Source organism: Caloenas nicobarica, chromosome 7, assembly GCF_036013445.1.
Source record: "Caloenas nicobarica isolate bCalNic1 chromosome 7, bCalNic1.hap1, whole genome shotgun sequence".
NCBI classification, from domain to species: domain Eukaryota; kingdom Metazoa; phylum Chordata; class Aves; order Columbiformes; family Columbidae; genus Caloenas; species Caloenas nicobarica.
The window spans coordinates 19,634,731-19,776,563 of NC_088251.1; the positions used below are offsets into that span (position 1 = coordinate 19,634,731).

The 141,833-nt window shown below is 41.4% G+C and overlaps 9 protein-coding genes across 14 annotated transcripts in view; 6 read left to right on the top strand and 3 right to left on the bottom strand.

Moving 5' to 3' along the window:
* The first annotated feature begins 5,140 nt into the window (after positions 1-5,140).
* On the top strand, positions 5,141-14,992 carry LOC135990671 (lipase member M-like). Its single transcript, XM_065638559.1, has 10 exons — positions 5,141-5,157; positions 6,596-6,707; positions 7,857-7,974; positions 8,677-8,875; positions 9,580-9,689; positions 10,382-10,518; positions 11,078-11,224; positions 11,964-12,035; positions 13,561-13,632; positions 14,759-14,992. The coding sequence occupies exons 1-10, from the start codon at positions 5,141-5,143 to the stop codon at positions 14,990-14,992; spliced, it is 1,218 nt and encodes a 405-aa protein (XP_065494631.1).
* A 6,871-nt stretch (positions 14,993-21,863) lies between these two features.
* LOC135990685 (lysosomal acid lipase/cholesteryl ester hydrolase-like) lies at positions 21,864-31,675 on the top strand. Its single transcript, XM_065638616.1, has 9 exons — positions 21,864-21,995; positions 23,273-23,387; positions 24,445-24,643; positions 25,254-25,363; positions 26,666-26,802; positions 27,344-27,484; positions 28,513-28,584; positions 30,401-30,469; positions 31,442-31,675. Exons 1-9 carry the CDS (start codon positions 21,864-21,866, stop codon positions 31,673-31,675), a joined length of 1,209 nt encoding a protein of 402 aa, XP_065494688.1.
* Positions 31,676-32,454: 779 nt separating this feature from the next.
* ANKRD22 (ankyrin repeat domain 22) lies at positions 32,455-41,451 on the bottom strand. Its single transcript, XM_065638416.1, has 6 exons — positions 41,321-41,451; positions 37,106-37,297; positions 35,352-35,459; positions 34,945-35,022; positions 34,023-34,121; positions 32,455-33,480 (listed from the first exon to the last, which is right to left on the bottom strand). The coding sequence occupies exons 1-6, from the start codon at positions 41,339-41,341 to the stop codon at positions 33,403-33,405; spliced, it is 576 nt and encodes a 191-aa protein (XP_065494488.1). The 5' UTR covers positions 41,342-41,451; the 3' UTR covers positions 32,455-33,402.
* A 3,714-nt stretch (positions 41,452-45,165) lies between these two features.
* On the top strand, positions 45,166-57,815 carry LOC135990621 (lysosomal acid lipase/cholesteryl ester hydrolase-like). The gene is made up of 10 exons (XM_065638415.1): positions 45,166-45,248; positions 46,801-46,939; positions 48,472-48,586; positions 50,464-50,662; positions 51,443-51,552; positions 52,422-52,558; positions 53,507-53,647; positions 54,616-54,687; positions 56,024-56,092; positions 57,148-57,815. Exons 2-10 carry the CDS (start codon positions 46,808-46,810, stop codon positions 57,379-57,381), a joined length of 1,209 nt encoding a protein of 402 aa, XP_065494487.1. The 5' UTR covers positions 45,166-45,248; positions 46,801-46,807; the 3' UTR covers positions 57,382-57,815.
* Positions 57,816-58,395: 580 nt separating this feature from the next.
* Positions 58,396-62,996, bottom strand: LOC135990917 (ankyrin repeat domain-containing protein 22-like). Its single transcript, XM_065639063.1, has 5 exons — positions 62,923-62,996; positions 60,868-61,059; positions 59,115-59,222; positions 58,708-58,785; positions 58,396-58,533 (listed from the first exon to the last, which is right to left on the bottom strand). Exons 1-5 carry the CDS (start codon positions 62,941-62,943, stop codon positions 58,396-58,398), a joined length of 537 nt encoding a protein of 178 aa, XP_065495135.1. The 5' UTR covers positions 62,944-62,996.
* Positions 62,997-68,113: 5,117 nt separating this feature from the next.
* LOC135990663 (lysosomal acid lipase/cholesteryl ester hydrolase-like) lies at positions 68,114-79,119 on the top strand. 4 transcript variants are annotated; one of them, XM_065638512.1, is made up of 11 exons: positions 68,133-68,187; positions 69,745-69,830; positions 69,965-70,103; positions 71,229-71,343; positions 71,588-71,786; positions 72,565-72,674; positions 73,542-73,678; positions 74,627-74,767; positions 75,665-75,736; positions 77,084-77,152; positions 79,032-79,119. In XM_065638512.1, exons 3-11 carry the CDS (start codon positions 69,972-69,974, stop codon positions 79,053-79,055), a joined length of 999 nt encoding a protein of 332 aa, XP_065494584.1. In that variant the 5' UTR covers positions 68,133-68,187; positions 69,745-69,830; positions 69,965-69,971; the 3' UTR covers positions 79,056-79,119. The 4 variants fall into 4 exon arrangements, with proteins under 4 accessions (XP_065494582.1, XP_065494584.1, XP_065494581.1 ...); XM_065638509.1 differs by having other exon boundaries at positions 78,492-79,113; XM_065638510.1 differs by lacking the exon at positions 69,745-69,830 and having other exon boundaries at positions 68,114-68,187; positions 78,492-79,113.
* A 14,428-nt stretch (positions 79,120-93,547) lies between these two features.
* On the top strand, positions 93,548-104,486 carry STAMBPL1 (STAM binding protein like 1). Its single transcript, XM_065639235.1, has 10 exons — positions 93,548-93,592; positions 94,494-94,711; positions 95,834-95,909; positions 97,402-97,497; positions 98,841-99,195; positions 99,788-99,912; positions 100,819-100,956; positions 101,603-101,715; positions 103,347-103,446; positions 104,430-104,486. The coding sequence occupies exons 1-10, from the start codon at positions 93,563-93,565 to the stop codon at positions 104,484-104,486; spliced, it is 1,308 nt and encodes a 435-aa protein (XP_065495307.1). The 5' UTR covers positions 93,548-93,562.
* A 740-nt stretch (positions 104,487-105,226) lies between these two features.
* Positions 105,227-141,833, bottom strand: part of ACTA2 (actin alpha 2, smooth muscle) — a 51,790-nt gene continuing 15,183 nt past the window's right edge. The window contains exons 1-9 of one of the 2 annotated variants that reach the window (XM_065639498.1): positions 115,806-115,856; positions 113,062-113,233; positions 111,259-111,387; positions 109,841-109,951; positions 109,268-109,352; positions 109,015-109,176; positions 108,577-108,768; positions 107,434-107,615; positions 105,227-106,664 (exon numbers count right to left, since the gene is read on the bottom strand). In XM_065639498.1, the coding sequence (XP_065495570.1) occupies positions 106,521-106,664; positions 107,434-107,615; positions 108,577-108,768; positions 109,015-109,176; positions 109,268-109,352; positions 109,841-109,951; positions 111,259-111,387; positions 113,062-113,190 (1,134 nt within the window). In that variant the 5' untranslated portion in view covers positions 113,191-113,233; positions 115,806-115,856 and the 3' untranslated portion in view covers positions 105,227-106,520. Of the gene's footprint in view, positions 106,665-107,433; positions 107,616-108,576; positions 108,769-109,014; positions 109,177-109,267; positions 109,353-109,840; positions 109,952-111,258; positions 111,388-113,061; positions 113,234-115,805; positions 115,857-141,833 lie in introns of those variants that run through there. The other variant, XM_065639499.1, reaches the window with a different exon arrangement.
* FAS (Fas cell surface death receptor) overlaps positions 131,630-141,833 on the top strand; it is a 14,915-nt gene continuing 4,711 nt past the window's right edge. Inside the window, exons 1-3 of one of the 2 annotated variants that reach the window (XM_065639114.1) lie at positions 131,630-131,755; positions 139,631-139,796; positions 140,779-140,913. In XM_065639114.1, the coding sequence (XP_065495186.1) occupies positions 131,630-131,755; positions 139,631-139,796; positions 140,779-140,913 (427 nt within the window). The remainder of the gene's footprint in view (positions 131,756-139,630; positions 139,797-140,778; positions 140,914-141,833) is intronic. The other variant, XM_065639115.1, reaches the window with a different exon arrangement.

A 141,833-nucleotide genomic window follows, 5' to 3' on the forward strand; every position in this document is an offset into this window, starting at 1 on the left:
TACAGATTGACAGCCCCACTAGCAGAGAGCATGGAGCAATAAGACATTCCTGCTGAGAGACATGTCATGGTTCTATACAGACTGTGGGCATTCACCCATTTTCAGATGGCCACTTCTACCTGCTCCAAGGGAGCGAAACAGCCAGAAGATCACTGTGCAAAGGGATCTTCCTGCATCAAGGCACTTCATAAAATGCTTCCAAAACAAAGGCAAAACCCCAAGCATGCAAAAGACATTAATTTCCTTTGTGATGGCAAGAATGATGCCCTTGTCTGATATTACTTCGCCTGATGAAAGAATATTCCCTTATTTAATGCAAACTTCGAAAGTCTAGTGCAACCATCAAATAGAACAGAGCTTGAAACTTTCATCTGTCCTGTTTCTGTGCAGTGTTGCAAAACTATGTGTTGGCACTAACATTTTAGAAGTAAACTTCCTTCACATAGCAAGAGAATGAAACATTGTTGACATAAGTATAATAGAATGTGTGGACTCTTCATTTGGTTTTTAAAAGTCTCACTTTGGGGTCAGCAGATGAATTTTGTCTTTGTAAGGGAAAACTTTTAACGAAAACACAGACTATATTTGATACACAGCTTTGCTATCTAAAGTGCGTTTCTATAGTTAAGGTTAAAACACTTTTCTTGTGTTCCATTTTCCTTACTAAAGATAAAAATTATATTCTAAGTGCAAAGTAATTGTCTTCATTTTGTAATTATTTTTATTTGATTTTTTTATTATTTTATTTTATGTGGGAAAATTCATGTTGATGCTCAGAGCAGACCAGCAATTTGTATCGGTAACTGTATCTTTGCTTTTTAAAGAAAAAGGAACAGATCTACGAGTTAGCTATACCTTCACTGTTTCAAAATAAATTCTTACTGTGTGTAAAGGTAAAAGGAAAAAAAAAAGAACTTTACAATTTGAAAGACAGAGCTATGATTATCCAAGCTTTTGACATAGCAAAAGTTACTGGGAAGCCAGTTTTTACGCATGAAAAAATTCAACAAGCCATGACAGAGATAATTAGTAATGGAATTCATATTTGAAGATCATTTTTCAGTAGAAAGCAGGCAAGGAGAAAGGGGTTCATGGAAGAGAGAGCCAGCAGTCCCAGCTGCCAGCCACCTCAGGGCCCAGCCCTGACCTCAGCTCACTGCCCACTCTGGGCTGCATCCAACTCAACCCCAGCCCAGCCCAGCTATGGCTATGTAAAAACCCCAGTTTGAACAGAGGACGAAGGTTTTGCGATGCCACCTCTCGTCCCCCAGTATTCTCCTTCTGTCTCAGGGTAAACCCGTTACTTTAATTCTTAGCTTTAAGAAAAACACAAGCCACTCTGCCCACAGACCCTTTAAACCATTCTTAAAATTAGCTGAGTAGCTCCTGTGGATGCCAACACAAAACTGACCGGAGTAAATTGTGTGACCCAACCCAGCCTCATTCATTAGTGCATGCTTACCAGTGCTTAATGGCACACGTTCAGCAGAACTGACTGGTGCACGTTGACTAGCTCCGACTGGTGCACCCTGAGTGTGACTCCTGCTTAGTGCTCATACAGGTCCTAGTTCTTCTGCCAGAGGATTTGAGTTCACACTCCCAAGACTCTCACTTAGCAACAAGTGCAAGAGCAAAGAACTGTACTTAATTCAGCTCTCCATGCATGTGTATGCAGATGTGTGAATTCCCTTTTTTTCCTAGTTACAGTCGATTCATATGGGAGTGATGCGTTATTGCTGTATGCATTACTACAAAATTAGCAGAAAGATAAAAAGAATTACCTGTGGATTGTGGGGAAAAACAATTTGAACGGTTATGCAAAGCTAATGAATTGCAAGAGACACTTCATCTTCACCCACCCTCAGAGATGAAGAAATCCTGTTTTGCATACATTTCACAAACTTCAGCATCAGCCAAAAAGTCCTGTGGAAATTATTCCTGCTTTCAGGAGTTGTGTTTCCTTTGGATAAGACAACAGAGGGGCCAGGGCTGAGCTGCCCCTCTACAAGTGACTCAGGCTCTAAGAGGCTTGGACAGGAGGGCAGTGCTGCCTGACATCCCCAGACAAAGTGTCAGCAATATGAGCAGAAGAGACAGGCATGCACTCCTCTCTGTCCCTCCTGAGCCCTTCCTTTTGAGATTTCTTACTTTACCTTTATCACACGAAAGCTACGTAATTAAGTGCCAACTCAGAGCTACCTCACTCATCACTTGAGAATACTGTGCTTCTCAGCCTTTTTGCTGGAAATCCTCCAGGTAAGCCCGTTTCATTTTGCCTTGATGATGAGCACCAGGAATATTTTTGTAGGCCTGACAGAGTTGAGGAGAATCTCTCACCTAACCAGCACTTGTTCTCACTAGTGCTTTATGCTTTTGCACTTCTGTCTGTTTGTGTGTGAACTCCATTGGAGGGGTTTCCTTCACTGTTTGTGGGTGTAGGGGCCATTGCTGGACGGGGGGGCTATGTCTTAAGCCCCCAGACATGGCTGTGCTGGGAGCCAACAGTGCCCTAGCAAAGGCAATAGCGTGGGGTGAGGTGGCTGAGGGCAGGCATTGCACCTACACTGCCAGAAACCAGGTATTGTCCCAGGGGTGCCATGGAGAATGTACTGTTAGACCCCGTTCTTAGTTGTCAGTGTTTTGCTCTCTCTCAACAACTGCTTACACTGTTATGTCTTGAAATATTTTTAAAGCCATGTGAGTGCATGGAGGGGTTCCTTCTGGTTTTGCTGTTGTGTATTCCCTTGCAGACTCCTGGCTGGCATCTTGCACAAAAACAAGTCTGTCTCGCAGTAAAGCATGCCTTCCTGTAAAGGCCCTCCTCAACGTGCTCAAAATAGCAAATATTTCTGATAACTATGTATACTAGATGGATGAAGAAGCCGAAAGTACATACTTGACCCATGAAGAACTGTTATACTCAGCTGTTTGCAAATATCTTCCATTCTTAAGTCACTTTCAGAGCCAGGTCTAATTCCTGAAGCCAGAGGTAATGAGGAGAGCAAAGAGTTTGCAGAAAACACCAAAATGCTAGGGATTATCTCCTGTGCATTGCTGGGTTTTATTATCCAGAAAGAGCACTGGAAGGAGGTGAAATTTCATATATGGAGCATGTAGTCAACAATTTATACGAAGGCACTTATTTATGCAAGGGCACCTAGACTGATTAGGTGCCCTTGCACCTAAACTAAAAAAAGTTAATTTGCGTATAGCCATATTTGTGAAGCTGCAGCCACACCTCTGATGGCAACAGTTCAACCTTTAAGTATTTCCACTGAATTCTACACCTCTTTAGAGTGTAAGTTCCCCTGAAACGCGTGACCTTACAAAAGAATGTGTGTGTCTGTTTTTTAAAAAAATCAGCCTAACATTCCCCCTTCTTCATCTTCTTTCTACTCATCTCAAACAATCGCAATGATGACTTCATCCACTAGTTCACTGTTTATGATATTATGCCATTTAGATGTTCTCCTTTTTACTCAATATGGTTTTATTGAGGTCTTTTTGTCAATGAAGCATTGCCTTACACTATAGAATGAAGCTGGCTATGTTCAGAGCAAGTTAATAGCACATCTTAATGAGTTAGACTATCACGAAGTACTTGAAGGCAAGTACATATTTAAACAGTTGTAATAGCATGAAGCACTTGAAGGCAAGTACGTATTTAAACAGTTCACTTGTAGAATTCATGTTGTGCTTTGAAAGACACTAGGATTTTAAAAAGGAGAAAACTTGCTTTTCTTAGAAGGAAGATGAAGATATTAAAGTATATGAAAGGGAATAAACAGAAGATTAAAAAAAAAAAAACGAGAAAAAATACCTAAACAACCAAACAAAAACAACAACAACAACAAACCCACAAGTACTCAATATTTGGAAGCACGTTCTAAATCAGCTCATTGGAAATAATCTCTTCTCCTACTTCCCTGCCAGAACCTGAACTTGGACCTTTATATTTCTCTTGTAGGAACAGGTCTTCTGAGTCTTTCTTTCATATTTCTTTCTGGTCTGTAACTATTAAAGAAAATAATTTCTGAGGATACATTAAATAAATCTGGTCCTAACTAGAGCCAGTATTGCAAGGAGAAAGTATATGAGCTATGATATAAACAGAAATTCAAGGTTTAAAAATATCAAGCTGGAACAGACAGAATGCAGAGTCCACCAACTTTTTACCAGAATATGCAAGTGGAGGGAGAGGAGGAGGGGCAAAAAAAAGTTGCAATCATACTTCTGCAAAGTTTGTATTATAGTAATAGCTAGGATGCCAGTTAGGGAACTGCATTATACTTGTACTCCACAAAAAAAAAGGACCCTTACAAAGACCACTATCCTGAAGAACTAACAATCTGTTCAAACCTACCTAATTGCTACTGCTGGCAATACTGAACAACAATCAGTATGCTTGAGACCACTGAGACAAACGGTAATGTTTCCTGGGTCCATATAGAAAAGCATTCTAGTTTCATAACTAAATATTTAGGGAATATCCATTTTATTCTAGTGCCATTTTAGAGGTGATATATCACTAACAAAGGAAAATCTCCTGAAACTACTCCTGCAACATTGTAGATTTACAGAACAGCAACATTAAAAGAATAAAAGACAAATAGATGCAATAACATCTATAGAAGTATCAAAGAGTCAAAGTTCCTTCCATCCTTTCCACATAACAGGCAAAGCTGAAATTGGCAGGTTGTTAGTAGAAGAGAAAATAGTTGCAGGTTTATCGACAATTTCATTAGGTATGATAAGACATATCTATTAACATATTTGTTTTAAAAATTCCTAATCCTGCACTGCCCCTCCACAGAGACTGGTATTCTCCTTAAAAATCCAGCAATTTGTGATAGTAAAAAGAGCCTTGTTATAGCTGTGGTGGTGAAGAAGACAAAAAGCAGGATGTTTGAGAATAAAAGGAGTTGCCTCTCTCTGGTGCTACCACAGGGAAAAGCTCAAGTGATAGCAGAAGGAAGGGGGAGTGGGAAAGAAATAGATGTTTATTGTCAAGGTGCTGCATGTCTGGGGACAAAAACAGCGCATGACCGTGGTGCTGCTGCTGTCTTTACCCAGCACTGCTTCCAAACACCCGGGAACTGAATTTCCATTCTTCTCTCATCTCAGTCTCTCAGCCAAACACATGATTTCTGGCACAAGGTTGGTAACGCTTTAACTTCTCTCTGACCCAAAACTCGTGAAGGCTTTGTGGGAGCTGCAAAAGGCGGCATCAAACCTCTGCTTGAGGAATTGCTATATTATTTGAGAACAAATACGTTTTGTTATATTGTTTTGTTTGTAAGTTACTTAGATGAAAGGATGTTTATTTCTTGAAAGATTTATTTCAGCTAAAGAGGAGTAGCCTGACTCATGCAGCCTGAATTTAGGTGACTCTGCAATAACTGGAGAAGCATTGGAAAATGCCAGCTGTGGGAATAAGAGAGCCGTGACTTCCAACCAAGAGAAAGGAGACTGAAGATCAGCAAAAAGAAGTTTATAAAATGTCTGTTCCTTTTACTACAAAAGGAGCCAAATATTTTCAAGATATGGATTATATCAGAATGTAGTGTTAGAAAGTTAGAATATAAATTGTTCTGTGATAACAGAAGATAAGCTACTCATATTATTTGGAGGAAAAGTTACAAAATCTTGTTAATTGGGAAAACCATAAATGCAGTAGATTTGTTAGCTAATTCAGTCTATCTTAGAGCTTTGTCACTGGGACAATACAGGTTTAGACATGGTCTCCAGGGGTTTGCATGGCATAGAGGGAATGGTAATTCAACCACTCTGCATTTTCTTTGAGCTAGGAGTATGAAGATATTCACAGAATGTGGAGCTGCTGTGTGTGTAGATAAGCAGGCTAGGTTCCTCTCAGGTTTTTTTGTTCCGCATTACCTGAACAAAACTGGATGTCCCTACACAGTCTCTACCTATCATTACATTTAGCAAAGCTTTCCTTTCCTTTCTTCATCTTCATCCTATGAAATGGGTATATTTTGCCACTGATCAGCTTTGTATAAATTATGCTAGTCAACTATAAATATGTGCTTTATTTAGGTTCTTAAGTTCTTAATTATATGATTTTTATATGTTTATTTTAAATTATCTTTGTTTATTCAGTTAACTATTCAACAGCTTGTTTGTCTCCACTTTGAAAACTTCATCTTGACAATGATTTATTTAGTTACGAGTTGCCCAATAACCACATTGTTCTCCAGAGTTAGCCAGAAATGATTGCTAATTAATCTACAGAACAAATATGTGGCATGGTAATGCAAACGACTTGCTTCTCAGAAGAATGAGTAAAATCCATTTATCCAAAAGCTTTGCTCCTTTTCTTAGATTCACTGACACTTTTTCCCTGATTCAGAGCAGTGTCCTAGTCTAAACCTTAGCAGAGAACCCAGATTACTGCCAAACCCCCTCTGAGAGGTTTTTAAAGTCAACTTTGTTCTATTTAATTAACAATTAGGGAGTACCAGACTAGGTCCATTTAGTATTAGGGAGCACTTCTCTCATCAGAAAATCACTGAACCTGTCTGGATTACAAGTGAAGATCAGGTTTACTGACAGATAAATATACTGTTTTATCCAGAGAGAAGATATGGCTGTTTGTTGCTGTGACATACTTGTTTCAAGGAATTACTTATTCAGAAGAACTCAGGAGAATGCAGAGAGCTGTGGATCCTGAAGCATTTATGAATATTGTAAGTTGCTCAACAGAGTGACCTGGGGATGGAAGGAACTCATGTCTCACAGCAGAGGGGTTTCTAGGTGTTGGAAATACTATAACAAGGTAGATAAGCTACCTTTATTTAACACATCCTCTCTAATCACTCTATATACTACTGATTTCTCTTCTTTTCTGCATGTGTAAGAGCACCTCTTATGTTTTAAAGAAGTTAAGGTAAACACCTTTCCTTAGTAAATCTGCAGAGTTTATTTCCTTTTAAATATCAGTTACCAGTTTGCTCTTGCTGGTACTATTCCCCTATCTGGAAAAACAACTATCTCGAATGTCAGCATTTTGTCATCAAAGGCGGCTCTAAATAACCAATGACTTATGTTTTCTCCTTTTTGGAATGACCATCTTAGATCAGAAATGGCCAGCTTTTTAGAAAAGTAGCTCTGGCCATTCAAGTTTGTTTAGATTTTTAGTCACTTGTTAAAATCTTGGGGTTTATGACAAATTACATTGAGTAATTCTCTTAGTACAAGTTATAAAAAAACAGTCCACTTCTGTAACAGAACAAGTTGAATGTTACAGGTCAAAAATAATATTTATTTCAGAGCTTAAGATCAGCTGTGGCAGTGATTTCCCTTGTGACTATGCAAGTGGGTGTTCCTGTGTTTTCCATAATACAGTCAATTTTTTAGTGGTACTCATTGCAGATCTGCCATTCACAAAAGGGCAGTTGTGAAGCTCTCTGGATTTCTCTGAAGGTAGTTTAAATAAACTGGTTTCACTTTTCATTGCAGCAGATCAGGAGCATGCACCCAGGCAGCTCCTCATCTCAGCTGTGGGAATCAAAACTCCTGCTATAAGGTTATAGTGATTCTTGTATCACCAGAACGCAAGGGCTTGTGATTGTATGTTGGTAGTATAATACAGTCTTTTTAATAACATATTTTAACTGAACAGTCAAATCCTGGATATAACACGAAGAATGGAGGAAATCTGTTATAGTTTTAGGGTTATAATATCTAGTCTGATATTGCTTTATTCACATTCTTGCTATATGTTGACTAAATCCCTTGGTGTATCTGCTCTCTAACACTTCTTCATTGTGAAACTTATACATATAATATGTGAAATGGAGTTCTGCAAGTAAATGCATTTGTACTTTCTCTTCTAGAATGAGCTCATTACTTACAAAGGATACCCCAGTGAGGAGTATGAAGTGACAACAGAAGATGGTTATATCATTACCATTAACAGAATCCCTTATGGTACACAGAATCAGGGAAACCCAGGTACAATCCTTTAACATAAGACAAAAACAGCCTAGATGGGGCATGTTCTGGAAAAAGACACCTTTGATTTATACAATGTCCATCTGAGCTTGTATATGCAAGTGACATTTTAGCAGAGAATTTTGGCTGCACTGAACAGCCTGCAATATCAACATGATTTACATCAAGTACACCTGTTTATAATAAATATCCACTACAATATGAAGCACAATCCTCATAATAAGAGTTGATGAAGAAAAGTTAAAAAAAAATAAGGTAAAGGCTGTAATCTGTCCAATCCACGTGTTTTGAGAAAGCTGTTCCAGCTTTTAATTTTGCTTTGGCTTTGCTTACACCTGGTTAATATCAGTGACTGACTCAGATTTTGAGTGAAGGAAAGCTCTGCAAACAATCCCACACCTTCATTCTATATATCAGTGTTGAGAATCTCACGCTAATGCGGTAGACCTATCCAAACAATGACCAGAGGGAGCCAAGCTAGTTTTTGCTGGTGTCTGCCAGATCTTTTCATAAATCTTGACAGAAGGTTAGAAGAAGTTCTCTCTTTACAGAAAGAGATGTTTTGTTCTTACGATTAGTTGTCTTCCTTTAAGTCGGTGCAGGAATAAATCCCAATATTGAATATGAGACAGTAAGTCCCTGAAGTACCAGAAAATCAAGAAATTTTATGAATTTTTCTTTTGTTTCTGATTTACTTTTCAGCTTTGAAACCTGCTGTATTTCTCCAACATGGATTATTGGGAGATGCTAGTAACTGGCTCACAAACCTGCCCAACAAAAGCTTGGGCTTCATACTAGCTGATGCTGGCTTTGACGTTTGGATGGGAAATAGCAGAGGGAATCGCTGGTCCAGAAAACATCAGAATTATTCCATTGACCAAGATGAATTCTGGGCTTTCAGGTAGACTGAACCACTGAAGGCCATCTCCATTGCCTATTTATTTAACCTGGGTAAATCAGGGATCTATATATGCTGCTGTTTAAAAAGCATTCTTTACATTCACTTTTGCTGAGGTGCCCCTATACACGCATGTGAAATTCAATAATGGTGCATACTACTTTACTCTAATTACTGCTAGAAAAAATTCTTCAAACTAGAGATATAGGAGCAGGGCAACTCAGAGGAACCTTCACAGGTCCTGTCCAAGCCACTCCTCAGGTCTGGAGGCAGTTTTTGAGGCTACTTAGAAACACTAGTCTGTACAATAACATTAAAATCACAGAAGGAGAAAATGTAAATCATTTCTACACTTATTTTAATGAAGATTTTTAAAATAGATCTTTAACACCAAATTGTATAAAATGTGTGATTCCATGGATGGAGCTCTGTTACTGTATCACCACCCGTTCCTTCTGTGTGGACCATTACAATTCAAACTGATATTTCTTGATTTTACAGCCCTTCTGTTGATGTCAAGGGAGAAAGTACACCAGAAAACCTCGTATAGTGTCTTCCATAGTCATTTCTAGAAAAACACAGAACCTAAGATATCTGAATGATTCACTAAATGGTTCATGTTGTTTCTTTGCTGACAAGCCTGCAATAAAAACGTGAATTCAAATGGATTTTTAATTTATGTATGCCTCTCTATCTCTTGCCTGCAGTTTTGATGAGATGGCGAAGTTTGATCTTCCAGCAGCTATAAATTTCATTGTGGAGAAAACAGGACAGGAAAAGTTGTACTATATTGGCTATTCACAAGGTACTACCATTGGTAAGTTACACACAACAGACCAATGTTTCAGGAAAACAGGAGTAAAATGTGATTTGAAATACTGAATGTACCTAGGGATTTCATTAACTCTTTTCATGTGTGAAAAACACAGGATTAGCTGTTTTCAGCATGTAGGCATTTTTAATTTATTATAAAGACAATAAAATATAAAGGGCCAAATGCACGGCTGCTGTAAGTCTATCAACTTAGAATTACACTGGAAATTATTGTGGACCATGCAAATTGTTTCTTTCCAAGATGCACGGGTATGCCCAACAGCAGATGGTCAGTTGACCAAAATAAACAAAATAGGAAGATAAGAGTCCAGAAAGAGAAGTTGGCTAGTTTGAACAAGACACATTAAAAAAAAAATAATAATTGTATTTACCGGAAGAAAAACAAGTGCTCCTCCCAACAGTATATGAAATGTATGAATGCACATCAGAAGTGTGCATTTATGTTTAAATGGGCTTGGAAGAAAGCTGCAAAGGCAAAATATAGAAAGAAATTTCTCTCTGAAGAAGGAAATAAAACTACAAGCTGGTAACGCATGGAAAATAGGGCTGAACCATTGACTGAACAACTAACAAGGCTGCTTGTAGGTTTAGCATTTATAAATACTGAAAGCAGTCTAATGTACAAATAATTTTTTTTAATCTCCTTTTTTTGTTTGTTTTGTTTTGTTTTCTCAGCTTTCATTGCATTTTCAACAATGCCAGAGCTGGCTCAAAAAATCAAACTCTATTTTGCATTGGCACCTGTCACTACTATTAAGTATGCTAGAAGCCCAGCAACAAAACTTCTATACCTTCCTGAAAAACTGCTCAGGGTATGTGATATCTTGGTTTTAATTGTTTAACCATATACTTGTTTGTTCAGCTCTTAAAATGGGTAAACAGAAAGTGTAGGGCTTTAGAACATCTACTCATTTGCATGTGGGTAGGTTTACCTTATGACTGAAGCCTTTGGAAGTCCAGACCGGACATGAAGAGAAACTTTTTATCTTGGGCAATAGTGCAGCACTGGGATGGGCCAGCCAGAGAGGTACAGAGATGCAGATCCTCAAAGGTTTCCAAGATTCCTGTAGACAAAGCCACAACTGATGTGCAAGCTTAGAGCTAAAATGTGACTCGGAGTTAACATTTAACATATCTCTTCATTAAAAGTGATGTAAACACAAATTAAGTAATGCCCGAGTAGGCTGATGCAATAGAAAAACACCTAATTTCTCTCTTGTTTGTGGGAACATAATCTCGTAAATGAAGAAAGAGCAAGTGGGAATCACTGAAAGTGCTAGAGAAGAGGAACAGGATGAAAACACCTTTAAAAACAACAACACAATGTACAATTGTACTTTCTTAAATGAATGTTACCTTTGTATTTCACAGGGTTTTCTCGGCAAGAGAGAATTCCTTCCCCAGACCAAACATCTAAGAAGGCTACTAGTCCCTGTCTGCAGTCACCGAGGTTTTGCCAGGCTTTGTAGAAGTGTCTTCTGCAATCTGGGTGGCTGTAACCTGAAAAACATTGACATGGTATGTATAACTCCTACCAGCTCTACTGACAGTTTAAGCTTCTGCTCTCAAAACTTACCTTCTGTTCTGTGGTGTGAATCAGTCAGTGTCACATTACAGGGTCCCTTGGACCATCAGAGATGTACTCAGAGGCACAGGATACCTCAGGGTACCTGAGGGAGGGTTAGCAGGCACTGTGGGTTAAGACATACTTGGGTACCTCATGCTATATACAGCTGTAGGTCAAACCTTCTAGGCATCAAAATTTTGACCCAGCATTTTCCAAAAAATGCCTCAGAGTTTGTTCTCTGAGGAAGGATCACAGAGCAACTTGCTAAGAAATGCCCACAGGACTATGACGTATTTTATCTCAAATAGTTGTCCTTTCCTCAGTCAGTTGCAGTTCCTTTTGCTGCTCTGGCAACAGCTATCCTCTCTCACACAACATTTGTTGCAAACTCCTGAAAAAAGCCACCTAGTTCAGAGTGTAAATTGGTGATTTTCTGTTCTACCTTTTCCACCTGCTAGATTCTTTTAGATTCCCAGTCATCCTGGAAAATGTTCTGGTTGAGGGTTGTTCTTTCAGTGCTACTCCAAACCTGACACTTTGCCACATCTGGAGTAATACTGAGGGAGTCTCCAATCATGCCCCTCCAATTTCTGTTAGTTTTATTGATACGTTACACTGCTGTGGTAGATGTTTTGGTGTACATCTGAATAGAAGAGAGGAAGAGGATACTCACTGAATATTTTCTTTCAGAACCGAATCAATGTGTATATTGCACAAACCCCTGCTGGAACTTCTGTGCAGAACATAGTCCACTGGAGTCAGGTATTAGCAGGAGGACAGGTTCTCCTGGAAGACAAAATAGATACTCACTTCTGGGTGAATGGTATAGAGGGGCTATAGCTGATATCCTATTGCAAAGCCATTACTAACTTCTTGGAAACACATGCAACCTATGGTTTGCAATTGAAATCTCGGTTCAAACCACTGGCTTCCATTGATCCTTCTTTTGCCATCAGGAAAGAAATACTGTATGTGATAACAGGTACATTTGAAGCCAACAATTGAATTCTATATTTGTGTAAAAATGTGTATGCTGGAAGCTGTGTATGCAGATTATATATCACTCTTCTTATCATGCATTTAGTACGTTTTATAAATGATGCCCACACTTCTGTACAGAGCTTACCTTAAGTAACTGGTTATGTTTCCAACGTGGGGGTAAAAAATGAGCAAGACATAGGCTGCTTTGCTACTAGTAAAAGCCCTTGCATTTTCATCTCTTGCTTTCGAAGCTCTCAGTGTCTGTCTATTTATTAGACTCATTATACCCTTACTTACAGTACATCCTCAGCAGCAGTGCTGAGGGAAGCTGCCTTTCTGTGTTTGGGCTCATGCTTTCAGGATTCATGAAGTCTGGGCTCAGTCACAGCAGATGCTGCATGCAGGGCAGGTCCCCTGGCAGTACTGCAGGCTCCGCAGTGGAGCAGGAAGCAGCTACAAGCACACTGACCTTGCTGGGGAGTTAATGAACTTTTCAACACAGCAAACACATAGGCATGTTTGAGTGACATCTGCACAGGTATTTACTCAAAATCAAACAATAATTTCAGCCACAAATTTAGGCAAAATATTAGATTTTATTAAGTTGCTTTTGTAACCGTGGCCTAGACCTGTAAAGAAAAAGTGTTACAAAGGCACAATGGAGGCACCTCTGCAAATGGACTTAGGTTTAATTCAGCATCTATCCACAGACTGGCAAGTACAAACATGCAGGAGTAATACTCCTAAGCCTTCGTTGTCATTGTTGTTATTACTATTAATATTAAAGGAGTTAATAGACACCTTACCTTCAATATTAAGATCCCATTGATGGTGCCTCTCACAGTAGTAACAGCCCACACTATAGGCAAAGCCAAGGAGCACAAGGGATGAACTAGAAATAGTGACTTCTGTATCCGAACCAGAGAGGGAAGAGAAAACATAAGAAAGAGCCACTCACAGAGCTAAGTGATGGCAACAGGATTGTCAGAAGAGGATATGGCAGCAGCGATGAGGGAAACTTGCTTGAGGCAGTTGTTAATAGCAATTTTACAAACTAAAACAAGTTGCCTGTGAGAGCATCCCTGGGTCTTTCTGCAGGAGCAATGATTTTTTTGGTTCTGACAAAAACATTTGACTCATTTTCACTGTCTGAAACTTTTATTTAATTTACTGTTGGCTCTTCCGTTGCTCTTAGAAGAACTTTTGTTGAAGCTTTAAATGGGAGTCAGAGGCTCAGTAGGGGAAGAACCCACAAACTTCCTGAATGATGACTTTGTAACTAGCCTTCTCTTGTTCATCTTCTTAGGAGGCCCATTCAGGGAAGTTCCAAGCTTATGACTGGGGCAGTTCAAAGAAGAACATGGAAAAATATGAACAGGTATGTTTTGGTGAAACAATATTATCACCCTTGGACAACACAGGAGCCCACAGGAAAAGAGCAAGGATGTAGTAGGAGACACATTTTCAGAATACAAGTAGATGAATTTAGCCGCCACCATCTGTATTGCTACTTTCTAGTTTGGAAGTCAAATGATCAATAGGAATAAGAGAAAGTAAGGGCAGGAAAGATAGCTAATTATTCTGCAAAAGAAGAGTACATTTAGTGGCTAAAACCAAAGAGGCATCTTGCCTCCAAGCATGATTGAAGGAGTTGCAATGTCTGAGAGCTTAGAGAAACAATATTAGGAAGAGGGCAACTGGACACCTAATAGCTACTCTTACGTTCTGGCAGCCAGAGGCAAAAGGGCTTTGTCCTCGAATAGTCCTTGAGGAACCTCTCCTCCATTCAAGTCTCTGCTCCAGTCCTTGACCCTCCTACCCTTTAGGTCTCCACAACAGCCTGTTATTACAAGTTACATGTTTTAATGATGGCTTGCATAAAACACAGCTTCCTTTGATTTGTCTTGAATTCACCTGCCTCTGGAAAGTCATTGGATGCATTCTGGGTTCTGTGTTATGAGAAGTAATGGGATGATTACTTCCTGTGCTCCTTCTTCATACCATTTGTGATTGTATAAGTCCGTTTCCTGTCCCTGCTCTGGCCTCTATTTTCCAAACTCAGGAGTCCTAAGCTACTTCCTCTTTCCTCCTACAGAAGTCACTCCATGCTTCTTTTCATCCCTGTCATGTGTTATGTTTTCTAACTAGACCATTTGTGTCTTCTGGGACTGACCAATACTCCAAAAGGATCAAGATGGCTGTTTATCTAGAGGCATCCTGACACTTTCCATCTTGGTTCAGGTTCCTGCCCTATGAATTCCTAGCTGAGAGGACAAAGACCCAACAGTAATTCTTTGTCAACTCAGGAGGCATTTTTCCTTTGCCTTTGCTATTGACTGGGCCATCCCCACAAGTGCAGACAGAGAAGGCAAGGAGGGCCCCTTCCTTCTTGTTTGGTTTAGGCACCTCTACTTTGAACAGTGACAGAAGAAAGCCCCAAATGCATGTTTAAAGCTTGCTGTGCTTTTCTGGACATAAATTCCTGTACTGCTTCATGTTTCCAGGCTACTCCTCCTCTCTACAATGTAGAACAGATGGTTGTACCAACTGCAGTATGGACTGGAGGACAAGACTTGCTCACAGATCCCAAGGATGTGGCAATTTTACTGTCTCAAATTAAGAGGCTCATCTATCACAAGAGGATTCCTGAATGGGCACATCTGGATTTCATCTGGGGATTGGATGCACCTCTGCATGCATACAATGAAATTATTGACCTGATGCAGAAGTATCCTTAACCCACAACCAGTAGCCATACCTGACTCATTAAATAACACTTGCTTTCACTGCGTGTGAATAAAACCTTACTTTGCATCAGATAGTTTCTGCTGGAGTCAGATAGAAGGTTCTTCCTGACACTATTTTCACACCATGTGTCACTACAATGCCTTTTGCATCCTGATGGTGCACTTCATAATTTCTGGCAACCTTGTGGGTCAACAGTCACTTTTTAACTGATACAGCATAGATTCTGCAATAACTGTACTTTGCTAACAGAAGACAGGCTTTTTCTAGCAGTCTGTTCTGTTCTTTAGACCTTAACAGTAATGAAAGCACTGACTTTCTCTGGACACCATCAGTGATCTCAAGACATTTTCCATTCATATTATTTCTCAGTTTATTGGACTGAAAGTTACTGAAAGACACAGTGTAAGGCAAGACTAATTCTAGCAGTCATGTTATTAGTTACTTTTATTGTTAGATGAGACAATGACTAGAAAGTAAAAACTGAGTTCACACTAAAAACTTCACTCATGAAAAGAAGATGGTTTGTCTTCATTTGAAACAAGGCTGCTCACTTTTTTCATGACGAAGGGCAAGGGACACAGGGAGGCTGGACCCAACATAAAACAGTAGCTAGTCATGTGGTTCAAACATGCACCTAGAAGATGGGAAACTTGCGTTCAAACCCGGAGATAGAGAAATCTTGGCAGGCTTGATCTGTGCTGATACTTTCAGGATCTGTGTACATGAACTCACCAGGGTGGGAGAAAAGAGCTGATTTCATCTTGGCAGTGACAGCAATTCAGTGGGACACTTCAGTTCAAAGTTACACTCTGAACCCAACAGGAATCTCACATCTCCTGTTTTTTCACATGGAAGCTACTGGCTACCACAGAGCTGATCTTTTCTAACCTTTATCATGGCTCTGAGAATCCTCTTTGGGGTTTGAACACTAAATGAAAAGTACCCAGATATTGCTAGAAAGAATCCATTATCTCCATCCCATGGGTATTTAGATCACTTCGCCCACTAGTGGGGAGGGTTGCTTTGAAATCAGTGCCGAAGAAGCTGTCATCCTATTTAATGTCCCGGAGGAGCTCTGTCTCTATCAGTCCTGTTTCAAATAGGCAGTTGTTGCAGAAATACGCTCACTTGAAGGGTAGCCTCCATGGTTATGAGGTTACAGCATTATGGGTCACTGCCCCTCCACAATTAAATGTCATTAGCTTAACTGTGGAAAGAAACACAGTGCATTTAGGGGTTTCCTTTCCATATGACACCCTCATTTTCCATTTGATTCAAATATTAACATGGGTCAAGTCTGGGGTGCTAACCAGAGCAGGTACAACTGCTACACTAAGACAGTTCGCTGGTGACACTATATGACCAAAGGGTCAGTGTCTTACTCTGCAAAATGGTTCATTAGCCAAACAAATTAACCATGGCTGGTGCTGCTTTTGTCCCTTTCCCTTCCAAGAAAAACAACAGGACTGTTTCATATCCTGAGCTCACTGCTAAATCCTATCTTGTTTCCTTGTGCTCCATGAATGTAAATACAGCTTGACCTAAACAAAACAGCCCCCCTCTAGATAAGAACATGCCTTACACCCAATACAAATTCCTGGGGCCAAATACCCTCCAGAGAGTCAGTTCTTCAACTAATTCACTGCTTGTAGGGGAAATGCATGAGGACTTGAGACCTACTTTATGAGTTCACAATACTTATGGTTGGAAATGCAATAGCAATACACCTGAAAGAAGCCAGAGAATCCCCTAAATTCACATAGGAAAGACATTGCAGCTGTGTAGCTATTGTACAGTCTCGGAGAGCGTAATGGAGGCAGGATGTTGAATTTTCTGGAAAATCAGTAAAAACAGGTTGAGCAAGCAGCATTGGAAACATCATGGGGGCTATTGATCCTACCTTGAGACATGGGGGACTAGACAGCATGTTGCTGAAGTCCTTCGGATTGATCAGTTTACGATTTGATGGAAGTTATTGTCAATTAGAGACATCAGAGCAGCCAAGTTACAATGATTTTCCCTGAGAAACTACCAAATTACCTTTTTCACCATTGCAAAAAATGTTCTCTGCTTTGCATATAAAGCAGAACTGTTACTGTGGCTGCACTGACATCCTGTTCTTAATTCACTCCTTTCCTCCCTCAGCCACCCAAAGGCATCATGTTAAATGCAATAACGTTCCCAAGAACAAATCCCTTTAATTTGGTGTTCTTCTAAATGCTCATCAGCCCATGATGAAACACAAGTTCTTCTGAAGACATTTATGAGTTAATTGGCTGGAAAGGCTGGTCCTCATGTAGGAAGATTCTCCTTTGTAGCCCAGTTGCCTAAGGACGTAGAACGTGTCCTTCTACCCATGGTCATTGAACCAATTTCAGTGAGGACAGAGTCCCCAGGCTCACTACAACTAATTCAGCAGTTAGGCAAAGATCTCCAAAGATACTAACTTTTCATAAACATTTCAGAAAATGTCTTAGGAGAAAGAAGAATCCCTGTTTGTTACCTAACTGGGAGAAGGGTTAAATGTCGTGTTCAATCCTTCTTTGACACCAGAAGGTCCCTGCAGAAGCCATGTCAAATCTGAGTGGCTAATGTAGAATAAGATGGGTTTCATGAGTTGTGCTGCTTACTGGAAAACAGACTTAGGAGTCTGTGTGTAATGCTGAACTTAAAGTTAATGTAAACCAAATGAAAAGTGATAGCAGAGACAGTGTTCTTGAGAGAGTATGTTGAGAGAAGCTGGATACTTTCTCCTCTTCAGTCCAAAAGACTACATTTGGAGCAGCCTCTCAGTTGGGCAACAACACAGGCCAAGGTCTGCCACAGTGTCAGGGAGCTGGAACACCCAGGTCCCAGCTAAATATCCTAACCACTGATTTGTAGGTATTTTTTAAACTCTCCTGTTCCATAGTGCGTTTTGGGTTTGTGAATTTAACTGGAAGATCTACTTCATCACAAATATTTCCCTACTTCTGAAGCACTGCCAAGTCAGCACTTAAAACACGCTCTACAATACATGCTGCCAACTTATGACACTCACGGCTACTACCCTGAAGTGCTCATTGTGTTTTGACTTCCTTTTATCAGTGCAGGTTTCTGCCAGTGAATCAGTCTGCTTGTGGAGACAGACCAGGAACTGCAGCAGAAGACACAAGCAAAGCAGTCAAAGAAGAGGTAAGTTGCTTGTACATATGTGTTCATGGTATTTGTTGCCTGTCTCCATAAAGATATTCAGCCTTGGTTTTGTGCAATTGCTTGTAAGAATAGATAGCTTTTTGCCTTTCTGATCTGTAAGCCTATTGCTATACACAGAACTACAGTCTGCTCAAGTTAGAAGGCAAAGAAGTTTGAATTGCACAAAAGGAAAAAAAAGAGCAGATGTTTCATTTTCCCCTGCTTTTTTCTTCAGTTTGAGAACAAGGGAATGAAAGTCCCAGTATTGCAACTGTGTGTGTAAACTGAACCTCCTGCTCTTGCAGTTTAATACATATGTATGTTTTGTTAGTGATTCTTTGCAGCAGATTCTCATATGCATTTACTCACAGTTGCTTCTCTAGTTGGTGTATGTATGCTTTACAGCATATATGAAATAAATTTTAGACTGCTTAAAGTGCAAGGATAAACAGATAGATTTCTGAAGGGTTCATATCTTAGTTTCACTAAATCTTAAAAGTACCTAATGAAATTTCAAGGGCATGTCTCTCTCTGAACTTTTTTCCTTCTAATGTTCTTCTATGACACTTTATCATGCCTGATGTTTCCTTATGACTTCATCTAACTTGATAAAAACGGCTGTTCATGTCTCCTAACTGTTTTTATTCCTGAAGCTCAAGAGAGAAGTAGCCTGCCAAGATTGATGTTACTTAGCCCGCTGTATCTGATTTAAAAGGCAAATACCTGGAAGTCCATGAGCCATGACAGCTAAGCCAGGTGATTGTAGAGTGCATTAAGAAAAGTTTGCCCTAACAAGAGGAATAATTTAGCCTGTGCATTGCCTCAACTAGTCTTGGTAGTGATTTGAAAACAAGGTGAGACATTAGCAAAACTTTTTCTTCCCAAATGAGGTTCCCAACACATGGAGAGGGAGACCATTAAAACAGAGTAGAACAGCCAGCAGAAAGAAAAAAAAGTGTTGTGCTGAATATGTAGTTGTGAGGCTTCCTGTTTTGACAACAAAAATTAAATATTTGATATACAAAAGGAATTGAATGGAGTGTATTTCATTATGAAGGTTAACATTTTGGGTGTTTCCGAATGCTGCTTCATTCCAACTGTCTGATGAGTTGGAAGGTTTGATGACTTTAAATTTGTTCAGTCAAATTTAAAGGTTAAATTGAAGATCAGAAAAAGTCAAACTTCCTCCTGTAAGGAGATTTAGAGAGTGCAAAAAAATCTCTTGGTTACTCCTCCCTCACTCCCACAAATCCTGCTCATCTTTGCCATTACTTGCCAGGGAACACTCTCTTATTGTCTCTTGATCTGTAGCTCCATTTCCAAGTCCAAAAAACCTTCATAGGGCAGCATGTCTCTTATTAGCAGATGTCTAATGCTAGAAGCAGACTATAGAAACATGTAGCTGCATGACAACCTCTGTCCTTCATTAAAAATTGGATTCTTTGTGTCTAGTGGACCTAGAAATGCCTCGTTTCAGGAAGACTTTTTTCCTGAGTCTGGTCAGCTTCCTAACGCAAACTATCATACAGACAGGTCTCCTACAAAATTCTCTCACAAACCTTGGTGCCCATCCATGCATGCTGTGGCTACTTTGAAGATACATGGACACCAACTAGTTGGCTAGTTCACTCTTGCTGACTACTCAGCTGGTTGCAGAACATATGACAGCTGCCTTCAGCCTGCATTGCCCCCAGCAAGGCACTAATCCCACTCAATAGTTCTCCCCCAGTGAATAGTCCTCAGGAGCTTCTGCAAACCCCATTACCTTCCAGGTTTGTGTTTGTGCTGAACTTGGCAGATATTTACCAATAACATCAAAAGGTAATTACAAGATGGACAGAATGACGAACTAACATAAACAAGCTGCAGTCATAGAAGTATACCCTCTTCTGAGGAAACAAAGCCTACACAAGTAATGTTCCCAGTAATTACTGTTGAGACAGTCTTACAAGATGCCTTGATGAGCTGAAGTGTTACGTTGCATTACGTGTCCCTTTTGTCTCATGGATTCTATTTTTGAACATTTATGTAACCTGCCTGATCTTTATGGTCTTTATCCACTTGCAGAATGCCTGCTACTTTTATTTTCACAGCCCTCATTCTCTCCTCACACAAGCAGGCACAGCATAGAACACTTAGATGTATAAGGGCTTTTCCAGAATGTCTAAGCACAGTCCTGCGCTTCATGGATTAATCCTTTTTGTACAAGTCTTCAGACTGGAAAGAAAAATCCCATCTTACCTGCTCGTGGCTCTCCTATAGGCAAGGAGCACTGAACATGTCAGCACTTCTCTTGGTCTCCAAACATTTTTAACTAATTCATGTCCTCTAACTTTCTGGGACACAGTACCTGCTCTTCCCTTTTATAGGGAGCATTTGAGTCAAAATTTGCACGTTGAAAAGAAGGTGGGGGAAACTCACAGAGAGTACCATTCCTGCATTCATTAACTGAGTTCTGGAAAATAAAGACTAAAACCTGGTAGCATGTCAACTGTAGGTGGAGCTGGCATAAACTGGTGCTAGATAGAATGTACTCTGCAATTTCTATTCAAAAAAATTAATCTGGTACCATCGGTCAACCCAGGAAAGGGCAAGGCATCACTTCCCCATGATCAAGACAAGATTTGCGATATTGACAGACGTTTCTGAGAGATAAAGGAGACAGGCTCAGGATCTATTTTTTACTGCTTTAAAACCAAATCATTCCATTATTTCTTTGCTGGTGGCAACCAGTGATTTTGAGAGACACAAACTTTGAGCTCTGAAGTAGCAGTAGGAAAAATCCAATTATCTGGGGATGGCAGAGCAGGTTCTTGAAATAATGCAAGGGCCTGGTGAAGAAGCCTGAGGGGATTGTAAATGGAGACCTAAATGACTTAGTTTCACCCTGAAAGGCAAGCCTGACTGGGAACTGACTCATGGGGCTTCTGAGGAGCCACACATGGTCATCTTGTTTGCTTCATATTCTCAGAGGAACTGATTTAAAACAGAATTCGAACCTTGTCTGGGGCACATCACACCGTGATGAATTCACCATCTGGCACTGATCTGGTGCAAGCATGTTCCCCTAAGCCCACTACATCTCCTCCCAGAATCACTGAATCACTCCTGGCCCCTGCAAACCTTCACGAGCCTCACTGGCTGATCCTTCACCCCAGCACACTACTGGCCAGCAACAAGAATGGCATTTGATCCCAAAGAAGGAGAGGGAAGGCAGAATTAAAGCCTACACCAAACCTCCCGCACCTCATTCCTGAGGAGACAGGAAACAAACAATGCTTTCTTCTCCTTTCACCTCTCCTGCTGGCAGAGGAGTGGAGGTAGAGAAAGGCAAACAAGCTCGGTGATGGTCATCTCAGGTATTCAAGCTTCTTTGTTAAGCTTCTGCTAGACTCAAGAGGTAGCCCTGCCTATCAACCACAGCTCCCTTGTCATCTGCAGAGTGCTTAGGCAATTTGGTGTATGTTACCCCAAGTATTTTTCTCACCTGTTTTGCAACCCTCCCTGCTACACAGAGTGAGCTGTGGACAGTCCTTCCTCACAGAGGTACTCATTCTAGCAGCCCCTTGGGGAACAGACCTTGGGCAACCTTCAGGAGACTCCCCACTTGGGTCTTCCTCTGGAATTCCACGCCATTCTCTTCCTAATGCAAACACCCCTGCATGTGCTCTTTCACACAGCCCCAAGATGCGGTGCCTCCTCCTGCTGCTCTGCTCCCAAGCAATTGCCTTTTCAGCAGGATTCACAACACCCTCCACTCTGAATCAAGACAAAAGCCAGTACAGAAAGGCTCGCAACCCCGAATGCTTTATGAATGTTGTAAGTTGGCTCATTTTCTCTCTCCCATTCTTTCTAAATCGTCTCTCCAGGTACCGCTACCGTTGCCCCATCACTAACAGTCCCTGTCAGGAGACTAAAAGTAGGGCCCCTTTCGCATTTCCCATTTTTCTAACCCTCCTTTTCCAAAACTGGTGCATTAGAGTCACTGCTGCAATGAGGGCCAGCTCCAAATGTGTCAGGGACAGATGCGACTCTTGCACATTGCATGAGGTCAGACACATAGTACTGCAATGGAGAGCTCCAGCTGCTGCTTTTGGCTCCAAGGACAGGCAACTCCTTAGAACCTCCTGAGGGGCCATGACATCCAGGCTACTGAATTTTAACTCCACAACAAGACTCAGACTTGGACTGTGGCCAGAGCACAGACCACATGCTCCAGTCCATACCAAACTGAACAACAGAATTTCGCTGCCTCCGTTTAGGGTGAACCCCAACAGATATATGATGAACACAAGCCTGGACCACACCTCATGATCCCCGTTTGCAGTCACCTTTGTCAACACATGTTGGTATTTCAGGCTACAGAAGAAAGAAGGGAGGAGTATGGTCTTGGCCAGAGGAAAAAGAGTCCTCCAGCACTATGACAGGGTGCACCCGCCTAGAAGAAAATTTGATGCTTATATCCAAACAGTCCGAGCTGCCACAGAGAAGAAATTCTTTGCAGTGGAGGCAAAGCCTGGTTTCTAGTCTCAAGGGAAGCAAAATCCTCTCCTTCTCTAACAACCTGTTTCCTCAGTACAGTAGCAAGGGAGGTTGAACCCCTTCTTCAAACAGCAGATTCTCACAACACAAAGGAATCTAAGACTCCTTACTCTGAATCACCAAAGATTTCCTCACAGTACATGCAAAATTAGGTGTAGATGGTCTCATGAGTGACAAGAGCTCCACCTTTGTTTGTTTCACCTGCATGGCTTGCCTAATCACACTTTGGCAAGAAAGGATTCATTATGACCCAAATCCCACATCTTTGAATACTGTCTTATACAGATACTGCCGCATGTTTACTCTCTATCGGCCTTGCAAAATATGGCCAACTAACTCCCAAAAACTTAGTCACTCAGTATAGTCCTGCTTTGTCCCATAACTTTGATGCATATTTTTATAAGACCTGTAATATTCATTCCCAGCCATGGTCCCTGTGGCCAGGGGCCTTGCATTGCCATCACAGAACAGCCTACTTCCACACTGCTCAGCTTGGTTACCCTCCAAAACAGGACAACATGCATGTTGACAAACTCTCCTTTGGCTTCCCACAGAGTGAAATTATCCGATATCACGGATATCCCAGCGAGGAATATCAAGTTACCACAGAGGATGGATACATTCTTGGTGTTTTCAGAATTCCTGCTGGGAGGAACAGCCAAAATACAGGTGTGACACAGTCATAGGACATGAGGAAAGTCGGAGAGCCAACTCTTACATGGGTCCCCCATCTTTACCCTTTGCACATGCAATGATATATTCCACACCTTTCTATCTCAGCAAGAGCACCTAGTCAGGAATGTGGCCTGAGTTCTGAATCTATCTGAAGTCCGTACATTCAGTGTTTCTGTCCTTATTTCAGACTTTTGTCATATCCCAGTTTTTTCCCTCATGTGGACTGGGGTGGTGGTGGGGGAATTGGTAGACTGGGTGTGGGGAGGTCTTGTATTAACACCCTAAGTAACACACATTTCAAGTAGAAGCCTGACAACAAAGCCTCTCAGGTTATGCGTACGAATATTAATTCCCAGCCTTCTGAAGGACAAAGATATTCTTAAGGAAGGTGATAAGAAATCAGGTTATCAATGAAAAGCGAATGCATTTCATCTGTTTCATCACATTTTCTGAGTGAAATAAAAATTTCTACCTAGAATTCAAGATACTGTTACTTTGTTTGTGACTCCTTGTTAGAATTATAGAATAATTTATTTTGAATGGCTCCTCCTAGTTGGATCTCATCCTTTGGAGATCATTTGGGCCAGCCTTACATTCGAATTAAGGTTAACCAAAGTTAGATTAGGGGCCTCTCAGCCCTGTTCAGTTGGTTACTGAATAGACATAAGGGTAGATATGCCTCTTTGGATGAATTATTCTTTGTCTTCCATACACTGTTATGCCTTCAGCAGCTTTCAGTTGTGGGTAGATGGTTTCAATATAGGCACTTGTAAGTTGGCTTTCCAGTGCAAAAGTAGGTGGGAACAGGCCTCCTCATGAAATTCTTTATTTGCCAGTCCTGTCATGAAATGTTTATGAAATGTCATTAAACATTTCCTGCTTGCATGGAACAAATCCTTCAGGTTTCTCACACCAATATCTATGCATAATTCTCTTGGGACCTTCTTGAAGAAGGAGACATCTAAAACTTCTCACGAACTAATATCTGCACCCCAATCTCAAATACACATTAACTACTGCTCCAATGTAAGAATACTCTCATCTTTTCCAGGGCAAAAGCCTGCAGTCTTCCTGCAGCATGCTTTTCTAGGAGATGCTACTCACTGGATTTCTAACTTACCCAACAACAGCTTGGGTTTCCTCCTCGCAGATGCCGGCTATGATGTCTGGATGGGAAACAGCCGAGGGAACACTTGGTCTTTAAAACACAGGATCCTTAATCCCAGCCAGAAAGCATTCTGGCAGTTCAGGTACTCTTTAAGGAAGAATTACTCAAGACAGAAACTCTGAGAGGATTAGATAGATTCAGTGTGATGGTTTTTTACCTAAACCAGCATCAGAACAGGGTCTACACCAACCAAGGAGAGTAAAGAAGATAAAGCACAATGCTACCTGCTACTCAGAGTTGGGAGCATTGGTTGGGGAAGAGATTTCAGACACTGGGAAAGGAAATGGGGTGCTGAGAAAAAGAGAGACAGTATTGTGAGAGGAAAAGCAAGAACCTCAGCTGGAACAGGCTGAGCAGCCTTGTCTAGAAATCTCTGATCTCTCGCAGCTGAATTCAATCAAGAGAGAAAAGTGTTTTGTAACCCATGTTACTGAAAGCACTGATTAAATTCAGTTCCCCAAGGGCTGCCACTGACGGGCGAAACCAGCACCTCCTTTGCAGAAAGCCCAAGGTGCCAGGCAGCACAGCTGTGTTCCTCTACTCCCTTCCTCAACTCAAGCAAGAATGCAGACAAAGCGTGCAGCTTTGTCTTTCTGTGGGTCCTGCTTGGTGCAATGAACAAAAGTGATATTCAGTAACTCACACTGTGACAGCTGAATTATCTGCTAGCTTTTTGTCTTTCTCCCCTGTAGCTTTGATGAAATGGGTAAATACGATATTCCAGCAGAGCTGTACTTCATCATGAATAAAACTGGACAGAAGGATGTCTACTATGTTGGTCACTCTGAAGGCACAACAGCAGGTAATGTAAGGACACTCACCGTTCACAATCATTCATGTTCAGATCTGATCAGTAGGTGGGTCTCCCCATTGATTCAGTTTGTGGAGAGCCAATAAACTTAGAAGTGCCTTCTGAGTAGAGATTTGGAAAATACAAAAACTTTTCTAAACATGGTTTTTGTTACCCTTAATAAGGAAAGAAACTAAATAGCAGATCCAAATGTATTTCAACTTTTAAAATAATTAGAGACATACTAGTGGTCATTTACCAGGTACTTCAGGTACTGCACTGGGTATTTTTCTTAAATTCTCAGCAACGGGAATTTTCATTAAGTTCATCTTTTGTATTAAGACAAACAGTTATTTCCCTTGTGAACAGGAAGGAAAAAGTAAGAAGATCAAACAGCACATATAATACTTAATTTCAAATAACACAAGACAAGGAAAAAGAACCTCAACATTACTAAGTGATGTGACTTAATGGAGATATTACAATTTAAATCATAGTTCCTGAGTGGCTATTACTGGCCACATTACTGTTCAAAACATATTGCCAGAGACTGGAAATTAGGAAAGAAAAAACATTAATAACCTACTTTCTCTTAGTGCCAGCCTTTACCATTGACTCGCTTCGTGGCCTCTGAATGCAAGTTTCTTTTAGCATCAGCTGAAAGTTCCTGATGTTTATGATTTATGTGTAGGATGCATTAATGGACATTGATTAGCAACTGCCAGCTCATTAATGTAAACAAAAAGAGAAGAAAATGGGGGAAAATCGTATATTGTCACAGCTCCAGACCTTTTCTTTCTTTTCCCTTCATAAGAGTATTAAAAAACCCTCATGGCAAAACAAACTAACCATCTAGGTTTTCTACAACTGCCTTTGATGCAAACAATCCATTGAAAACATTCAAAGCTCTCAGTATTCAGCTAATTATTCTACAGTTTCATGGAAGCATAAGCAGATATAGACCTTTACAGACTATAATCTGAAGACCTTATTTTTATGAGAGTTTTTTGACCTTTAGAAGGAACAGATTTTATAATGAAAACCTCATTTGCATGTTGCCTACAAAACCTTTTCTGATAAAGGCAATGTCAAGACATGCTCTAAACCTCAGAATGAACTTTGTCTCTCAAATAAAATTCATTTCAGGCCGTAGGTTTAACACTTGCCTTAGGTAAAACATGCAACACAGACAAACATGGACAATAGACAACAGGCTGCAAATCCAGTCTCACTTCTTCTTTGCTACCTACTGCTCATTTAATTGTCTGTAGAAGATGTCTTCACTAACTCAGGCTGTCTCTTCTGTCTTCACAGGCTTCATAGCATTATCTACATACCCTGAGCTGGCTAAAAGGGTGAAAATGTTCTGTGCTCTGGGCCCAGTAACCACATGCTCATATGCTACAAGCCCTCTGGTTAAGATAGCAAAAGCTCCTGAACCACTGCTCAGGGTATGTCATTTTTCCTTCTAAGAGGCCCAATGCCTGACTTACCTTCACAGGGTTCACTCAATCTGAGATGAAGTGTTCCCAAAGAGGAAGATGAAGTGTTCCCAAAACTCTGTGCGGAAAATATCAGAGTTCTACAGCTTATAGCAGCAGATCCCAGTAAAGTAACAGACTTGTGAAACTCTGTCTCATCATAGGACTCTTGCTATTAACTAATATTTTACTGGCCTCATGCATGAGGAACTAAACCAGAGCTGCAATAATAGCCATGAAAATCTCTGGGACTTCAGAAATGAGTGAGCACTGAGGTCACTACTCTAGAAATGGAAGGATGGCTTCCTCCAGAATTGATGCAGTAATATGAAGAAGGAAGGATTTATGATGCACTATGGGGAAGAATGTGTTTTAAGGGGTACTGGGAGGGCAAACTGTTCCAGCAATCTTTGAATACTGAGTTAGGAGGCTAGGCTATTAGCAACAGTTTCCTGCATAAAATGCACCTGTAACAAGAAAAAAAAAATGTTGCACTTTTCCCTTCCCTCAGTTTTTATTTGGCCACAAAGGAGCCTTTCACCAAATCGAATCCTTGAAAGGACCTGTGACACAGTTATGTGCAAACCTGGATAAGTTTTGTGGACACGTACTCTGTTACATAGCTGGAGGCAACATAAAAAATCTGAACACGGTAAGCATATGCAAGAACACCTACTCAAGGTAAAAATAAGGTGATTTTGGAAGTTATGTTTATGAACTCTATCCTTATATAGTAACTGTCATGCATGTAAATGCACGTAAACCACAACATAGTTCTCAGCAGACTGAAGGAATATCAGGACATTATGTGGTGCATACAGTGCCAAACAGGACTAGAGTTAATGATGGATGGGATCAACAACAGGACACATTCCAGGTCCAGAACCGAATATGTTCCAGAGCTGTACTGTACATGTCAATAAATGAGCCCTTTTTTGGAGCTAAGCCAACCACATTTTGGTAGTACACAGATGCTCTTTAAAAAGAGCCAATGGCTGATGGAGTCAGACTCTTTCTTGGTAATACAGTTCCCAGTTTCCTTCCTTAGCATGTGGACACCAGTGTCCTCTGAACACTGGAATAGTTAAAAGACAGCAAAAAGCTCCATTGCAGCTCTTCTGAATTGCAGAGCTAAACCATTAAGAATCTTTCCAGACTTTTGTTAAGTCACTAATGTGGTTCTCATGACAAGATAACAGGTCTGAGGATGGATCCAAGGAGATGGAATTGGAACATCTCCTTAACAGAACTATAAAAATGCGAACAGAAGAAAAAACAATCTGCTTCGTAGGCTGGCTTCTTTAGCACTAGGAGTAAAGAGAAGAGAAAAACAAATCTTCAAAAGACTTATGTATGCATCTGTGTTTGGTGTGAGGTGAGGTGAGGAATCTACTCTGAAACAACTGAAAGTTTTTTTCCATACTGTTGCTGAACTGCAGGATCCTGCAGTAGTACTGTCTTCATGGAACAGACTCATTTTCATTAAGAAAGCATTCAGATGCATACTATTAACCAGCTATATTCCTAAGTCTGCTTCTCAGTTCTCTATCTGATACTTGAAGACTATCCTATTAAAATGGGCTTTTAACACAGCAGCAGTATGTTGCTCATGTCCTTCACAGCTTTATTCTGTCACAACACCACATCACTACCTTTCTAACACTTCTGCTTTCTCTCCAGAGTCGAATGGATGTATACGTAGGACATTCCCCTGCTGGAACATCAGTACAGAACATTATTCATTGGCATCAGGTATAACTGTGCACTGATGTATAAACAGACTCTTACTACTGCTTTTGTATGCAGCCAACGGCCCCCAGGAAAGTCCACAGGCAACAGATCTGGGAAACTGCCCATCACATCTTCTCACATGCTGCCCTGAGCACCTGCCACAGAGGGAGCACTGCTTCCCATGACTCACCAGACTTTGCCTGAATTACCCCTTTGGCATCAGGCACTGAGATTTCCCCTGGGCGCATCAGGCTGCTCTGCATGCTGGGCTCCAATGGCTTCCAGGCGTCAGCTTTAGTTATGTACATCTTTGCCTTGAGAGCTGCGGAAGGGAACGTGAGCATGGTCCAGGCACTTGGCAGGCAGTAGGAGGATAGTGGAAACTTGAGCGGGCAGGGATGAGCCAGACAAAGAAATAATGCAGGTTAAAGCTTTTCTCCCAGAGGGCTAATTGCAGCCTGGATCACCTCCCAAAGCCAGTTAACCACACAAACTTTTCTGCTGGCACAACAGCAACGTGGGGAACTACCTTGTACTACTCTAGTACATGACAAACAACATCGCTCCACAGGGTTGTTCCCAATAGCCAGATTTTTACAAAACCCTTTTAGTCACTCATGCCACTGTCCAGATCCTGGATTCCAGTTCTCTAAAGATGAGTTTCTGCTTGCGCACTGGCAAAGCTGAGCTTGTTTTATATATGGTCTGATCAGAACAGGTCAAGAAAGCACCAGCCAAGAAATATCACTGCATGTGTCCAGGTGCACCTGCTGAGCCAGGAGATATCTACATACATCCCATAGGCAGAACCCCCATTTCTGCAAACACTTAATATGGTTTAGAATATAGATGTTGTCCTGAGGACACTCCTGACAATAATTCCCACCAGTCAGTCCCACAGAATACACCAGACAGAGCCAGGAAATAGGAACAAACCATTGACAGCCAGTGGCTTTACAGTGTATTTGACCAGCCTCTAACAAAGTCAAGTGGCTACAAAGCAAATGCAGATACAGCAGGATAGAAGAAAATAGCAAAGGCAATAGAGCAACCAGATTTCTAGCACATTCCCAGCTACTCGAAGCCTTGAAATCAACCTTTTCTAAACTGACACTGACTTCACCTCTATTGCATACAAAGACTCACAGTGAAATTACTTGTCAGGTTTGTGCAAAAAATAAAACAAAGTAAAACAACAACAAAATATGCAAACAAAAAAAACCAACCAAACAAAAACCACCAAAGAGTTGTGTACTTAACTCATCACTCATCAGTCCTGCAGAGCATGTATGATGTCTTTTAGACAACACACACTCAAGAAGGCTAATGTCTTGTATCTAATGTTACACCTCCAAATTGCTGTCAGAGCACAACTCATGTATAGCCAAACTCATGTAAGTACAGAGCCTCTGGAAATGTTGCCGCTACTATAAATGGACCAGACAAACTGAGACACAAAAGACAAGATGTGCAGGGAGAGATCTTATATTGCACTAGTCTAGTAACAGCTCTGACACATTCTAAACATTCACGTCCTCTCTCCATGTGACAACTGAACCAAACTCTGCATCACAAACAGGGACCCCAACTTTAGTTAACTAAGGTAGTCAAGTAAAATTTTAATAACAAAACAGGCCAAGGGTGGTGGCTGAGGATCAGGAGAGAAAGTTAGGAGGAAATGTAATGAAGCCGCTCACTCTACCTGCAGCCAGAGGAAGGGGTGGGAGTAACTCACAGCCCACTGCCTGAGCCTTGGCTTCAATCACAGGCAGGAAAATGCCTCAGGACTCTGCCTCTTGGTCTCTCACCACTTACATTTTATCTGTTCTTTTAACAGATAATATATGGAGACAGATTTCAAGCTTATGACTATGGCTGTAAGGAAAACACGAAGAAATACAACCAGGTAAAGCAGTATGGTTTTCCTGTCATCCTTGAGTCCTGGCAAAACTAAGAAAAATTCAGAATTGAGCACCTCAAGTGCTACAGAAAGAGGGAGAGAGTAGTCTGCGGTAATGTTTCACCCAAATATAATACTCAGAAGTGTAAAAGTCCATTCACAAACAAGGCGTAGACAGTTTCTCACAAACAGCTAACAAGTTCGTTTTGCCACCCCTGCTGATGCAGGGCTGTGTCCCATGACATGCCAATTTACCCGCCATTCCCAAAAAACTAAGAGCCACGTCCAAGTCCTAGTACTGGATGATTATAAAGCCCTTTACTTTCCCCAAAATCCTCAAGGTTTGTCTTTCAGTTAAGGGAGGAAATGGATCTCACAGCTATGGTCACCTGTTTAATTGGCTGACAATCATTTCACTTTTAAGCAACACATTTGACTTATAGTGACCTGTGCTGTACCAGGACAAGCTGCTTTTCACAGATGGAAAGACTCCAGAATATAATCAGTTGTTTCTACCCATGCACATTGTCTCAGAAATTTTCTGGAGTGAAATCATAACTGACCAAAGTATTTCCTTGCCACTTAAGTACGAAGCATAACAGCTAAGACCAACAGCTGAACTCTGTACCCCAACAAAATTTATAAATACACACATGAATAAGATCCACAGTCCTTACCTGATAAACACAGACACTGCTTTTTCCATATCCCCACCTCTGAAGGGCACAAGCAGATGTCAAACTGCAGGACAACTCTTAGCCACGTATTATAGAAAGACACAGGATTAGGATGGATCATTTCCTTTCATGGTCAAGGGGGAATGGAGTTAGGGAAATGGACACTAGGTGGTGGCCTTCATCATTACTGTTTTATCATAGTGAGTGCAGAAGGGAAAGAGAGGTGCTCTCACAGAATCCTTTCTCTGAACACAACTTCTGACACAGCAGCATTCACTCAGGTCTCCTCCCTTTCTTGCAGTCTTCTCCTCCTGCGTACAAGATAGAGAAGATTAGCACACCAATTGCCGTTTGGAGCGGTGGACAAGACACATTTGCAGACCCAAAAGACATGGCAAAACTACTTCCTCGGATTACTAATCTCGTTTACCATGAACATTTTCCTACTTGGGGACATCTTGATTTCATCTGGGGCCTTGATGCAACTGAGAGAATGTATTGGAAAATCATTGAACTAATAAGAAAATACTTTTGAAACCATATGCAGAGTGTTAATTCATTCAATAAAAACCTTCAAAATTGCAATTTGGCAATAAGGGTGATACCTGGGGAAGAGGTAAACACACAGACGCACTTAACGGATACCAGTAGAGGTATTTATCTACACATTTTGGTTTCTTGCTTTCCTCAAAGTCAGAGGTTTTCCATGGAGTTACTGTGACTGCTGTCTTCCTTAGGAGGTTGAGGTGTATAGGAATGAACATTTAAAACATGAATATATTTGTGCACACGCTGCAAGGATCAATTGATTTGGACAGATTTTACTTCTGCAAGACTCATTTTTCTAAGCCTAATCTTTGTTGTTATCATGTATATTTTACATACTTACCTACAAGCTGACCTGGTAGGTAAGGGTGTGGTTCCCCAGGTCACACCCCCGAAGCGTTCATTTTATATACGCAGACAGGGCAGCTTTGCCTCCCAGGCTGTTTCTGGGTGGGACATAGAGCTCCTCTTGCCCAAGTAAGACCCTTCGTAATTGGAGTCACCAGCCAGCAGAAAAATTACACTGAAAAACTTATCTATGTTCTGCAACACAGGAAAAATACACTAGCTTGTCCATGCACCCAGTCTAGCAGCCATTAGCAGTGCTGACCATGGCATCTGTCTTCAGAACTTATGTCAGCTTACAGGAAATGGCCAAAATTGTCAACAAAAATAAAGATCCATTAGACCAAGAAAGCAAGATACAGCAACATTCGAAAGGAGATTCCCCTTTATTGCTGAATTATTAAATCACAAAGCGCCAGGCCACTTTAATATGTTGCTTACCACTGCAGGCTTTTTTCTGCCTTCACCTATACAAGAGAAGACTCATGAATTTACTATCGTTTTGGTCTATGCATCCCTTGTTGCATACACCACGCTGAAAAGCTTGCTATGCTGTCCAGTCCCATGGGAAGAATACATCTGGTTCTCGTCCCCAGCATTACATTTATTGATTTTTGTTTCCTTTAGGACACTGTTTATATTGGAAAGGTAGTCAAAAAACTTGTTTCTCTACTGTGCCAAACATATTTTCATTGTTATTCGTTAATGCATTAAAGTCACCTGGGAATCGGCTTTCTTTGTGCCTTTGTGGTCCCCAGCAACTTGTTGAATCTCTTTCTTACATGACAAAAAAGAGAAGATAATTCTTCCCTCGTAGAAACATAGTGAAAATTAAAGTGTGTGAAACTTGTACCAGGTATGGGAGGAGGAAGTGCTAAGCTGAAACATCTATTTTCCCAGTCACTGCCATCATAGCAAAATAAATACTATGAGGAAGGTTACCAGGCTTTGTATAAACTGCTGTGGCATATTGTGCAGCTGTCAAGCATATCCCTTTGGAACAAGTAACACACAATCTAAAGGATGTTTTATTTTTGCATTGGCTGCAAATATTATAGCAAGCTAACAAAATCCACACACTGCACAAGGCAAGTAATAAAAGTGGGGAAGCAAATGGAAAAGGCAATATTTTGAACACTGTTGTAATCATTCATGGCTTAGTAACATCAAATTAACTCCTTTCAGCCCAAGTGGCCTTGGGAGTACTGACAAGTCTCACACAAAATAGTCAAAGTCTGCAGCAAGGAATGGGCAGATCTGAACCAAGTCTTCATGAAGTAACAGCCCTCAACTCCCTGCAGGACTCCTGCTCCTGTGCAAGATGAATTGCCAGATGAGGTACTTTTCCACATGTTCAAGAGTCCTTAATGACTATGAATTTCTCCTTAGCATGCTTTCAATGTTGTGGAACTGCAATCTTCTCGCTATATCTAAAGGAGTCTCCCCATCCTGAAAGAAACAGAAGAAATACATTGGAACGTGATAGATGTGAGTCAGGTACAAAGAGCTTTCCCAAATTTCCCACCCAAATGCAGTGGTCTCCTGCTTAAGTTTCACTGTCATGTCCTTGCTCTGAAGCAAAGGTTTCAGAACATGCTGGGTCCACTTCTACTCTCCCTGAATTCAGGGGCAGAGTCCTTCCCTTCCCTCCCCTCCAGTAATGAAACCTGTTCCACTCTTTCCTGGGACAAATGTCCAAAGGCAGAGCAGAGCTAAGCTAAGAGCTGGTTTCAAGAGAAACATGGGCAACACATTGCTCACCTCAACTCAGTAATGCAGATACTCCCAGGTCAACATTTATTTGGACAATATTTGAGCTTTTTTGATGACAGAAGGAGCTTAACTTAGTCGCCCTCAAAAGAATGGTGTCCAGTGGCACAAAAAGTTGCTAATATCAAAAAGGGCAATGGAGAAAACGTTCCTTTATACCCCATAGCTAATGAATCTGCTGCCAGGAAGCAGTTATACAGTTGTCCAGTTCACCTTCTTACCTGATTCTTTACAGAAGTGTCGGCATGAGCTTCAAGCAGCAGAGGAATGACTTCCTGATTTCTCATTTCACAAGCATAGTGAAGGGCTGTGCAACCAGACTGAAGGGAAACAGAAGCAGGTGAATTTTGGTTCTATTACTTCTTTAACAGACCTTAGGCAAGTATGACTACCTGTAACCTTATCAGTTTCCTCCTAACAGCTGGATGCCCAAGACACATAACATTTCCTGTCACAAAATACTACACGTTTAAACAAATACATTCTTATAAAAGCAAAAAGAACAACAAAATCATTCATTCCTCAGGATGCAGCTGCTAAAACAGGTCTGATACCTTCAGCAGGAGGCCAATAGTTCTTTACCGATTTCAGAGGAATCCTTGATCTTGATCTCAACAACTATGTCTTAAGCAATATGTTTGCTCACACTTCAGTGGTTTGGAATTTGGTTACTGCTAAAATTGGGGGTTGTCCTTTTCTGCCTTAGAGTAGAGGAGTTCTTTACCACACCCAAGTAGGCTAGTGGACACAGAATGCTACATATGGTAGAGCAGCACACTCTGAAGATCAAGAGAAGATACAGGGTCTAGCACCGTGGAATGACCTTTGCCCACAAATCTGCTCCACTCCGAGAACTCGCAAATGGTAATAACCTCGGAAGCTTATATCACTAGAATCTCTATAAGTACAGGTATGTAATTCATAAGTGACTCAACCCAGCTTTCCTGCATTTTCTTAATTGTCAGAAAGGGAGAATTAAATAATTGTCAAGGGTAAACACTGAATCCTCCTGGTACATCACAGTCAGTTCAGTCCCTGATCCTACTCTGAAAGCAGGTCTATGTCGCTAGAAGATTCTGAATTGTGGTTTTAGTATTGTTGCATGCATACGAGCCACATTTGTATTTGTATAAACCCACTTACAGAGTCTGTAGCATTAACATCAGCTCCAGCTCTAAGCAACATCTTGATCAGGTTTTCATTCTGTTTAGTCTTTGAGATCTGTTTCATGCAAGGGAAAGAGTAACACAGTAAGACAATTTATCTGTGTATAGTACTAAGTGGTTTTGGCTAAATGCTGCAGTTTTTTCCAAAAAGAAGAGCGTCTGGCTTCTGCAAATGCCGGGCTGATGCAGTGATATAATTCTGTTCCTTCACCAGCTACAGGCACAGCAAAATCTCTGCTTCTTCTGATGCTCTCTATCAGTCCTTGCTTTTAAAAAAAGAAGCACATATTCTATACAGGTTCCTGGCCCAAAATATTTCCATGAGGAAGGTGATAAGGGGAAAGGAAAAGGTACAGGATCTTTCCTGCTTTCATCCAGACTCACCATGAGAAGATAACCAATAAGCATAACTGGCATGAGGATTATGATGAGCACATAGTCAAGGAAGCTAAACCGTTTTCTCACAGCATAATGAAGACAAGTGCGGTCCTTCTACACAGAAAATAACTCTGATTAGTACCAGATTCACTGATCTGATTATATTTGTTTAATATTGACAATAGTGAACTATTTTATATTTCAAAAGCTTTCTTTTAGGTAACCTCCTAGAAATATTTCCCATTTTTTTTTAAACAGAAACAAACATATGCATTTTGCTTCCTTCAAGTAGAAGCACATTTAACACATGGAAACTGGGCTACACATGCAAGAAGGATGTGGGATCCAAAGGATTCCACATGTATGCCTGCAAACTTGGACATGGCTGCAGAGAGAGGGTAGAGCGGACGTCTCGTGTGGCTACCACCACTGCTCAGCAAGTCAAATCAGCAGGAAGAATCCCCAAAGCTCCTCTTCTTGTAGAGGACATTGTTACTGAAGAAAAGACATGGGAGAGTTTATGGCACCTCCTTTGGCACACTTAAGAAACACAGGCAAGTAGCAATATCCCCAGCAGATCCCTAGCACAAACACAGCTTAAAAAAATCATTGAATACTGAGCAAACCAAAGCAACTAAAGGGCAGAACTCTAACCTTCTGTGTTAAGAACACTTGTGTTAAACCCCCTACACGTTGTCAAACTGGAGCTTGACAAACTACGTTACAGTGTTGTGCTGGGGCCCAAAATAAGCAGAGAAGCCTTTTCGTGCCATCCTCTGCTCCCCATTCTCAGTCCTGAGCACCAGAGTCAAGCTCTGCACCCAAGGGCCTGATTCCATCTGTGAAGGTGAGGCAGACAGGCACTTCAGAAAGCCAGGCACAGCTAGCAAAGGGCTGCCAATGCAGTTAAAATGATCTTTCTTCAAAATACTGAACCCTTTCTAAGGGACTTTGAGGTAAGACAGAGAAGCCCATGCAATAAGAAGAACAGATGGGACAGAATATGCCACTGACCTCACAAATATTTGCTGTCCTCCTATGAAATAAACAAATGCACTGGAAACCAGAGACATGAGATAGCCCACAAATAGCACTGGCTAAATATTGCCTTGGAGTACGAGGTGATACAAGAGAATTGACAGCCTTGTGGGTTTTTTTCCTGGCTCTTTACCACCTTCAACATCATAAGAATAAATGCCTAATTAAGCCAGAACACACAGCTTTCATCTACTTTTGACTTGTAAGCTACAAGGAAATCTACCACAAAAAAAAAACGTTTACTGCTACTGGTCTGTAACATGACAAAAGCAGGTCTGCAGGGGAAATAAGCAAGGTTTTTGTAGGGTCAGTCTCTCGTCAGGGATGCACCTGTGAGAGATGGACAGGCTCTCCTTCAGACCTTTCTTCTAACCAGGGTGAAGAAAAAGACAGAGGAAAAGCAAGCCTACAGAAGAGACAGATACAAGCTGAAGGGCAAGACAAATGCAGAATGCTGCATGGGCAAGCAACCACAACCCACAGGGGACCAGGCATGGTGTGCAGTGTTACCTAGATGGGGAATGTGACACAGATAGAAATTCTGACTGGCAATGTTTATTATCTTGTGTGTATTGTCAAGTTAGGAAAATAAATGAGGAGACAAACAGAAACCTATAGGCTTATTGAATTGTAATTTGAGGGTTATACACATGCCTCAGGTGGGAAAAAAACCTCAGGTTTGGCTGCGCTTGCCAGTGTCCCCACACATACACTCCACTTACCTTGTTTCTGAGGTTGACGTTGGCATTTCTTTTTAGAAGATAGCTAACGATCCGGTTGTTTCCCTTTTTACACGCACAAATTAAGGGTGTGTCTCCACCGCGGCTCTCCTGGATGTTCAGATAGTTGCTGTTGCGCTCCAAAAGGAGCTGAACTTCACTGAAATCGTTATTATAAGCTGCCTGACAAATGGGCTGAAAAGAGAAGGTAATATTCATCAGCACCCGCTTCACTAAAACATCCACACTTCCCGTTCTGACCTATTACTTGCACATCCCTAAGACACTGCCAAGCACTTCTGGCAGAGGTTGCAGTTCTAGGCGACGTCCAGCAGATGGTGGTAAGAGACACTCCTGCTGCTGCCACCCAGCACCTCTCAGCCCTCAGTCTGAGCACTCACAGCCCTTGCACGGTGGAATGAACTTGCTGTTCATTTGGGGCGAAGAAATAAATCCAGTTCATTTGCAGCCATTTAAGAAACGGCTTCCAATCTCATAGCAGCTGGTCACTGTATTAAGCAGCAAGCACTGACAAACCCACATATCTTTAAGTTTACAAAAGGCTTTCCTTTTGGATGAGCACTGCTGAACAAGTGGTACCACTTCTGACTCGCTAGTTCCCAGAACAGAACCGCACTTTAGGTGAAAGTTGAAAAACCATACTCTAAGCAATGTTTATTTTCTAGGCTTGAAGTTAAACTTCCTAGCTAAAAAACATGTGCATGCGTGCCCACAGCTTTGATCCCGCTTGGCTTATGAGAACTGCTTGTTGTTCAAGTCGTTGCTCTGTTTCTACACACCCTTGACCTGACCTGCAATTCCTTCCCTCTCCAGCAGCAAGAACTTAGACTAAGGAGAGGCTGAAAATCACAGGAGTGCTACGGGTTTCTAATATCCTACTGCACACAGACAATAACTATGTGAAATGTGACAGACTGGCAGCATTTTAAGTTCTCCAGTTGAAAAGAGAATAAGTTTCTTTCTTTTATTCTGTCTTCAATACTGAGCTTTTCGTTCACCGTTAGTTGAACTGGCACAAATACTGAGCCCGGGGCAACACCACTTGTGACTGGCTGCCAAATGAATTTTACTCCATTCACCACAACTCTTTGGGACCAGCCATCCAGCCAGTTCTTTACCCAGTGAAGAGTCCACCTGTGCAGACCATGAGCTGCCAGCTTCTCCAAGAGAATGTTGTAGGAAACAGTGTCAGAATTTACTAAAGTCTAGGTACACAACATCCACAGCCTTTCCCTACTACACTAAGCGGGTCACCTTGTCATAGAAGGAGATCAGGTTGATCAAGCAGGACCAACCTTTCATAAATCCATGCTGACAGAGCCTGATCATTTTTTTTTCTTGCATGTGCCACATGGTGGCACTCAAGATGATCTGCTCCCTGACCTTCCCTGGCACTGAGGTCAGACTGACAGGCCTGCAATTTTCCAGATCCTCCTTACGACCCTTCTTGTAGATGGGTGTCACACTTCCCAACTTCCAGTCAGCTGGGACCTCCCTGGTTAGCCAGGATAGCTGATAAATAATTAAAAGTGGCTTAGTGATCACCTCTGCCAGCTCCCTCAATACTCTTAGTGGATCCCATCTGGCCCCACAGACTTATGTGGTGTAGTAGGTCGCTAACCATATCCCCTTGGATTATTTGGGCTTCATTCTGCTTCCCATCCCTGTCTTCCAGCTCAGGGTGTGTGTACCTGAAGCACAATTGTTCTGACTATTAAAGACTGAGGCAAAGAAGGCAGCTAGTACCTCAGCCTTTCCTTCATCCTCTGTCACTATATTTCCCCCCTGCATCCACCAGGGGGTGGAGATTCTCCCTAGCCCTCCTTTTGTTGCTGATGTATTTATAAAAGTATTTTTGTTCCTTTTTACAGCAATAGTCAGGCTAGCTCTAGTTGAGCTTTGGCCCTTCTAATTTTCTCCCTGCATAACTTCACAGCATCCTTGTAGTCCTCCTGAGTATCCTGCCCCTTCTTCCAAAGGTTATAAATTCTCCTTTTATTTCCAGGTTCCAGAATAAACTTTCTATTCAGCCAGGATGGTATTCTTCCCCACTGGCTCATCTTTTGGCACACAGGGACAGCCTGCTCCTGCACCTCTAAGATTTCCTTCTTGAAGAGTAACCAGCATTCCTGGACTCCTTTGCCCTTCAGGGCTGTCTCCCAAGGGACTCTGCCAACCAGTCTCCTAAACAGATCAAAGTCTGCTCTTCGGAGTCCAAAGTAGCATTTTTCCAGAATTATAGAGTCAGGACAATGTTATGTGCAAGCAGTAGATTCCATCCAAAATCCAAGAAAAGATATTTCCTTTATGTCTACAGAAAAGCCTGCAGGCTAAAAGTCTGGAAACCCTCACTCAGTTTTCTACAGTCAGAAGACTGCCTCAGCAACGATGTAGCTTAACAGCCAGTTTCTGATCCATGTTATAGTTATTACGTTATTGTTATCCACCTATCATACACAAGAGGGAAATAAACCTATGATATACATACTCAGAATAACCAGGCTTCACAGGCAAGACAGAAGCAGTATCAGGAGAATCCAAAGTCCACATTTCAGGCTTAGGCTGAGCCATGGAGAGGAGCAGGACTACGACTGCAAAAGACTCACAGCAGCGTAGGACAGCCAGGAGAACCCCTGCAGCTTCCCTCGTTCGAGATGTGCTGGCATCTGGAGCACAGACGTAAAGTCTATGGCATCTCCTTTAGGCACACGTGAGAAACAAAATCCAGTGCTCTCACAAGAAAAAGCCCTGAAGTGAACTGGCCCCCATCAGTGGGAGCTGAGCTCATGACTTCTGGGGGTGCTGGCAGTCTGAGAGACAGAGTGGCCACACTCACCTACACCACATTATTTATGAACCGCAGGGTCTTGACTGCCCCAGAGAACTCAGAACAGACTTAGACCACCTCCACAAAGTAGCAGGGTAGACCTGGCACAGGAACATCAAATACAAGCTCTAGGTCTGAAAGGAATGGAAGCAGGATCAAGAACTCCAGCTTAGGTGAAGAGGAAGCAAGCGCCTATTTGACCTGTCTGGCAGCAAAGCCCTTTACTTCTGCTCTCACTCACACTTCTGCAGCACCACCTAACATTCAGACAAGATGCACACGATGAACCAGACAATTCTGCACAAAACATATGAAGGAACGTACAGAAAACAAAGAATCACAACACCAAACTCCTTCTACTCTCACCAGTGGTGCCTTTTCCCTGCTGCAGCATCAGGGCTAACCATGAACAAGAGCACATGGCTCTGCCTGAGTGAAGAAGTCAAAGGGCAAAAAACAGGGACTGGAAATTGGAGTCTGAAGATTACAGAACCACAGATGGCTGGGGTTAGAAGGGACCTCTGGAGAATATCTAGTCCAACTGACCCACTAAAGCAGCTTCACCTAAATGATATATGCCAATGACTGAGTGACACTCACCCAAGTCAGGTGTTCAAATGAGAATTGAATATGCAATTATAAAGTAAAACCTTTGTAGATAGATTACTGTATCTCTGCAGTACTTCTACAAGACTTACAGAAGAGTATTTCAACATTCAGGATCTGACGCTTCAGGAAACATAAAGTAATCATAGGACAGGCAAGGGGTTTAATGGCTGAGATTGCTCAGTACAAGATCACCAGACAGGAGGTGCAAGAAAAGTAAAAAAACTTTCGCTGTCAGAAAGAAAGACAAAACATGGAAGATAAGGACAGCATTTGAACATTCTCTAAGCACCACTTTAACTAAGCTAGGGTATGCTAAATGGACCATGGTCTGAGAACAAACTCATAAAGGTAAGAGCTAAAAAAAAAAATCACATTCCTAACACAATCGTGGGGTAGAGGGGAATGTTTCCTTAGGTGTTAGCTCAATTATCTATATTGAACATGAGCCAAGGATTTGTTTGCAGTTAGCAAACTTGTTTGTTGTTTGTGCCGTGCTCAGAATCATTCTGATCTCAACACAGAACAACAAATATCTTGAACACATAGTTGCACAATAATTCCACTGCTTATTGCATTTTCTTTGCTCCCTCAAACAGTACTTCTGTCAGTTTGTAATACCCAAAATACAGCATTTCCAGAGGAAAAGAACTTCCAGATCTGTAAAAGCCTGCATGTGGGAGGGTGCAAAGGGAATAAACCAAACCCAGTGGATATCCATATCTTCAACAGCTTCAGTTACTGCACGGAAAATGCTCACGTACCTCTGAATAGAGTATCCCCATGCCTGTTCTTCACTGCTTGCTTTCGTTCTTGTTCACCAGCCCAACAAGTTAACCTCACTTGGAATGCTCTTGAGCTTGTTCGAATCTGGTTAATATTTAACATCAAAATATCACTCTTCCTTAAGCTACATTTCCCTTAAGTGCTTTCTACTTGCTAGCATGAAACAATTGTCTTCAGAAACCCAACCCAGGCAGGTAAACGTGAGAACAGCAGCTTACGGGAGACTGACAGAACAAGTTACAACACAGTAGCATTTTCCTTTGTCTTTTTTGCAATGACAGCCTCCAGTTGCCTAAAAAGGAAAGTAGCAAAACAGGCTGGGGAGGGGAGGGGAGAGAAGGAGAAGAAGAAAGTTTCACAAGTGAAGAAGGGGCGGGGGAGAGAGGGAGAGGGGAAAGAAAAAAGGAAAAAAAGAAAAAAAGAGCATGGCACCTAAAACTTAAATGAGGTAACCATGAATGGTAGCTAGTTTGCCACCCAGGCTCCTTCTGACTAAAACATATTCTAAACCCTCTGCAAGAACACCTCAAGACGCCTACTGGGAAAAGGGAAGCAACTACATCCCACACCTTTAATGAGAGTTCCCGGTATAATTAGCTTCAGTCTCTAATTACATCAGCCGGCCACTTTCATCATATTTTGCTCAGTCTTCTCTTCATAGCCCAGCCCAAACAAAATGATTCATGTTTAACCTGCTAATTTTATATATTCATGCATTAGAGCTTCCTTGGGAAGAGAATTATTACTGATGTCTCCATCCCCTTTGAGTCTTCGTGGCTCTCAGGATAAGATGCTGATAGCATTTCTGTTGTACACTCAGACAGTTTTTCTTAGTAGGGCATGTGTATTGCAAGTGTCTGCAGACACCCCAAAATATCTTTTTCCCTTTACAGTTTAAATTCATCTTTCCTGTATTTCAAGTATCTTTTAAAAGAAGTCTTAAAATATATGCATGTAACTGTCCATCTTCAATCCAAGCCCTCTACCTTACATTTGAGAACTTTTATTTCCATATAATTTTCGTATTTATTCCCCAGCAAGATGGAGTACAATATAAAAGATGTCTGTCTCTACCCTTCTCTGGTGAAAGCAGTAGAGCACCACTGACTGTAGTGTTAGTTTGCTGGCACCAGTTCCAACCCTTTTAACGGCTGTTTACCTGAAGAAAATTAGGTTGCCTTGTAAAAAAAGCATACAACACACCTACCTGTGACAAATCTCACTAGGATCCTCCCAACAGATTGATCTTTCAGCATGCAGTGAATATTCTGTTGACGTAAAGACACGGAGGGGTAACACCTCAAAGGTGAAAAGGTATTCCTTGCCGGTACTTCTTCACATCCAGATACTAAGGAATGGTGAGGCAGTTGCAGTTTCCCCCCCCACGCCCTGAGAACTGGTGTGGCAGTTGCACTGGTAGCTGCCCATCACCCCTCTCAGAACTGGGGCCTTCAATGAGGCAGTTAATGGCTCTTTGTGGAGACCCAGAGTCGGTGGGCAGGGTCGTTAGCAGAGGAAGGGCCAAGCGTCCCCACAGCCCAGAGAAGCTGAGAAGCTTCTCAAATGCCCACACTCGGCGGGTGGGGCATAGAGAAGCCAAGAAGCTTCTGGAATGCCCACAGCCAGATCTGAGCAGACTATAAATGGGGTTCCCGCCGGAGACGCCTTTTGTGTGGTCTTCTCAGAGCTGCAGGTCTGCAATGCTGCCAGAGTCCCTCCCCTTAGACGGAGAAGCCATCTAAGGTAGCCTCCCGGGATGGGGAGCACCTCAACTCCGTGTGTGGGTGAGTGATAAATTACTGAATATATGCTTTAATAAGTCCTCGTCTGGGACAGACGAGTGTAAATTCCTCGTCTGGGACAGACGAGTGTAAAGTCCTGGCCGCAGTAGGCTAGTGTTTATCTCTTATGGGCAAAATGGAGCAGAGAGGGCTCTGGTTTGTTTTCTTGTAAGTGCGTATATGCACGCTGTGGATCCTCATTATTCTTATTTCGCTGCACCCCAAATAATCTCCTAAACCTAATATCCAAACCTGTATCTTATGTTATCGGAGTGCTAACTAATTGTATAAACTCTGTTTCTAATTGGTTTATCAGCGGTACATTTCCGGCCAGAATTAAAGTTTGTTTCGGACCTTGTTGTCTGCCTAAACTTATTTTGGGGCGCCTCCGTGACAAATGGATATCCTCCTACACCAACTGCCCAGGTTGTTGGAATTTATAAACTACAACTTTTTGAAAGAAACCCCAAATCACTCAGCTGTTACATAAAGTGACTTAGTAGATTACTTAATCCTCATCAATATATAAATGCATGAAAACGTATTTAAAAAAACAAACGAACAAAAAAAAACCAACACCAACCATGATAAGGTACGAGACTTAAGCAAATTTATGTAGTTACAGGTTCATTTCTGCTTCACATATTGCTTTAGTGTTCTTTACCATGCTTATAAGAGAATTTGAATCCTGAATCATTTTTTTTTCTTGAATAAGCCTTTTTGTCCAAAAGGTGCCAAAACTCAACGCATTGGCAAACTAATCAGTCTGTGTAGGAAATGTGATTCTTACTTCTTGAAAGAATTTAATAACACTTCAAGAATTTCTTGTGAGCCAGAAGTGAACTAGGAGTTGGTCAGAAGGTCATTCACCAGAGAAAGAATAAGTGTAATTAATTTTTAAATTAAACAGAGAATATGAAAGACTCCTACTAACAATACCAGAAACAATATCATACATCCCATATTGCAGCATGAGGCAAAACTAGGTAAAATGTTGCACATCATTCCAGGATGACAATTCTATAAAGCAAAAAAAAATGTAGTATGGTGTTAGATGGGAATACAGCTGAGGAAAGTCTTATGTATCACACACTAATCAGGGGTAACACTGGAGATGTTTAAAAGACACGTAGATGAGGTTCTTAGGGACATGGTTTGGTTGTGGACTTGGCAGTGCTAGGTTCACAGTTGGACTTGGTGATCTTAAAGATCTTTTCCAACCTAAACTATTCTATGATTCTATCATTGGCACACGCAGTCCAGAGAATTTGCTGCACCACTGCACCAGGCCAATTTCCACGAGGACCGAGCCCCCAGGTTGACTACAATTAATTCAGCAGTTAGGCTGAAGTCTCCAGACATACTGTGTTTTCACAGAATTCATCGAAATGGCTTGCAGGAAGCACATAATTGTGTTAGTATGCTCTCTGAGTCAGAATTTACATAATGTTCTCAAACTTAATTCAAGACCTGAGAATCCCTACAGAAGCATGCTCATTCAGGACAAACTGGTCTTTGCACTTTGTGCTCTTCTCTGAACAACAGATTAAGCAATATGTGCATGATGCTAAATACACACCTTTAAAATCACTTGTATTTTCATTCTAAATTACATAACAACAAAGAATTGCCCCCAAGCAACCTGCAAACAGTGGTTCAGAAAACAAGTGACAGGTGTAGAACCAGTGACCATACGAGCTTCTGTAAAAACCACAGCAGCAGAGAACACAAAATAATGTGGTCACAGCACTCCTCAAGACGGGCAGCAATACAGACCAAGACCTGTCACAGCCTCAGGGGACAAGAATCCCCCAGGTTCCTGCTAAATATCCTAACCATCTATTAGTTTCCTCTTTACCTCTCTCGCTCCATGGCGCAATTTGGTCTTTCAGAGTATTACATAACAAAGTTGTTTATCAGAAATTACTCCACTCCTTAAATACATCCAAGCACTTACTTATACATGCAATCCTATATATACAAATATCACACAGCACTCTGCTCTCACTTGTAAATGAATTTTTATTTCCTCTTATTGACAAGGGTTTCTGCCAGTGAATCAGTCCCCAGTGGAGACAGACTAGGAACTGCAGCAGAAGACACAAGCAAGGCAGTCAAAGCAGAGGTAAGTGGCACGTACATTTGTGTTCATGGTCTCTTTCTCTATTGCCTGTTTCCATAAAGATGAGCACTCTTGCTTTCGTGCAGTTGCTTGTAAGAGCAGACAGCCTGCATCCTTTCTGATCTGCACACCTGATGCTATGCATCAAAGTGCATATTTGCTAAAGTTGGGGTGAAAAAGAAGGCTCTGACCTGCGCAAATGGGAAAAGGGGTAACTGATAGTTTAATTTTGTTCTACTTGTTAGGGTTTTTTTCTAAGAATATCACTGTGGATGTGCGAAAATCTCTGTATTGAAAGCAGGTGCATAAATGGGACATTTTGCTTTCATAGTTCCAACGCATTTAAGCTTTGCTTGTAAGTTAGCCAGGAGATTCTGACATCTGCTCTGCCCTGGTGCCTTTCTGTCCCAATTACAGTGTACGTGGAAGAAAAATTATGACTCTCTCAAGAGTACACTGATGATTTTCTAGAACGTTTAAAGCTTATTTTCATTAAATATCAAAAGTCTCCAGAAATGGCATTTCCATATATCTTTCAGGTCTCTTCTGCTACTTTTTTTAAAATTAAATATTTCAGTTAATTCCAGTTTGCCATGGTAAATGCCGCTCTTTGGCCTTGTTTCACTACATAAAAACACTGGATTGCGATTCAAGGGTCCTACAGTCAAGACACTGAAATTGATGAGGCAGTGTGGGCCAAGAGTTAATTGACACACTCTTTCTGATTTAGAAAGTATTGATCTGGAAGTGCCTTAAAACACGTCACCTAAACTAGATGACAATATAGTAAATATAAATGAGCATACTCTGAAAAGGGCAACCATATAGCTATTCCATTGCCTCACCTTTAGTACAAAAACAAACTGTGACTTAAGCTGAACTCCTCAGTTTTGTTCCCAAATGGTGTTTCACATGCAGAAATAGAGGAACATGTTTTACTTCTGTTTGAAATGAATAAAACAGCAGAAAGCAGTGAAGTATCTACTCTAAAATGGTGCTTCCAGAGCACACAAGTGGGTGGCTTTCTGTTCTATTGGCAGAAGAATGGAAGTATTCTCCTTCGAAGTGGATGGACTACAGTGAGTTTGAATGCCAATACTGAAATTAAGGGTATATCCCAGTTTCAGTTTAATTCATTTATTCAGTTTAATTTATTCCAGGTGTTCTAGTGACTCAATGGGCATGATAGATTTAACCAAAAATGAAAAGAATTGAGAACTCCCTCCTTCATGAAGAAGTTCAGAGAAAACAAATCTTTTGGCCAACCTTTCCAAGCTCTCCAAATCTTATAAATTTTCGCCATGATATATCAGATAATACACTCTGGTTTTATGACTTGTCTGTCCTTTGGACAGGAGCCTTGGACTCACTCCTGGCCTCTGTTAAATGGGGTGAGCTGCAGACAGCCCCTCCTCACTCAGGTACTTGTTCTGGCAGCCCCTTGGGGAACAGACCTTGGGCAACCTTCAGGAGACTCCCCACTTGGGTCTTCCTCTGGAATTCCACGCCATTCTCTTCCTAATGCAAACACCCCTGCATGTGCTCTTTCACACAGCCCCAAGATGCGGTGCCTCCTCCTGCTGCTCTGCTCCCAAGCAATTGCCTTTTCAGCAGGATTCACAACACCCTCCACTCTGAATCAAGACAAAAGCCAGTACAGAAAGGCTCGCAACCCCGAATGCTTTATGAATGTTGTAAGTTGGCTCACTTTCTCTCCCATTCTTTCCAAATTCCCTCTCCAGGTACCACTACGACTACCCCATCACTAACAGTTCCTGTCAGAAGGCTAAAAGTAGGGCCCTTTCCAAGGTGTCCCTCCAGCACCGTAATAGGGATCACCCACCTAGAAGAAACCTTGGCACTCCTATCCAGTCTGAGCTGCCAGAGAGAAAAAATCCTTTGCAGTGGAGGCAAAGCCTGGTTTCTAGTCTCAAGGGAAGCAAAATCTTCACTTTCTCTAACAACCTGTTTCCTCAGTACAATGGCAAGGGAGGACGAATCCCTTCGTCAAACAGCAGATTCTCACAACACAAAGGAATCCAAGACCCCTTGCTCTGAATCACCAATGATTTCCTCACGGGAGTGGCAAGAGCGTAATAGGTGCTGCTGTGAGCGAGTTTGTAATGTGACATCCACACCGCCTGGCTTGCCTAACCACACTCTGGCAAGAAAGGATTCATTATCGCCCAAAACCCACATCTTTGGGCACTGCCTTATACAGATACTGCTGCATGTTTAATCTCTAAAACGGCATATCTGTATCAGCCTTGGAAAACTTGACCAACTATCTCCCAAAAGGAGAGTCACTCTGGACACTTCTGCTTTGTCCTATAATATGGGGTCAAATACCAGACAACTACCACCTAAGCAGGTCTGAAGAAGACTTGGATGTATCACTTTACAAGACCTGCAATATTTATTCTCAGCCATGTTCCCTGTGGCCAGGAGCCTTGCATTGCAATCACAGAACAGCCCACTTCCACGCTGCTCAGCTTGGTTACTGTCCAAAGCAGGACAGCTTTATCCAAGCTGTTTAATAGCACCATTCCCAAAGTCTAAGAGAATAGACATGCACCCAGAAAAGTGGTGGAGAGCACTGGGATGCTCAGGCAAAAGCTACTCCAAGGACAGTCCGAATACATGACAGCACATACAACCAAGCTGGTGGGCCCAGGAACAGTCTCCTTTACTGCACAAGTGAACTCTGTCATACTGCCACTCTTATAAGCCTACGTAGTGCTTGGGTACCAGTGTTAACAGCAATTATTTCCTAGCCAAAACATAAGCAATATGGACTATGTCAGGAAAGCTCCAGATATAACTAGGTGCTTCTACCTGAACAAATGCAGCTCTTGGTATTTCAATTTGAGAGATACGGCATCAAAGAATATACGCAAATCACATCACAGAAACACAGCTCAACTGCTCTCACTGCCCTTTGCATCCTCCAGCCTCCACAGCTACGTTATAGCAGATGTATATGATCACTCCCAAAAGAGCAAGGCATGAAGATTGTGCTGTCCTGCAGGAGTCTCTTTTGGGTCCCTTCCTACCAGTACGACACAGAGTGGAAAAGAAAAAGCCAGTGATATGTTATCACATTCATCTTCCCTGCACGTTCTTGGCTAGCTCCACATTCCTAAACAGAAGCAGCATCTAGACACCTTCTCCACCCCTCTCTATCTTGCATGTGCATGTTAACAAGCTCTCCTTTGGTTTCCCACAGACTGAAATTATCAGATATCACGGATATCCCAGCGAGGAATATCAAGTTACCACAGAGGATGGATACATTCTTGGTGTCTACAGAATTCCTGCTGGGAGGAACAGCCAAAATACAGGTGTGACACAGTTATAGGACATAAGGAAAGTTTGAGAATAAACACTTACATGGGTCCCCCATCTTTACCCTTTGTACATGCAATGGCATGTTCCAGGAATACCAAGTAAGTTCGCCAACGACACTAAATTGGGAGGTGCTGTTGACACTCTCGAGGGCAGAGAGGCCTTGCAGAGGGGTCTGGACAAGTCGGGGAACTGGGCAATCACCAACCACATGAAGCTCAAGAAGGGCAAGTGCTGGATTTTGCACCTGGGACACAGCAATCCTGGCTGTACATACAGATTGGGGGACGAAATGCTGGAAAGCAGCCCCGTGGAGAGGGGCCTCAGGGTTCTGGTTGATGAGAAGTTGAACATGAGCCAACAGTGTGCCCTGGCAGCCAAGAGGGCCAACCATGTCCTTGGGTGCAACAAGCACAGCATTGCCAGCCAGGCGAGGGAGGTGATTGTCCCGTTCTGCTCTGCACTGGTGTGCCCTCACTTGGAGCACTGCGTGCAGTTCTGGGCGCCACAGGATAAAAAAGATATTAAGCTACTGGAGAATGTCCATAAAGAGGGCTACAAAGTCGGTGAAGGGTTTGGAGAGGAAGCTGTATGAGAAGCGGCTAAAGTCATTTGGTTTGTTCATCTTGGAGAAGAGGAGACTGAAGGGAGACCTCATCACAGTCCACAGTTTCTTCATGAGGGGCGGAGGAACGGTAGGCACTGATCTCTTCTTTCTGGCAACCAATGACAGAACCTGAGGGAATGTGTCACGGTTTAACCCAAGCTAGCAATATAACCATGATAGCCACCCACTCACTCCCCCCACCCATACCCCACAAGTAGGGGAGAGAATCAAAAGAGAAGGGATAAACTTGGATTGAGATAAACAGAGTTTAATAAAATAACAAAATACTAATACACTACTAGTAAATATATATATATATAAAATAGAAATAGAAATAGCATACAAAATAAAAGATACTCAATGCAATTCCTCATGAACTCCGTACACACCAAGCAGCCAGTCCCAGGAAACAGCACTTGGTCCCAACAGCCAATCCCAGAGGGAGAGAAAAGAGGAAAAAGGCAGAAAGGCCCAGAGACCTCTGCAAATGAAAGTTCTGAACAGAATTCCCCGAGAGCAAAGAGAAGAGAATGCAAGAGAGAGACCAGAAGATCCTGACTCTCCTTAAATATGAAGCGTGATGCTAATGGGATGAAATACTCTAACTGATCAGTCTGAATGTCAGTCAAGCTCTGCTCCATCTATGCCATGCTTTCTTGATGCCTCACACCTGTGGGCAGAGCGCTCAGAACGTCTTTGACTCTCAGACCAGAGCAACTAAAAACATTAACTCTGCCCGGGGTGTTATTTTCTTGTTCTTAAACTGAATCCAAATAATGACTGTGCTAGCTATGAAAAAGACATGTTTCTAAATGCGTGAAGAAAATTAACTCATTTTCAGTCAAGCCAGCACAGAATGGCAGGAAGATGTGCCAAGGCAGGTTCTAGTCAGACATGAGGAAAAGGTTCTTCACCAAGAGGGTGGTGGAGGACTGGAACAGCCTCCCCAGGGAGATGGTCACATCCCCAAGCCTGACAGTGTTCAGTAAGAGACTGGACAATGCCCTCAGTCATAGTGTGAACTGTGGGATTGTCATATGCAGGGACAGGAGTTGGACTCTATGATCCTTGTGGATCCTTCCAACTCAGGACATTCTATGATTCTATGTTTCTATGACATCTTTCCATCTCAGCAAGAGCACCTAGAGAGGAAGTGGCCTGAATTCTTTATATGGGTTAAAAAAATCCTGCAAAACCAGAATCTGCACCCCAGTTTTAAATACAGTTCTTACTACTATAGCATAAGAAAACCCTCTTCTTTTTCAGGGAAAAAGCCCGCAGTCTTCCTACAGCATGGTGCTTTCGGAGATTGTATTCACTGGATTTTTAACCTGCCCAACAACAGCCTAGGCTTCATCCTTGCAGATGCTGGCTTCGATGTCTGGTTAGGAAACAGCCGAGGGAACACTTGGTCTTCAAAACACAAGACCCTTAAGCCCTGCCAGAAGGAGTTCTGGCAGTTCAGGTACTCTGTGGAGAAAGAATTACTAAAGAGAGCAACTTTCAGGGGACTAGCAAGATTGGGCAGTTAATATTGGAATGTAGCACCTTTCCCTTTTTGGTTATACAAAAAAAATCCCCTTTTGGATTAGATAAAAACCCTGCTGGTTTTCACACAGTCTGACTTCCAGTGAGACATCCAACATGTAAGCAGACTTGACCAACTCTTTTCCCCAAATGAAGCCTCTTCTGGGTATGGTAGTGGGGGAGGGCAGGTCAGAAGAAGGGCTTGGCTACGTGATTAGGACAGACCCTTCTGGAATCAGCACATACGAAAGCAAAGCTGGAAGTACACAGGTCACTTTTGTCCATACAAGCTGCTGGTTCCTTCAGGGAAAGGGAAAAGGAGACATATATAACCTTAAAGTCTCCCACCAGATACCATGTCTCAAGTGCAGACATGAGGGGAGACTTCTCAGCTCAGTTGAGAAATCTGATCTGTCACAACCGAGAGAGAATTTTTTTTCTTTAACCCATGCTGATGAGAGCAAAGATTAAGCTAAGTTCTGCAAGAGCCTCAGCTAATGGGCAAAACCTCCTCTGCAGAGAGCCCAAGGTGTCAGGCAGCCTGGCAGTACAGCTGGGACCCTCTACCCCTTTCCCCAACTCAAGCAAGAATGCAGACAAAGTGTGCAGCTTCGTCTTTCTGTGGGTCCTGCTTGGTGCAATGAACAAAAGTGACATTCAGTAACTCACACTGTCACAGCTGAATTACCTGCTTGCTTTTTGTCTTTCTCTCCTGTAGCTTTGATGAAATGGGTAAATATGATATTCCAGCAGAGTTGTACTTCATCATGAATAAAACTGGACAGAAGCACATATATTATGCTGGTCACTCAGAAGCTTCAGCTGCAGGTAATGTTAAGACTGCTTGGGTCCAAACCTGTTGCTATTAGTGTTTATGATTTATATGTAAGATCCATTAATACGTACTGGGGTTTATGCCATGGTGTGCCATTGTCCTTTTACAAAAATACACTCAGAAACAGAGAAGAAAAAGAGGGGAAGCAGCATATGTCTGCATTCTCAGACAATTATTTTGCTTTCCTCTCATTTGTGCATTTAAAGGGTCTCTTTGCAGAACAAATCATTTAGGCCAAGGCATCACCTTCTTTGTCTTTAGATCCTTATGTTTTAGGCAACCAGTTAAAGTTCTGACCAAATTCATGTTTGGAGAAATTTAGACATGTTCAGAAAACAGGATGAATGCAGCCTTTTTTTCCGTCTTTCCTTCCTTTCTTCCTTCCTTCCCCACATTTTTCACTCTCACTTGTTCACACCTAGTTACAAGCAAAATTTCTGCTCTTAATCTTCAGATAATTATGGTATTACTGCCTGCCAGAATAAACATATACAGCCTTTTAGAGTTTGCAAGACGAAAAACTCACTATTTTTTTAGAGTTTGGGGAACTTTAGAGGGAATTTGAATTAAGAAAATCTGATTCATACATCTTCTTCCCAAAACTGGCCTTAACACAAAATAATCAGTGCTGAGAAAATCAATATCTGGACGTGCTCTGATGAACCTGTATCCTTAAAATGAACCCCATCTCCCAAATAAAAGTTTCAAGAATCAAACTCTTCCCTTAGGTCTGCAGCACAGAAATGGACAACAGCCCATGGGCTGCTAATCTAGTCTCACTTCTTTGCTGCCCACTTCTTTTTTATTTATTTGATCTGTGGAGATCTCTTCACTAATTGACTTGTGTCTTCTCTGCTTACAGGCTTCATAGCATTTTCTACTTTTCCTGAGTTGGCTCAAAGAGTGAAAGTGTTCTTTGCTTTGGCACCAGTAACTACAGTCACACATGCTACCAGTCCTCTGGTAACGCTTGCACGTCTTCCCCCACCACTGATCAGGGTATGTCATTCTTCTTTCTAAAAGACAATTCTCTGCTTTGTTTCTACCGGACTCACTTGACCTACACTGATTTAAAGGGGATGGTGAGTGAAGAATTAATTCAGTGTCTCAGACTTCTGACAGCGCTGTTAGACTTCAGGCTTCCAAAGAGCTAGGCTGCAAGGCTTTACGTGGTAGCTCTTCTGCAACTTCTTTAAAATAGAAGGCATACTTCTACCATTATTCATTCAAACATTTTTAAAGGAAGCTCATAAATACCAAAGTAAAAGAAGTCTAACGTAGTCTACTAAATGTAGCCTTAAGCACTACTAGGAAACTGCAAATAAGATATTTCACATCTTAATTTTATTAGACATGCAGTTCAGTTTTGCTCATGAAATATTTACTTGTAAAATGATAAATGAAACTTAAAGGGAAATACCTATTTCACACCAGAATTTGTCAATTTAATAGAATTTGCTGGGAATGGTGGAAATTTTGGGTGCTGTATGTTATGGCAAACTGCAGGAGCAGATCCTCTTTCTATCCAAGCTGTACCTATTAAGTGACTATAGAGAATCCAGACCTACACCATTTTCATTTTTCTGCTCCCTCTTAGTAGCAATACTCATGGTACAGTTTGTGCACCTGCTTGGAATAAATATTAGGCCAAAAAGCGACTTCCTTTACTCTACAGTCGTGACTGCAGCCAGCTGCCCTTTCTCGCTGAGGTCAGTGCACTAAAGCCAGAGGGATAGTGACCTCAAGGACTCATGCCTAATAAGAAGAAGCAGGAAGAACATGTGGTGTGCACTCGGAAAAAAACACACTTTAAAGGACACTGGGATGGGAAGCAGTTTCAGCCACCTTAGTTAAGAGTCAAGGCTATTAGAGAAGAGAGAGGGAGAGTTGTCTGCACAAAATAATCCTGCAACAAGAAAAAAAAATTTGCACTTTTCCTCCCCTTAGTTACTACTTGGCTGCAAAGGTGCTCTTCACCAGAATGAACTGCTGAAAGGGCCTCTAACACAGTTCTGCAGATCTCTGGGAAAAGTTTGTGGCTGTGTGTTCTGCTACCTAGCTGGGGGCAGAATACAAAATCAGAACACGGTAAGCATGTCCAAGAACACCTTAATAAAACTAAAGCAAAGTAATTTTGAAGGCAAACAATTTTTCTTCCTTATGTCTATATACTCTTGCGGGGACATAGAGAAATGTATGGGGGGTTTTGAAGTAATGCCCACTAGGACCTCAGCTAATGATGAGATGTGCCACCTGACACATCCATATCACACAAGGAAGAAAGGCAGAATTCAGAACGGTCCCATCTTGCAATGATGTCCCTCAGTGTCCTCTCTTCTGGGGATAAGCCCAAGAAAAGTTGGACAGACACCAAACCTTTTACAACGGAGAAATGAATGGAGAATGATCTTTTTTGTTTTGTACAATTTTCCTTCCTAAATAGGAAGACACGCAGATCATCTGAATGTAAGAGATTGTTTCTTTTTGGTTGCTACACATCAAAACATTTCCAGCCAAAATTCAAAGCTGTTTCTTCGCACTTCTCTCAACAGCAAGATCTCATTTCTGTACTCTGGATGCTACTTTTTTTTTTCTTGTAGCCCTTCCATGTCTCTGTTCTCCAGTGGCCTTTGGTCTTTCAGACTATTTAACAAGTGTTCCCATAAAAAGCTCCCATATACGTTGCCTCATTATGCTTGAGCAGACACTCTATAAATAATCCTCCTCTAAGGAATAAGCATAGAAGTATTTAAAAGCATCATACAAATCACAGAAACTGAGAAAAACAAAGGTCATCCACACTTCCCAAATGATGTTTTCCATATAATTAAGGACTAACATGGGAAACATTCTCCCAAAAAGATAAAAATGAACATACTCATTCCTACTGTAAACTCCCGTAGTTCTGAGTCTCTCCTCAAATTTTTTTTGATATTTCAAGGATATCCTATTAAAATAGAAATTTAACACAGCAGCAGTATGTTGCTCATGTCCTTCACAGATTTATTCTGTCACACCACATCACTGCCTTTCTAACACTTCTACTTTCTCTCCAGAGTCGAATGGATGTATACGTAGCACATTATCCTGCTGGAACATCAGTACAGAACATTATTCATTGGCATCAGGTATAACTGTGCACTGATGTATAAACAGACTCTTACTACTGCTTTTGTATGCAGCCAACAGCCCCCAGGAAAGTCCACAGGCAACAGATCTGGGAAACTGCCCATCACATCTTCTCACATGCTGCCCTGAGCACCTGCCACAGAGGGAGCACTGCTTCCCATGACTCACCAGACTTTGCCTGAATTACCCCTTTGGCATCAGGCACTGAGATTTCCCCTGGGCGCATCAGGCTGCTCTGCATGCTGGGCTCCAATGGCTTCCAGGCGTCAGCTTTAGTTATGTACATCTTTGCCTTGAGAGCTACGGAAGGGAACGTGAGCATGGTCCAGGCACTTGGCAGGCAGTAGGAGGATAGTGGAAACTTGAGCGGGCAGGGATGAGCCAGACAAAGAAATAATGCAGGTTAAAGCTTTTCTCCCAGAGGGCTAATTGCAGCCTGGATCACCTCCCAAAGCCAGTTAACCACACAAGCGCTTCTGCTGGCACAACAGCAGTGTGGGGAACTGCCTCTTCTTCTGGCATCTTACGCCACTCTCAGACTTAAGCTTGTTCTGCCTATGCTCCAAATCAAACCCGGGCAAGAAAGCATCAGCTCAGAAACACACAGCTGTTTGTGCACAGAATTGTGGCCACATCTGCCAACACTTAAATTTATGCATGCTCCTGCACACACCCCTGACTAAAATTCCCAGGATCCAGACCACTGGAACCCAGAGCCAGAAAACAAACTAGCAGATTTCTATCATATCCTCAGTTACTTCAAGGTCTGGAAAAAAAAAACCAAACATACATGTTTTCAGTAAGACAGATTTGTCTTTTATTATTATGTTGGGTTTCATTTGTTTGTTTGTTTTTCCTTTTAGACAAGGCACATTCAAGAAGACAACAGTTTAGTCTTAAGCTAAGCACATCCTGCTCCCAGTAGTCAAACACTTGCAAGCAGCACAGAGCCTCTGGAAATTTTGCTGCTACTGTGAGCAGACCAGACAAAAATGACACGCAAAAGACAAGACGTGTGAGGAGGTATCATATAGACTAGACTAGTAATAGCCCTGGCATACCTCTGTATCACAAACAGGGACCCCAACTTTAGCTAACTACAACAGTCAAATGAAATTTTAATAGCAGAACATACCAAGGATGATGGCTGAGGATCAGGAGGGAATGTTAGCAATGGGAAAGGTGATGAACCTGCTCACCCTGTGATCCATCCTCAGTGTCTCTGGAAGTCTGTGCACTGCCTGAGCCTTGGTTTCAATCACAGGCAAGAAAACATCTCCTGCACACTGTCTCTTAACACTTTCATTTTATCTGTCCTTGTTACAATATCAACAGATGGCATGTGCAGACCAGTTTCAAGCTTATGACTATGGCCCTAAGGAAAACATGAAGAAATACAACCAGGTAAGGCAACACAGTTTTCCTGAAAACTCACCCTCGGGTTCTGGCAAAACTAAGAGAAAAGTTCAGATTTTAGCACCTATGAGCGCTAACAAGGGAGAGAGTGGTCTGCGCAACACTCAAGTCCTAGGACCGGATCATTATGGAGCTCTTCACTTCCCCAATAATTCTCAAGGTCTGCCCTTTGGCTAAATACTGAAATGGGAAAAAAAAAAAAAAAGTGGAAATGCATACCTTGGTTTTGGGAAGCTACTTACCACAAAAATAAACCAGACAGGACAATTCAGTACATAACAGTGGAGACTTCTGCTTCTGCTGTGGTTAACGAATGTATCCTGTATGGAAAAAAGGAAACAGACACTTGTTCAGTATGAGCTTTGGTTACTGACTCCTCAGTACTCCGAAGAGCTGCACTCCTCCTTCAACACCAATAACGTGCCTGAGAAGTTTTTGAGTTTTGATCAGATCAGTTGACTTGTAGGGAGTTTTCTGAGTCAGGGCAGGTTATTTTATAAGTGACACATCATTTTACAGGTGGAGAAAGACTCTCAAGATTTCTCAGACACCTTCCATCCACACATACAGCCTTTAAATACTGAAGTTTAAATTTTGGAATGGGAATGTTTTATTCCCAATACTTGGGGTGGTTAGGAAACTGCCCCAAAATGAGAAAAATAACGGAACCATAAAGGCATGAAGAGGACCCTACATGAGCCAAAAATGGAACGCATATTACCAACATCATCACAGTCCTTACCTGATAAACACAGACACTGCTTTTTCCATATCCCCGCCTCTGAAGGGCACAAGCAGATGTCAAACTGCAGGACAACTCTTAGCCACGTATTATAGAAAGACACAGGAATAGGATGGATCATTTCCTTTCATGGTCAAGAGGGAATGGAGTTAGGGAAATGGACACTAGGTGGTGGCCTTCATCATTACTGTTTTATCATAGTGAGTGCAGAAGCAAAAGAGAGGTGTTCACACAGAATCCTTTCTCTGAACACAACTTCTGATACAGCAGCATTCACTCAGGTCTCCTCCCTTTCTTGCAGTCTTCTCCTCCTGCGTACAAGATAGAGAAGATTAGCACACCAATTGCCGTTTGGAGCGGTGGACAAGACACATTTGCAGACCCAAAAGACATGGCAAAACTACTTCCTCGGATTACTAATCTCGTTTACCATGAACATTTTCCTACTTGGGGACATCTTGATTTCATCTGGGGCCTTGATGCAACTGAGAAACTGTATCATAAAATCATTGAACTAATAAGAAAATACTTCTGAAACTATATGCAGAGTGTTGATTCACCCAATAAAAACTTTCAAAATTGCAATTTGGCAATAAGGGGCATACTTTGGGAAGAGGTAAACACATAGACACATGTAACAGATACCAGTAGAGGTGTCTTTTTGGTTTCTTGCTTTCCTCAAAGTCAGAGGTTTTCCATGGAGTTACTGTGACTGCTGTCTTCCTTAGGAGGCTGAGGTGTATAGGAACGAATGTTTAAAACATGATCCCTGCACACACTGCAGGGATCAATTAATTTGGACACCTTTTATTTCTACCAAACTGATTTTTCTAAGCCTAATCTTTGTTGTTCTCATGTATATTTTACATACACCAAAGAGACATTCTTGTGCCGAATTTGTGTTTTTCCACAGCGAACCAAAAGTGAGTTTTACTCATTTCTCTAGTGACGTACAACTGACCTTTGTTTAAATTAAATCTTTTATCCATTTTTCAGAGAAATTGGCTTTGTTTGGTTTGGTTTGTTTGTTTTTCTCCTTACATTTACCTATGCCGTCAACACAATCAAGAGGTCTTCAGACACAAGAAACTGAGCAGAGACCTCCAAACATCAAGGAATCGAACCTCAGAAAAACTCAGAGAAGTATTCTCCTGCACTCCATGCCTACACATCACCTAAGCTTGGTTCATGCACTCTAAGCCCCACAATTTCAAAGATCATGGATGGCAGCTGAGATGTAGACCCATCAGGCAAGCTGCACTCCACACAATACAGCTTCCACCCCATGAATAATACTTGACAGTGACAAATTGTTGTGAGCACTCTGAGCTATCAGCTTTGAATTTTCCATAACCCTATGTCTTGACCACTATTTGTTCAAGCAATTTCGACAGCATGGAAAAGCAGTCAGCTGTTTTCCCTTTCCAGCCATTAGTTTAAAGAGATAGCATCTTCATTATCCATGCAAGTGTCTCACATCTATTCACCTACAGGTTGATCTGGTAGGTAAGGGTGTGGTTCCCCACATTACACCCCCGAAGCGTTCATTTTATATAAGCAGACAGGGCAGCTTTGTTTCCTGGGCTGTTTCTGGGTGGGACATAGAGCTCCTCTTGTCCAAGTAAGACCCTTCGTAATTGGAGTCACCAGCCAGCAGAAAAATTACACTGAAAAACTTATCTATGTTCTGCAACACAAGAAAAATACACTAGCTTGTCCATGCACCCAGTCTAGCAGCCATTAGCAGTGCTGACCATGGCATCTGTCTTCAGAACTTATGTCAGCTAGAAGATTCTGAATTGTGGTTTTAGTATTGTTGCATGCATACGAGCCACATTTGTATTTGTATAAACCCACTTACAGAGTCTGTAGCATTAACATCAGCTCCAGCTCTAAGCAACATCTTGATCAGGTTTTCATTCTGTTTAGTCTTTGAGATCTGTTTCATGCAAGGGAAAGAGTAACACAGTAAGACAATTTATCTGTGTATAGTACTAAGTGGTTTTGGCTAAATGCTGCAGTGTTTTCCAAAAAGAAGAGCGTCTGGCTTCTGCAAATGCCGGGCTGATGCAGTGATATAATTCTGTTCCTTCACCAGCTACAGGCACAGCAAAATCTCTGCTTCTTCTGATGCTCTCCATCAGTCCTTGCTTTTTAAAAAAGAAGCACATATTCTATACAGGTTCCTGGCCCAAAATATTTCCATGAGGAAGGTGATAAGGAGAAAGGAAAAGGTACAGGATCTTTCCTGCTTTCATCCAGACTCACCATGAGAAGATAACCAATAAGCATAACTGGCATGAGGATTATGATGAGCACATAGTCAAGGAAGCTAAACCGTTTTCTCACAGCATAATGAAGACAAGTGCGGTCCTTCTACACAGAAAATAACTCTGATTAGTACCAGATTCACTGATCTGATTATATTTGTTTAATATTGACAATAGTGAACTATTTTATATTTCAAAAGCTTTCTTTTAGGTAACCTCCTAGAAATATTTCCCATTTTTTTTTAAACAGAAACAGACATATGCATTTTGCTTCCTTCAAGTAGAAGCACATTTAACACATGGAAACTGGGCTACACATGCAAGAAGGATGTGGGATCCAAAGGATTCCACATGTATGCCTGCAAACTTGGACATGGCTGCAGAGAGAGGGTAGAGCGGACGTCTCGTGTGGCTACTACCACTGCTCAGCAAGTCAAATCAGCAGGAAGAATCCCCAAAGCTCCTCTTCTTGTAGAGGACATTGTTACTGAAGAAAAGACATGGAAGAGTTTATGGCACCTCCTTTGGCACACTTAAGAAACACAGGCAAGTAGCAATATCCCCAGCAGATCCCTAGCACAAACACAGCTTAAAAAAATCATTGAATACTGAGCAAACCAAAGCAACTAAAGGGCAGAACTCTAACCTTGTGTGTTAAGAACACTTGTGTTAAACCCCCTACACGTTGTCAAACTGGAGCTTGACAAACTATGTTACAGTGTTGTGCTGGGGCCCAAAATAAGCAGAGAAGCCTTTTCGTGCCATCCTCTGCTCCCCATTCTCAGTCCTGAGCACCAGAGTCAAGCTCTGCACCCAAGGGCCTGATTCCATCTGTGAAGGTGAGGCAGACAGGCACTTCAGAAAGCCAGGCACAGCTAGCAAAGGGCTGCCAATGCAGTTAAAATGATCTTTCTTCAAAATACTGAACCCTTTCTAAGGGACTTTGAGGTAAGACAGAGAAGCCCATGCAATAAGAAGAACAGATGGGACAGAATATGCCACTGACCTCACAAATATTTGCTGTCCTCCTATGAAATAAACAAATGCACTGGAAACCAGAGACATGAGATAGCCCACTAATAGCACTGGCTAAAGATTGCCTTGGAGTACGAGGTGATACAAGAGAATTGACAGTGTTGTGGGTTTTTTTCCTGGCTCTTTACCACCTTCAACATCATAAGAATAAATGCCTAATTAAGCCAGAACACACATCTTTCATCTACTTTTGACTTGTAAGCTACAAGGAAATCTACCACAAAAAAAACCCATTTACTGCTACTGGTCTGTAACATGACAAAAGCAGGTCTGCAGGGGAAATAAGCAAGGTTTTTGTAGGGTCAGTCTCTCGTCAGGGATGCACCTGTGAGAGATGGACAGGCTCTCCTTCAGACCTTTCTTTTAACCAGGGTGAAGAAAAAGACAGAGGAAAAGCAAGCCTACAGAAGAGACAGATACAAGCTGAAGGGCAAGACAAATGCAGAATGCTGCATGGGCAAGCAACCACAACCCACAGGGGACCAGGCATGGTGTGCAGTGTTACCTAGATGGGGAATGTGACACAGATAGAAATTCTGACTGGCAATGTTTATTATCTTGTGTGCATTGTCAAGTTAGGAAAATAAATGAGGAGACAAACAGAAACCTATAGGCTTATTGAATTGTAATTTGAGGGTTATACACATGCCTCAGGTGGGAAAAAACCTCAGGTTTGGCTGCGCTTGCCAGTGTCCCCACACATACACTCCACTTACCTTGTTTCTGAGGTTGACGTTGGCATTTCTTTTTAGAAGATAGCTAAGGATCCGGTTGTTTCCCTTTTTACACGCACAAATTAAGGGTGTGTCTCCACCACGGCTCTCCTGGATGTTCAGATAGTTGCTGTTGCGCTCCAAAAGGAGCTGAACTTCACTGAAATCGTTATTATAAGCTGCCTGACAAATGGGCTGAAAAGAGAAGGTAATATTCATCAGCACCCGCTTCACTAAGACATCCACACTTCCCGTTCTGACCTATTACTTGCACATCCCTAAGACACTGCCAAGCACTTCTGGCAGAGGTTGCAGTTCTAGGCGACGTCCAGCAGATGGTGGTAAGAGACACTCCTGCTGCTGCCACCCAGCACCTCTCAGCCCTCAGTCTGAGCACTCTCAGCCCTCAGTCTGAGCACTCACAGCCCTTGCACGGTGGAATGAACTTGCTGTTCATTTGGGGCGAAGAAATAAATCCAGTTCATTTGCAGCCATTTAAGAAACGGCTTCCAATCTCATAGCAGCTGGTCACTGTATTAAGCAGCAAGCACTGACAAGCCCACGTCTCTTTAAGTTTACAAAAGGCTTTCCTTTTGGATGAGCACTGCTGAACAAGTGGTACCATTTCTGACTCTCTAGTTCCCAGAACAGAACAGCATTTTAGGTGAAAGTTGAAAAAACAAATTCTCACCAATGTTTATTTTCTAGGGCTTGAAGTTAGACTTCCTACCTAAAAAACATATGCAAAAGCCCTGCTTGGATTTTGAGAACTGATTGCTGCTCAAGTCTTCGCTCAGTGACCTAACCTAACCTTTTCCCTTGACCAGACCTGCAATTCCTTCCCTCTCCAGCAGCAAGAACTCAGACTAAGGAGAGGCTGAGAATGATAGGAGTGCTGCAAGTTTCTAATGAAGGCCTCTTTGATCTGTCTGGCAGCAAAGCCCTTCAATTTTGGTCTCACTTACGCTTCCGCAGCACCACCTAACATTCAGACAAGATGCACACAATAAACCCAACAATGTTGCACAAAACATAGAGTGGAAGGGAGGGAAAAGAAAGAATCACAACACCAAACTCCTTCTACCCTCACCCATGGTGCCTTTTCCCTGCTGTAGCATCAGGGCTAACTATGGACTAGAGCACATGGCTCTGCCTGAGTGAAGAAGTCAAAGGGCAAATGATAGGGACGGGAAATTGGAGTCTGAAGGTTCCACATGCCAATGACTGAGTGACACTCACCCAAGTCAGGTGTTTGAAGTAAAATTGAATATGCATTTTTTTTAAGTATAACCTTTGTATTTAGATTAGGATCTCTCTACCATACTATGAAAACTTCAACGAGACCTTCTGAAGAGGATTTCAACACTCAGAATTTAATGCTTCAGGAAAGGTGCAAGAAAAGTAAAAAAATTTCACTATCAGGAAGAAAGACGATACCTCTATACAACTGACTCTATTAACTTTTTTTTAATCAATTGTGGGTCACATGAAAAAAAAAATTATAAAGAAAGAGAACTAATGTACATTAAAACTTTAACTAAGAAGCATGGAAGATAAGGACAGCATTTGAACATTCTCTAAGCATCACTTTAACTAAGCTAGGGTATGCTAAATGGACCATGGTCTAAGAAGAAACTCATAAAGGTAAGAGCTAAAAAAAAAAAATCACCTTCCTAACACAATCGTGGGGTAAGGGAGAATGTTTCCTTAGGTGTTAGCTCAATTACCTATATTGAACATGAGCCAAGGATTTGTTTGCAGTTAGCAAACTTGTTTGTTGTTTGTGCCGTGCTCAGAATCATTCTGATCTCAACACAGAACAACAAATATCTTGAACACATAGTTGCACAATAATTCCACTGCTTATTGCATTTTCTTTGCTCCCTCAAACAGTACTTCTGTCAGTTTGTAATACCCAAAATACAGCATTTCCAGAGGAAAAGAACTTCCAGATCTGTAAAAGCCTGCATGTGGGAGGGTGCAAAGGGAATAAACCAAACCCAGTGGATATCCATATCTTCAACAGCTTCAGTTACTGCACGGAAAATGCTCACGTACCTCTGAATAGAGTATCCCCATGCCTGTTCTTCACTGCTTGCTTTCGTTCTTGTTCACCAGCCCAACAAGTTAACCTCACTTGGAATGCTTTTGAGCTTGTTCGAATCTGGTTAATATTTAACATCAAAATATCACTCTTCCTTAAGCTACATTTCCCTTAAGTGCTTTCTACTTGCTAGCATGAAACAATTGTCTTCAGAAACCCAACCCAGGCAGGTAAACGTGAGAACAGCAGCTTACGGGAGACTGACAGAACAAGTTACAACACAGTAGCATTTTCCTTTGTCTTTTTTGCAATGACAGCCTCCAGTTGCCTAAAAAGGAAAGTAGCAAAACAGGCTGGGGAGGGGAGGGGAGAGAAGGAGAAGAAGAAAGTTTCACAAGTGAAGAAGGGGCGGGGGAGAGAGGGAGAGGGGAAAGAAAAAAGGAAAAAAGGAAAAAAAGAGCATGGCACCTAAAGCTTAAATGAGGTAACCATGAATGGTAGCTAGTTTGCCACCCAAGCTCCTTCTGACTAAAACATATTCCAAACCCTCTGCAAGAACACCTCAAGACGCCTACTGGGAAAAGGGAAGCAACTACATCCCACACCTTTAATGACAGTTCCCGGTATAATTAGCTTCAGTCTCTAATCACATCAGCCGGCCACTTTCATCATATTTTGCTCAGTCTTCTCTTCATAGCCCAGCCCAAATGATTAAAATGATTCATGTTTAGCCTGCTAATTTTATATATTCATGCATTAGAGCTTCCTTGGGAAGAGAATTATTACTGATGTCTCCATCCCCTTTCAGTCCTCGTGGCTCTCAGGACAAAATGCTGATAGTATTTCCGTTGTACTCTCAGACGGTCTTTCTGAATAGGGCATGCGTATTGCAAGTGTCTGCAGACACCCCAAAATATCTTTTTCCCTTTACAGTTTAAATTCATCTTTCCTGTATTTCAAGTATCTTTTAAAAGAAGTCTTAAAATATATGCATGTAACTGTCCATCTTCAATCCAAGCCCTGTACCTTACATTTCAGAACATTTATTTCCATATAATGTCCATATTTATTTTCCAGTGAGGTGGAGTACAATACAAAAGTCTCATACTGTCTCTATCCTTCTCTGGTGAAAGCAGTAGAGCACCGGCTGTAGTGTTAGTTTGCTGGCACCTGTGCATGGTAACATGGAAACATATTAAAACTAAAACAACAAAAAAACCCACCACCGCCTCCTCCAGTAAGCACAGCAAGAACTTCAGGCAACACCTCTCCCAATATTAACATTTAATCCAGCATCACATCTCAGGTCCTCTTGAAAACTACTTAAGTGACTACTTTGGTCAGAGGTTTAGCTGGAGAACAGATGAGCAGCCCACACATAATGAGGTATAAGATTCATGCAAATCTATGTAGTTAGAGCACTTCTGCTTCACATCTTGCTTTAGTGTTCTTTACCATGCTTATAAGAGAATTTGAACCCTGAAATTTTTAATCTCTTTTTGTTGAATAAGCCTTTTTCTCCAAAAGGTGCCAAAACTCAAGGCATTAGCAAACTAATCAGTCTGTGTAGGAAATGTGATTCTTACTTCTTGAAAGAATTTAATAATACTCCAAGAGTTTCTTGCGAGCCAGAAGTGAAGTAAAAGTTTGTCAGAAGGGCATTCACCAGAGAAAGAATAATGGTAATTAAATCAATTAAACTTCAGAACAGCACGTTCCATCAAGAACAGGAAAGATTGCATGTCTCCTTAATTTCCAAGCACTACAGATAATACTGCTCCAAATGACATGAGTTATACTACTCTCAGGAAAGAAAGCTGTGGTCTGATGGAGTTGTGTGTGCAGAACCATCCTCAGAAACATGTATTCCCAAGAAGTGCAGGCCTGGAATGGCCAGTGTCTGGACAAGAGGAACAATCACTGCTTACACTCCCCCTCAGAAGACTGGTAGCTACCCAGGCAACATCCTTGTGGCATACCAAGGGAGCCTTGGTATGCCAGGTTCAGGATGGGATTAACTCAACATCGTCATCAAGCACAAAGAAGACCCTTCCTGGCACAGAGCAGAACCTGTATTTTAGAAAACCTTCAGCTGAACTCAGTGCACCACTTGTGTCACACGAAAAGCACAGGACTTCCCAGCCCTTCCCTTGCCTCCTGATGATCATGTGGTTACTGCTGGTAGACTTCTGTTACAGCCCACCCTACGGCTGAGCTCTAGCATCTCGTACCTCATATCAGTTGATCCTGGCCTGCCCAAGATCCTGTTCCCCATAATCAGTTCACAGGCAGCACTGCATGATGTGGAACACAACAGTCCTGTAAAAGTCAGCGGGCCTGTACATCTGCACAAACCCGCTGACACGTCTACGCATTTTCACAATCAGTGTTGTCCTATATGGTATTTAAAACTGGCCAAGTAACATAGTGACTGGGCAACGCCTCAGCAGACTGAAGCATTTGATAAACAGCTAGCTTATTGCCCATACATGCTCAAACAACAGGTAATCATCTGGCAAATGCAGGGAGAAAAGTGATGAGAACCACAAAAGTAATTGGGAAGAAGAAGAGGGTTCCAAGATCATATATAGACCATTTCTTAAACAAACACTACTTTTGTGTTTTACAGGGTTTCCAAAGGAGAAAGGAAGACATGCATTCCTCTTTGTCCTCCTGCTCCACCTGCACCTGCAGAGCATCAGGGATGCGTTTCAAGGCACAGGATACCTTGGGGGGACCTTAGAGAGGGCTGGCAGACACTGGGAGTTAACACAAACTTGGGCACCTCATGCTACGTACAGCTGTAGGCCAGACCACCTGGGCATCAAAGTTTTGTTCCAATATTTTTGAAACATTTTGAAATTTCCTATTTCAGCTGGCACGGTTCTCTAAATAAGGACGGCACATCCTGGGAAGTTTCTATTTACCTTACAGGTTTTGTGTTTTCCTATTCTCTTTTTACATTCATTACTTACATTGTCTCTTCTCCCTGTTCAGGTGGGTTTACCTATCTTTTGCTCTTCACGCGATTCCTACTAACAATACCAGAAACAATATCATACATCCCATATTCCAACATGAGGCAAAACTAGGTAAAATGTTGCACATCGTTCCAGGATGACAATTCTATGAAACAACAACAAAAAACATGTACTATGGTGTTAGCTGAGAATACAGCTGAGGAAAGTCTTCTGTATCATGCACTAATTAGGGGTATCAAACTTGCTGAGCTGTAATGGTTTTTGTTCAGAAATCACTTCTTTGGACTTTCCACAGACTGCACTCTACTTTATAAAGCAGAATTGTTTTTGTGGTGACTCTTGGATTCTGTTTACTAACAGAGACTGACTTCACTTCATTTGCCCACACAAGACAGCAGATGATGATGGTGAATGGAGTTAAATCCAGTCGGTTGCTAGTTGCAAGTGGTGTTGCCCAGGGCTCAGTATTGGGGCCAGTGCAGTTCAATATCTTTATCAACAATCTGGAGGAGGGGATCAGATGCACTCTCAGCAAGTTTGAAGATGACACCAGTTTGGGTGGGAGTGTTGATCTGCTTCAGGGCCAGAAGGCTCTATGGAGGGATCTGGACTGACTGGATCGATGGGCTGAGGCCAGTTGTATGAGGTACAACAAGGCCAAGTGCTGAGTCCTGCACCTGGGTCACAACAACCCCAGGCAGTGCTACAGGCTCGGGGAAGAGTGGCTGGAAAATTGCCTGGCAGAAAGAGATCTGGGGTTGTTGACTGACAGCAGCTGAACATGAGCCAGCAGTGTGCCCAGGTGGCCAAAAAGGCAAACAGCATCCTGGTTCGTATCAGGAATACTGTGGCCAGTAGGACTAAGGCTCCCTGTACTTGGTGCTGGTGAGGCTGCACCTCAAATCCTGTGTTCAATTTGGACCCTCCACTACAAGAAAGACATTGAGGTGCAGGAGAGAATTCAGAGAAGGACAATGAAGCTGGTGAGTGGTCTGGAACATAAGTCTTAAAAGGAGCAGCTGAGAGAACTGGGGCTGTTTAGCCTGGAGAAAAGGAGGCTGAGGGGAGACCTTATCACTGTCTACAGCTACCTGAAAGGAGGCTGGAGCATGGAGGGTGTTGGTCTCTTCTCCCAGGTAGCAAGTGATAGGACAAGAGGAAATGGCCTCATGTTGCATCAGAGGAGGTTTAGATTGGATATTAGGAAAAAATTATTCATGGAAAGGGTTATCAAGCATTCGAACAGGCTGCCCATGGAGAAGGTTGAGTCACCATCCCTGGAGATGTTTAAAAGACACGTAGATGAGGTTCTTAGGGACATGGTTTGGTTGTGGACTTGGCAGTGCTAGGTTCACAGTTGGACTTGGTGATCTTAAAGATCTTTTCCAACCTAAACTATTCTATGATTCTATCATTGGCACACACAGTCCAGAGAATTTGCTGCACCACTGCACCAGGCCAGTTTCCACGAGGACCAAGACCCAGGTTGACTACAATTAATTCAGCAGTTAGGCTGAGGTCTCCAAACATACTGTGTTTTCACAAAATTCATCAAAATGGCTTGCAGGAAGCACATAATTGTGTTAGCATGCTCTCTGAGTCAGAATTTACATAATGTTCTCAAACTTAATTCAAGACCTGAGAATCCCTACAGAAGCATGCTCATTCAGGACAAACTGGTCTTTGCACTTTGTGCTCTTCTCTGAACAACAGATTAAGGAATATCTGCATGATGCTAAATACACACCTTTAAAATCACTTGTATTTTTTTCTGTGACGATCTAACAATGAAGAATTTCCCCCAAGCAACCTGCAAACAGTGGTTCAGAAAACAAGTGACAGGTGTAGAACCAGCGACCATACGAGCTTCTGTAAAAACCACAGCAGCAGAGAACGCAAAATAATGTGGTCACAGCACTCCTCAAGACGGGCAGCAATACAGACCAAGACCTGTCACAGCCTCAGGGGACAAGAATTCCCCAGGTTCCTGCTAAATATCCTAAACCATAAGATAGATGCCTCTTTACCTCTCCTGCTCCATGGCGCAATTTGGTCTTTCAGAATGTTATGTAACAATGCTGTTTATCAAAAATAACTCCACTCCTTAAATACTGACAAATCAGCACTTACTTATACATGCAATCCTATATATACAAACATCACACAGCACTCTGCTTTCACTTGTAAATGAATTTTTATTTCCTTTTATCGACAAGGGTTTCTGCCAGTGAATCAGTCTCCAGTGGAGACAGACTAGGAACTGCAGCAGAAGACACAAGCAAGGCAGTCAAAGCAGAGGTAAGTGGCATGTACATTTGTGTTCATGGTCTCTTTCTCTATTGCCTGTTTCCATAAAGATGAGCACTCTTGCTTTCGTGCAGTTGCTTGTAAGAGCAGACAGCCTGCATCCTTTCTGATCTGCACACCTGATGCTATGCATCAAAGTGCATATTTGCTAAAGTTGGGGTGAAAAAGAAGGCTCTGACCTGCGCAAATGGAAAAAGGAGTAACTGATAGTTTAATTTTGTTCTACTTGTTAGGGTTTTTCCTAAGAATATCACTGTGGATGTGCGAAAATCTCTGTATTCAAAGCATGTGCATAAATGGGACATTTTGCTTTCATAGTTCCAATGCATTTAAGCTTTGCTTGTAAGTTAGCCAGGAGATTCTGACATCTGCTCTGCCCTGGTGCCTTTCTGTCCCAATTACAGTGTACGTGGAAGAAAAATTATGACTCTCTCAAGAGTACACTGATGATTTTCTAGAACGTTTAAAGCTTATTTTCATTAAATATCAAAAGTCTCCAGAAATGGCATTTCCATGTATCTTTCAGGTCTCTTCTGCTACTTTTTTAAAAATTAAATATTTCAGTTAATTCCAGTTTGCCATGGTAAATGCCGCTCTTTGGCCTTGTTTCATTACATAAAAACACTAGATTGCTGTTCAAGGGTCCTACAGTCAAGACACTGAAATTGATGAGGCAGTGTGGGCCAAGCCTTGAAGTTACAAGTTCTGATTCAGAAACACTTTATCTGGCCGTGCCTTAAAACACGTCACCTTAACTAGCTAACAATCTAGTAAATATGAGTATACCCTGAAAAGGGCAACCATATAGCTATTCCATTGCCTCACCTTTAGTACAAAAACAAACTGTGACTTAAGCTGAACTTCTCAGTTTTGTTACCAAATGGTGTTTCACATGCAGAAATAGAGGAACATGTTTTACTTCTGTTTGAACTGAATAAAACAGCAGAAAGCAGTGGAGTATCTACTCTAAAATGGTGCTTCCAGAGCACACAAGTGGGTGGCTTTCTGTTCTATTGACAGAAGAATGGAAGTATTCTCCTTCGAAGTGGATGGACTACAGTGAGTTTGAATGCCAACACTGAAATTAAGGGTATATCACAGTTTTGGTTTAATTCAAATGTTCTAGTGACTCAATGTGCATGATAGATTTAACCAAAAATGAAAAGAATTGACTCCCTCCTTCATGAAGAAGTTCAGAGAAAACAAATCTTTTGGCCAGCCTTTCCAAGCTCTCCAAATCTTAAAAATCTTCCCCATGATATATCAGACAATACACTCTGGTTTTATGACCTGTTTGTCCTCTATGCTAATTACGATGGAAGCTACAACCATAAAGCAGGCCACTAACTAGAGAGAATACACTCTATGATTTCTATTCAGAAAATCTTCCCAGTAACCATCAGTCAAACCCTAAAAACCACGAATATACAATCTTTCCTCCAGGTGGCCAAAATACAGATTTACTATACAGAGGACTATAAATGGGAGAGAAAGGGAGGAACTCAAGGCAGAAACTAGCACTGGTATCATACAAGCATATTCCCCCAGGTTGGTTCCACATCCTCTTGGAGCCTTGGACTCGCTCCTGGCCTCTGTTAAATGGGGTGAGCTGCAGACAGCCCCTCCTCACTCAGGTACTTGTTCTGGCAGCCCCTTGGGGAACAGACCTTGGGCAACCTTCAGGAGACTCCCCACTTGGGTCTTCCTCTGGAATTCCACGCCATTCTCTTCCTAATGCAAACACCCCTGCATGTGCTCTTTCACACAGCCCCAAGATGCGGTGCCTCCTCCTGCTGCTCTGCTCCCAAGCAATTGCCTTTTCAGCAGGATTCACAACACCCTCCACTCTGAATTCAGACAAAAGCCAGTACAGGAAGACTCGCAACCCCGAATGCTTTATGAATGTTGTAAGTTGGCTCACTTTCTCTCCCATTCTTTCCAAATTCCCTCTCCAGGTACCACTATGACTACCCCATCACTAACAGTTCCTGTCAGAAGGCTAAAAGTAGGGCCCTTTCCAAGGTGTCACTCCAGCACCGTAATAGGGAGCACCCACCTAGAAGAAACCTTGGCGCTCCTATCCAGTCTGAGCTGCCAGAGAGAAAAAATCCTTTGCAGTGGAGGCAAAGCCTGGTTTCTAGTCTCAAGGGAAGCAAAATCTTCACTTTCTCTAACAACCTGTTTCCTCAGTACAGTGGCAAGGGAGGACGAATCCCTTCATCAAACAGCAGATTCTCACAACACAAAGGAATCCAAGACCCCTTGCTCTGAATCACCAATGATTTCCTCACGGGAGTGGCAAGAGCATAATAGGTGCTGCTGTGAGCAAGTTTGTAATGTGACATCCACACTGCCTGGCTTGCCTAACCACACTCTGGCAAGAAAGGATTCATTATCACCCAAAACCCACATCTTTGGGCATACTGCTGCATGTTTGCTCTCTAAAACGGCGTATCTGTATCAGCCTTGGAAAACTTGACCAACTATCTCCCAAAAGGAGAGTCACTCTGGACACTTCTGCTTTGTCCTATAATATGGGGTCAAATACCAGACAACTACCACCTAAGTAAGTCTGAAGAAGACTTGAATGTATCACTTTACACAACCTGCAATATTTATTCTCAGCCATGTTCCCTGTGGCCAGGAGCCTTGCATTGCAATCACAGAACAGCCCACTTCCACGCTGCTCAGCTTGGTTACTGTCCAAAGCAGGACAGCTTTATCCAAGCTGTTTAATAGCACCATTCCCAAAGTCTAAGAGAACAGACATGCACCCAGAAAAGTAGCATATACATCATCATTCCCAAAAGAGCAAGGCACGGATTGTACTGTCCTGCAGGAATCTCTTTTGGGTCCCTTCCTACCAGTACAGAGCAGAAATGAAGAAGCCAGTAATATGTTATCATATTCATCTTCCTGGTACGTTCTTGGCTAACTTTACGTTCCTAGACAGAAGCATCATCTAGACATCTTCTCCACCCATCTCTATGTTGCACGTGCATATTAACAAGCTCTCCTTTGACTTCCCACAGACTGAAATTATCAGATATCACGGATATCCCAGTGAGGAATATCAAGTTACCACAAAGGATGGATACATTCTTGCTGTCTACAGAATTCCTGCTGGGAGGAACAGCCAAAATACAGGTATGACACAGTTATGGGAAATAAGGAAAGTCGGAGAGCCAACTCTTACGTGGGTCCCCCATGTTTACCCTTTGTACATGCAATGGCATATTCCATATCTTTCCATCTCAGCAAGAGCACCTAGAGAGGAAGTGGCCTGAATTCTTATATAGGTTAAAAAATCCCACAGAACCAGAATCTGCACCCCAGTTTTAAATACATATTACTTACTACTACAGTATAAGAAAAACCTTTTCTTTTTCAGGAAAAAAGCCTGCCATCCTGCTACAGCATGGTGCTTTCGGAGATTGTATTCACTGGATTTCTAACCTGCCCAACAACAGCCTAGGCTTCATCCTTGCAGATGCTGGCTTCGACGTCTGGTTAGGAAACAGCCGAGGGAACACTTGGTCTTCAAAACACAAGACCCTTAAGCCCTGCCAGAAGGAGTTCTGGCAGTTCAGGTACTCTGTGGAGAAAGAATTACTAAAGAGAGCAACTTTCAGGGGACTAGCAAGATTGGGCAGTTAATATTGGAATGTAGCACCTTTCCCTTTCTGGTTATACAAAAAAATCCCCTTTTGGATTAGATAAAAACCCTGCTGGTTTTCACACAGTCTGACTTCCAGTGAGACATCCAACATGTAAGCAGACTTGACCAACTCTTTTCCCCAAATGAAGCCTCTTCTGGGTATGGTAGTGGGGGAGGGCAGGTCAGAAGAAGGGCTTGGCTACGTGATTAGGACAGGTCCTTCTGGAATCAGCACATACAAAAGCAAAGCTGGAAGTACACAGGTCACTTTTGTCCATACAAGCTGCTGGTTCCTTCAGGGAAAGGGAAAAGGAGGCATCTATAACCTTAAAGTCTCCCACCAGATACCATGTCTCAAGTGCAGACATGAGGGGAGACTTCTCAGCTCAGTTGAGAAATCTGATCTGTCACAACTGAGAGAGAATTTTTTTTCTTTTTTTTAACCCATGCTGATGAGAGCAAAGATTAAGCTAAGTTCTGCAAGAGCCTCAGCTAATGGGCAAAACCTCCTCTGCAGAGAGCCCAAGGTGTCAGGCAGCCTGGCAGTACAGCTGGGACCCTCTACCCCTTTCCCCAACTCAAGCAAGAATGCAGACAAAGTGTGCAGCTTCGTCTTTCTGTGGGTCCTGCTTGGTGCAATGAACAAAAGTGACATTCAGTAACTCACATTGTCACAGCTGAATTATTATTTTTCTGTTTCTCCCCTGCAGCTTCGATGAGATAGGTAAATATGATATTCCAGCAGAGCTGTACTTCATCATGAATAAAACTGGACAGAAGAACGTATATTATGCTGGTCACTCAGAGGCTTCAGCTGCAGGTAATGTTAGGCCTGTTTGGGTCCAAACCAGTTGCTATTAGCATTTATGATTTATATGTAAGATCCATTAATACGTACTGGGGTTTATGCCATGGTGTGCCATTGTCCTTTTACAAAAATACACTCAGAAACAGAGAAGAAAAAGAGGGGAAGCAGCATATGTCTGCATTCTCAGACAATTATTTTGCTTTCCTCTCATTTGTGCATTTAAAGGGTCTCTGTAGAACAAATCATTTAGGCCAAGGCATCACCTTCTTTGTCTTTAGATCCTTATGTTTTAGGCAACCAGTTAAAGTTCTGACCAAATTCATGTTTGGAGAAATTTAGACATGTTCAGAAAACAGGATGGATGCAGCCTTTTTGTCCTTCCTTCCTTCCTTATAGTCTTCCATTATGTGTTCGTGCACTCTCACTTGTTCGCACCTAGTTACAAGCAAAATTTCTGCTCTTAATCTTCAGATAATTATGGTATTACTGCCTGCCGGAATAAACATATACAGCCTTTTAGAGTTTGCAAGATGAAAAACTCACTATCTTTTTAGAGTTTGGGGAACTTTAGAGGGAATTTGAATTAAGAAAATCTGATTCATACATCTTCTTCCCAAAACTGGCCTTAACACAAAATAATCAGTGCTGAGAAAATCAATATCTGGACGTGCTCTGATGAACCTGTATCCTTAAAATGAACCCCATCTCCCAAATAAAAGTTTCAAGAATCAAACTCTTCCCTTAGGTCTGCAGCACAGAAATGGACAACAGCCCATGGGCTGCTAATCTAGTCTCACTTCTTTGCTGCCCACTTCTTTTTTATTTATTTGATCTGTGGAGATCTCTTCACTAATTGACTTGTGTCTTCTCTGCTTACAGGCTTCATAGCATTTTCTACTTTTCCTGAGTTGGCTCAAAGAGTGAAAGTGTTCTTTGCTTTGGCACCAGTAACTACAGTCACACATGCTACCAGTCCTCTGGTAACGCTTGCACGTCTTCCCCCACCACTGATCAGGGTATGTCATTCTTCTTTCTAAAAGACAATTCTCTGCTTTGTTTCTACCGGACTCACTTGACCTACACTGATTTAAAGGGGATGGTGAGTGAAGAATTAATTCAGTGTCTCAGACTTCTGACAGCGCTGTTAGACTTCAGGCTTCCAAAGAGCTAGGCTGCAAGGCTTTACGTGGTAGCTCTTCTGCAACTTCTTTAAAATAGAAGGCATACTTCTACCATTATTCATTCAAACATTTTTAAAGGAAGCTCATAAATACCAAAGTAAAAGAAGTCTAACGTAGTCTACTAAATGTAGCCTTAAGCACTACTAGGAAACTGCAAATAAGATATTTCACATCTTAATTTTATTAGACATGCAGTTCAGTTTTGCTCATGAAATATTTACTTGTAAAATGATAAATGAAACTTAAAGGGAAATACCTATTTCACACCAGAATTTGTCAATTTAATAGAATTTGCTGGGAATGGTGGAAATTTTGGGTGCTGTATGTTATGGCAAACTGCAGGAGCAGATCCTCTTTCTATCCAAGCTGTACCTATTAAGTGACTATAGAGAATCCAGACCTACACCATTTTCATTTTTCTGCTCCCTCTTAGTAGCAATACTCATGGTACAGTTTGTGCACCTGCTTGGAATAAATATTAGGCCAAAAAGCGACTTCCTTTACTCTACAGTCGTGACTGCAGCCAGCTGCCCTTTCTCGCTGAGGTCAGTGCACTAAAGCCAGAGGGATAGTGACCTCAAGGACTCATGCCTAATAAGAAGAAGCAGGAAGAACATGTGGTGTGCACTCGGAAAAAAACACACTTTAAAGGACACTGGGATGGGAAGCAGTTTCAGCCACCTTAGTTAAGAGTCAAGGCTATTAGAGAAGAGAGAGGGAGAGTTGTCTGCACAAAATAATCCTGCAACAAGAAAAAAAAATTTGCACTTTTCCTCCCCTTAGTTACTACTTGGCTGCAAAGGTGCTCTTCACCAGAATGAACTGCTGAAAGGGCCTCTAACACTGTTCTGCAAATCTCTGGGAAAAGTTTGTGGCTGTGTGCTCTGCTACCTAGGTGGAGGCAGCATAAAAAATCTGAACACGGTAAGCATGTCCAAGAAACCCTAAATACAACAAAAGCTAAAGTAATTTTGAAGGCAAACAATTTTTCTGCCTTATGTCTATATACTCTTGCAGGGACATAGAGAAATGTATGGGGGTTTTCAAGTAATGCCCACTAGGACCTCAGCTAATGATGAGATGTGCCACCTGACACATCCATATCACACAAGGAAGAAAGGCAGAATTCAGAACGGTCCCATCTTGCAATGATGTCCCTCAGTGTCCTCTCTTCTGGGGATAAGCCCAAGAAAAGTTGGACAGATACCAAACCTTTTACAATGGAGAAATGAATGGAGAATGATCTTTTTTGTTTTGTACAATTTTCCTTCCTAAATAGGAAGACACGCAGATCATCTGAATGTAAGAGATTGTTTCTTTTTGGTTGCTACACATCAAAACATTTCCAGCCAAAATTCAAAGCTGTTTCTTCGCACTTCTCTCAACAGCAAGATCTCATTTCTGTACTCTGGATGCTACTTTTTTTTTTCTTGTAGCCCTTCCATGTCTCTGTTCTCCAGTGGCCTTTGGTCTTTCAGACTATTTAACAAGTGTTCCCATAAAAAGCTCCCATATACGTTGCCTCATTATGCTTGAGCAGACACTCTATAAATAATCCTCCTCTAATGAATAAGCATAGAAGTATTTAAAAGCATCATACAAATCACAGAAACTGAGAAAAACAAAGGTCATCCACACCTCCCAAATGATGTTTTCCATATAATTAAGGACTAACATGGGAAACATTCTCCCAAAAAGATAAAAATGAACATACTCATTCCTACTGTAATATCCCATATTTCTGAGTCTCATGTCCCTCACAGCATTATTCTGTCACAACACCACATCACTACCTTTCTAACACTTCTATTTTCTCTCCAGAGTCGAATGGATGTATACATAGCACATCATCCTGCTGGAACATCAGTACAAAACTTTCTTCATTGGCATCAGGTATAACTGTGCACTGATGTATAAACAGACTCTTACTACTGCTTTTGTATGCAGCCAACAGCCCCCAGGAAAGTCCACAGGCAACAGATCTGGGAAACTGCCCATCACATCTTCTCACATGCTGCCCTGAACACCTGCCACAGAGGGAGCACTGCTTCCCATGACTCACCAGACTTTGCCTGAATTGCCCCTTTGGCATCAGGCACTGAGATTTCCCCTGGGCGCATCAGGCTGCTCTGCATGCTGGGCTCCAATGGCTTCCAGGCGTCAGCTTTAGTTATGTACATCTTTGCCTTGAGAGCTGCGGAAGGGAACGTGAGCATGGTCCAGGCACTTGGCAGGCAGTAGGAGGATAGTGGAAACTTGAGCGGGCAGGGATGAGCCAGACAAAGAAATAATGCAGGTTAAAGCTTTTCTCCCAGAGGGCTAATTGCAGCCTGGATCACCTCCCAAAGCCAGTTAACCACACAAGCGCTTCTGCTGGCACAACAGCAGTGTGGGGAACTGCCTCTTCTTCTGGCATCTTACGCCACTCTCAGACTTAAGCTTGTTCTGCCTATGCTCCAAATCAAACCCGGGCAAGAAAGCATCAGCTCAGAAACACACAGCTGTTTGTGCACAGAATTGTGGCCACATCTGCCAACACTTAAATTTATGCATGCTCCTGCACACACCCCTGACTAAAATTCCCAGGATCCAGACCACTGGAACCCAGAGCCAGAAAACAAACTAGCAGATTTCTATCATATCCTCAGTTACTTCAAGGTCTGGAAAAAAAAAACCAAACATACATGTTTTCAGTAAGACAGATTTGTCTTTTATTATTATGTTGTTGTTGTTGTTGTTTGGTTTCATTTGTTTGTTTTTCCTTTTAGACAAGGCACATTCAAGAAGACAACAGTTTAGTCTTAAGCTAAGCACATCCTGCTCCCAGTAGTCAAACACTTGCAAGCAGCACAGAGCCTCTGGAAATTTTGCTGCTACTGTGAGCAGACCAGACAAAAATGACACGCAAAAGACAAGACGTGTGAGGAGGTATCATATAGACTAGACTAGTAATAGCCCTGACATACCTCTGTATCACAAACAGGGACCCCAACTTTAGCTAACTACAACAGTCAAGTGAAATTTTAATAGCAGAACATACCAAGGATGATGGCTGAGGATCAGGAGGGAATGTTAGCAATGGGAAAGGTGATGAACCTGCTCACCCTGTGATCCATCCTCAGTGTCTCTGGAAGTCTGTGCACTGCCTGAGCCTTGGTTTCAATCACAGGCAAGAAAACACCTCCTGCACACTGTCTCTTAACACTTTCATTTTATCTGTCCTTGTTACAATATCAACAGATGGCATGTGCAGACCAGTTTCAAGCTTATGACTATGGCCCTAAGGAAAACATGAAGAAATACAACCAGGTAAGGCAACACAGTTTTCCTGAAAACTCACCCTCGGGTTCTGGCAAAACTAAGAAGAGAAAAGTTCACATTTTAGCACCTATGAGCGCTAACGAGGGAGAGAGTGGTCTGCGCAACACTCAAGTCCTAGGACTGGATCATTATGGAGCTCTTCACTTCCCCAATAATTCTCAAGGTCTGCCCTTTGGCTAAATACTGAAATGGGAACAAATCAGACAAACAAACAAACAAAGTGCAAATGCATACTTTGGTTTTGGGAAGCTACTTACCACAAAAATAAACCAGACATGATGATTCGGTATAGCACAGTGGAGACTTCTGCTGCTGTGGTTAACTAACGTATCCTGTATGGAAAAAAGGAGACAGACACGACTTGTTCAGTATGAGCTTTGGTTACTGACTCCTCAGTACTCCAAAGTGCTGCACTCCTCCTGCAACACCAATAATGTACCTGACAAGTTTTTGAGTTTTGATCAGATCAGTTGACTCATAGGGTGTTTTCTGAGTCAGGGCAGGTTATTTTATAAGTGACACATCATTTTACAGGTGGAGAAAGACTCTCAAAATTTCTCAGACACCTTCCGTCCACACATACAGCCTTTAAATACTGAAGTTTAAATTTTGGAATGGGCAAATCTATTCCCAATACTTGGGGTGGTTAGGAAACTGCCCAAAAATGAGAAGAGAACAGTACCACACGTAAATAATGGGTTAATTTAAAAGCATCTTGTGCGTGGTCCCTTACCACCCCATAGACAACTGACAATCCTGTATTAAGTCATTTGGCTCAGGTCTGAGAAGATCCCCACTCTACTCTTCTGTGTTTCCTTGATTTCCTCTGCGATGACAGGCAAGGCAAGTACGCTCATGCGCTGTCACTCCATCGGTAGCAACACTTGTGACCTAGAGAGAGTGTCAAGTGAAGTCTGGAACAATTCAGTTAAAAGTCTTTCACTCCACACCCCTTAAAGGCATGAAGAGGACCCTACATAAGCCAAAAATGGGACACATATAAACAACAACATTGCAGTCCTTGCCTGATAAACACAGACACTGCTTTTTCCATATCCCCACCACTGAAGGGCACAAGCAGATGTCAAACTGCAGGACAACTCAGAGCCATTTATTACAGAAAGACACAGGAATAGGATAGGTTGTTTTCTTTCATGGTCAACAGGGAATGGGGTTCGGGAAATGGACACTATGTTGGTGGCCTTCATCATTACTGTTTTTTTTGTAGTGAGTGCAGAAGGGAAAGATTCTGCTTGCACAGAATCCTTTCTCTGAACACAACTTCTGACACAGCAGCATTCACTCAGGTCTCCTCCCTTTCTTACAGTCTACTCCTCCTGCATACAAAATAGAGAAGACAAGCACACCAGTTGCTCTTTGGAGTGGTGGACAAGACAAACTTGCAGATACAAAAGATATGGCAAAACTGCTTCCTCGGATAACTAATCTCATTTACCATGAGCATTTTCCTGCTTGGGGACATCTTGATTTCGTCTGGGGCCTTGATGCAACTGAGAAAATGTATCGTAAAATCGTTGAACTAATAAGAAAACACCCTTAAGGATTCACACTGGGAACTAATTCATCTCATAAAAATCCGAAAGATTTCTATTTAGCAGTAGAATATGGGTGTAGGGATTGGTATAGGGGCTTGCAATCTACTGTCAATTTCTTTGCAATTTTTTTATGTTGTTTTCCATGATGCTACATTATTTTGGTGACTGCAGTCCCTCTGAGGAGGGTGAGGTACATGGAGGTGACTGCTGATAATAGAAAGAACACTTCAGGGATCACTTATTTTGGAATATTTTACTTCTATAAGACTGATTTAGATAGAGCTAATATTTCATTTTCTCTTCCCTTGTAGATCAATACCACATATTGCAACTGACACAGAGGGGTTATCCCATGAAAACCCCAAAATGGGAGATGCTAGTTTCTCTGTTGAAGTATTACTGATCTTTGTTTAAATTAAAGCATCTGTCCTCTTGATACAGTGTTCCTCCTGTTTTGTTTTCCTCTCCTCACATTACCAACAGTAGCAAGCCAGACCCAAAAGGCCTTCATTTGTAAGACTATCCTGGCATCTAAGCAGACAGTAGTTGGTTTTAGTGTCCCAACTGCCAAGGAATCTAACATTAGAAAACCCGAGTCAGAGAGAATTCACTCAGTTGTTGGACAGATGCAGATACTTGCTTGTCCTTACACTAACTAATGGGTTTTTTAACTTCTTACTACAAAGGGCACAACTGTCTTCATGCTCATAACCTGGCAACTGAGGATTGAGGAGATGCAGACATAGTAGCAGCCTGCACACAAAGGACAACAGCATCCATCTTAAGAAATATTCCTGGCACTGTCAGTAAATAATTTCTTTTCAAATTCTTCTAGCTTGTCAGTTCACTGTGTTAGTGTGTTCCACTTGCTCACCTACAATATTATTCCAGGAGGTGAAGATCACATCAAAGGTATTATCATTGCAGGCCAAGACAGGGTAGCTCAGACACTGGGTGTTTCTGGGTGGGGGCTTAAGCCCAGATTTCTCAATCAAGACTTGTGGCAAATGAAACCGGTTTGATGATAACCTGGGAGATAGACATCAACATAGAAGCAAAACATGTTTGTCTCATGCAGAAACACATGCTAAGGAGATGACACACCTGTATCAGCCTGTGGTATCATTGGGAACTGAGCTCACAGATTCTGGAGAGATTCGCGGTCCAAGACCCAGAGATTGTTAAGCAGCTACTCTCACATCACATTATTTATAAACCCCAGTGTCCTGACCACCCCAGAGAACTCAGAACAGACCTAACCCACCTCCACAACATAGCAGGACAGACCTGGCACAAGCACATCGAGCATTACACGAAATACAAACACAAGCTCTAAGTCTGAAGGGAAGGGAAGCAGCACCAAGAACTCCAGCTTAGGTAAAGGGGAAGCGAGCGCCTCTTTGACCTGTCTGGCAGCAAAGCCCTTTACTTCTGCTCTCACTCACACTTCTGCAGCACCACCTAACATTCAGACAAGATGCACTCTATGAATCAGACAATGCTGCACAAAACATACAATGGAAGCGAGGGAAAACAAAGAATCACAACACTGAACTCCTTCTACGCTCACCAGTGGTGCCTTTTCCCTGCAGCACCAGGGCTAACCATGAACTAACTCATTCTCCATGAACCAGAGCACATAGCTCTGCCCAACTGAAGAAAGCAAAGGACAGACACTGGGGACTGCCCTTTCTGGGAGATGAATGAAGAAGAATCTAGCAGTTCCTCAAAATCTGGTTATGTGAACACAGGTCTGAGTTTAAGCTCACTCAGCTTGGAGGCAGCCACCAAGGACACTCTATGACATCAAATTCAAACTTCTCTCTAGAGGGCCTTCCTGTGATGTACAAGAAGAATCAGCCACAGACACACCCTGCAAGAGGTTACAGGGAAGCACTCAGGCCAGTGACCAACACTGCTTGGGAAAGAACACAGCATGCAGCATCTTCCATACTGAACACCTAAATCTGCCTAACGTTCAACCTAACATCACCTCTGACCTAACAGAGTTTTACAAAGGATTGCCAAATTCTCTAATGGAAGACAACAATTTCCAAATACTCACCAGATAGGCTCTCCACTTGCCAGAGTTTCGTGCAATGAAACATTATCTTATTGTCATCCCTTAAGAATGCAGTCCTGGAATGGCCAATGTCTGGACAACTGGAACACCCATGCCTTACACTTCCCCTCAGAAGACTACTAACTACCCAGGCAATATCCTTGCAGCACTGTAAGGGTACCTTGCACCTCTATTTCAGGATGTGATTAACTCAATAGCCCCACTGAGCACAGACGAACCCCTCCATGACACAGACCGGAGTCTATTTTACCCTTCCAGCCAAAATAGTGAACCGCCGGTGTTCCACAAAAAATCCAAGATAACAAGGTAAGTGTTTGAACAAATAGGATTTTTCTTGCTTGCCCAAATCAGTCCCTCCTGTTCTTAAAGCAAGGACCAAGACCTGTTGCCTCACACCACAGCCACCAGCACCAAGAGTGGTACTTCAAAGCCGGAATGCCAAGCAGCCAGAACAGCAATGCACACAATGAAAGGAAGGAAGGGAAATGCTCTTATTATGCCTGGGGGTGCAGGATGAGCTAAACAAAAACTATCTTGGACCACATCTAATAATTCCATGTCCCAGTTTGGGCCTCAGGAAAGACATCAATACAACCAATATCTGCTGAGAAAGTCCAGCAGAAGGCCACAAAGAAGGTCATCCAAACTTCTCATAGAGTGACTACTGTGTTGGCTAGACATTCCCAGCAGAGATCTGGGTCAGCCCACGGCACTGCACTGCCCTGCCAACAGCCTCTCGTCCTACTGCAACCCCCACCTCCTCTGCTTTAAGGGAGAAAGTCCTCTCCTCTCTAACGATCCTTCTTCCCAGGTATCGCGGCCCCATACTGACAACCTCACCTTTGTTTAAACCTTCCTCCTCTTCCTCCTTACCCACAGATAGCTTCCTCAGCAACACTGCTAACTGTGTTTCCCAGCAGTCCGCCACATCCCAGTGGCAGATCAGCCCAGGTGAGGCGTGCGTGCCCAACCGTACTCAGGCAGGTACGCACTTAAGCGTTGGCTGGACTGACAGCAGGAACGTGGGAAAGCTGGAGGCGACGCACGCCAGCCGAGCACTGGCCACGCTGCAAACCCCCGCCTGGGGTCCCTGCGCTCGCCCGCCTGCACTCGCCCCAGGCACCCCCCGCGCTCGCCGCCGCCGCCCCGCGCGGGCCCGGGCAGCCGTTGGGCTGCAGCGGCGGCCCCGTACGCGCGGCGGCGCCCGCGGCCGTTGGGCTGTAGCGGCGGCGGACCCGCGGAGCGGAGCTGCAGGCGGCCCCGGCGCCGCGCAGGCTCCTCCCTTCGCCCCGCACCGTAACCTGGGCCGACTGCGGCGGCGCAAGGCGCTCGGCTCGGCTCTTCTCCGCGGCGCCGCCGGCACCTGCCGCCCCACCCCGCCCGCCGCTCCTGCGCAGGGCGCCCAGGGCACCGAGCCCCGGCGGGGCGAGGCGAGGCCGGGCGGCGGAGGCCCAGGCCGCCCCGCCGCTCCTGCTTCCCCACCCCGCGGCGGGGTGGGCGCCCGTCGCTTTGTCTCCAGCACCGTCCGCCGGGGCCGCTCACACGGATGCCAGATCCGGTAAGCAGCCGTCGCCTTCCCCGGTCTGGGGAGCGCGGGCAGGGAGCGGGCAGGGAGCTGGCGAGGCGCTCCCTCCCCGCCTCCATCCCGCTGCTTTGCGCCAACGGTGCCTGCGGGCAGAGGGAGAAAGCGGTGGCCCCGTGCCGTGCGCTGCTCCTTCCGGGGCCGGGGAGCCCTGGGAGCCGGGACCGGTACGAGCCCCATCAGCTCCACTGCTCTGGAGAATGTCCCCGGTGCGCGATCGGTCTGGCCCGTCCCCGCCCCGGGCGTCAGGTGCTGCGATCCCGGAGAGCTGTCGAAAATCACCCTCCTCCGGGCAGGGCGGAACTTTATGTGCGAACAGCCCCAGGCGGGGTGCGCGTTGGGGCGAGGAGGAGAGAGGGAGCAGCTCTCGGTGCGTGGATGCAGCGTGGGCATCATGGTGTGACTGGCGACTTCTGGGCGGGCGGGGGGCGGGGAGCAGCGAGCCCCGGCTGGGTAAAGCTGCTGATTTCACTGCGTCTACAAAAATAGGTGATTATAGCATGGTGGGGAGCAGAGGTCGGAACGTTATGGTGTTTCAGAGAAAAAACAAACTTATAACAGTATTCTATTTTTAAGTAATTTCCACGTACATGTGAAAGATTATCATAGGAACAGAAAGTGAAAGAATGTAAAATAAAGAAGAAATTGTGTCAGCTGGGCATCTGTAACTCTCTCATAAGCTATTTCTGCTCATGTACCTCATCCTGACCTGTGTGGCATCTAAGGTGTCCCTCCGAAGTGCACCGAGGAACATAATTCACTTCTCTCATGCATGGATGCACTGTTCTGTTTCAGAACAGTGACAAAAAGTCTCTTCTGGGGGAATTCCTTTTGGTTTGGAATTTTTTTTTTAATTTAATATGCACATGATTCTGAATGCTTGTCTGAGAAGTCATGGGCAGGAAAAAAACACCTTTTACTGAGAATGAAAGTGGTGAGATTATGAGGTCTTAGATGGACTGTTGCTCCCAGGGAGTACATTTCTCAGGCAAACACCAGGTTTAAGAAAGTTCTGTCTTCACAGAAATGAGTTTTCTCCTGATTGCAGGCTAAAGTGGTAGACTGTCCAAAGCTGTAGTTAACATATATTTGACAAATTGCCTTAGACCCTTTTGTCCTAGAAAATGGGATACAGACCTGTAACTTCGTTAAATATTGATAGGAGAATGGAGTCCAGGTTTGTTGTCGCAGATGTTACTGAGGTAACATAATGTCATACTCTGTAACAGCTGGATTTTCTGATGTGCTAAATGAGTTTCTGCCTAGTATATTGCATATCTAAATGCTAAAGGTATGGATAACTAAACCAAAGGCCAGTGTTGTCAAATCCAGGGTTTCATAGGTCACAGGAGAGTGTAGTCAGCGTTGTTCCCAAATGCTGTAGGCACAAATTTAAATTTTTTTAATATAGTATTTTAAATAGCTGTAAGTGAAGAGGGGTTGTTTTGTAGTATTATGTTTAAAAATAGTATTCAGTGTCTTGATCGATCCTGCAATCATGTGTAGAACCGATATTGCCATGGGAACACTGTGAAGGCACTTCTCATGTGGTTTTATGTGAATAAAGTATGCTCAAGGTCAGGCCTTAAGGCATTTCCTGGAAGTTAACCACCAAGCTGAGGAAAAGTATAGCTCAAGGTGAGGGCTGTCATGAAATCTTCAACTGCTGAGGGAGTAACAAGGTGACTTATGCATGAAGACACTGCGTAAATGCTGTATAAAAATAAATGTTTGATCTCTGTTTGCCAGACTTGTATGCATAGTGAGTTTTTTTTTTTTTCTGTTCTTATTGAACTCCTGAGATTTTATTCCTGTATCAAAGGTTACTTTTCCAGTTTGTATTCTGAAACTTAGTTTGCTGCCTTGTAATGAAAGTCTTTGTCTATATAATTTTAATAAAAAATTAACATTTAGATTGCCATGCCACAAAACATATTTTCTGGTCATAGTTTCCATTATAAATAGAAGTAACAGTCCATGAAAGAAAATTATCTTGCTTGTACAGTTCCTGCTTGTACAGTTCCTGAATGCTCTGTGTGTAGTGGCTTAGTATTGTTGTTGCAGAGGCATCCCTCTTATAAAAATCCAGCATTTTAAATCATACAGGAGTGATGATAGATCATGGTAATGCTGTGAGTCAAGCACCTGCTCAGACATAACCCATTGCCTACCACTTCCTAGTGGCAGCTCTAGGTGACTCACAGTTCAGCACACAACACAGGGAATTGCATTTAGGGAAGCTGTGGACTCACTACATAGTCATCTAGAAAGTCTTCCTCTTTTGACATCTCTGAACCACTGTCAAAGGGCCTGCAGAGATGTCTAGCTCTCTCCACTGATATGGAAAGGAGCTTGGATAGGCTGCAAAGGCTCATACTGAAGGGAAAATCAAATGACTTGGAAATAGACTCAAAGGTAGCCTGCACATAGCTTCACTGGGCTGAATAGCTGCTTGGCCTGCAAATGCATAAAATGTTAGCTACAAATCATTGTGCTCAGCTTTGTTATTCTGGATAATTCAGCTGACTTTCAAGCAGCCCTGTGAGCTGACTGTGTTACAGTCAGTGTTGCTATAAAATATGCACTTACCATTGTCAATCTCAGCAAACGTATGAAAGAGAAATTAAATATTTTAACAATCCAAGTAGAAAAAATGGTCTAAAGCACGCTGTATTCTTCTCCTAGATCCAGACATTCCTGTGTTTTTTTTCCCCATCTGCTCATAGCGTGAGACATCCTGAATCATCTAGGATAGGGCAGGAGGTCAAAGACTTCATTATTAAATCAGCTAACTGTATTATCTAAATATAAGCATCATACTGCAGAAACATGCCAGATTAACTAGTAGTTATTTGTACTGGTTGACCACACTCCATCCTGTAGGTAATATCGCTATCAGATTTTTACCTGCACTTTGCTTACTTAACCATTAACGTACAAAATAATCAGACTCCCTTGAGCTAGTGCCCCAAATTATTTTTTCTAGATTTGGGGCCACAGGACAAGCTTCATTCTTTATAGGCACTTTAAGAGATTTCAGATGTACTGTGAATTTGTATGTCAGAAATGTCAATTAAATTTAATTCCCCTTTTTTTGTCATCTACTTTATGAACCACAAGAAGTAAGACAGAGTAGGAATTTGTCATCAGATAGAAACAAGAATTGATTGTTGCAACCAGCTGCCCAATTAACAAGTGTCCTTATTAGAGGTTATAAAACTAGCTAGCAAATATTGTCAGAAAAATCATTACCTTTTCTAGAAAGAACAGGAAGGTTCTTAACACTTTTATCCCAGGGGGACTTTTTCTCTGAGAGAAATAGGGCTACAGACAGAAAAATCTATGAAACCTGAGACTTTGTAAGGAATCACGCTTTCTTTGTTTCTTGTAAGTCTATGGAGTGTTGCAGACCTCTATGCTGGTTATAACCTCTCATTTGTTTCCCTTAGCAACACAGCTTCTTGTCTTCATGGTGGAAGTTAGTTTCATCACTGATATTATGTATTGCAGGTATCTCTTTTTTCAGTGTTTCAGCTGAATCATCAAAGAATAAATTATATAACAGCAGCTATTTCTCTTATTCTGGCCTCTTCTGGCTTACTGTGCCCTGGTACACTAATTTTAGATGGGGAATTGTTGTGCATTTCATGAAGGAAGGCAATGGCACTGTTTTTCAACACCATGTCTAGAACATCCTTGTAGTGGGTCACTGGAAAGATGCTGTTCTGTGTTGCGTAAGTATATTTCAGTGACTGCCTAAGAAAGCTGTTGCTTGTAATCCAAGACATTCTGACATTGGTGATACTTTATCCATTATATTCAAAATGCTTTTCTGCTGAAACTGAATGGTGTTACCAAAAAAAAAAAGAGGGAAGGATTGTGTTTTGTTTTGACACTAGAAACTACAAGACAAAGAACTGTCAGCAGTCCACAGATGCATGTTTCAATGTTCAATATTTCCAGTCTTTTTTCCAGGACATTGTCTTAAAAGTGACTAATATCTTTGTAGGCAGACCTTATTAATAAATCTGGTAGCAAGCGATCACCCGTGTGTACAGCTCAAATGCATAGGGTTATGTTGTAGTAGCACAAACACACTAGGCTTCAAAATAGTCTGCATAAAAATGAATGAGAAAATAGGTGAAGGTCAGAGGTCTCCTGTGATTTGAAGCAATGGGAAAAGTCTGTACGTTCTACATTCACATTCTCTGTCAGGAGTAAAAGTCACGTTCTTGCATGTATCATGTTGGATGTTGTCTGCATGTTGTAGTGGTTTTTCAGAGCCTTAGCATATCCAGGAGCAATCTAATTTTATTGATGTAGCTTCTTAATGCAGTGATGTTTGTATCTGTTCCAAAAGAGAAACTGTCCCTAGAAAACAGCCAGTCAGTGATATTTAAGTAGCAACATTAACTAACTACAGTCATCCAAGTATTAGCACAACAATTTTAAGTCTTCAGATAACTAACTTTTTAACTGTGGTAAAACAGACCCTCATGTCACACACATTTTATTTACATGAAGATAAAGCTCAATTTTGTGATGTAAGATACAGCACTGAGTGGTCCAACCATACAGCCAAGACTTGGGTTTGGCAGATCTGTGCACGGAAGATCTCCTCTGCACATGATTTTTCCCTTTCACTACCCAAGGATGTGAACATGGTACTGTCTGAATGCCACTGACATGATCTGCAGAGACCTCTAGGCAGTGTGCTGGGAGGTGACTGGGACTGGTCCTTCACAGTAGGTGAAAAAGAGGATGTAACCTCAACCCGCTCTAGGAGAGATATAGCCCAGCAGCTGCCTCTGGGAGTTAGTGGAGCCTAGGAGGAGGGCTTGGCAATGCTATTTCAATGGATCCATGGAGCTAAGGGTCAGTGTTAAATTATAAACCATTACTGATACAGTCTTTTCTAGAGCCAAGCTTGGTAGTTTCTACTATGAAGAACAACTTCTCCAATGAAAGGTGTGAGGTTCTCAGCAAGTGGCTCCTTGCAATGTTTGTTTTCATTGAAAAGCCCTTCTGTTGTTTTTGGTTGACTGGGGTTTTTTTCTGTGCATAAGAGAATGATCTTGCCATGACATTCAGTGCTTTGTTGTTTGTTGGTTTTTTTTTCAGGAGAGACTACTTACTATACTAGCTGAATCACTTACTGCAATGGTGAACAGCTGTTTCAAAAAAACATGTTGACAGATGAACAGGCTGTTTCTTTTTGGAGAGAGCCAACAGAAGGCAGTTTGCTACTTAGGCTGGGTTTTAGCATATTTTATACCAAACCCAAGTGTGTGTATAAATGATTATGTACTGTGCCAATACATGGCACAGCATTTCAAAAAGAGATGAATGAGTTAGGTGCCTGTATTTCTAACCTATTTTTTCACCAAATTCACTTGAACATCCGCTTCAAAGTACAAAAGTACAGGTATCTGCACCATGGGTGACTTACTAACATGAAACAGTTCTTTATCTTCCTCTGGCAATCACTGGATATGCATTATTTCAAATTTGTTGGACAATTTAGGTTCATTATGCATAATTAAAAGGTATGTTTTGTACTTGCTAATTAGTCTGTTTTAGTGAGGACTGACCCCTTTATGGTTTGAGACACTTCTTTATGCTAGGTTTCTATAATCATCACACTTCACAGTGCACTAAACCAGGGTATTTCTTTTTTAACTTCCTATTACAGTATTGAAGTAAGCTTTATTTCTAGATATACTGTAAGCATCCAGATTCCAATGAACCCAAGTGAATGATTTTTATGGGAACCACATCTGGGCTTAACATTCCACCAAAATATCAAACAAAAGGGTGAGTATTTCTGAAATAACCCACTATTAAAATATATGCAAAGAATTAATCATTGCTAATGCCCCAAGCCTCTCTTATTTTTAACAGAAGCTAAGTTTTGAATGAAAAATGTGCTTTGGAAAATTTTACCAGTGACCTCTTTAATGTGGCTTTCTAGTAAGACCAATAGTCAAAATATTGACAAATGTTGCTGACAGCGGTGATGGCATTGTGTTATGACTAATTCTAATGGGATTTTAATATGTTTCAAAAGGAAACAAATGTTTCAAAGTGACTAATAACAAGGCCTCAAAGTATTATAGATGCTGCAATGTTTCGCAGTGGCCGCTACAATGTTTCACAGTGGCCGCCACAGTGTTTCGCAGTAGCTAGTGTTACAATGTGGAAACTGATGATTAATACTTATTGATCTTAGGCAACTCCTTGTTCATAAATCTAAAAAAGTCATTCAACATTTAAAAGCCTATCTGAAGAACTGAGGAAGGAAAAGCAGCCTCGAGATGATGATAATGAGTGGAAATCCAGTCCTCGTGCTCTGCAGACAGCTAGTTTCTGGGAGGCACTGGTACTCTGAGCTCCTCTTTGAGGCTGTGTCATCTCTAGAAGGTTTAAGCAACGCGACTCCAGCTGGGGTACCACCAGTCACTGTGTGCATACTTTGGCAGAGCATGGTCCTGCTTGGCCTTGTTGTCTTTGCTGGTACAGTTGTCTCGCATAGTCAGGTTATATTGGTGAAGGACTTATGCTCAACAGACATTTCGGAGCCTGCCATAGGGGTGCATAGACTGACACAAGCCAGACTGTGATCTGGCTCCACACAAGGCATTACAAACAAAAACTGGTGTAACTTAAATAGTTCATACTGCACTCAAGCTAATAAGCCTTGGTGTGCAGCCATGAGCACCACCTTTTGCTTTTTCACAGAGCACAGTTACGTAGTTTGCAAACTTAGCTGGGTCATGGCTCTCGGACTCTGAGCACAGGCAGAGGGGCTTTTCTTCGTCCACATCAATCCATCCTGGCAATTGTTTGAAACATGTCAGCATGCAGTGAACTATGAAGGCATTGTAGAATTTGTGATTAATTGTGATATCATACCTCTTAGAAAACCATAATAGTTTGTGTATGCATTCTCCGCATCTTCTCGTACCATCTCCGTCTAATTAGCCTACTCTTGAGGTACTTGATATACATATTCTATCTTCATGTACTACTATTTGCATATACTTTTAAGTTAAGATTGCTCTCTCTGCGATTAACTTCCCTGGTACTTGCGCCACGCTTGTCAGCCTGAACAGAAAGAATGACTTTCAATGCCATTTAAAATGCTGATTTTCTCACTTTGCTCTGTTTCCTGTGGCTGAAGGCCTTCGATTTAATAAAACTGGATTTTACAAAGGATTAATAAGTAGTATAATAAGCTTGATCATATAGGAAAACAAGTGGGTTTTGAGGAAAAAATTGGATTTGCTGAGTAGTGCCACTACCAATGAAATAAAGAAAAGTTTCTTAACTGTTGAATGGATTTTAAATTCCTATATTCTGATAACAACTCTCAGAAATTTCATCATTAGAAAAAGCTTGATTTGCATGTCAAATGTCCAAACATTTATTCTTAATCAAACATTACCTAAGTCCATCTAAGTTAGTTGGAATGCCTGAAATTGTAAAGCAGAAAAATGCATCTTTAATCTTGGAATTTAGAGCACTTTATGCTCTAATAGACTAAGATAGCTCCAAGCTAGCATCGCTACTTATCCCCTGTGGTTGGGGTTGGAGTGTAGTTTACTGTATTAGCATAACTATTTTGTATATTTGAATATAATTAGTTTCAGTTACACAGAGAGGTTTGATATTTGAATTTCTCTTTGCTCTTGTAGAGTCAAATATAAGAGTATTTCCAGAAGGCAAAATGTCCCCCATCAGGGCTGCACAATTCTTGCAGGCGCTGCACAAGCCCTTAGAGTACATTTTTCAAAGCCGGCTCATATCAATCTAGGACAGCATTGCCTTGGAAAGGGCCAAGTCTGTCTGTTTTGCTGGCTTCATGTTTATGCCTCCTCCCTCGCATTCTGAGTTTGAGAAGGAAGTAATTAATTTTAAAAGTCCATTTGATTTTAATTTGGATGACTTACAACCTGCCTTGAAGTCACTGGTGTCAACAAAGTGGAAGTGTGAAAAAGGATGGTGGGAGTGAGGGGACCCCCTTGGCAGTATCATGGCCTTTGAGCAGCTGAAGGTGATTGTGAAGGAATGTTATGCAGAGAGACATTCCAAGGAACTGGTAGACATGACTCTGGTGGGGTTTTTAGTAAAGCTTGACTTTTTGCATTTTAATAATTTATAATTCTGGTCAGTGTGTTCACATGTTAAGGATATTGGAGTGCAGTCATAAGACAGCTTACCTTCTTTTTAGGATTTTTTTAAAATTATACTGCCACCTGTAATAGCTAATATATTTGAGCCTTAACGGACATTTTTGTAAAGGTAATACAAATTCGTCATAGTAGTTCTTCTTTATTTGTAGTGTCTGGTTTTTAATGTGACCCTGAAGGCAAATTTTAAGTCTGTTTCCTCTTTTATTTGCAGCAATTCTTCTGCTAAGCTCTTGCACTGTGGCTTGACTTGTGCTCTCTGCAGACCTGCTTCATCCTTTCAAAGCTCTGACACAATTTTGAGGAAGTGTGAGTTTCTGCTGTTACCAGATGTCTCCTCTTTAAAATACCTAGTATCACACTTTTTATTTTGTTGCTTCCTCAGGTTAAGAAAAAAATCACCAAATTAATTTATAAACATAACTTAAATATTCTTAGATGCAATCAAGATGAGAAATGTTTGCAAGTAAAGAGTTCCATGTTGTCTCCCTGTGCCAGTTCTATAGGCTTCTTTAACAAAGACCTCTTTGGGAATACTGGCCCACATAAAAAAAAGAACACCAATTAGTGACTTTTTTGTTTCCCACTTGCTGCACTAACATTTTTCTGCTTGCCTACTAGCTAGGCTGAAAGGTTTTCAAGGTGTGGTAATAGTTGAAAGAACCATATGATCCATATTCCATGTCCTCCCTGGGGAAGCACCTCAAAAGCATTCTTTTAAATGTCCATTTCCTCATCAGATTTTAGAGAAAGTCCATAAGTGCGAAAGTACTCGAAAAGCAGTTTTCTTGCTCAGAAGTTCCTAACTGAAATAGGGAATTGCATAGAAATACATTCCTGCACCCTTTACTTTTGAACAATATTTTTTTTATAAAATCAGCTTGTCATACTTGGATGCATACTTGAGACCAAAACCAGCCTGCCATTCAGCTATTGCAGATCTCCCAATTGCTTCTAGGAGAAATCACAAGTGACAGATAAATGAGTGAATAAATGGTTTTAAAATATATGCTCTTTTTTTTTTTTTTTTTTTTTTTTTTTTTTTTTTTTTAAATCATTATTCCTGAGTCACACAGAGCATACGAAGTCTTCAAATTGAAGATTTTATTTCTGCTTAGAATCTGAGCTGCAGGGGCAGAAGTCTAACATGAGCTCTGCCAAGCTTTTAGCCCTCTCCTTTCATAGTCTACCACACCTACAGCAGTCCAGCTGAAGGAGAGTTTTGGGGGGAACCAGCCGTAAGGCAGTATGTTTCTTCGAGTAGGCTAAAACAAAAATATTTCATTATTTCAGTCCCATGGGGCCTTTCTGCAGTTCATGAATAGGCAGTGAATAGTCTCTCCTGCCAAGCTGATCTTACACCAGAGCTCCATGTACATAAAATTAAACTGTTTAGAGAACTGTTTCCATTAGCACTGCAACCACAACTAATGTTGATGACTTGGGTATAAAAGCCATGCTCTATTTTTTGTCACAAATTGTGCAAGCATTTTGAATACCTTAATTTGAAAAAAGCAGGTCTTGAAATTGAATTCACAGACCTGTGATGTACCTCATGATGAGAAAAAAAAACCCTTGAAGATGGAAAACGTGGGTATAAAGTCAAGCAAGAACATATTCATTGAGTTTGGGAGGTCATAAAAGCAGGGCAAGATTGAATTAATAAGGTGAAATGAGTGTGCCAGGGCTTTTACAGGTAAAACGAGATGATTCTGATTATTTTAAAGAAAGTATCACGTAAATGGATTTATTGTCTCCTATAATACTTGCATTAATTGTTAAAATTAAAGACTGATCTAATAGATACTGTTAGATTTTTGGAAAAAAACGAGGAAGATCCAAATACAGAAATCAATACTCGAGATATGCAGCTGGCTATAAACACATTAGGGTTGTTTTTCTCTAAGTCAGAGTCCTCTGTCCTCTAGAGAGAGGTGTGCTGAGAAAATATCTTTGCTGAACCCATTCTTTATGCTTTTACAAAAGTGTAAATCATATTTATTGCAATAGATGAAGTGCCTTCAGCATTCAAGATCAAATCTCTTTAGACTGAGTGCACAGAAGTGAAAAACCACATTAGGACCTTCATTTTCATACTTCTAGTGTAATTTAAATAATTCATTTCCTTTTCAGGGGTTCATTGGGATTTTTTTTGCTGATGACCACAACAAGTCTAAATATTTGTCTATACTTGTTCAGAGCTGTGCAAGAAGCAATTACTGTCAGTTGATTCATCAGAGTTCATTGTATTTTGTGTGTTGTTGAAGTCAGCAAGCTGTGCGGGTGGAACATGTGGTGCTTGAAATATTTTCTCTGCTTTATATTACTGATACGAGTTTGTGTGCGAAGTTTTATTTCTAATTGTAGGCTTAGCAGGAAAAACTATGCCAGATTCACACTGTTTATAAGTATGTTCATCAAAACATATGCTGAAGTAAGCACAGACTCTGTGATTAGTCTTTGACCTGAGTTTTTCACTTAATGCTTGAAAGTTGATGGGGATGGTTGGTTGGTTTGTTTGTTTTGTGGTTTGTTTGGGGGTTTGTTGTTGTTCTTGTGTTGTTTGTTTAAGGTGCTGCAAAAATAATTTGTTATATTGTGTTCTAATCCACTGTGATAAAATTAGAACAGGCCAGCTAGTCCACAACTGTCCTGCAAGCCACCATGCATTTCTGGTTTAGATTTTAGATGCCTGGTAAATTTTAGATTCTTATGAAATAAGTAAGTACTGTGATACTGAGGTAATGAGCAGGTGCAGGCATACAAATTTACGTGGCATTTGAATGTATTTCTAATCTGGATGACTTGTCATATTTTTTCCAGCACACAACCACAATCAATGTGTCTGTGTTCAAGTTTCCCCTGGGCTAATAATCCGTGAGACAGCTGGCTGCAAATCTTGAGCGCTGGATTGATACTGCTCTTTGCATTCAAATGGAGACTTTGGAGGAAAAGAGCGATCTCTCTAGTTTGCAGACAGAGAACAACATGGAACAACCATTTACTGTCAGCTCATTGGTATGTATTTCAAAGAAATGCTTTAATGGCTTAGCACCCTCTCATTCAAATAGGAAACAATTTAAGAGAGCTGTTTAGCAGTGCTGGCTGTCAGCTACAAGGGCCTTTTCCTGCAGTTGCCAGCTCCTCGCTAGTTCTGCCTGGTGGTTTAATTGGAATTTATTTTATTTCTATATACATATTTATGGGGTTTTAATTTGTTTCAGTGTTTTTAAGAAGTTGAAATGAACATTTTGAATAGAAAGAGTAAAAAATTTAATGCAAGTAAGAGGAAACAGCTTGCAGTAACCACTTATTTAGCCCTTAACAGGGAGGTAATGATTGTAATCTGCAGTTATGCTTATTCTTCAGTAGGATTAGTTCTAACTTAGGCTTCATCTGCCTCATTTGAAACTGGAAATGAACATTTGAAGTGAACTGTTGACTGACCAGGGAAACGTATTGGTCTTTGTTAGACAAACTCTACCCTGAACTCATACGCTATATATCTTGTAATACAAGTCCGAGTATTAAGACCCTCCACCAAATTATTTCAATAACTTAAGGCAGAACCTTATAGAATTTCATGTGTGGGGGATTCTAAAGAGAAGATACTTTGTGTTGCCTCTAATTGTTTCTACGGAGGTTTACTTAATTTTATCTTAATATTTTTTCTGCCTTTTTTTGTATTTGAAGATTTGAGGATGGGGATAAGATCACTTCTTATTTGTAATTGCAATCACACTTTATTTGCAATTGAGAAACATGTTGGAATGTTTCAGCTGTGGCTAGCAGTGGGGAAACCAATGCCTATTTTGAGAAAAAAGATGAAGATTTCCCTTGAGTTTCTTGAATGAGATCACTTACTGAAAGTGAAACATAATAGCTAGTTCTCTTTGCTAATCTCTCTGTTCTTTTTCAGAGAAAGCTAGTAGCTATTCCTGACCATACAGACATCTCTGTGACCCCAGAAGAGAGAGTACGTGCCTTAAGCAAACTCGGCAGCAATATCACAATCAATGAAGATATCACTCCACGTCGTTATTTTAGATCTGGAGTAGAGATGGAGCGAATGGCATCAGTGTATATGGAGGAGGGGAACCTGGAGAATGCTTTTGTTTTTTATAATAAGTTCATAACGTAAGAAACCATTTGTAGTCATTACTGAGTAAACTGAAATGAAAAGTTGCAGTGAAAACAGGGCACTCCTTTAGATTACGGGAAAAATGTTTAGTGTGTTCTTGCAGAATAGCTTTGATCTTTGGAGATCTTTACTCTAACCACAGTCTTTGTTATAATTTCATCTCAGCTGTTAGTACGGTAGTCCTATCCATCTATTAATGCCAGGTGTGAACTAACCTAATATACAGAGATTGAAGCTGACCCTACTGCACTATACTATGAGCACTGTTTCTCACAGATTATTCTGTATGTATTAATCTGTTGGTTAAATACAGTGCATGGCTTAAAAAGCAATGTTTAGATAAGATTTCTGAGCATTTAATAGTTACACCCTATGAACTCCGCTGATGTTAAAGATGGTAGTATTGCACAGCACTTAAAAAACGTGAAAAGATAGCTTTTTGCCTCTTTTTACTTCTCCAAAAGGATTAAGTATAATGTATTGCTTCTTACAGGAGTAAACGTAAAACCCATGAGATGTGTTCATTGTATTTCTATAAAAAGAGAGACTGGAAGGTGAACATTGCACAAATTGCTGAAAGAATGATAGCAACTGTGTGTTCCAAACTCTTTGCAGCTGAGTGTTGCTATAATTTAGATGACTGAGTAGGTTAATACTACAGTTAGCTGTGCAGCTTGGTCTGGTAAAAATAATTACCCTTAATGGTAGTCAGTGCTGCATTCTGGACTTCCCATTTAAGATTCAGCATTTCAGCTAAGGACAGATCAAGACAGTAGAAACAGGAATTGTTAACACTGGCTAGGGTGGAAGGTGCTTTTGAGGGCTACGTTTAGGTGCTGGCTGCTAGTTTAGTCCTCTTTTCAACGTAACCCTCTAGTAATGAAAACCAAAATATATTCAAATGTAGAAGATAATCTGCTGTCATTACCCTATGTGTCCCATACAAATCTATACAAGGATTTAAGTGTTATTTTAAACAAATGTGTGAAACTGTGCTCCAAGTCACCTGGAATCCAGTGTTTAACAGTTATGTGAAACTGATCTTTCTGTCAACATAAAAGCTATTGTGGATATTCCTCTGGCTACTGAGGTGAACACATGCATGTTTAATTTCATAGGTTGTTTGTAGAAAAGCTGCCCAGTCACCGAGACTATCACCAGTGTGCAGTACCAGAAAAACAAGATATTATTAAGGTAGGGTTATGGTTTCCTGGCCTTTAAGAAATGTTTCCCCCAGAGTCTCTCCATTCTTTCCTAGCACTCCTTTTCCTCTAGTACACACATAGCCCATGGCAGCCAGCACAGCTTGAATTTCTGATACCTTTCTCCACTAGTCATTCATGGTTTATTTTGGTTTAATAACTTGATCATTACAGGAAATTAAATTATCATTCTAAAAGGTGAAAAAGAACCGTCTCTGAATGAGTTGGTAGATAGTTGGAAACCTGGGTGTATCTATTTCTGAGAGTTTACATATTAAAAATACACTATTTTAACAGTACTTAGAATTTTATTCTGGTCCCAATTATCTGAGTGGCTAAGGGTCCAAACTGACTATTGCAAACAGAGGGAAAGAGAGATGTGTGGCATTACCGGTATCTGTGCAGTATTTGCTTATCCTGCTAAATAATCAAAGTATATTTTTGATGTCTTTATTATCAAATACATATTTACTTAGTTTTTACCAGGGTTTTTTTTTGCTCCACTTGTATACAAAATTGTTTTGGTTTTTGTTTTTTGGGGGGTCGTTTGTTGTTGTTGTTATTGTTCTTCCTAAAAGAGAAATTTCAAATACAGCCTTATACTGAGCTTAAAACATCTGGAATTGCCCAATGACAGTTGTTAGAATAAGCATAAGTGTATCTTGCTTCATGCTTCCATATTTGCAGCTTTCTTTACTGTTAAAGCTGAATAATGTTATATACAAAGCCAAAATGCTTCATGCCAAATTTTTTACTATGGCCCACAATCTAGGAAACACCTCTGTTGAGAAAAGGTACCTAATGTGCTCCCTGCTGTGGCACTCAGTAGGATTAAGCACATGGTCTCTTTCCCTCCTTTGCCTAAGCCTCTAAATCGTTTTGTGGTAGCCTCTTCATCAGTAGAAAACATTTGGCGTTGTTTTTGTTTTACAAAAACGTTGTTTTTGTTTTACAGAAACATTGTTTTGTCTGCCAGGGCTGTCACAGGAAGCTACATGTGTAGCTCTCCCTGCAAATAAACACTTTTTCCTACCTGGAAGTGGGCATATTCAGTCATATTTCTGTTCAGAGAGTCCCAGAAAAAAAAAGTGATGAGCTAACCTGAAACACTGAAAGTTGGACCACTCTTTTTTAAATAAATTACACCTACAATAAAAATGTTAGTCATCACACACCTATTAAACAAAACAGGGATAACAGATTGCTAGAAAAAGGACTAATCTTTCCTTGAGATAAGAAGTACTCATGTCACTCCTTTCACTGACATAAATTAATAGAGCTTTATTGAAATCAGTGTACTATAAAAGTTTTGTAAGCTGATGATTTACTGTGTATTTCTTCCTTTTGTTCCTGGGAGAAGAGCAATATTCCTGTTGTTGTTGTTTTGTGTTTTTTGAAATCTCTATTGGAGTTGAGTTTGTTTTCTAGGTGATCTTTCAGAAAGTGTAAAATAAACTTATCTGTCTTTCTCCCTCACCCCAAAGAAATTGAAGGAGGTTGCATTTCCACGGACAGATGAATTGAAGAGAGATCTTTTAAAGAAATATAACTTAGAATATCAAGAATACTTGCAAAACAAAGTAAGTTTTATATGATTATTAAATCTTTGATATGAATATTTTTTCTGTCATATAAGTCATCTTAAAAATTAAGCAGTAAAATGCCAGTTCTACAAGAATGTAATCATTTCATGGACTGCTTAGGATGACTTTTCACTTCCTCTCAGAATCTATTTGGTCGGTCATTTGAAAATAAGTAATGCAAGTATGTGTTTGGAAATACAAGTGCTGTGATATTTAGATAACAGCCTATGAATATCTGAATAGTCTTGCGTACATTCTGATTTTGTTTTATAAAGAGGATAACGTTCAGACACTTAGATGAGTATGTGGAAAAAAGTCTTTTGGCTCTGAATGTGCTTCAGTTTGAATTTATCCTGTTTGAGTCTTCAAGTTACTCTAAGTACCTCCATCTTGTGTATTGAGATCACTGAAAACAGGATCTGCAGTGTTAAAAACTTGTCTTGGAAAAAGCATCTGAGAAAAATACATCTTTTTGTTTCCTTCCCTTAAAATTAACTTAGGGAATCACGGGGAGGTAAAAAACAAAGTGCACACACAAACACCCCGTGCTTCATATTCCTGTCACCGACTGGTTTGAGGCTCTCTTTCCTGCTCTATCTTGTCTGTGACATTTAAGAAATGACTTTGCTCTGGTTTTTTGTTGTGTGGGGTTTTTTTTTTCGCTTGCTTCTGGAGATGCTTGATGCTCTCCTTTAACAGGAAGCAGGGAGGGCTGTCGAAACCTCATGCTTCCTGTGCCATTTGGGGAACAGCAGGTGGCTCGGTGGCAAGGGCGCATAGACCAGAGCAGAGAGGGCACCTCATGTGTCTGGGGCTGGGGACACTCTGCACCAAAGCCAGCTTAAGCAACCCAGGGAAAGCTGAGGAAAGAAAGTATCAGGAAAGAAAGTAGCAGAAACTTGACAAACCTGTCTAAACAGCAGCAACAAGCAACAAATCCGGATAACAAAATGGATTGTGAAATCTACCCAGAAAACCCATGTACTCATGGATCTGTTGTTGCACTGAAAATTGCAAGGGCTTACACTTGTGTCTAGTTTCTTTACCATCCGTGTTCTGAAAAGTCTTTTTCTAATGATTTTATTACAATGAGCAAATGAGGCCAGTGTTATCACACGGAAGTAAAACAAAGCACCACAAGTATGCAGATTGAAATTCCTTACTTACTGTAGTTACTTTCATATTGTACTGCTTTTGGGGATACAGTTGTATTTGCCAGGTCAGCAAACAGGTTCTAATAGACTTACTTTTCAATGACAGGATTACTTTGCTTCTTTCTCTTCGTTTTATGTAGCTTTTTTTAGTGTTCTGAGGATGTCGCTATTTTGCATGTTTTTCAGAACAAATGTAAAACTGAATTTCTGAAGAAATTAGAGCATCAAAAGCTAATAGAGGCAGAGAAGAAACGAATTGCACATATGCGGCAACAGCAGCTTGAATCAGAACAGTTTAAATTCTTTGAGGATCAACTTAAGAAGCAAGAACTAGCTCGAGATCAGAAAATCAAAGAGAGCATGGTTATGTCTGAACAGATAGATGGAAATATGCTGTCTTGTATTTCTGTACCAGAGAACAGTTCCTTATCTACTGCACTGCTTGAGAAAAAAGAGAGGAGTGGCACATCAGGCTGCACTGGACATTCACCTCCAGTAAACCAGGTCTTGAAGCCAGAGGCTACTCTAAGTGCTGTTCAGAGTAAGTCCATAGTTTGTTTGGGTTTTTTTTTCTTTAATCTGCTTCTTTGCTATTTATAGCAGCCCATATATTACATATGCATATGTATTTATTCACTGTGAGGGTGTCCGTAATGAAACAGGCATGAACATGTTGACATACACACAACAGTTCCATATATTTTCTTCATTTTAAGAGAGGAGATTAGCTATACAGTTTCACATCTTCCAGTTGAGTGACAGTAGCTGGATCTAGAGATTGAGCCCCTGTGTCTGAATTTTGCCATGGATTTCCAAGGAACAGAAGCAGAACCTGTGGTGGTTCACTCTGGAAAGCCCTGGCCTGGGAAATGGTATCCACTCACTCTCACTCCAGGGGTAGGGTCGTGAGCTTATATTATGGGCTGGTGACTTCAATTTAGGGTGAAGCGCTCATGCTGGAGATTTAGTCTCATTAGAAATCTGTGATGTCGTAAGCATAATTCTTTCACTTTTAATAATTTCCTGAAACCGTGCATATTTCCTTATTTTAGGGAACTTCACTGTGCAAATGACTTTTTGTCTCTCTCTCTCTCTTTTTTTCCCATTTGTTGTGTTGTTGTTGTTGTTGTTAGCTCAATTAGCTGAAGCACTCAGAGGAGTCATTTTGCCCAGGGATCTCTGTCACGAATTTCTGCTGCTAGCAGAGGCAAATACAGTAAGAGGAATAGAGACATGTGGAATTCTCTGTGGAAAACTGGTACAGTTTAACTCTCACATTTGTATGGGGAAAATATATTTGATAGTGAAGTATTTTCCTGTAACGTATTGACTTCAGAGCAAAAGCAGATCTAAATGATTAGTCTTTAATGTAATTAACTTCATATTTTAACATGAGTGGTCACTTTAGCAGTGTGGGCTTGCCTTATTGGGGAAACATCTGATCAAAATACACTGCTGTTGTTATAAAACGTAGCAAGTTTTTCAGCACGCTGTACAATACAGGCTTTTTCAAGTGCTTTCTCTGGCATTCATCTAAGGTAAGTGAGGTTTAGTTAGAGGACAATGAAATATAAAGACTGTTAGAATCTACTGGAGTCATCAAATTTATAATGGCACACCAAAAAAAAAAAAAAAAAAAAAAAGAAAAGAAAATCCCCCATCAAGCTCTAAAACGTCTGATTCTCAGGCTGTTTTTTACTTTGACCCAGATAACAGTTAATGTCCTTTCAGAGCAAGGAAAGATGTCATGGTTGATGCCAGCATACAAAGAATTTTAAAGATTACGTCCAAGTGTATTTGAGTTGTATAAAGAGAAAGAATAGCAAGAGTAGTGATGTTCAAAGTTTCACAGAAAAAAATTATGGTATTCTCAAACCTTTTTTTTTTTTTTTTCATGTTCCTCATTTAAAGGACAACCTCTTCATACTGGTGTCTGTGAACGTTTCAATTCAACACTCTCATGTTGTTACTAACACCTTCCCGTATGTTTTCATGATAAAAAGCTAAGGGGTATTTTCAGGTGCAGTAAGTCAGTGTAGCTGCGCTGGAATCAGTGTGTCTATACTGCTTTGTTTTAGCTGATGGGCTGACATCTTTCAGATTCTGATTGAGTATTTATTCATTAGTTAATTTGCTCCACTTTATGTCAATGTTTGTTTTACAGACACATAATGAATTTACTATTACCCATGTAATAGTGCCAAAGCAATCTGCAGGACCAGACTACTGCGACATGGAGAATGTGGAAGAATTATTTGGTATTCAGGATCAGTACAATCTCCTCACTTTGGGTTGGATCCATGTACGTATGACTCAGATTCTGGCTTTTCTCTATCAACTCTATATACTATGTGAAAAAAAAAAAAATGAAATAACAAACTAAAGAAATAACTGGAACAATCCAAATTAATTTGCTCACTTATTCTAATTGTAGTGATGTAAACGAGTGCTAACGTTCTCCCATAGATGAGTATTTCTTAATGAAGTTGAGGCATCCTGTTGACACAATGGACCTGCTTTTGCCAGTGCAACTTTTGTTTATGTTTATTTAGGTGTATTTTATTATTTTTGAATGTCGTTTATTTTTTCTGCTATATTCAAAATTGGGGGGAGGATATTGTGTTGTTTAAACTTTATATTAATTTCACTCTTAGGGATTTTGGACAATCAAGTCATTTCCCTTTGTCTTGTGCTTTTTCATTACACCCTTTTCTCTCCCATGATCAGAAAATTGCTTGTACATCTGGTTGTTAATGTGCCTCCATAAACCTCATACAGAAAAGCCACCCTAACAATGCAGAATCTGGGTTAATACAAACTTAAGAAACCAACCTGGGGAAGTACTGATACTTTCATTTGTTACAAATTATTGTTCCTTCTTGAATGTATGTGGGCCTTGGTTTCTAAGAAATATTTCATGATGTTGAGTTTTCCCTTTCTTTTCGTAGACACATCCAACACAAACTGCATTCTTATCCAGTGTTGATCTTCATACTCATTGTTCTTATCAGCTAATGTTGCCAGAGGCCATTGCAATTGTTTGTTCACCAAAGCATAACGAGTGAGTTCTGATTTTTCTAAGTAATATTTAGATATTTTCCCCTCTTCCTTATCTTAAAATTTGGTCAAATGTGAACAGCACATGTCAGCTGGGATGCAAAGCAGGAATGTTATATTGTGAGTTTATTTTCTTTAAGTTGTTTAGACTTACATTCCAGTCAGTCTACATGCACAGTATTGTTTCTGGCTTCTCTCTTCTCCCTCCTAGCCCCAGGTTTTAAAGTTTATTTATTTTTATACTCTGCTCAACTGACAACTAATGACAGGAGCTGTTCTCCTGGAGACCTCACTGCCAGTGCCCTACCACAGACCTATCCTTATTCTATCTGATGAAGAAAGTGGAGGAATTAGATATATTTGTCTATGATTATAAGAAAATTGCAGTTTGGGGAGTAGAGGGATAAAGATCACTTTTTTGATAATAAGGTCCTAATGTTGTATTTCATTAAAAACAAACAATAAGTATCTGGAAAAACATGGAACTGTGTAACAATTAATATGAAGGTTTGTAATGGAACAGGCTGCTCAGAGAGGGTGTGAAGTCTACATCCTTAGAGTTATTCAAAACCTGACTGGACATGGTCCTGTGCACCCTGCTCAAAATTATTCTGCTGGAGCAGAGAGGGTTGGACTTAGACAAATCTTCAAGTTTCTTCCAACCTCAGTTTCATAACTCTGCTTTTGTGTACTTGGAGTTTCAAGGCCCCAGGGCACATTTCTTTAGCCTTTCTTCCCGGCTTTCTGCCCCCATAGATGACATCTATGATTCCTGTTCTGGTTGTAACTTCCTATATGGCCCATTCAGGTAGCAGAGCTGTAAATACAGATTGAATGGCAAGCGCACAAGCACTAGGCTTTGTAACCCTGAGAAGGTCTGCATACCTTTTCAAACCATGGGTCTTCCAAACTTCTTTCACAGTTTATGCTGATACCCTGTAACCAGCTCTAAACTGTTACTCCTATCTGTAACATTTATTAATCAGGTGCTGTCCTGTAGTTATTAGCTATTAATGTTCTTTACAGAAGGGTGGATTTTCTAATGTTTTATTCAATACTTAAAGTGTTAGATCATATATATGCAGCAGTGCACTATCTAGTGCTTTGTATTACTTCATTACCTAAAAGAGAGTGGAGGATGTTTACTCTTACTAGTCATTTACATAGCTAGCTTAAAGACTCTTCTCTTTTAAGTTGCCCCTCCAGAGTTCGAGTGAAATGCAATCCAGAACACCTAAGTTTCTGGTTTGTATCTGTTCCTGTGTGAAATAGCCCCAGCCCCCTAGTATGGTAACCTGCCTAATGGGAACAACACCAGTACCATGTTTGGGCGTTTTTTGGTTTTGTTTTTGTTTTGTTGGGTTTTGGTGGTGGTGATGGTTTTGTGTGGGGTTTTTTTGTGGTGGTGTTGTTTTGTTTTTGTTTTTTCTTCCCCTCTCCTTCCCCTCATCATCTCTTCTTTTACATGAATACAACTCCCCTTGATTTCAAATACCATTAAGAATCCAACTCAGCCTTGGCTTCTGTGTATCAAAGGTTACTGAGTACCATTCTGTTGCCCTGTTAAGTTAAGCAATTTGTAGTAAAACCTTAGATTTGCAGTATATGACAGGAGTTTTATCTTTTGCTTTCCAGCACTGGCATCTTCAGACTTACTACTGCTGGCATGCTAGAAGTTTCTGCTTGTAAAAAGAAGGGATTTCATCCACATACAAAGGATCCTAGGTTATTTAATGTAAGTATATAATCCAACATGGTTTTGACTATTCAAATTCTTGCCCATGGTTCTGCTGCAAGCAGAAATTATACATGCTTCAGATTAGATTTCTTTATAATTTTTTTTCCCCATGTTAATAATTCATTACCCTTGCTTCACTGACCGAGGTAGACACCAGGAGTCTATTTAAGCAGTCAATAGAAACCACGAGATGAGTGTTACACACTGCCATTCAAGTGGTGGCTAACCAGATGCAGTTGCCATCAGTCACCACTCCTACCTGCTTTCAGAAGAAGCAAAAGCCACAGTTTCAAATGGGAGTTATTCCTGAGCTCTTCAGTTTTTGAACAAATAATTCAGTTCATCTCCCCCACTGTAGTGTCCCAACAGAACATCCCAGCTGCTGAAAAGTGCAGCTATTAGTAGATTAAGCCCACTTTCCTTCATTGCCTATAATTTTCTCCTGGCTTCTCATAAGCCTTTCTCAATAACTACCCAATCTTTTGATGTTTCAACAGCATAGTATGCTATATGTATGGCTGACTAGTGTAGTCATTCAGGATTATCAGATATGTCACTGTTATCTGGAAGACAACAATGTTCACCTTTGAATAATTAAGATTTTTTTATAGAGCACCTCATATAGCTCAAAATAAAATTATCAAATGCAGAGAAGTAACGCTGAAAGACATTGGAAATTACTTTGTTGTTGGGCTCTCAGGATAGCACAGAACTATAACCTGTTTCACAGGCTAAGCACTAAACAATATCCTCTTTAGAAATTTATTTCAGATTGCTTGTTGTAGTCCTTGCTTTATTCAGCAGTCTAGACCTGTGGTGATCAGGTTTGCCTCTGAACAGGCACAGTGACAGTTACAATCAAAGCTGGATAGACAGGCATAGCATCAAACAGGCTCAGAAAATTAAAAGGAAACAATAGTCCTCATATGCTATTTTACTGAAACTGATTTCTGTGAGTAATGTGTTGACTTCTTCTGCAGCTATGTACCCATGTGGTTGGGAAAGACATAAAGATAATTGTGCTGGATCTGAGGTGATATGGATGGATGATAGCAATGTTACTACAGAAATGACCGAAACAGAAAAATGGATTCCTGGTTTTCCTACATTTTCAGAAATGACTTTTATATTTATACATTTTAGATTGAATGGTTTGATATTTATTGCTCTAGCCTGTTTTGGAGTTATTTTGTTGCTCTGTCAAGGTGGAGTTCAGTGGCATTACCCCTGAATCTGTAAACAAATATCACCTATAAAACACAACAATAAAATGTACTTCAAACAACAGTAACTGTGAAATAAGTAATGCTTCTTTTGTCACTTGCTGGCATTAATCGCTTTCTTAGAATTAGGGATTTTTAACAGCAGTTGGCTTTTTGTGACTTCTGGCTATATACATCTCTTCACTACTTCAGTGAATTTACATTATATGTAGTAGGGGCAAATACATCAGTTTGGGTGTTGCTGTTTTGTTAGAGTTTTTCTTATCTTTTTCCCCAGTCCATCCCTGTATATCTCAAGTTCTGGTTAAGTTATTGAGCAAAAAAAAAAGGAAAACTCAAATCCTTACCTGAGAGCGGCCCCTCATCACATCTTGAAATAGCAGAGATACATCAGAGTGTCTTGGATAAATGTGTCTTCTCCAGCAACCCTCTAGTAGAAACTTTTATTTGAAATCAAGTTCTTATCCTGAAAGGGATTCCCTAGATCTATCTAGAGTTAGATAAAAAGATCTAGATAGAGTTAGAAGGAAGAACCATACAAAGTTATTTGCTCTTAAAAGTTTATTTAATATCTATTCAAAGAACCTAGTTGACCTACACTTTAAATAGTAAATTTAGTATGAAAAAGTTTAGAACATGTGCTAACAGTCAGACACCGGACAAGATCTGGAAGCCAGGAGTTATGCAGACATGGTAAATAACAGGTGCTGTTGCAAAGAGCTTACAGTTTGAAAGATAATGAGTAACAGGGGAGGTAAACTATTGAGTTTAGACAGGAAAATAGGTAACAAAAATAAATAGCATCCTTTATCCTGAACTCCAATGAATACAGATTGTACCAAGTTACTTCGAAATGACCTTCTCCAGGTCTGTCTCAGTGAATTCTTTATTCACATATATACTTTTAAGACAGTATTACTGTCTTCAGCTTCTATGCATATGCTTCTAGTTGACTATCAGTTTTGATGTATTTGAGACTATAACTGGAATCAGAAAAATCACAGAAAAAGACAATTGTCTAAATTATTTTATCTACTTTGATTACATTACCTTTCCACCAAAAAACACAATTCTGAAGAGAAAGTGTATTAAGCCAGCTTAATTACCCTTTAGACCTACACACAACTTAAAAATAATAGGCCGCACTCATCCTGCAGACATATGCTAGGAAAGTCATGTGTTCAATCTACTATTAGTGTTTAGGTATGCCCCCAGAGGAACAAGTTTTGTTTCTTTAAAGAAAACACACTGAACTGTTGTAGTATTCATCATAAAACTCTGGGCTACACACTGAAAAAAATTAGCTTTTCCAGCATGACAGCTGTGAATTAAGAAGTGATGTGGATAAATACTTTTTTTCTGAGTAGAGCAGATACAAAGCATAGTGCACATGCTCATCCTGATGATATCGAACAGATGCTATGGTCCTTTGGTACTGCCCAAAATTTTGGAAAAACCAAGACTGATTCTGTTTGCAGATTAAAATGTTTACTGAGGCTAAACTTTGACAATGTGCAGCCTGACAGCTGAGAATTTTCTAAGCTTTGGTATAACTGAGCCAAAGGTATCACTTTTTCTATTAAGCCAAGTACAGTGTAGTAACAAATTCGTGTCACAAGATGGAGCTTCAAACCAACTGTAATGGTACCTCCACAAATGCATTGTTGGTTGTTTTTTGTTAATAGAGTAGTAATTTCATAGCATAATTAGAATTTATTAAAAAAATACATAGTATCCAATTAATTAGAGTCATTACAATGAAGGATTTATGGAATGAAATTATAAGAATGTATTTTCCTGAATACATTCACAGTAATACACTAAGGAGACATATAAAGATAAAGCAATTTAAAAGCATTTGCGGTGAACAATGGATGGACCAGCTTCATCATATTCCTGTTTGCTGATCCACATCTGCTGGAAAGTAGACAAGGAGGCAAGAATAGAGCCTCCAATCCACACGGAGTACTTACGTTCAGGAGGAGCGATGATCTATTTAAGAAATAAAAGTATTAAGTACAACAGTCCACCGTGAATAAGATACATTTGTTATACAAAAATATTAAAGCAGTGATATTTGATATTAACAAAAACACTGTATCTATGTGCTAGTGTCGTCTCTGGCAATGCTGCAAGCAGTAAAGTTAAAAAGTTGTTATGTAAGTCTGATTCTAAACCCTTAATTTCTCTGCCTGAGTCAGTCTGCCCAGTAAGATTAGTGCATTTGTGGATTCATGACTGCATATGAGAAAAGGGCAGATAATTGATCTGGGAACATATAATGATAGCCCAGGAGGGCTTGAAAAAATGAGTGACCTATGGAGGACTCTTATCGGTATAGCTGATAAAATGTTCGCAAAGCAAGGAATGGAAAATTCGAAGCAGCAAAAGGAAGATGGGCTTGTTGAAGTCTCTCTTCTGAACTTGTAGGCCAAGGACAAAACCAGCATTTCCTCTCTCCCATCTCCATTGGCCAAAAAGGGCTAAAGAAGCTCACATGTAGCCCCAGAGGAATATTCATGTTGCTGGGTCCATGCTATTCTCCTTTGGCTGTGTTATGGCAGTTTGCAGATATCACCATGAACAAGGAAAAGAGAGGAGAGAGGGCTCTCTTCTTCCACCAACAAAGTTACCAGGTGGCAATTATTTGCTAGAAGGTATGGACATGATTCAAAATATGTACTTCGTTGCTATGTTTTACTAGGTTTTTGAGGGCTTTGTACATGACAACTCAAATAGTGAGCAAATAATTGCACCATACCTTGATTTTCATAGTGCTGGGAGCCAGAGCAGTTATTTCCTTCTGCATCCTGTCTGCAATACCTGGGTACATTGTAGTGCCTCCAGACAGCACGTTGTTGGCATAAAGATCCTTTCTGATGTCTATATCGCACTTCATGATGCTGTTGTAAGTGGTTTCATGAATGCCAGCAGACTCCATGCCTGGGGAAGTTAAGAAGAACACCGAGGAAGCAACTCCACACAGAGGCTTAAAATTGTTAAGTCAAAACTGACAACATGGACTTCAGCGTCTTTTTGGAAGACATCCATCTCCAGAGCTGTGGAAATCTGGAAATGCATTCCGAAGCTGCCTAAATTATTTGCTTAGGAGTTCTTTGGTGCACAGCCCTCCTCACTCCCTTATGTACACAACTGTTCCTTAAAAAGAAAGCTGGGGGTATGGAATAGTAAAGTTTCCACTAGGCTTTTGCAGGCAATCTCCAGTGTTCTAAGAATTCCTTATATGGTCTTGGAATTTTTTTTTTTTTTTTTTTTTTTAGTTGAGCCAGCTCAGAGACAGAACAGTCAAAATATGTCCTAATACCTCTAAGTATGCAACTACTTTTTTATCTGTTTCCAAAATGAAATTCTGCTGGCTACCAGAACCAACACTGGCTTTCTGTGTGATCTCATTGCAAGTCTGCCTTCATGGCTGTTGATTAGCATGGCATGGTGTTGGCTCTGCTCTGCAAATGCGATGAACCATGGTTTCAGGATTCGGAGCAGTCTTTTTGAGAAATAAAAGTAGTGCTTCTTACCTTCCTTCCCACGTCCGCCTCCCTGCAAGCACATTCAAACCACAATCCTCACACTATTTAGAAAAGTGACTTTGCAGCCATACTTCTCATAGTAGCCAACTGCATAACATACAAAATGGCATGGGCCCAATGCTGGAAACCAGGAATAAACATTCAGGGTTTATTTTGGGAAAGCATTTTGCCTTATTGTTTGACATAAAGTTCCTTCCACTATATTAATAGTGCTGTTCTAAAAGATTATTTCATAATGGGTACTAGGACATACTCATGTATACATCTAAGTGAGCTAGGAATGGAACTCAATCAAAAGAAAATAGGGACTTGATATTTATGTGCAGTTTATCAAGGCAGAACAGTCAGCTTACCAATGAAAGATGGCTGGAAGAGGGTTTCGGGGCAGCGGAATCGTTCATTTCCAATGGTGATCACCTGGCCATCAGGAAGCTCATAGCTTTTTTCCAGAGAGGAGGAAGAGGCAGCAGTGGCCATCTCATTTTCAAAGTCCAGGGCCACGTAACATAGCTTCTCCTTGATGTCACGGACAATTTCACGCTCCGCTGTCAAGAGGATTCAGTCTTTAGAATGGTATTCAGGAAAGACCCAGACATGTTCACAGGTTGTTTCCTTTCATCCTTCAACACCCTCCCCATTTTTAAAATAAATCCTCTGCTAGTCTTTCAGGGAACTTTCCTGTTGGATTCCTTCTTGTATCTATTCAACTACAGAACCACTCCTAGTTCTCCTGAGGCTGCTAGAAACATTGCACATTAAACAACTTTCCTCAGTGAGCAGCATGTCCTTACCAGTGGTCACAAAGGAGTAGCCACGTTCTGTCAGGATTTTCATGAGGTAGTCTGTCAGGTCACGGCCAGCCAGGTCCAGACGCATGATGGCGTGTGGCAGAGCGTAGCCTTCATAAATTGGCACGTTGTGGGTCACACCATCCCCAGAGTCAAGCACAATCCCTTTGAGAAGATAATATACGATTCATTCCCAGGTGCACATCAACACACTTACCTATTTCAAACATCTATGTTACGTTCCCCAGGGGCCTACCTGTGGTGCGTCCAGAAGCATAGAGGGACAGAACAGCTTGAATAGCTACATACATGGCTGGCACATTGAAAGTCTCAAACATAATCTGAAATGCAATTAAAATAATTGCCTTAACACTAGGGTTTTTAGTTTAGTTGAAGCAATTTACTGAACGAGAGGGAGAAGACAAGATTTTCATGTTTCTTATGGTTAGTAATAACAAGGAAGGAAAATATAATACAAAATCTAAATCAAAAATATCTGTATCTGGACTATACCTATTACATATGAATATAGACACATGCACATATTAAAGATGATTTTGTAACAGGCCTGGGCATAAAAAAAAGATTAAGATGACATTAAGCTTGGATAGACTGAAGTTCTCACATTCAGAACTGATACACTTACTTTCTAAAGTAAACGTAAAAATATGCAAATATGACAGGTTGTCACTATGTAGTTTCCATGCCTGTAACTAAAAGACATAGACTACTGGACAGTCAAGCTGGCATGACTAACAGAAATGGTGAAGTTCACATCCTCTTGAATTCGCAAAGATAGACTTATTCTATAGCTTCGGTGTGAGCTTACCTGGGTCATTTTCTCTCGGTTGGCTTTGGGATTCAGTGGTGCTTCAGTCAGCAGGGTCGGGTGTTCTTCAGGTGCAACACGGAGCTCATTATAGAAAGAGTGATGCCAGATCTGAGGACAATGGCAGAAGGCAAAGGAAAGAAACATCATCAACCAGCAGCTCACAGTCACTTCCAGACAGGTATTGTGTTCCAGCACTCTGCTTACAGCCCTAGAGACAGGTTAGTAGTACTTCTCATACAGTTGTTCTTATTGCCTTCACAGAGATAACCAAAGTAACTGTAGAAAGAAAAGCACTATCCTCAAGTTTTACTGCTAGTAACATATGACTTCTTTTAAAGACTTATAACTTAAGGAAAATAAATATGCTATTCTTACAGTAGAAGAGACAGGGCAGGACAGACTTGGTTCCAGCAATGCAATTTCAATAAGGATTGAAAGCGAAACAGTTCCAGAACAATTCTAGAACATGTGCAGACCTATGCAGTAGAGCTCAATAGACAATGGGTCTCTGGAAGAAAGTTTCACCTTTTGGTTTGTAGAGACCAGCTCAAGAATTCAAAAAAAAGAAATTAAGGCAAATGGTTTGTGAGGCTGACAGTCAACTTGTGTTTATCATCTCCTCATAGCTCATTCCTATGAGCTATAAAGTCTAAGGCCAGGTGGATCCCAATAAAAAGTAAAACTACCAGAGAATTTCTAAAGGCCAAAAAGTTTTTCTAAGCTTGTTCTCAAGCTGTTGGTGACTAGAGGCAGGTCAATATATCAGTCATCTGAAAGGTTTTTGCTGTCTTTCCAAGGAAAACTTACAATGCTATGAGAGTCACTAAGTCCTGTGTGGCTCCACACACTTGCAGTGTGTTGTGGTGTCCCAGCTGTTTGATATAGCCCTATTTCCACAGCACAACACTGAACAGAGATACCATCTTAGAAATTACACCAACAGGCTATGACTGGAAATCTTTTATTGAAACACTGGCTCTGAAATGAATGCACAGCACTGCAACATTGCTAATCTTCGAAGCGTTAAAAATTATGTGTGTAAACAGTGCCCTTCACATCAATATTTCATACATGCTTTGCATTTTTGCAGAAACCTTCTTCAATTCCATTTTCTTACTAGAAAATTGAGGAAATTACTTTTATTTCTTTTTTCTTTTTTTTTTCCCCTCCCCTCCAGTAGCAAAGATGTATAAGATCAGACTGGAGTGAAATAACTCCCGATAACTAATTTGATGTACTCCTAGTGATACTTCAGCTTTAGATGTAAGTTAGCCTTTACTGTTACCAAGATTCTCATTAAACCATACACAGTAGCAGGATGCTTCCATCCAAAATTTAGTGGATATTCTGTAAACATTTGATTTCAGCAGTTCTGTTTACCAGTTATACATATCAACTTTTCAAAGCTGAAATACCTTCTCCATGTCATCCCAGTTTGTAATGATGCCATGTTCTATGGGATATTTCAAGGTCAGGATTCCTCTCTTACTTTGGGCCTCGTCACCTACGTAGCTGTCTTTTTGACCCATACCAACCATCACACCCTATAAAATAACAGAAATAGAGTTAGTGTCTCAATGAGAAGTAGTTAGAACATTAGCTGTGAAATACATCCAACTGCCAGCGATACTAACTACAAAATATGAATACTAATGAATGGAGAATTACTCTTTGTTCTTTAATTTCCAAAATTAAATGTTTAGTTCACTTAAGCCTCTGGAGTTCATGTTTCCACTACAGTTTAAGTAAACAGCACAAGTACAATATTAAATTCATCAAGATAAACTGGGAAAATACTATTGTTTTAATGTTCACTATTATTTAGGGATGAACTGTTTGCTAAACTATAAAATAGAGTAAAAGCAGAAAGTGACATTGTGCCATCTAAAGGTCAAGATGGAGCAATACACACATTTCTCAAAGTTTAAATTGCAACATTTTGTTATTCTTCTTTTTGAACACTATAATATTGCCATTAGAGCCAAATGATTTAAATGTATTGGTATGGGCTTCTTGATACAGGCATATCATGGATCCTGTAGAAGTGGTCCATGGATCAGAAGCTGGAAACTACTCTGGATATACAGTAATATCTATGTCAAAGTTAGAAATACTGGGAAAAAAAATAGTATATAGTAGGATGCTCTGCGTGCATAATACTCTCATCAGAACTTAGTCATTACACCCTTTAAACCTTTGCATCTCTTACTGCCCTGTCTTAGAAACAGGCAAACTGGATTTGCAATTTATGATGGGAAGATCCTTCAGGGCATGTGATACATGATCAGGAAAGAAAGGTTCTAGAAACCTGCTGTATTTGTTTCCGCTGTGACTGTGGCTTACTTTTGAGCAATTAATATCATTCACATTATCTACAGAAGCTGGTATTTGAATTTTTTTTTAAATGGTGTTAATGCCCACAGGCCTCAATTAGGCATACATTTACTCTGCCCTGAAGAGCTTAAAATGTATTTACTGGGTATATAAAGTGCCACATCTTACAACCAGTTTACCACTATCAATTTCACCAGGTCCTTAGATAGCATAGAAGCAATAACATGGAACTACTAATTAGAAGGATTAGTCTGATGTGGCCTAGCCAAGCTGGTCTAGTTCATGCTAATGATGATCTGGCTCAGAAACTCTCTATACTTAACAGCTCAGATAACATATGTATTTTGCAAACTATTAAAATTGACTGGAATGCATCATATACTCAAATGTAAACCTTGAAGCTAAAGAAACTCAACTGTAGACAGGAGCCCATTTGTGATACAGCTGAATGAATAAGGTCGGGAAGGTTAATAGGAAGCTGACTGAAAACTTCTCCTTTCTCCTTTAGTTTTCCACACATCACCTATCATCAGCTTTTAGAGCAGTCAATATGTCCAGATACTTCTGTGCTGGGCTTTTGTGATTTTTTTAAACTAGATTTACTCACCAAATTCTCTTGGTAATCTAAAATTAAGGGACAGGGAGAACAGGACATAGAAGGGAGTGAAAAATTTTAGGACTCCTCTCACAAGGCAAGTAACCTGCTTTGACTCAGGTGGGTGCACTGCTAGACTCATTTTGCCTGGAAATACTATGTTACACAGATCATCCAGGTCTGGGCTAGCCCCAGACACAGGAAAAAGTGGCTCTGGGGTGGAAAGCTGGAGATGGAGCAGCAAAGCCTTCTACAAGCGCAGTATGGAAAAACCGAAGTGGCTCATCACCTGGTGCCTGGGACGACCCACAATGGAAGGGAAAACTGCTCTGGGAGCATCATCCCCAGCGAAGCCAGCTTTACAGAGCCCTGACCCATTGTCACAAACAAGGGCAGTGCTGTCCTCTTCCTCACACATCTTCTATGTCAACGTCCTCAGGTCCTCCAAGCAGAAAACGGTCCTATGAAAACAGCAGGAAAAGAATTTTTAATAAAAGCATACTCAGGTAGCAGCTCCACCCTTGAAGAAAGAGATGGTTGTATGAAAGGAACCAAGACCCAGCAGAGAGAGGTATGGCTCCGGTTCAGCAATCACAAGGCCTGTGGGGCCATCCGGTGGAACAAACTGCCTGTTGAAAGCACAAGAGGTTTCAACCACATCTGCTGGAGGGCTGTATGCACTAGAGATTATCCAGGGGATTCCAGAGGAGACTTCCAGTCCTGCGGCATGGGCAGACAGATCAGGGAGCTGCAAATGTTTATCTAAATTTGGTCACAGAAATCCACATCTGGGGGTGGGTGGGAGATAAAAGGGAATGCTGGACTGACAGCTGCAAAAACAAAGATCCCTTTGCATTGGATTCAGCACAACTTCCCCCACTTTTCTGTCACCCTGATAAAAGCCTGACACTTCAGTCTTCCCCATCTAGTCTTGGGCTTCCCACAGACAAACCACGTTAAAAACTAGGCATGTACCAGTGGTGTTTTCCTGACACAGATATTAACCCATGAGGTCAAGATGGCAAATCAAGTTTATATTTAACCTTTTACAAGAAAAGAAATGCTCTCGATTAAAAAGAAAAAAAAAAAGCTCCTTTTCCAGCCCTCCCCCAGTCAGTCAGAAAAAATAACCCGCCTTTAAAATGAAGTCAGGGACAGTATGTGTTTTAAAAACAGGCCATAGCATATGGTCCATCATCATTTCAAAGTAGCTAATGAACTGCATTTGTAGAGTGGCAGAGTAATTTATTTTGGCTCCTTGTCTTAGTAAAAAGAAACTGTTTTCCTCCTCTGACAACAGGGAGATAATATGGGTAATAAAAATGTTTTGAAGGCTTTGTATTAAAGTTAATTACAGAAATAAGCATGGAATACCAGAACTCAAGAAGAACTATTTGCTTGCAATTTATAGCGTGGCAGGGAATCACTTGGCTAGGTCTGCGCCTGGGCTTCCATGAAGTGTTCAACAAACTGCAGCGTGTTAATAGCTAAAGGAGCCAGCTGTCATCCCCAGACCAGCTGGCTCCGCACGGGCTCCAAAACCTTCTGCCACAGGAATACTGGAAGCACAGGGCAAAGTGGGAAGGGGATCAGCAAGAGCCATGGCCAACGAGCAGGGCAGCCCACAACCTGTTCAGCCTCTACAGCAGATGAAGGAACACGGACAGTTCTCCCAAATCTTTCATTCGAGACCCTCTGCCTCTTGCCAGCCAGGCAGCCAGGAGACATGGCTGCAGCCCTGCTCCTGCAGATTGTGAGGGTATAGCTCCCAGGAGAAGACAAGGACAGGGAAATCCTGACTTGATGTATTCCAGATTTTTTATCATTATTATAGGGAAAGGAAAGTAGGTTGCAATTTTTGCATTTATTAAACTCCAGGGAAATCAGTCTCTTTATATTCAAACATTTACTGAATGGAGTACAATTCTTATCTAACATGAATGAACAGACTGGTTTGGACAAACCATTTCCTAATTAGGAAATAGGCTTCTCAGGCGTCTGTTTTTGGAACAGAGTTGGAGGTCAGAGGGTTTGCTCAAACCAATGCAGCTAATGCAATGCCAAAAATCACTTGGGGGAGGGGAAAGAAGGGGGCAGGAAAGGCTAAATTTCTGAGCTTAGTGGACTCTAAATGAAAACCATATTTAGTAACAAAGCACAAAAACTTGAAAAATCAAAGCTGAATGTTTTCAGGCAGGGCTCTCTGCTGCCAGCCAGTGAGTTACAGCTCAGGACTGCCATGGCATGCAGTATTAACACCTTACAGCAGCAAATGCTACTCAGCACTGTGGAATAAAGTAGATTTTTTTTTCTCCCAGGTAATTAATACACTATTTAGCCTCTTTCTTCTATCTGCTTAACATCTAAAGATAACCAATTACTTCACCAATCTCCACAATAATCTATTAAGGGAATTCCAGCCCCACAATAAATAGTGTAGCCTGTTCCTTAATGAAATGTTTGGCATTCTGCAGAACAGTAGTTTCATACACATAGACGCAAGGCTGAATATGCACACATCATCATTGTATCCTACTAGACACTGCTATTTTGCACACTTCTAGCTCTTGTTACAGTCACATTCCCCAAAACATTCATATCACCTTACACTGAGTTAAGAGCACTGAAGCAAACCTGCTGAGAAACCCTACCACACAGTGAGCGAATTCACCCATTCAGGAACTCTGTTCTTTCCAAAACTAACACCCCAGGGTCACACAGGTTCATTTAAACATGATTATAGCTATAATTTCAGCTGTGACATTACACAGACTGTGTCTTTATACAGTTTCTGGAATGCTGGTGGAATCAGCAAATCATCAGGTAGAACTTTTATTTCCCTTTCAGAAGCTCTATGAAATAAAGACACCTCAGCATAGACACTACAAGCATTTTATCAATTCAATCCTTATAAGTATGCATAAGCAAACTATGACGTGACATTACATCCTCCTGAATAACTTCCTTTTGACATTATTTAATTGAAGTCCCCCAGCAAACTGTAAATCACGCTATTGGTTCAATGCCACTTACCCTGACAGTGCCTGGCTGGGGATAGCTGCTCTGGGATGGTGCACTCTGTATCTGAAAACTCTGAGATTATATAGCCCCTTCAGCTCTTCTCCTCCCACTAGCTCCCAAACAAGGAACAGAGACAGAGAGAGACAGAGCTGAAGTCTCTAACAGAACCATATAGGGACCTTACTACAAAAACCTCTAATCTGGGTGGCCACAGACCCTGGGTCTCTTCCACTGCATTCCAGCGTAGAGCTCATGAAACAGGAGGAGACTTTCAGCTGTGTAAGATAAACACTTTAAAACTTTAGGAGAGTTGCTAAAATACAGTGAGACAGTGAGTTCACAACAGAGATCCTCTGGCAGGAGAAGTTTGTGTTCAAACAAGAGAGGTCCAGGCCTCCATAGTAACATCCAAGAGGCAGAATGAGAAATTGGAAGAGCAGTCATTTATAATAGGGAAGGTGTTTTTAAAGAAACACTTTGCTTTGATTAAAGATTTTGATGAAAACAATGAAAATATTTCTGGCAAGATAAACAGCTGCTGAATTTTGCTACAAAGACTCTTTAAAAGCTTGGCATTTTGCTGGTGTGCTAAATATTGCCCATTGGCTTCAGGGTAGTGAAAAAATACAGCTCTTGTATAGGGTTCACAGTGAAGCCTTTGAAGGTTGTGAAAATGTTATGTTAAAAGATTGTTATGACCTCCTCTGGATTGCAATGGGTTAGAATCTACTTTTCTGTTGGCTTATTTTCAAAACCCTAAGAGCTGTGGGCCAACTTCACCGTAATGCTACTCCACTGATGGCCACAAGTCTGGACTGTGGTAAACTCATCTCAAGTTGTTCGTAATAAAGTAGTTCAATTTTATAACCCCCATCAAGCTTTTCCATTGAACATATTTTTAGCAAATAAAGCAAAGGTTCTCACTGTACAAGTTATTTTCAGCACAGGACTGGACTTTTACAGCCATAGCCAGCTGTTTTCTGGACAGGCTGATTCTAGCGAAGCAGCCCTTTCATCGGCAACAATATTTTGTCATTAAGTTTGTACTAAACATCAGAAATGACCATCTCTAAACTGCGATACTAAACCATTACAAATTCGAAACTGCTCTACGTACACAAGCCAAGAAAGATGTGAGAATCCAAGTGAGGTCTTTGCTTTGTGAGTCTTGTTACAGTCGGGAGGGGCATCATGTGTTTGCTGCTTAATTGAGTAGTCTTAATCCAAGAAAATCTCCCATAAAACCACAGTGGGAGTTTTTCTGATGTAGAGATTTAAGGATTAGGCCACTAGTAGAGATAATAGATAGGCAGAATTATGGACTGAAGACCAAAAGGAATTTAACTTTTAAGGAAAGGAACTTTTAAGGAATGTAACTGCCTTTGAGGGCCAGAAACGGAAGCTAACAAGTGCTGGAGCATGAGCCATGCAAGAACTATTTATTATTTCATTTCTAGCAACAAGGCAAAAGATAAGAGATATTTTTTTAAAAAAAAAAAAAAAAGAAAAAGAAAAACCCACCAAGGTAAGCAACTTAAACAGATCCTTTTTTGCATATCTCCAACTGACACTCAAATGACAGCCAAAACCAAATTATTTGTTTTCAAGCAACACTCAAAAACATAGCTGAGAAAAATTATGTACCTCATATAGAACATATGATATTAGATAAGCAAACTCAGATCAAGGGGAGGCAGAATTTCACATAGCAGAACCCTTCATTGCAATGTCATGCCTGGTTTTGATACAAACATTGATTACCTCCTAGATTGGAGGAAACATAATCCAAGGTTTTCAGAAGCATCATCTACTACTACTCATTGGAAATACCAAGACTGGGACAAAGATCCAAAAGAATCCAAAGTCTTCACGCTATTGAGAAGAGGTTCACACTCTCAAAAAAACCTTACTGGTTATGATGCCATAGCAGATACAGCAAATATGAGATTTCAGAGCCAAGTAAACAACCCTTAGCAGAACTGGTAAACCATTCACACGGCACCTAAGCATTGCTATAAATACAGGCAACAGTTTTGCACAAAAGACCTCTGTGTATATTATAAGAGCCAGTGGCCACGCAGATACCACAGACACCCTCGTATCTCTGTTAAGCTTCGTCACAACAACTGTAAACTTAGCCTGGTGTGTACAACAATTACTGGTGGTGGCAATCATGGCAGCAGCAGCCCCTTGGCTGCTTTGAGGAATGATTATTTGGGTGGCAACCACACATCCCCTTGCCTGTCATGGGCACCAAAGATGTGGGAATCCTAGCTCTCAGGGTGCTCATGAAAAAGATACAGCTGACACAGAGTCTTATCCAGAGCAGGCAATACAGCAAAAAAGAGGAAACACCGTTGTTTGGAGGGACCTACCATATGAAGGATATTTGTTAGAGACAGGGCTATGAAGACTGGAAGGGAGAAGTAAGCCCTGAGGCTGACTGAGCAGCAGTGATGGATACACAGGAACAGCACAGGAAAAATATAGAGATGCTGCACAGTCGTGCCTCCAGCACACAAAGGAGAACCAGCATTCAGCAGGGAGATTCTCTCTAGGGCATTACTTGGTGGTCCCAGGGTAGGAAGGAAACAGGTGAACTGTGCAAGGAAATTGGGTCAGTCCAGTTCAACTGACATCAAAGAATATATGTATTTCTTTTCTTTTTAGTGATTCTATGCTCAAGTTATGATCACACAGATATAACTACAGATAGAAACACACGGGAAAAAAATGACATTAGTAGTTTACACCTTTCTTCTCAGCAATATAAGTCATTGCCAGAGGGATGGGGGGAAAGCAAGAATGTACTTGGCATGAGACAGTAATAAGAGCCTAAAGAGAACTGAACAGAATGAGTCTTCTGAGAACCAAGCCTAAATGCTGGTGATCAAATGTATGAACCTTCCTCTGTAGCTATGGACACATACCAGCTTAGCTCAAATATATATATTTTTTTTTCAAGAAAAATAACACAACACCATTCCTGAAAGTAGCTTAGCTTCCCCTCTAGAGGCCACTTCCCATCACTACTTTCTGCTGCCTGTCTTTCAGTACTTATCTCACTTATTTGTATAGAAACTGCCACAGTGCAATTTGCCTAGTGCGTCTATATCAAGGTTCTAGTTCTTTCATCATATCCATAGCCAAAACTTATGCTTTTTATTTGGCTTCCCCTGAGAACAGTTCTGTTTGTCCATACTAAACCCTTTTGCAGTCTCCTTCACAGGAGTATGTCTGGAGTATGTTCAGAGAAAGGAAAATAAGGAGAAAAAGTAGTTTTGCCTCTTTCTTTCATACCCTTTTGCCTGATCTCTTTATAGTGATAATAGAAAAGCTCTCATGCAGACTGGGAACTTCCCTATTGACTTCAAGGATCTTTCCAGATATCAGTGGAAACTCTTAACTACATGTTCCTTAAGACAAGTTCTTTGATTTTTGGTAACTTGAGAAGATTGTCATACAGACACAAAAATGTGTTCTAGGACTCCACAGCAGCAGGAGCTGTACAGCCACCATGCCTAGGAAACGGGCTTCAGCTGGCCTGAAGAATGCCAGCTCAGAAGCCGCACACCAGTTTGTAGATGCCATACCTTTTTGGTAAAGGAGGGCAGAAGCTGCAGTCTTATCCCAACTGCTATAGGAAACTGGGAATAAAGTAACCCCTTTGCTTATAACATGACAAGCCATTACTTTATAAGGGAAAACTTCTGAGACATGTGTGGAGACCTTCCTGCCTACATCCAATTGGCTGTTTAGGAATGAAGCTCTGCTAAATATGTCCCTGGCTCCTTTTTATTTGGGGATTCCTTTCATCTTGGTAACATTAGCAGAATTTCTAAATGTTTTGGTTTGTCTGGCTCCAGGCCCTCTCCTCTATCTCATTGATAGGCTTTATACTTCCCCTGCACAGTTTGTCATTGTCCAGAGTCCACAGACAAGGAAGCTGTGTCAGTCGCAAAAAGTGAAACTCTGGCACTACAGAAAATTATTAAATTCGGTAGCGAAAGAAATTACCCTGTAGAGGCCCTTTTCCTTGCTTTTACTGGAGGGTCAACCAAATTGGCTGATATAGGCACCTGAGCTTGTGAAGCTGTGGGATATAACTAGGCATGCAGAATCCACAGGTTTAATCTGTAAGTAGTAGCCTTATGAAACCTGCTTCCAGCAAATTTCTCTGATGGGAGTGATCAGATTTCTCACCCCCCTCCACCATTTTGAGAAAGACAGGAATAAATAAGCTTTAGGGAGCAGAAAGTCCCTCTAATAACCTGATTCATTGCAGCTGTCACACAGTATGCATCTGTAAAGTGTCAGATCAACCATAAGCTGTCAGACCCATAGACTGGCTTTCTCTATGATTGTCAGGTTCTTGCACTGGTCTCTAACAACTAAGACAAAATATCTCTAATCATTCTAGAATATGGCAGTTTTCAACCTAAAAAGTTTGGAAAATAGTTTTGCCAGTGCTGTTCAAGAGCTAGATGATACAGTGTTTGCCTCCTGGGCCCCTTGAGTAGGGTGATGAAGCATGTTAATTCACAACCTTCCTTCATCTTCTTGATGAGGTTTCTTCCTCCACGGTAATGTGGTAAAGTTATTTCTCATTCAAAATCAAAGGAATGTATTCAAAGTAAAAATGAACTAATGGCTTCCCTTCTCATCCTTCTTAGATAAATAAACAGAACATAAGAATGAGCCCTGCTGGATGAGGCTGACATCCATCTAGCTCAGTATCCTGTCTCTGAGATTTCCTGATAGCGGATGCTTAGGAAAGAAATGGGATGCCTACAGTGATAATTTTCTTTCCATATCTTTTCTGCTTCCTTATGTGCAGCATAACGATTTCTTGAGACAGGACTTGGTACCTCTATCATCATGCATAATAGATGTGGACAGATTTTTCCTCCATAAATTTACCTAATTTAAACACATAGTTTTGGTGATAGAGTGCCCCTCCATCATTTTTTGTGGAAATAAGCTCTACATTTTATCTGCAAGGCAGCACCCATAGCTCACACTCCAGCTGGTGTAGACATGTCGAATTTTGGAAAGAAAACATCAAATATATCAGAAACATAGTCAAAGGAACACTGTCTTCATACTAAGAGCTGTAAATCCACCAGAGATCCTGGATAAGCCTCCAGGCTACTGGCAAGGCTGAGCTCTGTCCCACTGTGTGTAAACTCTTAGCAGTACCTCAGTAACTTGTTCACAGTTCACGCAGACATATCTGCCCTAAATGACACTGTAGACAAGGCCTCATGATGATGTTACATTGGCACATCTCCTAAGATGTGCTAAGAGAGACAGATTCCCCCAGACAATTACCAGAACCACTCTAGTAACATGCTATCTAAATTTGTCAAAATGTAAATAAAATCTTCCCACCATGTCACTGTGAAAAACAAGCCCTGTACTCCTAAGAAAGCCAGACCTGTGTGGTGTGTGCGTGGGGCAGGCAGAGCACGGGGCTCCTTCCTCTACAATAACCCCTCAACCAACTGACAGCAACGAGGACACCAAGTTCCCACCACATTTCTGGAAGTGGTTGCTCTGTTGTTGTCTCACCAAAAGAAAGGCTTCAAGGTGAGCTTGTACACTATGAGAAATCTGATCACTCCCATCAGAGAAATTTGCTGGAAGCAGGTTTCATAAGGCTCTTACAGAGTAAACCTGTGGATTCCGCATGCCTAGTTATATCCCACAGCTTCACAAGCTCAGGTGCCTATATCAGCCAATTTGGTTGACCCTCCAGTAAAAGCAAGGAAAAGGGCCTCTACAGGGTAATTTCTTTCGCTACCGAATTTAATAATTTTCTGTAGTGCCAGGGTTTCACTTTTTGCGACTGACACAGCTCCCTTGTCTGTGGACTCTGGACGATGACAAACTGTGGAGCACTTCTACCCACAAATGCCATCAAGCAGATTTTGCCTCTCCAGGTGGTCCAGCCCTGGTCTCCATCCCCTTTGTCCAGGCACCTGGGCTCAGTGCACTTGGAGCAGTTTGGTGTCGCTGCTGGGCAGGACAAGGAGACATGGCCCTGCTGCAACTTCCTCATCTTCTGTATGAGCCACTCAGCACAACCCATAAACAAATAACTCCTGAGAGCACAGCTGAACTCTTTCTTTAAACCTACATGAGAACTACTGTATCACAGTGAAGGAATGAGCATTACATGGCAATAAACTGAAGAACACACAAAAAATACAAGAGGAAATCTACAACCTGTGTGACTAAAGGGAATGTGTACTTTAAAAAAATAACTTAGGATCAAAAGGAAACTTACTTTTGGAATTGGCATGGTATTATATGGAAATATATTATGTTACATGTAATTATCAAAAATAATGTGGTGAATGCAGACATACTTAGTACACCTGCATTTTCTGTACCAAGAAGAAGTCAGATGTCAATTCAAAGGATTGCAAACAGTTTGGGGTTTTCTATTTCAACTCCATTGCAGGAAGGTGCTAAAAGAGCCAGCAGTAAAGTTGGACATGCACAGTGCAGCAGGTTGGGATAGTCTGAACCCATCCAGGTGTCGGAGAGAACCAGGTCAAAGTGCCTCCAGAACAATTAGTGCTTATTTTCATTAGTCCTTAAAAATGCTTAAAGGGTTTTCCCAAAACAGGAAGAAAGGCAGCTAAACAAAAATTTCAAGCTTCAATGGCAAGAAGTAGCTAATTACGAACTCATCAGATGAACACACCTCTTTAAGCCAAACTATTGCAGCTGCCAATATAGAATTCCAAATAATAAAAAAAGAAAGGAGATTATAAATGCTGATGAATAAGGTTTTATAAAAATGATTTACTGCCAAACTTTTAATGAGAAATATTACAAACTTAGTTTTAAAAGACCTCTAAAGCCTTTCACTTTCTAAAACAAGAAATAATTAAAAATAAGGTGAATGCAGAATCGACCTATGCAGAGTAGCATGAGAACTGTGTAGCTGAAGTCCCACAGCACATCAGTACAGGGAAATCACCACTGAGTGGGTGCAATTCTGTGGGATCTTCCATGCACATCGTTGGCTAGGCACCTTAATGCCTTTAGCAGTGATCTGAACAGCATAAGGTACAAATAAATGTTACAGATAAAGTGTGTGTATGTGTTTTTACAACTTGCTACAATCTACATTACAGATCTAGGATAAAACAGAGTCCTCTCCAGCAGAATCCTGTATATAATGTGAAGCCTTGAGAAAACTCTTTGCACCTCTGATCTGTGCAAAAGAATCCCTACCCCCATCCATCGCACTTTTGCTGAATGTCGTTTTGGTTGATGAAAACAAGGTGTCGACAAACACACGCAGCAAAGTGGTGCTTAACTCACACAGGTTGCAGGAAGGACAGGACTTCTCTGGTGCTCTGCTCTGCCCTGTGTGCAGTGTCAGCCTGTCCCTCTCACACCTTCCTGCACACATCCCAGCTGCTGCTTGGGCCTGGAAAACCCTTCTGTTTTCTACTGTGGTGCTCCAGGAGACTGACAGCTGGCAATGGTTGGTCACTTAGCCAGAAGGAACTTAACACACAGTTATTACCCAAGCTCTAGCACATTCAGTTTATAAATCTCTCCCCAAAAGATGCTCAAGACTGAAGCTGGCAGGTTTTTTGTCTTTGCTTTGCAGATGCATCTTAGTTATGCAAGGTAGTTTCTTCTTCCTCTTTCTTACAGACAGTCATAAGAACTATGGAAAAGTACAGATAACATGTTATTTTTGTTTAATAATTCGGTTAGTTTTCTGAAAGTGTGCCAGCATTTTCTAGACAACTGTAGGGTCTTTTTTCTTTTCCCCACTCAATGTGTGTTACTTGCCCATCCTTCAGAAATAAGGAAAATCCATGGAATTCTGCAAAGCTTTTGCTCATTCCAGTCCATTTCAAGACCAATTGTTGTACCACTGGCCACATGGGGGATGAAAACTGTCAGGACTCTCATCTGCCTATAACCCAGCTGGAGAGTTCACCAACTTCAGTTGCTTTTTGATCCATTTCTTAACGACAATAAGATCACAGATACTGTTCTGTATTACACGCACACATACAGTGTGCCTGTCAGTAGTGGTACAGACACAGCTCTCACTGCGCACAGCTCTCCATTCCACATCTGCCCGGTCTCACTGCGGTTTTCAGGACTTCAAGAATATCCCAAGTACCTACAGGCAGAAAATGCTAAAGCCTCCCTATTCATGTTTTGTTCTTTTAAGTCAGTAACAGCAGTAAATAAAAGACAAGATTCTCTGTATCTCTGTCTCTGAATTACAGTTTCTACCATGTTGTCAGTCCTGTAAGTACGCCCCAGGTTTCTCTTTCGGTTCCTTGCTAGTAACTTCTGGAAAAGACATAGTAACTCCTTTCACTGCTGCAAGACACTGTTGCCCAAGGATCTTGAAAATGCATGGATAGTTTCCACGACAGGATACCACAACTACATACAACTCTTTTAGTTTCCTAATTAGAGCCTGTTACTGCATTGTATTTAGGTGGCTCTGGGAATTCACTTACAAGGTCAAGTGCTCAGTCCCCTTCAACATAATATAAATCTTTCCTCTCCACTCTGATTAGTCAGTGTTACACAGCATGAACACAATGTTTAATAAAAGGAAAAATTATGCCATTAGCAGGTCTTCAGCATAAACATGCACCCCTTTCTGAATTGTATTCAAATACAACAGTGCTGATATAGTATTTTATCGCATTAATAACTCAGCACCATTTGCACTGCAAATGGCCAAGCCTCCTCAGAAAAATGGATTCAGTCGAACAGGTGACAGCCACACTTGGGAAAAATTACTAATATCTGTTTTCTGGTTTTTTCTGCTTACACAATACAAGCTATTATTTTCATGAGGACTAAACCTTCCCTGTTACCTTGATTTTAATAATTTATAGTTATTCTGTAGATTTGTTTTCGTCAGATCCTCTTTTTCAGGTAGGCCCCTTGAAAAGAAAGTTCATGGGTTTAGTACCAGACCACACATGAACAGTGAAACAGCAGCTGGGAGAGCAAAGAACAAGCTTCGCATAGTAACAGCCCTTAGCTGCACCAAGCCAGGATGCTCCAGGCTCTGCCATGTGGGAGTTGCAGGGCAGAACATGCTGCCTCTTCGGGGGCTGATGGAGAAGGAGCTGGTGGCCAGCCCTGCCTCCTGGAGGAAGTCCCCAGTTACTGATATAACGTATCTTTACATCTGCTTTATGCACGTGTAGCAAAATCTTAGCTTCCTTCAAGACAACATCAAAATTACCATTGATCTCAAGTGAAATCACGGCTCACTGAAGTGATTCAATAAGACCCGAGAATCTGGTCCAAAACCTTTACTTTGAGAAAGTAAGAGAATGACCTTACACTATTACAGCAAAGGGATGCGGGTCCCTCTTCATTTCTCACACGGAACTGAGGAACTGCTCTCGTCTCAGCAGGCTGCCTCCAGACAAGGGGTTTTCTGAGCATCCCCCAAGCAGGGAGAAACACATGAGAAACCTGTGGCTGTTAAAGCTGTGGCCTGTGCCAAACTCTCCTGCCCATCCCAACAACCAGAAAGATACATTCTGCTGTTCATCCTCCTGCAGTTCCCCATCCCATCACCGGTTCCTGCGTGAGCTGGCTGACAGCAGGAGAAGCAGCTACCACGGAGTGCAGAAAGGATGCCTCTTCTGAAATACTTGGCTTCAAAGAAGAATTTGAGAAATGATTCAGCTGAAAAATGCCACTAACATCTTATCTGGGAACTTAACAGACTGCTTCACACAGTAAACATCAATGTATTCTTGTATCATGACCACCCCTGGAGATGAACACCTTCCTAAGCCCATCATTTAATTGCTGATGGGAACCACTGGCAGAAAACAATCAACTGCTTTTTGATAGAAATATGAATCAGTCTGTGCCACATACTCATTTAATTTGCTTCATGCTCATAAAAGCTTGACTATGCAGCGGGCTGTGCAGCAGAACAGAGAAAATATGACTCACTCCTGTAGCTGCATGAGTTACCCTGGTCTCGTCTGTTTGAGCAGATGTGTGGTAGAAGTGGGTGAGTAAGTGAAGGCAGGGAACAGCGACAGCCCCACCACCTCTGAGCCTTGCTCCTACCACAACAGCCCCTCTCTGCTAGAATTTCTCTCTTGATTGTCTACCTGAAGCACAAACCCTGGTTAAAAGTGCACAACAGTGCCCAGGAGACAAACCCTCAGAGTGAGATCACTGCATCCTGTTCTCGCTCTGAAGAATGCTTGATGTTGCAGAGGATACTGAACTGCATCTGAGACGTTAGTGGGAGGGATAAAACTTTTCACTTCACTGTCCTTCCTCCCTACCCCCTCCCCTGTCCAACGACCTTGAAAGGTTCAGCAATGTATCTATGAAAAAAAAAACAAAAAACAAAAAAACAAACTACCAAAAACAAACCACAACCAAACAACAACACCACCACCACCACCACAAAAAGAGAGTTTGGAGTCTCAGCCACAAGGCATGGCTTTATCCAAGTGTGCTAGTCTCACTCGTCAGATGATATCCCAGAACCAGGAGCATGACAGAAAAAAGCAAACCAGTAGAACTAAATCCCGAAAGGCAATTTCAGAAATTCTGATCAACTACAGTATGCTAAGATCTTTCAAAACGTTTCCTTTAGCTTCTCCTCCCCACCACCACTACTTTTAATAAAATTTGTCTTAGTTAACTTTAAAATTATTATGAAAGCCTATTTTTCTCAAAGGGTGACTATTTGGATGTCACTTAATGTCAGAAATAAAACCATCTGTTACTGCCATCTTCAGATCAAAGGTTAAAAGCAAAACTAAAGACCTCCTCCTACTCACATTTACCGTTTAACTTCTAACATTTCTCTGCAGGTCTTTCCTTGCTCATCCTCAGTACTAAGACTCAGCCTTGAGTTTAAATCACAATTGCAAGGAATTAACACCACTTGCAAACTAAATCAGCCATGCTCTGTCCAGGCAGTGCCTGAAGGGAAAAGTTTTGAACACTTCCTCACTCACCTCTGGAGAACATCTAGGCACCCTAGCACATTATAGAATAATTTTGGTTGGAAGAGACCCTCAAGATATCTCAAGAGCTTTTACAGTTCATCTGTTACACATTTGATTATTAGCATTTGCTTTGCACCAAGCTTTGCAAGCATAAAGGATAATCCAAATATTAGTAATACAATCCTCAAAAAACAATTAAGAGCAATTAACCTGAAAAAAAATATAAAAAAGCACCAGCCAACCTCTGAAGATAAGCTGCCTGCTGCAAGTTCTGGATGAAGACAGAGCTCTACAAAACATTTCAAAGAGATACATTTACAATATATCCAGTCACAAAGTCAAATTTTAAGTGAGCCCATCTGATGTGCAAAATATTTACTAAATAATGCATCATTCAGGATCTCAGCACTCACTGGTAGTGTGCACACACAGAAGGCTGAGACAGGATAGTTCCATGGCTAAAATAAAGTCAATAATCAACCCTAAGATAGAAACACATCTACATTTATGGTAAGGTTATAGTGATTGGCTGTAGGAGCCACAAGGCATCCAGCCAATTTGCTTTTCCAGTCTAAGGAAATGCTCGGTTTATTTTAAAAATGATTTTTTTTCCTGCTGTGAAGAATGTATTGACGTCATCAAACTGGGTCTGTTGAACAAAAGCATGGATCCAGGGTTGTGTCAAGAAATTGAATTGCAAGAGAAAGGACACACATCTGTTTTAACTTTCCTTTAGACTGAGAAGGACTATTCCCAATTCTCCTTTTACACATTCTCTGGAGGAGACTTGCTAGAGGGTACAAGTGACTTGCTACGAGTTTTGGTTTCTGTTCTGTTTAGTTCCATTCTGTGTTTTTTTTCTTGTTTGTTTCCAGGTTGCTTTGTTGTTGGGTTTTTTTTAGATAAACGCTAACATAATAGCTCCACAGGCCTGTTTATCAGATCACTGTTACTTCTAAGAGGAACATGCTGCATGCCAGAACTCTCTAATCTGATTTAATGTAACACCATGCAGCACCCTTACAAAAAAAGACACACCACAAAGTGTTCATAAACCTCTCCAGTCACACACTGCTTTCCCCCTTCTGTGCTGTTGTATCTGCTTCTCTACCCGCAGAACGGCTTGTTTAGGCCAATACAGTGCTTTGCTACCATGTCATCTGACCAAGAACCTCCCACTATACCACTAAGCCAAGTGATTATAAGTAGTGTCTGAAAAAGGGAGAAGGGCAACCTTGAACTGTCAGAATCCAGTCTATCACCTACAACAAACCAGCTAAAAGTTACAGCGGTTACAGATAATTTCTGGTCCACAAGACCATAGAGCAAAAGGTGTAGCTGGTGGGTGGAGCAAGGTCACCATTTTAAAGTTTCACAGAAGATTTGGAAAACAAAGGGCAAAGCATCCACCATAAAACTGCACTCAGTAAGATCTGATGATTTAAGAACTGAAGGCACTCTGGTTGTTTTGCAATGGGGTTATCCAATGCTTGTGACAAGAGTCACAGAAATGAACAGGTTTTGATCCAAGGATGAAGGAGGTGCAGTAGAGCTGTATGAAATATGGGTTACACAGTCTAATACTTGAATCAAACGCCAAAATTAGGTTGTTCTGAACATACCGGAGGAAGGTGAGAGGCAGAACAGAAAAGCAAAATAACACAAAATGCAGACAGAAAGCGAAACAAAAGGACTCTACTTTTGGCCAGATTATTGTTTGAGCTTTTTTTTTGCTCTTCCCTTTAAACTTCAGGTTATTTACAAAACCTGAATCACATAACAACTTGTTTCCTTTTAACTATCTCCAAGACATTTATTCTGCATTCTCTCCTATTTTCTTCCTTTTTCAGCCAAATCAAGTTGTCTGAATACAGCAGGTTTGTCCCCTAATCCACATTTTAAGGCAAACTTACTAGCTACTTAAAGGCAGAGGAGTAAGTCAACATATACAAGACAAGAAAATGCAAAGCTAACAAGAAGAAAATTGTAGTGAGCAGTTCATAACTCTTCTCAAATTCAACAGCTCCTGCATTTATCATATTAAGGTATCCCAGTGTAAGTCTTCCATGCAACAACGATCTTCTAATATGTATTGTAAGTCAAAGGAGAATGTAAGTTTGATGGAACTACTTTGGTTAAGTTACACTGCATTAATCTAACTGTGCAATCTTAGTACAAAAGAACTGCTAAATAATTACAAATTACTAAAACAAATCTAAACCAAGTTTAAAAAACCCAGAACAATACATTTAAATTAAAATTTAAAAATCTGTAACAATTTAACAAAGAAAGAAGTAGAAGAAAGCAAGTCAGATCTTATGCTTCCTGGTCAGCCCTCCTCCCCCCACCCCCATTATTTTCCCTCTGGAATATAAATATGGATTCAAGATTTTGAGATGAGACCAATGCAATGCACAGGCTTTCTGGGCCCTCAATTGTGTTTTATTTCATCTTGAAAAATTTTTCTTCACCTGGAGAGACTAATTAAGTCAGCCTTCTCAGAAACTTAGCAATTCGTAAGGTCATAATACCCTGATGGAGTCAGTTTCCATAGGTACAAGTGGGCTTCTAGAGGGGGAAGAAAACATTTGATGCCAGCTAAGGCATGAACACAAATTCCAACTCAGCAACTCTCAAAGCCAGAACACTGAGGTCATATGCATCCAAAGTTATTTCTCAGGTGTTTTTGCAGCTATCTTGAACACAATTTCCTATGGCCAGTGTACATATGTGGACACAGAACAACAATAACAAGAAAAAAACCAAAACAACAAAAAAACCCCAAACACAAAAATCAAAACAGCATAATAAATAAATCAAAAACTTCCCTTTGATTCCAAAACCTTCACCTTTTTCAAGGTGGAGCTGCAAAGGAACTAAAAAGTCAATCTCCTGTGTGTTCACCATTCCTGGAGTTTGGCCCCGCCAAACCGATCTCTCTCTTGCATGTCAGGCAAGGAGCAAGGCCATCTGCTGGTAAGAAAACTAGTACAGCGTCTTGTACTTTCGCTCCTCAACTGATATCCGAAGTCAGCTTTAGATGAAGGGTCAGTAAAGAAAGTAGTCAAGGCTGCCACTTCTACCAGCCCCCAAAAAACCTGCTGCAACCCAAGGAACAGTGCAAAGATGAAAACACCAGCCTTACAGTGCCCACTGATAGCAACTCAGGATAGTAAAACAACAAACACAAAATCCTCCAAACACATTGCCATCTCTTGGTTTGTATCCATTATACATATAAAAAAAACCCCAAGTAGCTACAGTTATTAACTATATGAGGTATGACTCCAAGTCACGTGCAGACACTATTATTTTGACAAGAATCTGGTGGCTTTTCGAATGTCTCTCAAAGCTCCCTACCAAGACAAAAACACTCCACCGCAAAACAGATACAAACATGCAGTCATCACACCTCCGGGGGGGTGGGGAAGAGTGCAAACCACATGCGCCTAGTAGACATTAGCTACAACAGTGGAAGATATTGGATAATTAGGGCAAGAAGCACACTATGGTGTTATTGAATGCTAAACAATACCTGTTGAGGGCCCAGTCATGTCAAGTTTTGCTTTTAGGACAAGCCACACTTGCCCAAGTAATGAACTTGGAAATAACTCTACCAAGCTTTCTGCTGCAGCAGCCGTCCAGATCCGGACAACGTTTCTCACAGTCCCTACTCCACCCCTACCCGCACGCAAATTTTTGCTAAAATTAACAGCCATACTGATTTGGGTTTGCCCAGTAGGAACTACAGACATGTAACACAGGCACGGCATCCAAGAGAGGTGCCTATTTTTCATCATACTCTATACTGCCACTGGGAAGGGAAAAAGTTGATTGTTAAAGGATGCTCCAAAGGCAGCGTCTCTGAAAATGTGTCAGCAGTACATGTCATTTTATCCGGAAGTGGTTAAAAAGCCTGAAATATTTAAAACAGCAGCTATTTTTTATATTATGAACCCAGCTTATCTCTTTGGCAGCTAAAAGCCATATCAGCAAAAAAAATCTGAAGGGTTTCTGAAAATCTGAGTCATAAATGACTGAAAAGTGGTGTTTAAAATGAAAATGCCAGCTCAATTGCAGCCATGGTCTTCCCAAGGCAACAGCATCATGTCAAAACCTGAGAGATCAAGGCACGTACCGATTACTGACACCATCACGTTATTTCTAACACTATGGAGGAGGCCATACCACCAGCATTCAAACCACTGAAAGCTCGCAGGAAAAACTCAAGGAGTGACTAGAAATACCTATGAAATAGAAGTCACAGGCTTGAGTAACCCTTTCAATAGGATAGCAAAAGGCAGTGTCTTCTGCTGCAGTGAATTTAGCCTCCTCTGAATGACTGTTCCACTCCTACAGATCCAAGACTCCCTGCCCCAAGCCTGCCCTTACCAATATTGCAAAACTGGAGTTTCTGCCCTTGATAGGGAGGCATTTGCTCTACTCAGCAGTTGAAGCACATGAAGCAAATGCCTCATGTCCAGCATGAAGTCTGCTGGCATTTTGCTTTGTGACCTCAGGGCCATGCCTGGCATTCACAAGCTGCCAAGTGGGTCCACCCAACCCCATTCATCCCAAACACTTAAGATCCCCGTGGAGAGTGTGGTGCCCACAATACCCACAAGGAGTCGGCATGCCCCTGCCTCCCTTTCACAGAGCGAAGCTCAGCGCAGAGAGCAGGGGGCTGCCCGCGGGCAGAACTGCCCATCCCCTACCCGCAGGGTCACCGGGAGGCAGAAGCCCGTTGCCCGGGGCTGGCTCTCGACACCGCGGGCACCCGCATGCAGGACGGGAGGGGGCAGCCTGCCGGGGGCGGGCTCGGCCGTGTTTACCAACATGGGAGGAGCCGGGCGTGGGCAGGGCGCAAGCTCCCGGTGGCGGCGGCGGGACGGGCCGCTTTCACTTCGTGGGAGAGCGGTGGGCAGCAGCGGCATGGCCCGGGAGCTCCTTCCCCTGCTCCTCGTAAGTGTCTGCCTGCGGGAGCGAGCGCGACGGGCGCCCGGCAGCCGGGCGGGGCGGGTAGCGGAGCCCGGACGCGGCAGACCGGGCTGGCGCTCCGCGGAAGGGCGGCCGGCGGCGGGGACAGCCCGGCGGGGACAGCCGGAGCCGGGCGGGGACGCGGGGGCTGCGGCAGGCGGTGCGAGCAGAGCTGCCTGGTTACTGACCGCCGCCGGCGGCAACAAACTTTTTCTCGAGATTTTACGTAAGTCATTTAGGCGATTTTTTTTTTTCCTCTAGAAAACACACCTTCAAACTCAGGCACTTTATGGTTTTCGGTCACTTCTTAGGGTGCCAGGTGGAAGCGGACGTTGTGGAAAAGCAGAGGGAGAGAAAAGGGGGAAGGATGGAGGTAGCTGTCAGAGACAGCTGGTCGTGTGCCATGGGTGCAGGGGACCCAGGGAGAGCTGGCGCCATCCTTGGTCCGCAGTCACCCAGACCTGGCTGGAGACCGTGAGGCAGGTCCAGCATCCGTGCTGGTTAGCCGGCACAGTTAGATCTATGCCTGGGTATCTGCCCAGGAAAGACCGCATTAGTGAAAGGTGACTTGCACAGCTGGTAAAGCAACATAAAAGCAAATGCCTGTGGCAAGAGTTTTGAACCACTACCCAGGAAAAGCTGGCGAAATAGGCCAACTCTAGTGGCACAAAGTGCAGTGTTCACTGGAAATGGGGCAGGGCCTTCTTTTCTTGCCTTAATCATCCCACATGCGCAGTATGAGTCTCTGCAGCTTCAGAGCTTAGGTCACATGTCAAACTTTGTCATCAGTAAAGTCTACTTTGCAAACACTCACTTTGAAGGGCTACTGTCAACAAGGAAGGTAAGGAAGTGTTTCAGTGTCTGCAGCACATGGATCTCCACTGGTACAGGTGCACTGGGCCAAAGAGCTGTAGCGGCAGGGAGATCCTGGGCAGGAGGCCTGGGCACACATGGGTGCAGGTGCACTGGCTCTGCCTGCACTTGGGTAGAGCTGCCCAAGGCAGCCCTGCTCTAAGAGTCCAGATGTAGGACATGGAGATCGGGTGGGTGGCAGTAAACCCTGCTGCACAGCAGAGCAGTGACCCGCCTGGAAATGTGGATGCAGTATACATTGCCTCCCCAGCTCTAATTCTCACCTATTTCAGAGACAAATCACTGGAGTTCACATTCAAAATCTCTTCACAGTGTGGTTACGTTGGTAATGAATGCAGTTTGCTTTGGGGTTTGGCAGGTTAAAATCAGGTGTTAAGGTAAAAGCTATCTAACATGTAGTAAACTATTTAAAGTGATTCAGGTGGTTATATCCATGTCTCTGCACAAAGCACCGGAGCATAGCTAAGTACAAAGAAGGATTTTCATCTGCTGACATAAGTGTATATTTTCTATTTGTGTACAAGAGCAGCAAACAACTAGCAGAAATATCAGTCTAGCTTAGTATTGTAGAACTATTCACAATATAAATTAAGGTAAAAAATACTTTCTCTTATCATTTCTATTCCTATTTTTCACTTGTTTCCAAATTTTGGTACTCTTTAGAAAGACTGTGGCAATCCCACATACTTTCTCTTTTTAAAAAAGTATAGGCTTTTTTTTAAATTAGCATGATATTCCACTACTTATAAATCAGTAAACCGGGGCAGCGTTTGGCATACTAATTTGATTAAACCAGAACACAAAGGAAGTTTGTTGAATGAGCCCTCAATTTTGCAAGTAACTCCATGTTGCACTGAAGTAGGAGCACTGGTAGGGATAGTCATACAAAATAGCAATGGCCTGCATAGTTATAAAACATCTAACTTTACCCTGTAAAACAAGCCACAATACCATATACTACTCAGAGACACAATCTAAAGGAATAGGCCATATTAAGAGAGTGAAGTGTTATCTAAATATTTTGTAATCATCTGATATGGCTACAGAGCAGGCAGTTTCCTGGAATTTTTGAAGACATACCTTGGAAAACAGGACTCCTGCATCGCTGTGCTGACCCTTCTTTCTCATTTCCCAGACAACTAATGCACACATTTAAATGTATACCTATAAATAGCTATAAGGTCATGGAATGACCCAAGAGTCAGCTGAAAAGTACAGAGGCCCCAATTCTAGAAACATTTGTCTGCTCACATTTCCACAGTTAACTGCCTTTATCTTCCAGGCAACTCACTTAACAAAGAAAAAGTGCCAACAAGAAAACTGTATGGTTTTACAAAAGGAACAAGGGGAAGAGTTCCTAAATTTCTACGCTATCCAGCTCTTATTCATCCTTAGCCACAACATCGAAGTGAGGTAGGAGCTGTTAATATTGCTCCAACTCTCCCAAATTATATAATATTTATTAGGTGTTCACTAATACAGTACTCCTACAAACCAAAATTTAAAAAGAAAAACAACACAAAAACCACCAACCATAGAACCCCCATCCCCACAATATATTGCCATAATTTGCATGTGAGTCAGCTGAGATGTTAAATAGTAATGGGTTGAATTTGGACAGTGACTATTTTAAGACACTGGACAGTAACTGAGGCTTCTGCCTCTCACAGGCACTGAACACATGCATCTGACTTGAGATTTAAGAAGCTCAGGATGCTTCTGGTTGTGGGGAAATACCAGCTCCCATTGCTGGGCTTCAGAAAATGGAACTGGATTCTTTTTATCCTTCTCATAAAAGGTTTTAGAACATAAAATACAAATTTTAGTCGCTATTTTGGTGCTAACTATCAACTTCTGCCTTGGTGGGAGAAAAAAAAAAAAAAAGAGATGGGGAAAAATTATACTGGAAATATTTGAAACAGAAATTACTTGTCATTGTAAAAGAACTGGAGTAGAGAATCCTCTTAATAAATAGTGTGAAATGACTTTTTGGAAAACCATCCTGACAGGGCTAACGCAAGGGAGATTAATTGCATAGAAAACTCTATTAAAATGGAGTTAACTCTAGCAACCTTTTGTCAAAAGTACCATAAGCAAATCAAAACTCAGAAAATAAGTTAAAGTTTTTCTCAGCTCTAACTAGGCAAAAAGCAAGAAAAATCCCCCCTCTCCCCTTTTTATTAACACACAGAAAGCCCCTGATGAGTTCATGTACATTACCCCACATAACAAGCATGGAGTGGAAAAAAAAAAAGGCAACTAATCTCTGAAGGCATCAGTCTTCTCATCCATAGGCATCTATGGATTAGAAATGGGAGGACTGACTGCTAAAATTGAAGTGTATTATAAAGATAACAGGAGAAAGGTTTGGGGGTTTTTTGTTTGTTTATTTTTTCCTTGGGGTTAAAAGTTGTGAAGCTTTAAAAAGCCCCGTATGCAAATAACAGGTTCACACACCTCCAGAGCTGACATTACATCCCTGTGAGGTAGGTCTGCTGAAACTTTTCAGTTGAAGGAAGTTGACCTGTTATGATCAATACTCTGATACAGAAAGAATTGGAAGCCTGAGAATGCCAAAAATCACACAGGTTTTCAAAGAAACAAAAGCTCCTGTCACTCTGTCCTGGGAAGACAGATGAAAACAGGTTTTCTAAGTCTCCTTAGCAGATGCCTGTTGGTGAGAGCGTTTTGAAGGACTCTATGGGAGCAAAGGAAAAGGAGGTAGAAAGGTCTCTTAAATGTCTAGGCAATACAGAAGGAGAGAAACTCCAAAATTTTGTCTCATGTAATAATTTTTCTGGATTCTACTAAGGCTAGATATCCCTGATTGATTGCTTTTATTCCCGTTGACTACTCAGTTCAATCTAAGTGTTCAGTTTAGATATGACAACTGTTTTTTAGGTTAAGATAAGAAAGGTAGAAGAGAGCCTCTGTGAGTCATTTTAGGCTGGGAAAGGACAGCTGCTGTTTGAATATACCCATCACAAAAAAGCACCTATCACTCCTTCCTCTGTGAAAGCCCCTAAAGTGCTTCCTTTCCACTATTAGCCCTCACTGCTCAGTGACAAGGAAAGCAACTAAGGTGTGCGCAGAAAGCCAGATGACTATTAACTTTTTTTCCTATAAGACATACCAAAATTTCTGTATAGCAAATGGATTGCTTTAAAGAGGGTGCAAATCCAGGAGGAGAAAAAAAAGTTTGAAAAAAATAAGGTGCCACTTTGAAAGCTATAGAATCTCCACAGTTTTCTTATTATTCCTTGTACAGAAAGGTGATGCAAGACACCCCTGTGAGCAGAACTGATGTAAGTGTTTCATGCTGCTTAGGTGTCAAGTTCTGAGAAGTGATCCCCACTTCTTGTAAGAGTACCAGGAAGTTCATGTCTGTGAGTGACAGCGGAGAGTTCAGTCAAAAAGTGTTATATTTCTGCCCAGCCTCACTATATCAGCACAGCCTGTCTGTATAAAAGTGTGAGAGGCAGAGGGATTTGTTCATGCGAGGGAAGGCTGTGTCTGTGCATGCACTGTGCAGGCATTCAGTAAACACAAAAAGAAACTCTGCTAGGTTTTACTGGTATTAGTAATTTAGAAAGATGTTTCCTTCTTTCATCATATCCTATTTTCTGCATGATTCTGTACATTCTCTTTCTTTGTGTATGCTCTGTGCTTTGCCAGTGCCATTCAGTTTCTCTGCTGTGCCCAGGTAGTTTGTGGGTGTGCTAGGGCTGTGGTTATTGTCACTCTCCCTCTTTTCTTTACTGTTGCCCAGGGTCTTTTTTTTCCTCCCCAAAATGGCTCGACTTCTCTCATCTAAAAAGGGGAGATGTGGACACCGAAAGCAGGACAGAGAGCATCCCTGTGGGCACAGAGCTTTGTCAGGCATGGCTGCAAGGGCAGGCGAGGAGGTGGGAGCCAGGCCATTGCAGCAGGGTGAGCGCTGCCGAGCCAGGGCAGGTTTGTCAGAGTGTCGGCTCTGATGTTGCAGCATAGTGGGGCTGGTGTTGTTCTTCTCGCTCACCCAGCTGAGCCACAGTTCCTCCATCGGCATGGGCTCATTTCCTCACCAGCTCCCCCATGCCACAAGTGGCTTTGCATTGGCCCACCATGCACCCCAGCCACATCACAGCCTGCCCAGCTGGACGCCCCCGGCGCTGTTGGGTTTCCTGTGGTGGCCAAAGATCCATGGCGCTGCTTCAGTGCCTCCCCACCGTGACAACCCTCTTGCTTCTGAACCATTCTGCTGGCTATGGCCTCACGGCAAACGGGCTGGTTGAAGCGTCATGATCCTCCAGCTCAGACACCCGGGACAAAACCTGTCCCCCAAGCATTGTCCTGTGACTGTCCCCTCCCTCAGCCCAGTCCAACACGTGGCGGAGGAGCAGTGGAGGTGTGGGGCTTTACCATGCTTCAGGGAAAGCCCAACCAGATTGGATGCATGCCTCCGAAACATAATTACTAGGAAGTAGTCAATTGGGCTTTCTACCCCAGTTTTTAGTAAGATGGTTCTCCCAGGCAAAAGGAGAACAAATCATGCTAATTTGGCACATCATTTGGCAGCTTCTGTTAAGGCCTTACATTAACTTTAACTTTTTAACATCATTACACTGGGTTTTGGAGAAGAGCACCCTCAAAGCTTTGGCAGCAAAGGAAGAGAATCAGAGCACTGCGTGGGGGAAGTGACTGGCTGAACATGTGTACCCAGTTTCTCAAGTGCTAAACTGCCTTTTTTATCTGTTGAAGCTTCTCCTCCAGGTGCCAAGAAAGGCCTTCTTAATTTCAGTCTGGTAATTAATATTATATACATTTTAAAACAGATGGCTGCTAAGGACAGAAGTTGTTTTTCACCTTCTCATCTCTGAATAGACTAGAGGATCACAAGTGGCTACTGTAGAAGTCAGCAGACAGTGGTCATATTGGTTACTTCAATTCATTAGCCACAGATAACACTTCCTTCACTTCAGAGCGCAGTTTGAAATCCAAACCCATTTTTCAGTAAGTTAATATGTAAGACAATTAAAGTGTTTTCTTCATCTAACTGAAGTTACAGTCAGCATCCAAGCAGTTTCACACAAAATCATGAAGATTGGATTAATCAGCCATTAAATATCACCCTCTGGCAAGCAAAAAAAGAAAAAAGAAAAAAAAAAGGAAAGAAAGTGTAACAGTAAAACAACCAGTCCTCAAATTATTAGAGAATTCTTTAAACGTGTTTGTCCCTTGTTGTTAGCACTAGCAGATACAGTAAAATTTGCATTAAGCTGCAATTGAAAAGTGTTCAAAGGTAACCAGAGTTACACTCTTTCAAATATCCAAAACAAAATTAAAAATAAATTATTCTATTCAAGGTGTTTTGCATGCTGACTTAAAATGTGAGTGAATCTGTGACTAGCAGGACTTTTAGTCCAGGCAATGCACCATTGGTACGAGGATTTGACAGTTTGTATTGCACCTCATTCTCCACAAATCTCCTTTCCAAAAGGTTACCCTGCCATCCCCCTTCTTCATAACTTGGCCTGTTCTTTCATTTTTGCCAAGGACAATATCGTTGCTCCATTTCTTCCCCAGCATCATTTTCCCCCCTTCCTCAACATCTCTTATAGTATATATCTCCAAGTCTTTTGTAAAAGATGAGCAAGAATAATGAATGTAGTGCTTAACTTAGATGTTAAGACTTCAAACCCTTCAAGACGAGGACTGTCTTAATTTTTACTGTTAGAGCTCCAGACAGACAATAGCACATAAATAAAATATATCATGAAAATGTTCAAATCATTTCAAACTATCAGCAGAAACTGGGTTAAGCAAAGGCAGGCTGGCCTCAGGCTCTCCTGCATAATAGTATTTCTAGAATGGAATCTAGTTCTTCAGCCAACAAGCATTACATAGCTCCATTATATAGACATCTCACACTGAGTGCATGCGAAGTATATACAGAATTCCACAAAAAACATTGCCAAGAGGAAGGCAAACTATAGCAGATCTATCCTTCTAATTTTCCCACCTTACTCACAAAACAGAAAAAAAGAATGGCTTGGCCCCTAGTCCACAGTGTTTTCTTATTAACATGAAAAGAGGCAGGACAGTGGCAGCTAGTAAAGTTACTACTGACTAGTAGCAGGGAGGAGAAGACAAACAAACAAACCAAACAGACACAAAAAAACCCAACCAAACAACCAACCAATCAACAAACCACCACAAACATTAAACACACCCAAACACAAAACCAAAAAAGCCCAAGAACTATGCAATTTAACTTGACAGTGCATTCAAATAAATGGATCAGGCTTTAAATTAATTAGAGAGTGATACTTCTTTCTGGAATATATAGGCATTGTCTACTAAGGAGAAAAATAATTGAATTGGAAAACAAAGTGACAACAAGATCACTTTAGAAATCAGGTATTTTTAACTGAGATAAAAACATTCAATTTTTTTATTCTTCAGAGATGCATTAATACTGTTCAGCTTGCAAGCAACAGTCAGGTGGCAAGAAATTAAGAAAGATATCGTTTGAATTAAGGAAGTTCTCTATAGAAGATTATTATTACAGGCTAAGAAAAGGTAAGATTTAGGCACAGTGATCTGAGGCAGAGAAACCTCTTCAAGAAAATGATGGGAGTTCCTTTGCACTATAATTAGGCATATGAGGTCATCTGTTACAACTCAGATGTGCAGGCCTGTTCTCAAGCATTAATGTTCAAATGATCAGTACTTGTAGTGGTAGGGTTGATAGCATGAGATCTAACAGGTGTCCTAATTGTCCATTAACTCATCTGAAGTAATGAACAACTTCAATAAGGGGCTGAATATCAATATGTTTAGCAATAGAGTAACAATACTAATGTAACTCTGTGCTAGTACTAAAACACACTGACATTCCTTGACAGGTATTTTTGGTGTTTTGTTGTTGTTGTTTGGGGGTTTTGTTTGGTTTTGGGTTTTGTTGTTTGTTTGTTTTTTAAATAACTTGCTATTCTTTTCTCCTAGGTAGTTATCTTAATAATTGAAACACAGTGCAAAAATGATACTGAAGCTCTAATACACACAGCTTACAATAAATTAATTACAAGCAGGATCATTGCTAAGAGACAAATTAAGTGTGAACTGGATGAATACATTTCAGGTGATAAGTGTTGCAAGAAATGTGAACGTGGTGAGTATCATTGTAAGACTATTGGAAAGTCATTAAGAGCGGAAACCACAATGTGCAGAATTGCTTTCTGCTGGGATAGTGAAGTGGCATGCTGTGGTTTTCTGGGTGCAATGCTTCATTCTAGCTCTATCTTTCTCTATTGCAGGACATCAGACACTTCTAAAAGTATTTATTGAGCTCAGTGCACCAACAACTTTTTGCTACAGATAGTAGTTCTCACATAACATGCTTGTCACAAAAGAGCTAAGAATTCCATATACATCTTTGAAAGAGGTTTTCCAATTTTTGCATATCTAGTTTTGTTTAGTGTGCTCTCCTTCAGTCCTAAATTGAAGGAAGAGAGGGGATAATCAAATCTTACATATACTGCCTCGGTTCAACAGGCATGAGGCCCTGGATGGGGAATGCAATGACTTGAAGAACAGGTGGCAATGCCAGTAACATCGCTGCCCAGCCTAGAAGGAGGAGGGTCTGTTCCCAAATAGGAAAGGTCCGGACTGAATAGGTATGAGCAGAACCGAACTACAATATGGAGGGAGGTGGTAAAAGGTGACAAAGTCACCCTGCATCCTCCATCAAAAACAACTCCTGCAAAGCAAAAAAGGCAGATTGTGATTGCAGGAGAATTCAGGCTCAATATGTATGCTTGACCCACTTCTGAGGGAAGTGGGGTCAATGTTAAAGGCATAAAAAAAAAAAACTTACTGCCTCTCAAACCATTTAGGGACATGCTTTAGTGCTAGAGTTAGTTTAGGTTATGGTTGGACTGAATGATCCTGAGGGTGTCTCCCAACCAAAATGATTCTATGATTCTATATTCCTGAAGAGCATATAGGTATGTATAAAGAATGTAGATTCTGTCCATGTTAGCAAATCGAAAAGTGTAAGGGATTAAAAAGAAAGTCTGATATAGGTCTTAGAGCTGATGGATTTTGTCCAGAGGTACTGCAAATCTTAATTCTTGTTTTTTCTGTCTCTACAGGTTTTGTTAAATATGTCGGCTGCCCAACAGATACTAATGAACACTGTGTTCCGTGTACAAATGGAAAGGACTATATGGATCATGTCAATGATTTGGACGAGTGTTTGAGATGCTCTTCATGTGACAGCGTATTTGGTACATCTATAGAAACAGCAACTCTAGCAATGACTCTTTTTTGATACAGGATTTGACTGAAAAAAAATCTCCAAAGTACCTGAATAGTGGGTAGCATGCAGATTACCGTTATAACAGTAGTATGTGAAGAAACTTATGACAAAGTCATAGATTTAACCCCCAGTTCCCTTTCATCAGGTACAAAGTGGGAAGAAGAACAAGCCATGTTGGTCCATTATTTCTCCTTGTATTTACCTTTGCTCAGCCAAAGCAATCCTTGCAAAGCAGACCCTATACAATCTAGTCAGAGCGAAAGAAGATCTCTCTCTCTCCCTCACCCTCTATTTAAAAGAAGGGGGGTATTGTAAGAAGCAGGGATGGGAGAACTCCCAATAGTTTATTTCATAGTCTTTCATGTAATTAATAATATTATTTTAAATTGCTGGTGTTGATAGAGTGATGTCTTTTATACATCCGAGATGCTGTGTGGGTTATAGGATCAAATTATGAGACTAAAAGGCATGCCCTACTGGGTCAGACCAGTGGTCCACCTACCCCAGTATTCTGCATTCAGCAGTGAAGGCAAAAGATGCTATTTAGAGAAAACACAAACCAACCTGTGTACTTCCCGTGGTCTGTTCTCTGCAAAGTCTAGCAGCATCCACAGTTGTGGGAAAGGACACTAAAAGGTCTGACCCTACTTAGTAATTTTAGAATCAATTTACGTGCCCTTTGTGCATGAACCTGCTGGAGGACCCTGGTTTCAGAAAGTCACTACCTGTTGCATAAATACCCATCATAGATTTTTTTTTTTTTTTTTTAGTGCATTAAACTGATCTCCTAGCAGTTCCACCAGGGGTGTCCTGCAGTTCTAGTATACTTGGATTTAGGGAGTGATGGTTCTGTATTCCTCATATCCAAAATCAAGTTTGGTGAATGGA

What these genes read in the sequence shown, in the direction of transcription:
- LOC135990671 (XM_065638559.1), top strand. An exon ending in TTCACAAGGTACTACCATTG is followed by an intron (nt 9,690 to 10,381) that starts GTAAGTTACACA and finishes TTGTTTTCTCAG; the next exon opens with CTTTCATTGCATTTTCAACA. An exon ending in ACATAGTCCACTGGAGTCAG is followed by an intron (nt 12,036 to 13,560) that starts GTATTAGCAGGA and finishes TCATCTTCTTAG; the next exon opens with GAGGCCCATTCAGGGAAGTT.
- LOC135990685 (XM_065638616.1), top strand. Translation starts at nt 21,864, where the DNA reads ATGCGGTGCCTCCTCCTGCTGCTCTGCTCCCAAGCAATTGCCTTTTCA. An exon ending in CCGAATGCTTTATGAATGTT is followed by an intron (nt 21,996 to 23,272) that starts GTAAGTTGGCTC and finishes GGCTTCCCACAG; the next exon opens with AGTGAAATTATCCGATATCA. An exon ending in AAAGCATTCTGGCAGTTCAG is followed by an intron (nt 24,644 to 25,253) that starts GTACTCTTTAAG and finishes TCTCCCCTGTAG; the next exon opens with CTTTGATGAAATGGGTAAAT.
- ANKRD22 (XM_065638416.1), bottom strand. Translation starts at nt 41,341, where the DNA reads ATGGGGATACTCTATTCAGAG. An exon ending in TGGGGATACTCTATTCAGAG is followed by an intron (nt 37,298 to 41,320) that starts GTACGTGAGCAT and finishes TTCTCTTTTCAG; the next exon opens with CCCATTTGTCAGGCAGCTTA. An exon ending in TTATTGGTTATCTTCTCATG is followed by an intron (nt 35,023 to 35,351) that starts GTGAGTCTGGAT and finishes TGCATGAAACAG; the next exon opens with ATCTCAAAGACTAAACAGAA.
- LOC135990621 (XM_065638415.1), top strand. Translation starts at nt 46,808, where the DNA reads ATGCGGTGCCTCCTCCTGCTGCTCTGCTCCCAAGCAATTGCCTTTTCA. An exon ending in TTCCCCCACCACTGATCAGG is followed by an intron (nt 52,559 to 53,506) that starts GTATGTCATTCT and finishes TCCTCCCCTTAG; the next exon opens with TTACTACTTGGCTGCAAAGG. An exon ending in GAATACAAAATCAGAACACG is followed by an intron (nt 53,648 to 54,615) that starts GTAAGCATGTCC and finishes CTTTCTCTCCAG; the next exon opens with AGTCGAATGGATGTATACGT.
- LOC135990917 (XM_065639063.1), bottom strand. Translation starts at nt 62,943, where the DNA reads ATGGGGATACTCTATTCAGAG. An exon ending in TGGGGATACTCTATTCAGAG is followed by an intron (nt 61,060 to 62,922) that starts GTACGTGAGCAT and finishes TTCTCTTTTCAG; the next exon opens with CCCATTTGTCAGGCAGCTTA. An exon ending in ACGTCAACCTCAGAAACAAG is followed by an intron (nt 59,223 to 60,867) that starts GTAAGTGGAGTG and finishes TTTTCTGTGTAG; the next exon opens with AAGGACCGCACTTGTCTTCA.
- LOC135990663 (XM_065638510.1), top strand. Translation starts at nt 69,972, where the DNA reads ATGCGGTGCCTCCTCCTGCTGCTCTGCTCCCAAGCAATTGCCTTTTCA. An exon ending in GAGGAACAGCCAAAATACAG is followed by an intron (nt 71,344 to 71,587) that starts GTATGACACAGT and finishes TTTCTTTTTCAG; the next exon opens with GAAAAAAGCCTGCCATCCTG. An exon ending in ACATGAAGAAATACAACCAG is followed by an intron (nt 77,153 to 78,491) that starts GTAAGGCAACAC and finishes CCTTTCTTACAG; the next exon opens with TCTACTCCTCCTGCATACAA.
- STAMBPL1 (XM_065639235.1), top strand. Translation starts at nt 93,563, where the DNA reads ATGGAACAACCATTTACTGTCAGCTCATTG. An exon ending in CATTTACTGTCAGCTCATTG is followed by an intron (nt 93,593 to 94,493) that starts GTATGTATTTCA and finishes GTTCTTTTTCAG; the next exon opens with AGAAAGCTAGTAGCTATTCC. An exon ending in AAGAATACTTGCAAAACAAA is followed by an intron (nt 97,498 to 98,840) that starts GTAAGTTTTATA and finishes CATGTTTTTCAG; the next exon opens with AACAAATGTAAAACTGAATT.